The 144179-nt window shown below is 39.0% G+C and overlaps 3 protein-coding genes across 5 annotated transcripts; 1 reads left to right on the top strand and 2 right to left on the bottom strand.

The window, feature by feature from the left end:
* On the top strand, positions 10791-79188 carry ITGA2 (integrin subunit alpha 2). 3 transcript variants are annotated; one of them, XM_021380413.1, is made up of 31 exons: positions 10791-11014; positions 11102-11474; positions 29175-29298; positions 36498-36607; positions 37718-37809; positions 41297-41411; positions 41800-41927; positions 43154-43302; positions 44262-44412; positions 44863-45028; positions 46177-46250; positions 47174-47312; positions 50500-50645; positions 51346-51489; positions 55549-55752; positions 56562-56698; positions 58138-58277; positions 59363-59514; positions 60832-60942; positions 61516-61598; positions 62423-62564; positions 64165-64257; positions 65352-65428; positions 65516-65599; positions 68316-68418; positions 69282-69392; positions 69894-69998; positions 70802-70915; positions 73156-73245; positions 75374-75490; positions 76223-79188. In XM_021380413.1, exons 2-31 carry the CDS (start codon positions 11438-11440, stop codon positions 76310-76312), a joined length of 3528 nt encoding a protein of 1175 aa, XP_021236088.1. In that variant the 5' UTR covers positions 10791-11014; positions 11102-11437; the 3' UTR covers positions 76313-79188. The 3 variants fall into 3 exon arrangements, with proteins under 3 accessions (XP_021236088.1, XP_021236085.1, XP_021236089.1); XM_021380410.1 differs by lacking the exon at positions 10791-11014 and having other exon boundaries at positions 11025-11474; XM_021380414.1 differs by lacking the exons at positions 10791-11014; positions 29175-29298 and having other exon boundaries at positions 11032-11474.
* On the bottom strand, positions 81790-88656 carry LOC110389639 (molybdopterin synthase catalytic subunit). The gene is made up of 5 exons (XM_021380415.1): positions 88517-88656; positions 87302-87437; positions 86374-86527; positions 84862-84985; positions 81790-83661 (listed from the first exon to the last, which is right to left on the bottom strand). Exons 2-5 carry the CDS (start codon positions 87420-87422, stop codon positions 83593-83595), a joined length of 468 nt encoding a protein of 155 aa, XP_021236090.1. The 5' UTR covers positions 87423-87437; positions 88517-88656; the 3' UTR covers positions 81790-83592.
* On the bottom strand, positions 87401-91484 carry MOCS2 (molybdenum cofactor synthesis 2). The gene is made up of 4 exons (XM_021380416.1): positions 91329-91484; positions 91040-91161; positions 88517-88663; positions 87401-87437 (listed from the first exon to the last, which is right to left on the bottom strand). The coding sequence occupies exons 1-3, from the start codon at positions 91338-91340 to the stop codon at positions 88537-88539; spliced, it is 261 nt and encodes an 86-aa protein (XP_021236091.1). The 5' UTR covers positions 91341-91484; the 3' UTR covers positions 87401-87437; positions 88517-88536.

Consider the following 144179-nt stretch of genomic DNA (forward strand, 5'->3'; position numbering starts at 1 on the left):
GAGGGCCGATGACTTCCTGGCTCGTATCAGATACAGTGTTGCCAGCAGAAGTGGGGAGTTGATCCCCAGGTGTCAGAAGTCAGGAAATGAAGACAAGGGACTGGCATGTCTGAACTAGGGCCTGCTAATCAAACTGAAGAAGTGCAGAGACAGTGGAAACAGGGACAGGTACTGTGGGTAGAGTATAAGGAAGCTGCTAGGCCGTGTAGGGATGGGGTCAGGAAAGCCAAGGCCTAGCTTGAACTAAACATGACAAGGGGTGCCAAGAAGAACAAGACTTCTAAAGGTACCTCAATCAGACAAGAAAAGTCCTAGAGGGTGTACCCCCCCCCCCCCCCCAATGAGTGACACAGACAAGCTGGTAATAATAAACAAGGAGAAAACTGGGGTGCTCAACAATTTTTGCCTCCATCTTCTGTGATAACTGCTTGTCACACAGCCCTCAAATGATTGGTTCAGGAGGGGATTGAGAAAGCAACATCTCTCCCACTGCGAGCATAGATCAGGTTCTTGACTCCTTGAGGTATCTGAACATCCACAAGTCTATGGGTCCTGACGAGATGCATCCCAGAGTCCTGAGGGAGTTGGCTGATGTAGTCGCCAAGACACTCTCAATGGTATTTGAAAAGCCATGGCAGTCAGGTGAAGTCCCTGGTGACTGGAAAAAAGGCAACATCACACCCATTTTTAAGAAGCGTAAAATGGATGACCCTGGGAACTACTAACCTGTCAGTATCACCTCTGTGCTGGGAAAGATCACGGAGCAGATCCTCCTGGAAGCTATACTGAGGTACATGGAAGACCAGGAGGTGACACAGGAGAACCAGCATAGCTTCATCAAGGGCAAATCCTGCTTGAACAACCTAGTGGCCTTCTATGATGGTGTAACTGCATCAATGGACAAGGGAAGAGCCACAAATATCATCTATCTGAACTTCAGTAAGACCTTTGACACAGTACCCCACACCATCCTACTTGCCAAATTGGAAAGATATGGATTTGATGGTGATGCCACACCCCGAGTGCTGAGTTCACTTTTGGGCCCCTCAATACAAGAAAGACATTGAGGCCCTGAAGCATGTCCAGAGAAGGACAATGAAGCTGGTGAGCGGACTGGAGGACAAGTCTTATGAGAAGCAGCTGAGGGAACTGGTACTGTTTAGCCTGGAGAGGACAAAGAGGGGAGACCTTATAGCTCTCTCTAACTACCTGAAAGGAGGTTGTGGCGATGTGGGGGTCAGCCTCTTCTCCCACGTGATTGGTGACAGGACTAGAGATAATGGCTTTAAGTTCCAGCAGTGGAGGTTCAGGTTAGATATTAGGAAATATTTATTCTCTGAAAGAGTGGTCAGATGCTGGAATGAGCTGACCCAGGGAGTTGATTGGCTGACCATGCCTGGAGGTATTCAATAACTGTTTAGATATTGTACTAAGGGACATGGTTTATTGGGGAAATATTGGTGGTAGATGGGCAGTTAGTCTAGATGATCTTGGTGGTCCTTTGAAACCTTGGTGATTCTATGATACTGTGATTCTATCTGCCCTGAGAAAACCTCCTCCAGCAACACAGTAAGATTAAAAGACAGTAACTTCTCAACTATTCATTTTTTTATTGTCTCTTAAGACAAGAATACAAAGGACATGGTCTCACACCGCATTCTTATCTCTAAATAGAAGAGATACAGGTTTGTAGGGCAGACTGTTTAGTGGGTAAGGATTTACAGAATCACAGAATCACAGAGGTTGGAATGGACATCAAGAGATTACCGAGTCCAACCCCAGTGCTAAAGCAGGTAACTTACAATAGGTCACACAGGTAGGAGTCCAAAGGGGCCCTGAATGTCTCCATAGAAGGAGACTCCTTCTCTCTGTGCAACCTGTTTCAGTGCTTCATCAGTCTTACCATAAAGTTCTTCTGCATGTTAGTACAGAACTTTCTATGTTCAAGCTTTAGACCATTACTCCTTGCCTTATCTCTACACACCACTGAGAAGAGCCTGGCCTCATCCATTTGTCTCCAACTCCCTTTAGATATTTATAATCATTTATCAGATCCCCTCTCAGTCTTCTTTTCCCCAGGCTGAACAGGCAAGGTTACTCAGCCTTTCCTCTTAAGGGAGATGTTCCAGGCCCCCAGTCATCTCTGTGGCTCTCCACTAGACTCCTTCTAAGAGATCCCTGCCTTTTTTTGAACTAGAGAGCCCAGAAATGGTTGGAAGATCACAGCTAGAGGGTTGTGGTAAATGGCTCTATTTCCAAGTGGAGGCTGGTGATGAGCGATGTCCCCCACTGTCCATCTTGGGGCAACATCTTTATTAATGACATAGATGACAGAATTGAGGCCTCAGCAAATTTGCAGACAACACCAAGCTGAGTGGTGCAGCTGAAACAATAGAAGGAAGGGATTGCCATCCAAAGGGGCCTGGACAGTCTTGGAAAGTGAGTCCACATGAACAGAATGAGGTTCAACAAGGTCAAGTAGAAGGTGTTGCGCTTGGGCCGAGGCAATCCCAAATATGAGTACAGACTGGGAGAATAACTCATTGACAGCAGCCCTGCAGAGAAGGACTTGGGGGTCCTGGTGGATGAAAAGCTGGACATGAGCCAGCAGTGTGTGCTTGCAGCCTGGAGTGCCAACAGTATCGTGGGCTGCATCAAAAGAGAGAAGGCCAGCAGGGAGACGGAGGAGTTTGTTCCCCTCTGCTCTGCCCTCATGAGGCCTCATCTGGAATACAGTGTCCAGGAGTGGGGCTCCCAACTCAGAAAGGATGTGGAGCTGTTGGCACAGGTCTAGAGGAGGGCCACAAAGATCAGAGAGCTGAAGCACCTCTACTGTGAAGATAGACTGATGGATCTGGGCTTTTTCAGTCTGGAGAAGAGAAGACCCAGGGGAGACCTCATTACGACCTTCCAATATTTAAAGGGAGATTATAAGCAGGAAGGAAGTCAACTTTTTAGACTAAAGGAGAGGAGATTTAGATTACACATCAGGGGAAAGTTTTTCACAGAGAGAGAGGTGAGGTGCTGGAACAGGTTTCCCAGAGAGGCTGTGGATGCTCCATCCCTGGAGGTACTCAAGGCCAGGCTGGATGGGGCCTTGGGCATCCTGATCTAGTGCTTGACCTAGGGTTAGTAGCCCTGCCAACAGCAAGGGGTTGGAACTTGATGACGTTTGATATCCCTTCCAACCCAAGTCATTCAATGATTCTAAGATTCTTCAGATTGCTTCACATTAAATGTTATTCCTCCTGCAATAATGAGATACTCTCCATAACAAACATTTCCTTCATGTAATCTTCCATCATAGAACCTTTGCATCTTGTTAGAGGATCTCAATTTGTCCTAAAAATGCATGTAGTTTTGCAGTGGTTTGAGCCAACATTGTCCATGATATATAATTCATATGGGGGAATTATATACACGAGCCTTGCTTGTTGAGAGTTCTCATCTCTGGGCCCATATTAATGGCCACTGATGTGCTGTCTGTTGTTTCCATGCTCACAAAACACCAGTGTCAAGGGAATATTATTCTTGATTCAGTCATTTTACACTGTGCCACAACAGATGCCAGTATACATCAAACTTCTTGGGTTCAGCTTAAAATTTCCCACAGCCACATTAGCCAGAAAAAAAAAAAAAATGAACTGATGACACTGGTATTATGGTTTTGGAGACTCTCAGGAATTTCAGAAACTAGTGATCTGGGTTTTTGCAGTTTATCTGAGGGATTTGTTATTTGAGGATCTTAGATTACAAAATTCATTCAGAGTCTCTGGCCTTCTTTGCAACACAGTTTTCCAATATTTGAAAACATGCCTCTAGATATCAACACACTAGAAACAACAAATGTAATTAGAAAGCAAAGCAAGTATTCTGAGACACTGCTGCAACATGGTTTGTCTCTTCATACACAGCACCTTCAGGTTTCAACTATTTTTGAGGGCCTGCCAGCTTGCAACCTAAAAATTTTTCTTGTAGGATGGTAAGATTTTTGCAATCTGATAAGGAATTATTTGTGCATCTAGTCAACTAGATGACATTTAATCCTGTTATCAGGTTTATCCCCCCACAGTCCAGTCTGATATTTCATCTTTAACTCAAAGTTCAGCAGCAAATGGAAAGTAATTGAGGAAAAGTACAGTTGGCAATAGCTCCAATTTAGCAGTTATGAATGTAATGAAAATTATTTTCTTGGAGACTAAGCATTATTTGTTTACAATCTGCAAACAATATAAGAAAAAAAAAAAGCAAACTAAAACTATGTACTAAGACTGAAATCAATCTCACCTCATTCATATGTGATTAAGCAGGGTTTCTTTAGCAAGTCAGGTTTGGTTAAAAAATGCTTAGCGAATGACTAAGTAACCCTTTGTGACAGACAAATAAAAAGGAAGAAGAAATGAGTTTTAATTCCACAAACCAGACAATAGTTACTATGCTTTTAAAGTAAAATTTTCAAGGATGTGAGAAAAAGGAATGTTTTTTAGCAGTTTCTCATCTTCTTGTCACACACCTGTAACTTCTGTCTGATAAATATCTGGGAGAAGGTACCTAGTGCTGTTAGGAGTGGTTATTGGAGCTGTATCAATGTTAATTCTCTGGGAAATGGGCTGAAGCTGCTGTAGGAGAACACTGACTGTTTTAGAAAGCATAAAATTACATAAATTAACAGGCTTTCATATTGGACCTCAATTTAGAGGATCACAAGTGAATGGGAACTTGTCTTCCCAATCTACCCAATATCCCATGAGCATAATTTCCAAAAAACAGACAAAACATTTGCTCACCTGGAAAGAGAATCACTAAGAGCACATATGTACTCTATGCTAGTTAGGACATAGCTCAGTCAAAACAATATGTAATCAGTAAATGTATACTGAGATATATGCTACAGAAGCAGGAGTGGAGATCGCTAAAACTTCTGCTGAGGACACGATGCACATACTCTCTGCCTTTTGAGAGTTTTCCTTTGAACTCTGACTTGAATATCAATTTCATATTTTTTTCAGAAGACAGCTTGGCTTTAAAGGATGTGAATATTGTTCCTTCAAGTCTGTGCTTCACATAAAAAATCTATACTTCTCTCTGCCAGCTCCTGTGTTTTTCCTTTGAAATCCTTACTTTACTTTACAATCCCTTGCAGTTCCTCTGAGGTTCATGTTACACAGCTAAGAAAGCAAGTGTATACTGACCTAGTTGGACTTTCAAACATTTTGCCAACATCTATTGTGAGACTTTGTTATCCCTATTAGTCCTTTTCTGTTCATCACTCACAGGTGTAGTGGAAAACAGATCATTCGGTTTAAAATGTTTATTCTTTGTTGGATCGTGTAACAGGATCTGTTACTCTTAAATCACCATGTAAGAAAATCCCTTTCCACAGGTGGATTTGGATGATTCCCAGAGGATCTGAGGTGGATAGGGAGATGAAGGAGGGAACTCCATATGTTTTAAGTTGATCACCTCTTTGCCAGGGTTAACCTACCTGTCGGGATTAACCATGGCAATCGTAGATGTTAGATCATGACTTTCTAAAGTTAGGAACAGGCTCTAAATGTGAGATTCTGTTTTCTTCCTCATGCATGTGTATGTTTGTGTGCCAGGGGAGAAGGGCTCACCATATTACTTTTGCTGAATAAAAAACTGGCTGGATGACCAGGCCCAGAAAGTGGTGGTGAATGGAGTTAAATCCAGCTGGCGACCAGTCATGAGTGGTGTTCCCCAGGGGTCAGTGCTGGGGCCTGTCTTATTCAATATCTTTATTGATGACCTGGACGAGGGCATTGAGTGCACCTTCAGCAGGTTTGCAGATGACACCGAGTTGGCAGGGAGTGCCAATCTGCCTGGGGGTGGGAAGGCCCTACAGAGAGATCTGGACAGGCTGGATCTCTGGGCTGAAGCCAATGGGATGAGGTTCAACAAGACCAAGTGCCGGGTCCTGCACTTTGGCCACAACAACCCCAGGCAACGCTACAGGCTTGGGGAATAGTGGCTGAAAGACTGGGTAGAGGAAAGAGACCTGGGGATATTGGTCAACACAGCTGAACATGCACCAGCAGTGTGCCCAGGTGGCCAAGAAGGCCAATGGCATTCTGACTTGCAACAGAAACAGCAGCAGCAAGGAAGTGATCCTGCCTCTGTTCTCAGCACCCGTGAGGCTGTAATTCAAGTACTGTGCTCAGTTTTGGGCACCTCACTGCAAGAAAGATATTGAGGCCCTGCAGTGTGTCACCTCACCCTGAGCTGGTGAGGGGTCTGGAGTACAACTCTTAAGAGGAATGGCTGAGGGACATGGGATTGTTCATTCTGGAGAAGAAGAGGTTCAGGGGAGACCTTATTGCTCTCCACAACTACCTGAAGGGAGGTATGGGTTCTTCCATTTAACTAGCAGTAGGACTAGAGGGAATGACCTCAAGTTGCACCACGGGAGATTCAGGTTGGACATTAAGAAATACTTATGTTTCAAAAGAGTGGTCAGGAGCTGGAACGGGCTGCTCCAGGGAAGTGGTAGAATCACTGACCCTGAAGGTGTTCAATAAACATTTAGATGTTGTACTGAGGGACATAGTTTAGTGGGCAACATTGGCAATATACAGACTGGATGATCTTAGAGGTCCTTTCCAGCCTTGGTGATTCTATGATTCTATAATTCTAAGATTCTACTTTACATACTACTTTACACGCTACTTCACATATTACATTGTGCTTTAGATGTCTGACACATCCGACCTGCTGAATTAAATGTCTGCTTTTTCCTCTAAGTCAACGGCGTGGGCATCACTGAGATCAGCTGTCTACTCTTTACATTATGAAGCTTTCAAAGGTGACTGAGACTATAGGGTACTTTCATCTGTGACTAATCTTATCTCCTCTGTACAGATTTCCAAATGGGATAGACAATATACCCTTCTGAAAGTGCTTACATCATTAAAAAAGCAATATTAAAAGCACAAAAATATTAAATACAGAAATATTAAAGTCAAAACAGATATAATGATCTCAATAGTGGCTTAAAATGAAATCATAAAATAAGCTAAACATGAAAAATAATGGATTCTGTTTGGTAAATCAATTTAAGAGAAAACTGTAAGTTAGCCCAATAGCAAAAGCACATGAAAGGACTGGTATCAGCTCATTATAAATATCTATGTAGTGTCAAGTCATGTCCTTTGATGTTAAAAGTAGATATCTATGGGAAAAAAAAAAAAAAAGGAAAAACAGGACTAAGGCAAGACTATCGTCCCACAAAAACTCTTGGCTCCATGTTTTTGCAGTGCAAGGTCTCTACAGGCTGGGAAGATTTCAGTATGTTTATTAATCATTGGCATATTTCTCTTCCCCAGTTATGACTGGGAACTCAGGATAGCCTTAAACTTCCAGTACTCTGTGTCACCGAGGTATGCAGCTGACTGTACACAGATAGAAAATCCATCCTCTTTTGCCTGTGCTCTTCTTGATACATGGTAAGTTCGTCAGACTGCCCTAACTCACCAGTTGTAGAAGACAGCATCCAACTGACCCCATCACTCTCACCCACGCCCTTTCTAATACTATACATGTACTATTGCCTTTTAAGACATCCCTTTTCTGGAGGCAAATGTCCTTGTTGTGGTTCAACCCAGCAGCAGCTCAGCACCACACAGTCATTCGTTCGCTCCCCCCTCCCAGTGGGATGAGGGAGAGAATCAGAAAGAAAAAGATCAGGAAACAAAGTAGAACTTGTGAGTTGAGAGAAAATCTATTACTTAGACAGAAGAGGAAGAGAGAAGGAAAACAATAATAGTAATGATAATAGTATAATATATATTTATGGAACAAGTGATGCACAAGCAATGGCTCACCACCCACTGACTGATGACCAGCCAGCCCCATGCAGTGGGTGCCTCCATGCCAAACTCCTTACTGTTTTCAAGTTATTTCACGTGATGTCATATGGTATGGAATATCCCTTCGGCTAGTTTAGGTCATCTGTCCTGGTTCTGTCCCCTCCCAGCTCTTTGTGCCCCCTAGCCTCTTGCTGGCAGGATCGTGAAAGAAGTTGAAATGTCTTTGGTTCTGTGCAACACTGCTCAGAAACAACGAAAACGTCGGTTTGGTACCTACTTTGTTTTTCTCCCAAAGCCAAAGTATAGCATCATACCAGACACTATGAGGGAAAAAACAACTCTGTCCCTGCTGAAATTAGGACACCTAACTTACTTAATTAGCCTTTGTATTCTAGGTCTACTGTGGAACTTTGAGATGAATGAAGCAAAATTGCACAGCACTGAAATTTTGTGTTTTGGGCAGGAGTATGACAAAGTGCTGGTTTGTGCTCTATTAATTGCTTAAGCAATTCCTAACATTTCAGCTGGGAGGGCAATAATTGACCTTTTCCAACTTATTATAAAAATTGAATTATTACTAAGGTCTAAACGACATTCTAACTGCTATTTTTAATATTTCCTTTTTTTGTTGTTGTTGATTTTTTTCTTTTTTGAAGCTTATTCTTCCTTCAGTGCAGTCTTTGACATAACATTTTTTTTTGCTACAGACGTGTGTCTGCCAAAAATAATAACTGCTTGGTGGCCCTTTCCTCTGACATCTTCAGAAACATCAAAGGAGTGACCTGGAGCCATACACCTTTGCCTCACTGCTGCAATTTACATCATCTTGATGAGAGCCCCTCCCGGAATTACATTAACAAAAAACTCCAACGTTGCACACGTCACAGAAACTCTGAGTCTGTGGGCACCCCTCACAGATGACAAAGAATGGAAATACCTGAATGCTTGTCTGAGAAGGCTAGTATTATGTTTCTATTATGTCATCACATTAAAATTACTATATATTAGTTGTAAAATCCCAATATAGAACTCATTATTATGCAGTCAACTGATATCTTTTAAAATCAAATATTTGCACAGTTTCTTTCTTCTTTAATTCTTCATTCCTCTTGTAAATAGAAAAATTATAGTGACCTCATTGTAGTGGAACTGACCAAGATGCTTGCTTCCCTTACCACAAAAAAAAAAAAAAAAAGAAGGCTCATTTGGCATTTCCAAATGAAATAGATTCTTCCCATGTGCAACAAATCCACATTTACATACAACCAAGCCTGAAACTCTGCAAACACGCTCAGGCAGGTAGAGCGTTTTTGGCAAGTGTCCCTGTGACGAGCAGGCAAGACAGGGTGCTATAAAGGACATCAGTAAACAGCAAAGTCATGGAGAGAACAAAGTGCTTATGAGCCCCCCTTTGCAAATTAAAAAAAAAAAAAAAAGGAGCACAAACCAAGCTGTTCTGTAGATAAGTTTTTTGTTATTCTAGACACAAAATATATTAAGGAGTAATTTTCTTATTCTTCATTCTTTCCTTAATTTCATAAGGTGCATGTGTAATATGTACAGAATAGATGGGAAAAAAAAGGTCAGAATGGTGAAATACTGCACAATGCAGGAAGTCTGGATTTCTGTAATACGCAATATGTAGTTTAGGATTATATAACAGGGTAATTAACAAATGCTTTTTAATCTATTTAAAACAGAAGTATTCAACTAAACCTAAAAGGATGCAGTAATTCACACGGTATGTATTCTCCTTTGATCAATTATTTGCAGATACAGACAAATGTTAGTCTGGGAACTGCCTTTGTGTGTGTGAAACTATTTTTCAACATTGTGTCTGGATGAGGAAGAAAGTTTCGTATCCTGAGGGTGTGTTCATAATAAGGATGATGTAACTGAATCAAAGGCATTGTTTCTTAGGAAACCAACATGTTGGCCCTCGAAGATTATTTGTAGGTGAGATAGAGGGTGATTCCAGGTGTATATATTTATTAAGAAATATTTTTTTCCCCTGTGCTGTGGACTTTGTTTATTATTGTCCTTCCATCAGCATCTATTACTTAGTGGTTCTTTTTTCTTCTTTTTGGAAGTATAGATTTCCTTCCTTGCCCCAGAGCTGCACACATACTTACATGCTCAGCACAGATAAAGAAAGCCCAGAGCTGCTCCAACACCTGCTGCTGGAGCAGATGTTCCTGCTGTAGGTAGCTGCCCCTTGAAGCACATTCTGCAGGGCTGTTAAGGCACCAAGAAGGGACTGCATGTGAGTCATTCTCAGTAAATGATTGACTTGGAGGGAATGGTCAGAAGTAATGATGTCCTGTGAAGTGAGTCCCTGTGCAGGCTCATGGGTTAGGCTGAGCAGCATGACATCATGAAAGAGTAAATATGTGGAATGGATCAGTGAGAATTGTTCAATGCTGGGTCTCTGCTGTACTTCCATCAAGGATCTGAATGTCCTGACAGTTTCCAAAGAGCCATGGTCCAAACCAATCAATACCTGTTGAACAATCCCACCAGTCAACAGCCCCTGTTTTAATTTAAAATTCACATTCAGAGTATTTGAAAGGAATAAGATAGTGAGAGAACACAAGTATTCTTACAGTGCCCCTGAAATAAAAGCTGAGGTCTGTGTCACACCACAAGGACATGACACAGATGATGAGCAGGGGGAGGAAGGAAGCATTTCTATTTCAAGTTTCCAGACAAACTGCCTTTTTCACTCCACTGTGTTCGTACCGGGAAGGTCAAATTTGTTCACCAAAATCATTGCTGCAAAATAGAATACCATCCAATATACAATAGGTCTCGAAATACACCAGAGCAGTGGGACAGAGAAAAAGAAGGTATATCAAATACCATGACTATGTAGTGTTCAAACAGTGCTAATAGGGCTACAAAGGCTGAAAACTACACAGAACAGAGATAATCCCGCACTTTGCACTGCTTTCTAACTTCTTTGCAAGTAGAACCCTGTAGTATCATATCATTAGTGGTTTTCATTCACACTGTGTCCCTGGATGTGGGCTGGACACGTAGGGCAGCATTCTGCATGAGCAATATATCATTGCTGTCATGGCCAGCATCGGGCCGGTGGAGTGGCAAGGCTCCCACATCCTGTTGCACCTTTCACAGCTGAGGGCATAGTCCTCAGGAATTTCACTTAAAGAGGGAGATCCAGGTTTAAGGTAATAGAGAACAAAATATTATTATACTCGAGGAAGACAGCCACTCCGTGCTGCTCGAGAAACCCAGAATTTAACCATGATTTTCAGCAGGTCCAGCTGACTCCAGAACTCGGAAAGAGGAAACCTCACCCCTCCAAGTACCGGCTCGGGGTTCTGAAGCCGGACGTCGGCAGGTCCTGTCAGCAGCGGGCGCGCACCGGCGGACTTTCATCCATCTGCCCCTCCCGGGAGCGAAACGGGGGGGGGGCCGGAGCTCCCGGCCCGCTGCAGGGACCCCGCGGAACGCTGGGGGCGGGCAAGAGGAGGAGGAAGAGGAGGAGGAGGGATATTTCGTGGCGGCGAGGAGCAGGTGGTGCTCAGTGCCGCGCGGCCAGCTCAGGAGCGGCACTGCACCGCGCTCCCCGCTCCGCACCGCTCCGCGCCATGGCCTGTGCGGGCGCGGCGCTGCTGCTGGCGCTAGGTAAGGCTCGGGGCCGGGCGGAGCGGAGAGCGCTGCTTCTGCGCCTCTCACCGCGGCGCCGGGAACGGGGCAGAGAGAGGCGCGGGGCGGGAGTCTGGGCCGGTGCGAGCGGACAGCGTGTGTCCCTGCGGCAGGTTCGAGCCCTGGGCCAGCACTGCGTTGGGATTTCAGTAAAATGGTGGTGGTGGTGGTGCTGGAGGCCGGGGGTGTGGATGCCGTTTGTTGCGCCGCTTTGCAGTTCTGTGGGGATTGTGCCGTTCGAAAAGGGAAGGTGATGCTCTCTGTTGGGAATGCTGCTCCTGATTTGCAAGAATCCTTTAGGTCCTATCCCACCCTGCTAGGCAGATGTCTCTGCTTGGAAAAGGACAGGGAAACTTGAACCATCTCCTCCTTCTCTTGGCTTACTTAATTACCATTACATATATTTTCCTGGGAATGGTAAGCCGTCATATTCACTTGCCATAAACAAATTCCCAAGAACTTTCAGAGCAGCAATATTACTGTATGCTCTCCAAACCCTTAATTATTAAGTCACTGAAGAAGAGGCATAAGAATGAGTTTTTACCTATGAGCTGTTCCGACTTGCTCTTTCAGTAGCTATAGCAAACACCGCAGTGGAATGTGCGGCTGCAGGGTATGAAGTAGAATGCAAAAATATTAACCTGTGATGAGCTTTATGGTATACAAATGGCTTGATGTTTTTTTTTTTTTTTAAGAAATGAAAATTCTTAAAAGCATTGTTGGGCAAAACATCCACTCTGCACTTTTGTTAAATCTGTCTCCTATGCTCCTGTTGATGGTCACTGCACAGCAGAAGCATTGTAAGTTCCAAGGTAAAAGTCTTAAGACTTGGGGGGATTTGTCAAGCAGTGCTGAAACCAGAAGATAAGGACTGCTTATGAGAGCAGGATTCCCCTGGCAATGAGACTGACAAGTGGGATAGGCCTCCTTTGTTCAGGCACTATCCATGATTTATCTTCATTTCTACAGCTGAAAGCAGATGTGCTTTTGATATCAAATGTGTCATGACATTTGATGTTAGCAGGTGTAATTGCTGAGTTAATACTTTAAAGCCTTTTTTGATCTTGTAGAACTAGAAGGAAGGGAGAGTTTCCTCTAAGCGATTTAGAGTCCTGCTGCGGTGATTGAATTCTGATGAGCTCTTTAACCTTCAAAGGCATATTGAGTGTAATTGGGCTACTTTAACTGAATTAGGCAGTCCAGCAAGAAAATATCCCAAGTACAAAATAAACTTGGTTTTGTATAAGTAGACCCTATAAGGGCTCTCCTGTGTCTCCAGATTCAACTAAAAGTAATACAACAGTTAGTAAAGACATGCATTGTTTACTTTTGTTGCGTATTTTTATATTTGGAAAGTCATTCAGACTTTACAATTGCTAAAGAAATAAAAATGTAATAGAACTGCAATTTTGATATTACAACCTTGCTAGCATAGAAATCTTGTTACTTATTGGCAAAAAAGTATAGTACAATGGAAGTAGACTATGTTATGGGGATAGCAGTAGCTGGAGGACTTAATAGTGCAACCTGTACAATAAAGCCTGATGCTTTCTGTTGCAACAAGTGACTGTTTTTAGCAGCTCTCAGGTACTTTTAATTCTTCAAATCTTTAAATCGTTGAATTTGTTAAATTAGGGTTCATTTCATTCTTTAAATCTGCATTTTTGACATCCCGATTCTTTCTTAGCCTGTTCTTACAAAAAAGTCAAAGCCAAAATACCCCAGCTCTTCCTGAGAGCAAAGCCAGTGGAAAATACAGTGCCTTTCCTGGGCTCAATTCTGGTAACATTTTCTTTGGAAAGCTCCTGTGCCCTCATGCTTCAGAGTAGATATTTGAAATTTGGCAGGAAGATGTTACTTGCATCGTCTTGAAAATCTACCCAAATCTGGCCAAGTAACAAACCTTTGGAAAATTTCATTCCACTGGAAAGAAATTGATTTTTATCAGCTTGATTTTAACACAAATCCTGTCTATCCTTGGTATGGAACTCAGACAGACTTTATTTGCTGTCGCAGTGGCAGTGGGCTTCTGGATGAGGTCTATGTCTACATCTGCAAATCTGTCTTCCTTGTGTTCTTGTGCTATTTGGTATTTTTACAGCAATGTCTGCTTTCTGGTTTGCTTCTGGATTCTCCTGGAGATATACCTGGAATATTCTTAAAATCCCCACTCTGTCAAGCACATATCCTTCACACTATTCTGCTCTGAACTGAAAAATCCCAGGTAAATAAGGGTTATGCTTTTCAGGCCACAGATGTACCACTTCAGGACACCAACCCCTCAAGCTGTTAGACACAGCCAGACTGGAGGAGGAATCAGTATTATGCAAAACTAGGAAGGGGGAGATTTTCTCTTAAACTTCATATGGAATCCAGAATTTCCCTTTTTTTGTAATCCTTTTTTTTTGTTGTTCAGTATGTATCTGACCCTTGCTGATGCAAAGCATCACATTGTCCCAGTAAGCAGTAATGTCCTTCAGCCTTGTTGGCAATGGGCTGAAAAGCTGTGCAGTGATACAAGGGAAGACACCACTAACATAATCTTTTTCTTCTGATTAGTTTTGTTTATGTCCCAGGGAACTGCAAACTGTGAATATGAATACGGTGTGAATATGAACTGTGATAAAACAACAACTGAGTCAAACGTGAAAAAGTTAGGAAGTGCCTAAATAAATTAGCAGCTTTCAAGGCCAGGTCAGATGGAGCCCTGGACAGGCTGATCTACTGGCTGGCAACCCTGCCCATGTCAGGGGTTGGAACCAGATGACCTCCCAGCCAAAGCCATTCTATGATTCTGAGATTTTTCCCCTTTGCCACCTGTGTATCATACAATGTTTTGGACCCAGGTCTACAGCTTTGCTGCTGTGGCTCTTTGGACAGGTGAAGGTAGTATGATCAGAAAAGGGGTTTGGAGTTCTGCCTTCCTTACTGATGAAATTAGAAGATGCCCTAGGAATGTTGAAGAAGGGTAGGATGAAGAGAAATGATGCTTTTTTATGTTCTTTGCAGAATAGGACTCTTTCACTCCTTTTTTTTTTTTTTTTTTTTTTTTTTTTTTTTTTTTTTTTTTGTCACAAAAGCCCAGTGCAATTTCAGGCGAGTCATTTAAATTAAATCTTTGACACGTGGTTGGAGCTTTTGTGTTCCTCTCTTTCTCTTTGCTCAGCCAGGGGTTCTCAAAACTGTAGCTGCATTTTCACAATCTGGTTAAGCTGACCTGAATGTGGGCTGCTGCTGCAAGGACATTTCATCCACTCCTGACTGCGTGTTCCCACCAGTGTGCCTGTGGAGCCACTGGGGCTTGGTCTGGGAAACAGGTCGGAGAACCCTTTACCTGAGTAATTTTTTCCCTTTTTGGGAGGCCAGGTCAGTTCTGGAGATCAGCTAACCTGATCCTGTTCACTTGAGCAGTTAATATTTAAGTGTTAGCACTGGCACAGGGGACACTCAGAGCTTGTGGCCAGAGGTGGGAGGGAAGCTGGAAGAGTTTATTTCACTGGTAGCCAACACTTCCACTGGCTTGAGTTGGTTGTGAAAGTGCATCTTGACATGCAAGGCTGCTGTGTGTTCGCAGCTGTGAATGGAGTCAATGGAAATATGGAAATTGCATTTTGAATGTGCTATGTCTTCTGAAAAAAGAAGTTTTTAGCTGAATCATTAGATATCCAAAAGTAGCAGTACTTTTGACCTCAATCTTTTTTTTTTTTTTTTTTTTGAATGAATGAATGAATGAATGAATGAATGAAACTTACGATTTCTCATTTCTGGAACTGCTTTCAGAGAGCTTGTCAGGTAGCAGGAGCATTATTATATATTATTCTTGGAATTCTGCCTTTTATTCATGCTGTGTTACAGGACGTGTATTTTGTACAAATGATGTTTACTTTAGAAAGCATACAGGGTATTGCCATCACACTCCTAAACACATTAACAGCTAATGTTTATTTGTGCATAATGTGTGCAAAGTAAACATGAGATCTTTCCAGCAGGTTATAGCTATGTGCTCTCTGACCCTGGAACAATTTCTTAATTGTACTTTGATTTTTTTTTTTTAGTTTATTTATTTTATTTCAGATGCACAGAATTTTCATTTAGGAAATCAAAGGAGTAAGTAAAAGGACTGGCAATTCTTGGTTTAATTGTGCTTCTTAGTTACTATACAGATGTTATTCATTGTGGTCTTTCTTCACTGTTGTTAATTTTGAATGAATGAAGGTTGTTTTTTTTCATGTACTTCGTGTAATGTATTTTCACAAGTGCTAAGAACTGGAACTACCAATATAATGGATTAACATCCAAACAGCTAAATGTGAATAAAATGCTCTCCCTTAGGGTTAATGCAGGTAAAAGGGAGTTTATCCATCTTCAGAGCAGTCATTTTCCCCCTCAGAAATCTTGTCCAGTCTCTCACCACTGTTGCTATTTTCATTTCAAGGTTTCCTTTGTTAGGCCCTGTGTAGGCTGGTTCCCATTTCCATGGTTACCATGCTGAAATGCAGACAGGACACAGGCTGGCTTCTCCTCGGCATAGCCGTGCACTTGCATACCAACACATGTTATCTGCTTGTTTTAGGACATTTCCATTAGCAGTGTTCATGTTTAGGACTTCTTCTTCACAAAGTGAACCCTGGCCCAGTGATACAGAGCTGTGTTAGGATTTCAGACTCTGCAAAATGAGAGGAAGAGAATCGATAAGCTTTTCTTTTTGTGTGTGTGTAAATAAACTAGTTGTACTGTTCCTGTTCAAATTAGCCAAGGACATCAGAGAAGAGTCTCGGCCTAAGTTTTCATTTCTGTTAAAAAGGATAACAAAGCAATTTTAAGTTTTTTCAAAAAAATATTTAAGTAAAAGACTGACATTTATTTGTGCTAAATAGTTGTATGAACACACTCCTTTTTCATGGTGCTGATAGAAGGGCAATAAAAATAAATGGATGTGAATACACTGGATGTATGATAGCTTCTGTCTATATTAACTGAGTGTAAGTGTGTAAGCCTATAAAGCAATATGAGATAATGTTCTTCCTGCTCATGCTGCACTCAGTTTTTGGAGGTGGAGGATACTAAATGCACCTAGTGGAGTCAATATATGCTGTTTGAGTTTTTACATGTATGCCAAATCAGGCTGATATTTCCATTTAGCAAATAAATTCAATATTCTGAGTGCTATCAATTGTTACTTTGAATTAATCCCTTGAGGATACTGAAATGCTATTTAGGGACTAAGTTAGTTTTATTTTCTCCTGGAGATGCATATTATTCAAAAATCTATAAGACTTGCACATTACTCAGGAACTAAAAGGGGAACTGTACAGGCAAAGTAAGGTAAACACAGGTTCTTTGAATACTGTATGAGCGAAGACATCTTGTGTATAACTCAGTGGCATCTGTATGGCTGCATGTCACACATGATAAGTGTCACAGATTCTTTTGTCCCTTTCAAATTGCTGACAGACAAGGGTGAGGGACTTGCAAGCACAGCCCTGGTGAAAATCTCCAGCCTTATTTCTGATTTATTTTGTCATCTTAATGCTGCACCCAAGTTTATCATTCTTCCTTTATTTTGTTCAGGATATTTTTTAAATAACATAAATCTCCTTGTCTAATATGGTTGTTTGTTTCCAAGGAACACGGGAAAATTACTGTTCACAACAAACAACTGGAAGGGAGCATATTGCACACTGAAGGGACCATCCTTAAATGAAAAGATCTGCTTACAGAAACTGTGGAGTTTAATGATGAGTCTGGTGGTGGAGAAACGTTGAATTAAGTTTTAATTTTTATCTATCTATCTCATATACATGACACTTCCACAAGAAATCTGACAACAGTTGATGCTATGAGTAAGTTAAAGGTGTAACACAAAACTGCATGGAATCAGTAGAGGTAAGACCACAGATGCCCAGGTAGCTGACTCTCTGAATTAGCTAGTTAAGAAGGATCTCAGCCAACTGCAAGATTATTTCTTATTTGACTGAGGAATAACCAGCCTGTGCTTGGTTTTTGTGAACTTACCACAGCAACGGGTTCCACTTTTGGAGTGTTGTGTCATGCTCCATGTTGTCCACAGTTAAGCTAGGTGGAGTTGCAAATGAGTTGTCTACCTTTTCCAAATATGCAGCAGTCACCTCTAACTTCTCAGCTGCTGTGACAGTTGTGATAGCCAATAAGTAGTGCAATTCTCCATTCAACTGAAATTTGACTTAATTGCATAATTGCTAAAACAACAAATCAGTAAATTACAGAACTTTAAGTCTAAATTTCCTTTTTGTTACTGCCTCTTAGTAAGCTAAATGTCTATGTCTAAGCTAATGTCTTGAGAAACTAGACCACTATTTCTTGTCATTGTCTGAATCAGGAGAGCCAATGACAAGAAATAGTGGTCTAGTTTCTCAAGAGCAATATGCTACATTATTCTATGGAAAGAAAGAATCCCCTTCGTACAGACCTGTCTGAAGGAGAAACAAGTAGAGTATCTTGTCCCTGGTCAATTCATGGGTCCTAGACAATTAAGAAACATTGCTACAGTACTGGAGACTCAAGAACTTTGGAAAATGTAGCAATGCGTGTATCTTTATTTGAACTGTCTATTTCAAGGAGAACAGTAGATACGAAGTTAAAGAAAGGAACAACATTTTAACTAATAGGTAAAGAGTAATTTTACAAAAATCTATACTACTCTCTTAACTATATGTGCTAGTAAGACGATACATGTAGTGCTCTAATAATGAACAAGACAGCAATTTAATCCAGTACACAGAATCATTGAATATCCTGAGTTGGAAGGGACCCAGAAGGATCATTGAATCCAACTCCACACACGAACAACCAAAATCCAAACCTTGCGTCTGAGAGCATTGTCCAAATGGTCCTTTAACTCTGGCAGCCTGGGACCATGATCACTGCCCCTGTTCCAGGGCCCAACCACCTTCTGGTGAAGAGCCTTTTCCTAACACCCAACCTGACCCCCCCAGCACTGCCCTCCACTCCCTGTGAGGAGCTGCAGCCACCATGAGGCCTCTCCTCAGCCTGCTCTGCACTGGCTGAACAAACCTAGGGGCCTCAGCTGCTCCTCTGGCGTCTTTCCCTCTAGACCCTTCCCCATCTTCATAGCTCTCTTTTGGATGCTCTACCTTCCCTTCATTATTAACAAAACTAGTAACATCTCTCTTCAACAACTAAATTAATGGGCAGAATTACTTTATTATGTAGAACAAAAATACTTAAAAAACAGATGATCTTTAGATCCCATACCTACTACAACTGTATGAAAAGCAAGACAGAGAACGCCGTTTTACTGTAAATAATTCTGAAATGGTAGTAATTAAACATGCAAGTTCATGCAATTTCTTTAATTACCTTTCCCTTTTTATAAAAGTTTGTGTTATAAGCAGTGAACTATAGCACCATGCTTCCTTTTCATCCCTAGTATAAAATTGAGTTATCAGTATGTGCACTACTTCCATTGCATATGGAACCAATTTGATCTATAGTATCAGTATATACTAAATAGATTTATCTGAAACTTAGTTGATCTTTTGTAAGTGGAAAAAAATTAACTTGTTTGACACTTCATTTAACTATGCCAACAAATAGTATTCACATTTAGATATGCCTCAAATATATAGAAGTTAAACTTAGAACTGTAGAAATAACTTGACAATGAAATAACTCCCTTATTAAGATGGGAAAAACAATAAACAGAAAAAAAAAATCAGTAGCACTGCTCGAATAGTAGTCTGTCAGTAATTCTGCTAATTATAGTTATTTGCCTGACTGTAGTGAAATCCCTTTTCATTTTACCTTGTCTTCTCTGTCCCTTCTTGTTATTTTGGTTTGTTTTGGTTTCTTTTCCAAACTGCCCAGAGCCAGTTCATCATATTGAACAAACACACTATGGAAAATACCGTATGAATCTCTGGAGTTGTCTTTTGCCAAAGTTGATTGCAACTACAATAGACTTTCCTTCTCTGAAGATGAAAAACAACCGCTCTGCTTTAGTGGAAGCGAGTATTATCTCTGGAAAACTCTTCTTAAATGTGCATGGATCCTGCTCTCTGTCCCCATAACGTACCATGTCTGCACTTTGCAAATAAAGAACTTCCTGAACTCTGATCAAAGATAGCACCACCCACCTGACAACAGCCCATCTAGATATGCCGAACTCTGTATGATCTGAAGGCTGGGACAGTGCACGCTACTGCCTCAGAGCACCCAAAATCCACCCAACCTACCCCAGCAATATCCACCCCACTCAGAGTTGCAGAGTTAATGCACTTTTTTATGCAAAGAAAATATTTGCATGCAAAGTAGGAAGGTTCCTTCAGTGAAGCAGTGAGCTGAGGGGAAGTGGTTGGACTCCATTTTTCTCAGAAACCTGCATTAGGTGTCTCCTTCCCCTAAGTTACAAGCAGGGGAAAAAATTCTTAGGAGCAGGCATTTAGGTGATGAGCTCTTTTTCAAGAAGGTGTAGGTATCTGCGAAGTGATGATAATACTTGGCTCTTACTTAACTCTCCGTTAGCTCTCCCTTGATAATTACTGGAATGCGGACTCACCTCTCTCACTTTTCTAGAAACATCTTTTCTACCAGGCAGCAAAGTAGTTAGAAAAGCACTCTCAATCTCTGCTTTTGAAACCTGTCTTGTGTTCACCCCAGGATGTATATTTGTGTTTGCAGGCAGACAAGCAAAGACACATCTTGCCTGTGGCCTCATGGCTGAAGCACTGCACTGTGAGGAGCTCTGGGCTGGCCTTTTTGCACTGCTCATGCAAATTACCTTTGGTAAATAGGTAGTTCATTAAAGTAAATGACTTAGCTTAGCTTAATAATTCAGTTATTTAGGGCAGAAATTATTAATCTGGGAATCTAGCATCTGGCCATGACAGCAGAGTGGATCTCAGGTAGAGAACCTTGCTGTTAGGGGAGTTTCTGTGTATGTATCATATTCTGAAATTGTATGTGACTTTGTACTACAAAACCTAGTTTGTAGACGATTTTAAGTTCAGTCTGGGTTAGGCAGCTGCTGAAGTCTGGTATTCCTGGGCTGGGTTTTCCTGGCCATACCTTTCTAATAAGACCACATTTTGCCCGGTGCCAGAATCTATGGTTTCAGTGTGTGTTATGGTGAATTTCAGGTCCATGGCTGGGACCACCTACCATTCAGTCTGCTGGGCTGTGAGCTCCCCTTCCAACCAGCGAAGACAAATAGTCATTAAGTCTACTATAGGAAAACAAAAGATCTGATAATTATAGCTCTTCCAACTATTGTATTATATATATCCTGTGGTGCTTTGGGGTTTTTCTTGTTGCAGGAAGCTAGCATACAGAATAGCTGATTCAGTTCTTATGTGCAGCCAAGAAAGCTGAGCTCCTGACTAGCTCTTGAGAAGCTGAGATGGAGGAACAGCATCCTAAATGTGGTGCCCTGAAGACAGTGCCCACAGAATTGCTCTCAATCCACTGCAGTCCTCACACTGCAGGCTGTGATGCTGGTATCATTGTGAGGCAAGTTCCTCAGGCTTTTTTTTCTAATTCAGTGTGTTCAGGTGCCATTTAACAGTCATAAAGCATAAAATGATACAGTATTCTTCTATGATAACATACACTGAACTTCTCACATAGCCTGGAGTCTGCTGTTTGCAGGAGAATACATATCTTTCAGTCCTCTCAGTGTCTGTGGACGCATATGCATGTTGATCAGTGCACTAGTAACACTTCTATAGCAGCTGAGAAGAGTGAATAGAGTACAGAGATAACAGCCTTGGTTTCTGTGTAATGACACACATTTCCTCTCTTACAGTCCTTACACAGCTCATGCTGCTCTGACTGTATTTGGAAATAGGAAATAATGATGGCTTGAACAAAGCTGATAAAGTGAGCATGAGGGAAGAGCATATGCTGGAGGGAAAAGTCATTTTTTTTATCATGGAGAAGCACATGGAGTATTTTTTCATGATCGGTGCCTTTGAAGTGAGTGGCTTAACTGCATACATAGCGTATGTGTGTGTACAGCTTGTCAGCACTGTATCATTTTAATCTCTTTGTGGTATTACTAAGAACAAATTGTGACAAAGTAATCCTGTCTGTTGTACCAAGATCAAGGAATAAAGAAAAAAACTGCAAGTCAGTTTGAAAAGATACAATTCCTGTGAGTTTTCTGCAGAAGAAAGTTATTCCCACTGGATTTAATGATGGAAGTATGGCAGGATAATAATTCTGTGTCAAGTACTTGGTGTCTTTATTAGAAGCACATAGGAAGTTGTCAGTCCAGCAGGAGCTTCTATTGAACATGACTTTGGAATCAGTCCTTCTGTGTACCAGAGGTTGTTGAGCTTTCCTAACTCCAGATGAAGAGCAGAACCCTGATCTATTCTGGGAATGAAGGAGAGCAGTGTGTAGGCAAGAAATAGGAAACTATCAAGACAGACTTTCCAACAGTAATTAATACAGTTGTGGGTAGATTTAGGTAGATCTCGTACAACTACTCTGTAGCAGTGCCAAGGCAGTTAAAGAGACAGCAGCTAGCAGTGTTATCCCAGGCTCTTCTGCCTTTCATTCACAGCTTGTATTATATCCTGTCTGCGTTCATAGCAGGTTACTGGTAATTCTTTGGTGCAGTTTCTCATAAACAGTTGTGATTCAAAGGCAGTGAATCATATTTTCACACACTCAGAAGCTTTCAGGCTCAGAGCTGACCTACTTCGGGACGACACAGTTGGCCAATGAAGCCAAGGAAACTTTTCAGAGGGAGGAAGAGGAGGGGGAAGAATAGGGATGGGAGAGAGGATTTGTAACTCAATGAATCATTGTTTAACCTTTTTTTCTTTCTTTCTTTTTTTTTTTTTTCAGTTGTGGCTTCTAATTTATTTCTATTTTAACCTGTATAGTCTCAGTTAATTACTAGTTTGAGGTGTTGTAGCTAGTGGAAAGAATACTTAAGGCTCAAGATAAAAGAAAATAAACAAATAGATGAAACACTAAAATAATCAAGTTTTACCTTTTAGGACTTAAACGATGAAATATCAACAAAGTAATTGAAGTGAGAATTGACTTTTAATACAAAAAAAAATGCAGTGTCTTCCCAATTGCATTCTTTTCTCCTTTTGATTTCCTCTCTAAGGTTTGCTTTTTTTTTTTTAGAGGTTTTTTTCTCAATGATAGATATGCCCAATTTAAAGTAAAACTGATGAACTGTGGTGTTTTAGTGCATGAGTTGAAGATTTCTAAATGTTGCTTTAAATATATACTTATGAGGTAGTGCACAAAGGACAAAAGAGTACAAACAATAGCAGCAAAACTCTGATGAGACATTGTCTTTTTTTTAGTTATCCTGACTTTTGCAAGTGAAGATCAGTAAAACTTTCCAGTATTTTCTCTGCTGTTTGTAGACTTGATTCCACTGTCTGAGTACAATAAAGATATATAAAAAATGTGTTTCATATTTACATTCAGAAAAGCCCAAATGAGTGCAAATATTACAGAATTACTTGTTTCATGTGAAAATAACTTGGCTTGATGACATTACCTATGCGTGCACACAATGCACATAGCAATACAGTGAAGCAGATCAGGCTGACAGCTAATTCATTACCAGGAGAAAAAAAAAAAAAAAGTGATTCATCTTTGGCAAGGTTTGCTCCCTGAACAATCTCATTGCAGAGATAATTACTTGGTGGCTTCCGAAAGGCACAGTGAAGAATATCTGTGCTGCAACTCAACAGTATCAAGTAATTGCAAGGTGGTTGCTTTGTTCTCTAAGTATTCACAATCTTGTCAGTAAAACCTTAAAAAACATAAAAGCGTTATAAGAGCTCTTTAAATTGTGGGTTCATTCTGCAACAACACTTTACTAGTTTCTGTTGGATTATTGCTGTGATAGCACGAGTTCTGAATAGTAAGGGAATAACTTTACTTTTATACCAAAATGTGTTACTACCTTTTAAGAAAAAGTAATAAAATGACACTGAATGTATTTAACGAAGCAAATACTTCTTGACTGCACTCTTTCATAACTTTATTACTTTCTCTTCCTGCCTTCATTCCACCTTTCTGCTCAGTATTTCAAGGACAGGAGGTGATTATAGTGTGAGGAGTATCTGTAGGTGCCTGTACTCCCTTGCTAATTTTGGAAGATAAATTCAGCTAATCTTTGCAGAGGAATGAAAACAATAACCATCTGGCACTGGGATAAGGCAAAAGTGCCCTTACCAGTTTTCTAACAAGAGATCCAACGTGAGCTTGCACAATACAAAATACCAAAATATCAACCCCAAAAAGAGCCCTTAGAATTGCTTCAGACATACAGAAAGCTTGCAGTCTACAAAATTCACTAAAATGTGCAGTCGAGGAAAGATGAAGCCAGAGAAAACAGGGAGTTATCAGGTTCTCTCTTCCCTCGCACCCCTTTCTTTTTCTCTGCTCCCACTGGGGACAAGCAGGTTTAATGGCACTGCTGATGAGTGTCCTATGGAGGAAGAAATCTTTGAGAACCAAGGGAAAATTTTCTTGGTATAATCTTCTTCTGTGTGGGGACTCTCCTGGAGAAGATCTATGTGAAATGTCTATCAAACTTGTCTTCTGGAAAAACTAGATACTTTAAAAAATGCTAGACTAAGCAATAAAGGCAGTGCAGGTTATACACATCTTACTGGCTGCCAATCTATGAAACTGCTTCAGGAAGCAGACAATCACCCAGTGGGACTTCTTTATATTATTTTCCAAAGCAATTCATGGACTTAAAAAGCCATACGGGAATGTGTGTAATGCTATCATGCTTTTACTATAATGCTGCATCATGACCTTTATCTTCATCAGTGTCTACAGGCCTAGTCCTCCCACTCCTGAACTTTTAATGTCTTTTTTTTTGGCTTGTATGTAGATGTTTTCCTAAACACAATATTACTATTTTGTATCCCTTATGTAAGATAGAGTTAACCGAGTTAAATCTTGTGCCAGTTTTTTGTTGGTTTTTTTTTTTCAATTCACAGTCATTACAGTTTGGTGACAAACCTGGCAGAGGTGTGCTGTTGACATTGCACATATGTTTGCCAGGTTCTGCTGCTCCGCACTGCGAGGGTTTCTGAAGCTGTGGTGCTGCACAGTGTAGCTGTAGCTGTGCACAGGGCAGAGTGAGACTTTGCGAAGGGGCCAACTCTGTTTCCTTTCCTGACACCATTCGTGAAATGAAGGCTCATTCACAAAGACTGCCTGTACCTTTAGCTGGATTATGCAATGAACTTCTTCAGTTGTGGGTTTTTGTGTTTTGGTTTTTTTTTTTATTTTAGAACAAATTACCACGTAGCTGAGTAAAAGATGAAATTCTCTTCACTGGAGTATTTTCTGCTGACAAAATTAATACTAGATAAATTTAATACTAATGCTTAGTATGAAGTGATCTTTGTAGATTCAATGATCAAATTCTACCAAGTCTTCTCTTTTCTTTTTACTGTGAGTGCAAGGCTCGTTTAATATAAACTAAAACAATAGTAAATGCCTCTATTGTACTGCATATCTGAGCTGAGACTTAGTAAAAGTGATACCGTATGATTATGGGATCCTATCATATATTGCCTCCATTTCAAACAGCAGCATCACCTTTTCAGTGTCATACTGATGACTGAAAATTGAGTTTCAGTATTTAGACTTAAAATGATGTGTTTATTATGACACAATGAAACGAAATGCCGACCAATAAGATTCTTACTATGTTTTAAAAAATGGTTACAAACTTACTTGGCAAACCAAGTTATTCAACACACAAAATCATGTTTCTTTTTTTTTTTTTCCCTCATCTTATTATTTAAACTTTATTTTTGTTTTGCTGCTTAATCAAAAGAAGGGATTACAACCACTATTGTTATAATCACAACATTTAATGATTGATTACTCAGTATTTTATGCTTTTATACTTTAATCTCTGAATTTTACTTACAGAACCAAAACAATTACAAACTGAAGGTACCTTATATAAGCCATTGCTTCAAGAAACTTGCTTCAGCTTGTACTTCAATAGTAGCAAAGATGTTATAGTCATTATTAGACATGCCTTTTATAGTTACAGAAGAATTCCCACATGTTCAGGCTTAAAGGTGCTCAGTCAGGACATGTATTATTTTTCACCCTACTAGAAGCAAGTAAACAGACGTGCAGAAGTATAAAAGCAGCAGCACTCCTATACTGCATCTCTTGTTGTATACAGTGGAATATAGTCATTGAAATATTGGAATTCCCAGAAAAAAATACAATGCAGATTGGTACTGGAGTTTCTTTAGATATCTTGGAGTCTCTTTTATTCCATTAAGGATTTTTTTCTAACTACTGTTTTTTTCTGAAATGTTGTTGGGAGCTGCACTGCCTGATGAAGCAGTTCTCTTTAAACCAAAGTGCCTACGTTCCCTATCCAGCCTGTGAGGAGAAAAAACCGCTACTGAAGTCTTCAGGGGCCCCTTGTGAAACTTTGGGCTTGGATCTGGCTTCATTTGTTCCATGCAGTCTGCTTATTTGAATTTAATTAAGTTGTCATTTACGGACAGATGTTGGGAACTGGATTTTTACTTGCCCAACTAATTTCTCATTGCAATCGTTAGGTCACAAAGTAATATTATCACCAAAAGCTATCAAAGTCCAGATAGTGGATTAGTCTTCTTTATTCTGAGATCCTCAGATTATCAAAGTTCATTGCCTGAAGGCAGGAGCAGATACTGAATCTTTACAGCCTAGAATATACAGTTGTTTGAACTCAGATTATTCAGTAACTGACATCCCGTTAATGCATAAGAGACTCTCTTATTCTGGAACAGTCCTAAAATAGGTTTGCAACAAACATAGCTTTTTTTTTTTTTTTTTTTTTTTTTTTTTTTTTTACAAATGCATGAATTTCTTGCTCTGAATACTGTATATTGATAGATGTACAAAACGGATAAAATATGTCCTTATACTGTAAGCGCAATATAAAGTGGAGAAAAAAGCAGGAAAATGCCTACTATACTATTCTTCTCTGCTTCTCACAACAGCCATAGGATCCTGTTGGCTCTTCACTCCAAAGCCAAGGTTTATTTGCATGTACACTACCTGATTTGTGTGAAGTAAATTTAAAATAAAAAATCTGCTAAAAATTATCAAAATATGGAGCTTAAAATGACTGTCACTGAAATATGTTTATACTGTGGTTTCCTTGATAGTGTCAAGAGTGAGTCAGGTGTATTTGCCAGCTTTTCTATTTTGATTTTGCAAAGTAGTCATGTAGTAAGTAGTAAGTAGCAAAGCTGATTCACAAGAATACTGCAGATGATGCTGCCTCCCCAGACACAGCATTTTCTGGTTTCTTTTTTAACTTTTTATCTTTTTTTTAAATGTGGTTGGACTGAGGAGAACTGAAATGACCACAGGAAGGCAAAGGGAGAGATGGACAGGCAATGTACCACAAGCAAGTGTTTCTCTAGATGCCTTTCAGGTCAGATTTTGAACATTTACCACTGTAGGATCATTTTGGCTCTTCATTCCAAAGCCAAGCTTTATTTGCATGTACATCACCTGATTTGGAGAGCTATTCTTTCTCTGTATTTGCATGCAGGAAGTTAAAATGTACTGACACTGTGGTAGAGCCTCCTATGGCCTCCAAGAACGAGTCACTGGTAAATGATACTCAGTTTGGACCAGAAGACTTCCAGAGGTCCGTTCCAACCTCAACCATTCTGTGATTCTATGATTATGTGATTTCTCACCAAGAGTAAGATAACTTAAAAACAATAGACCCCAAAATAAACCTAGGATGTGACACAAACAAAACATTTTGATAACATGCCAATATGTTAGATCACCAAAGAATTGGTGGCAAAGTCTCCACAGTAATCTTAACTTGCATACAGTCAATATCTGTCTCTCCTCCCTTTTTCTCCAGTCCCCTAAACATAGTCTTGAGCTGTAACTTTAAGTGGTTGCAATTACTGTCAAAAGTATTGCAAAACACAGAGTGGCATGTCTGTACACATTCTCTTCTCCAGTCTCAAATAACATGGCTCTAATGATGTTTCTCAAGGAACTGTATTTCTAGCGAAGGGCAGTTGTTTGGTTTCCAAAGGCCAGCTGTAGATAGTGGTTGTTTGAAATAACTTATGTATGATTTCCTGTTTTGAGTTTGTGGTCAAAAATTAGTAACTGCATGACTTGCATTTAGTCTTTTGCGTAATGTTTGTGCTTTCTATTCCATGGCTATGGTACGAAAGGCATTGAAATTTTTTTACATGTAGTGAACTTTGCTTGCAAACCTGCAGTTGTGATTTTGATGTTATTACTATGGTGATGTTATTGTTGTTAATATTACAGCTAAGCTGCTCTGATGGGCTGATAATTTAATTGTGGTTGAACTCTCTACTAAAGCTGTTTTGGATACCTGGAAGAGTGTAAAACCAACAATCAGCTCTCCACACATCAAAGCAAGAGAAATGCAATTTAAGCTCAGATTATTAAGATGTCAGAGATCAGTACGTAACTGCTTAAAGGATCACTGTTAAAAGCGACTCTTACAAAGACCTCCACTTTACTACAGAATGACTCCTCCTGAGAAACTGTGATGAGACATATTTTGTGTGTAGAGTAGATAAAACACTTCCTGTCTGGATAGACAGGAAGGGAGGGAAACCATGAGGGATGTTGTTTAACCAATGAGCAACTCTGTGAACTAACCTCACCTGGGAACCTCAGCAGTGCAAACAGAGGTCACCATTTCTTCCTTTGCTGTCATTTTCAGAGGCTTGCCTGGGGCACTAAGGTGTCCCTGAACTGGGCTGTACCTTATTCTTGGAATCCCACCATTGTCTCAATCCTTCTGCCTGGAGGGGGAGAATAATCTACACATGGCAATTAGTGGTCTCTAATAACATGTAGCATGTAAAAATAAACAGAGTTCCTGCAACTTCTGTAATAGACATTCTTTCTAACATTCACTTAGAGGCCTTCATCAGAAAGAACTCAGGTCCTTTATGAATGAGGAGTGGACCCCTGCACTGCCCAACACAAAGTAATTAATACCATAATCGCAGCAAAGTGGAGTTTCGGTATTAAGTTCCATAGTTTATTAATGCCGTGATATCTTCCATGTTTGTATTTCTACGTTTTCCTGTTTGGACAACTGTTCTGGCTGTTTGGACAGAAAACAAACGTGTTGTGATAATAAAATGACTCAAAACCATAGTTTTTTTGATGCAGTAGGTAATCTGATTTTGTTCCAGTGTTTCAAACATTAAATTGCAGAGACACACTAGAATACAAACTGTATTAATAATTATTGCCTGTAGATTTTCATTTCAGTGTACCTTAGCAGGCAACTGATGTGTTTGGGTGTGCCATAAGCTTATGTCTTAATGTAAAGAATCTCTGAATCACATTTCCTGCTTCACTTCAGCAAAACGCTCCCATTAGTAATGCCGCAAGATTTGCTGAGCCAAACAGTGAATGAGTCATTAATCTACAATATTGTAACACCTGTGCAGCGTAGCAGACAGGCAGTGCACATGGCAGGGCAGGTGGGTGCCATAGGCTGGCTTCCATTGCACATGTCAAAGGCTATGTTTTATTTTCTTCTGTTGTGGCAGCTGGAACAGATGAAGAGCCATTTTCACCAGCATCTAAATTCTTCTTTAATTTCTTCTCTGATAATAATGATCTTTTTGTTAACAGGTTTTCTTCATAACTGCTGTGAAGCCTACAATGTTGGGCTCCTTAAAGCAAAAATATTTTCTGGTCCATCAAGAGAGCAGTTTGGATACTCAGTTCAACAGTTTATAAATGAACAAGGCAAATGGTAAGCGGTTTGAATACCTTGTAAAATGTCCAACTAAATGAGTAACAAAAAAATATTGCAACTTGTTTTTATTTTATGATTCCAGATTTTATTTAAATGACTTTCAGTTAGTTCATTCTTATATTAATCTTTTTACTACTAAATACTGACTTTATTAAAACAAAAATGAAAATGTTCCAAAGATGCATTCATGTGAATGCTCAGGTTTTTTTTCCTTTACGCAATGTAATCTGAAGTCTTTATCTCTTTTATGCTTTTACTTTCCCTTCCAATACACCACTTTCCTCAGACTCACAATTCTGTGTAGCATTTTAATTCTAATCTCAGTTACTCTTGTAGCCTTAACATATCTGTTATACACTGTATATGTTCAGGATATTTTCTACTTTAATGTTAGCACAAATCAATAGGGCTAAGGAGTTCTAGTAATTAAAATTAACTGAACTTAAATTTTGTATATCTTTTTCTGATATAGTATTGTTTGCTTCTTGAGGGCGACGTATTTGGATGTGTATCATAACATAATCCTAGCAAAGGATGTCAGCTGCATTTCCTCAAGCATAAAATTTCATGTGAAGTCTACTATTGCCACAACATTGGGCTTAATGAGTAATTAGTAAAATATTTTTTCTGGTAATGTTAGTTCCAAAAAGAACTTTAAAATATTAAATCATTTACTTCTAAGCACATTGTACTTTTTCCTTCTGCAGTCTCAGCAACCACAAAGCTTAAGGCATCTTTCATGGCAGGGACCAATGGAAAGTCATACAAGCTATACATGTTACCATAAGCTGAGACAATATTTTAGATGTGTCATTCGCCATAGATTGAAACGATGTCAGAACCAAAGAAGCAACAAACTGGTATGTTTAATTGATGATGGACAGATAGTAAGTAGCTAAACTTTTTTTCAGTAAAAAGAAAGATAACAAAGTCTGAAATCTATCGAAATCCATATGAAGATCTCAAAGTTTGGAAAAGCCCAGACAAAACTGTAAAGCTAGCAGAGGCGCTTTACTATACAGAGTCACTGCACAAGGCACAGTTTGTTGCATATGGAAAAATGTATGTCTCCCTTGGTCCCACTGCTTCTCTGGCATTACCTTGTTTACCACTGGTGACCAGGAGACAAAGCAAGAGAGCACAGCTGTATCCTGATTAGAAGCTCAGTATTTCCTTTCTCTCCTTTGGGCACGAACGTCCCCTGCTCCTTGCCGGCTGCAGTGGCAGTTTCTTGCTGTGTTTCTGCCTGCCTTAATTATGTGTTTAGTCACCCATAGTTCTGAGCGCTCTTTCTTCTGTGTAAAACTATTGAAGGAGAGAAAGAATGTTTGCCCAAAGTGAATTAAGTGGTTTGGTATTTTCTGAAAAAAAATGTCATGCATTTTATCCTTATAAATTTATCTTTAAGCTTACAGTAGGAACACCAGGTTCAGGACTCAAGTAACTCATTTTTTGTTCTGTTATTGTCTCTGTTTTGTTATTAGTTCCATTATAATAGCTCCTTCACTACAAATTAATTGGCTGGTAAGCTGGAGTTTGGGAAAGAAAGTAAATTTGGATTAATTTTCCCTATTTCTTCTCCCATCTATATGAATATTATGCATTTATTTATTTATTCGCTATATTCTGCAAATAGGCACTTCTTCATCATTTGTTCATTCATTGCTCTATGTCTGACCATAATTCCAAAACTCAGGAGAATTTTATTAGCAGTTGTTCTAGTAACCAGGTCTTGTTAGAGACTCTCAGTGAAGAAAAGTTCTTTTCAGTCTTCCTGTCAAATAATCATTAGACATGGAGGAAAAAAAAAGTCACTCAGTTTACTCTCTTGTTCTCTTCTTATCTAGGCTATTTTCTTTTTACTGGAGCAATAGCACTTTTGCTTGTGCATGTTATTTAAGGGCACTCAAGCTGTTCAATAGAGTTGATTTTTCCTGTAGGTGATGCGCTGACTGCAGTCCATGTGCAGAGCAGTTGCTGACATGTGTGAGCTAGGAGGGTGGTAGACAAATTGAGGCCTTGCACAAAGATGGGATGCTGCCTTATGTCAGAAAGGAACGTTTATCACCATGTGCTTTTATGACAAGACCATCATTGTGCAGCAAGTGCGTGATGCGCTTGTAAAATCTATTTGGGCACAGTGGAGTTTCTCTCCATGTCAAACACCACAGGTGGCAGCTCTCTCCAAGGGAGAGATTATCCAGAATTGGAAATCCACAAGGAATTTCATCACTTTCTACTCCTTGCTTTTGACTATAGTGGGGGCTACTGCTTGTAGGGAAGCTGTGACACAAACCAGCAAGGGAGCCCTTTTTGTGTAGAGTCAGAAGATCCAGGATAATTGGACATTGGTCTGCTGCGCATTGATGGCTTGTGATGCTTGTAAGTAAAGACAGATTTGCAAGCCACGCAAAGCTAAAGTTTTTCATAGTGTCTGGTGGGAATTTGCAGACAGGAACTCTTTAATGAGGTCAAGCAAAATTGTGAACACTAAAGAAACTCGTCAAATAGAAAACATATAGGCAGATCACCACACAAGTAATTAGCCACAACAGAAACATCATTCAGTTCATAATCCGGTTCTTCTTGTCATGACATTATCTGTACTTGAGCCTTAAATTGAGAACAAATTCTCTGTTATTTCATTAGCATATTGTGGGATACATCCCACAGTAGAGCTAATAGACTGAAATCTCAGTCTGATGTTTGTTGTAAAGTTTCAGCCACTCTGCTCTGCTGTATCTGTGTGCTTAGAATTTGGAATTTTTGAATTTTGTTTTGCAATTTATACTACGGATTTTGTATTTTGTATATTTTTGTTACATTTAATATCATATCAGTAATGACATACCTTGACATGCACTACCATTTCTGGAGTACCACGTAATCACTGCACTACTGAACAGATGTAAAAAATGACTGCAAACTGCTGATTACTAGTCAAAATACAGTAGCCTCTCTCCTAGGGAGATCTGTTGATCTGTTGATTCGTTCAACCAGAAAGACATTTTGACAAAAACACACATTTCTGGGGCACCTTTCGTTGAAAATGATACATTTACATCTTTTAAGAGAATGCATTTTGGCTATTTTTTTTTTTTACAAAATTCTGCCATTGTTACAGCTCTTGCTTTTAAGTGTCAGCAGCAACTGCTAACACTGGATTTGTAGCCTTTTGCTTTGTCAACTACTTGACCTAGTTTGCCTTTTCCCACCTTAGAGAAGCAGGACCAGCTTCTGTCTTCAAGGCCTTCTAAGTCTGTCAGTCTAAATTCTTGCCATAACTCATAGTTTTTGAGATTTTGAGTGTCTTATTTAAAGAGTTGAAAATTTTAGATGCTGATAAGTGCTTTAGGATGTGCAGAAAAGCAGCTATGAGAGTGAAGTGATTTCTGATCTTTGTATCTATTCATCACTTCCCATACTTGTAGGGAAAAGAACCAGATGATTTAAGAGGTTCTTTCTACTTTTATATTGCTATTTGCTGTTAGCTTTCTCTGTTTAGAAATTGTGCTGAAGAACAAATGCATTAAAAAAGCCAACAAGGCAACATTAAATAAAAAAAACTGCTTTGACAACAGCTGGGAATGTAGCCCTTCACCATGAATTCTGATTTTTTTTGCAGCATCACACTTTGCCAGTTACTCAATTTGTCATGGTGTAATTTCATGGAAATAATTCCCATTACACTTTGATCTGCCTCTCCTTCAGCCTGTGTGGTATGGTGTTGCTGCTGAACTTTATTTGACTTCATGTAGTTCTCTTGCTTTGTATACAGTGTTGGAGACTGATTAAAGAGCTGACTAATAAAATCCATGCCAATACTACACAGAGATCACTATAGTATTATGTAAAGCTACTCTAGAAGGATACATAATGAAGTTTTGTTAAAATAAATATTTAACCCATGCCTAAGAAAGGCCCTTAATTAATATACTGCATAAGGTACAGTTTATTTAAAAAACAAGTATTTTCAAGTATTTTAGTAACCATTTCTTGCATTCTTTCCTGATACATTCAGTTTCACTCTGTTTCATCTACATCCTGTTTAATCAGAGTGAATAAATGCTTTTGTCACTAGAAGGATGCTAGTCAGATACTCTCTCTTTCTTCAATTCTGATTTTTTTAGAAAGATACATATTTTCCCAGAACACTATTGTGTAACTTTGTACTGTAATGGTTTCTTTTATTTTAACTTTTCAAATACAAGGAGGACTTGCTGATTTGTAAGATAAGGACTAGTATTAAACTCACTTAAGTCTCAGGATACAAGAGCAATCATAAATTATTTCCTGGGATCTTTGAATAGACAAAGAATGTCATTGTAGGTTAGGCTTGGCAGAAATTGGTTAATAACTTTTTCTCAAGAAAATATTGATGAAAGTTTAGTTAAGTCAAATAAGAAAAGATCAATAATTAATTTCTGAAAATCAGAGTGTCAGTAATAATAAGTGTTAAATTCTGTGTATAGATGCTTGTTTTGGTTTATGGCATAGTTGTCCATTGAGATTTGTGGGTCTTACAAATCTGTACTGAAGGCTAATTCCAGCAAAGGGAAGGTACTAAAATAACATCCAATACACTATGAGGAGTGTAAACTAAATAAAAGATATAATTACTTTTGCTTTAGGCACAATAGGCATAAATATTGTTTTGAGCACAGAATTAGAGGAGCTTGCTTTTTTAGCTTAGATTTTTTTTTTTTGTTGTTTGGTCCACACGATGAAATGATTGCTGTTTTTCTGCAAGATAATTGAGAAGTGGACAGGTGTTTTTGAAATATTCCTACACAGTGACAACTGAGCTGATAAAACAGAAGAACATTATTTGCGCTGTTAAGTTTGCATTTAACTGATGTGAAATAAACTAAAAAATACATATAGCAGTATTTTCTTTAAGAAATCTGAATTATAGAATCATAGAATTTCCTGAGTTGGAAGGTACCCATAAGGATCATCCATTCCAACCCCTGGCTCCACCCAGGACCACTCAAAAATCAGACTGCATGTCTGAGAGCATTGTGCAGACTCAAAGGACTCAAACTTTTGTTTCCACATCTAAAACTATGTGTTTTTATCAAAGCCATTTTACTCAAACTAGTTACAAAATTGGAGCAACAAAATCAGATAGTCCTCCGAAAGTTAGTAGCATATTAGCATTCAAGGAAACTGCTTTGAAACATAATCATTTCATAAAGTAATTTATTTGACAGTGCGAGGTATTTGCATCAATGACCCGTGAAATTTTAGGGAATGGCAGTTGACACTTTAGCAATGTATTGGTGAACTAAAAACATTTTTTATGAAACTCTGTATTCTGTACTGTTTGTCCTTTTTACTGTCCCACAAAAGCATTAATTATTGCCATAGATTATGCTGCATGGAAGGCAAGTCATACTGCTGCTCTCTTATCATCCATTTGTTGTTGGTTTGTGAGTATATGTGTGTGTGCTCGTAGAGATCATGTTCCTATAGTTATATTTTGCCTTACCCTCATTTTGTTGTACGTTAAACAGTGTAAAGAATTTTCTTCCCTCAGAGCTCCACTGCCCTACACTGTCTGCTGGTCTCGCTGCCTCAGAGAGTAGTGCTGGAAGACAGGTGTTCTTCAGGGGTGTTTCCATAGGTTGAATTTGTTGTTTTTGTGAAGGTTTTCAGACAAAATGTGAGAGGTATTTTGAAGAATAGAGGAGAGGGAATGTTACAGCAGATGAAGGAGTTAGTAGGAGAGAGTTAATCATTTCGTGTTATAGCCATAAATTACCAAAGTCTTAACTTTCTTGTTCAGTCATTAAATAACTCACACAGCAGTCTGTTATCATCTACAGTATTTTCTTTCTTACTCAGTGTTGTCAAGGTGTGGCAGCTTTCAAGTTCAGACATAGGAGCCGTACTGTTGCTGAGCTGATCCTGTAGGAAGTGCTTATTGGTTAAAAGAATAACTTAAAAGGAAGCAGTTAACTGTTACCTGATGGGAGAATAAAATTCTTTATCTCTCTTTCCGCAATGCATATATTTCTAAATTTATACATATTGGTGTATATTAACATCTGCGCTTTATTTCTTCTGAAATGGTGACACAGTGTCACAAGTGCAAGTCACCTGTGCAACAGTACAAGTCAGGCAGGTCCAGCCCCCATCCCACAGGCTGCATGTGGCCCACCACAGCTTGCAATGCAACTGTCTGCTGCCCTGAGCCATCATGCCCTCAGGCCTGGCCTGGACTTGGAACTGTCACTCAGCACCAATGGAACGTTGGTGCACTATTAACACTATCAGTGCTGAAAACAGAACAAGAGGAACCTTGCTGTGCCAGCTCAAGTTATGGCAAATAATGTTACGCATTTTGATACACTGCCTCAGTACAGTCCTGCAAAGAGCAAAAAATATGCAGCCTTGCTTTCCATTGTGATAAAGGAATTTGAGAGGAGGTTTCATGATTGCCAACAAATTATCATATTTTTGGTGTATTTGCAACTCCATTTTCAGTCAACATAAATACATGACCTTCAGATTTTCAAATTGAATGTATAGAGTTGCAATCAGATATTCAACTCAAAAATCTGATCGTGTCTCTCTACTGGACTTTTATAAGCAACATCTTAGCAGAGAGAAATACCCTTCACTTCACAATCACATCTTATTCATCTCATCTCTTTTTGGCAGTATGTACCTTTGAACTATTGTCAAGGATGAAGTACAAGAAGAGTAGCATTTCATCAAAAGTCAAATACTTTGAGAACACAACAAGAATGGCAGCTGCTGCCATTGAAGAGGACTGATGCAATAGTTTCACAAAAACAGGCTCAAATACCCCACCAATTTTATGATTTTGTTGCTTTCCTTTTCTGTTTTAATAAAAAATATAAAAAATCAATTTTTTCTACTTATATACATTAGCTACATTATATATTTTACGAGGGCTTCTTGAAAGTAATGCCTCCTATTTTAGGACGTTGGCCTACAATGTCAGAGGTGGATGCTGGTGCTACTTCATTAGAGATTAAACCTTCCCACCGATATCCTATTACATTTTGTTGCCATGTGACAGATTTTCTCTCTAGAGAAAACTCCTGGAAGTCTTAGGTGCTGTATCTGGTGGAAGCCTCTTTACCTGCTCCCCTCAGTTTGCTTTGCATCAATGCTTCTGGCCCTTTTGGTATCATAAAAGACGTAATGACATTTCTGTTATTTAGGTTGTTGGTTGGCTCACCCTGGAGTGGCTATCCGGCCAATAGAACTGGAGATATCTATGCATGTCCTGTTGGTACACCCAAAACCACATGCAAAAAATTGAATTTGCAAGGTAAGTCATAGTGAATAATGTCAATTATTCCTCATTTTTTTTCCCAGCCAATCTAATGAAATAATAGTTGGAAGCTAGCAAGACCAGTAGCAAAAACAGGTAACAGCAATGTAAGCATGAATTTTGCTTAAGAGGAGTTCAGAGGAATTTCATTTTTTGTTGGCAAGATCGGTATTCACTGGTCTCAGACTCCTTGAAGAATAAAAATATTTTTCTCTCATCCTTTTCACTTAACTGTTTCTGAGTTCTAAAATTAACTGTTGGTGAATGTTTACACATTTTTTACAACTAACCTTATGATACTGACGTGAGTTTTTTTATCTTTCTGCCATTTATTTCACACATGTTTAAATTAATAAGAAGATTAATAGTAAAATAATAACTATAATAATAGTATTTTATTGTTATTATTTAGTGTTTACTATATCTTTTCTGGAACACTTTTTGTTCTGCCTATATAAACACTTATACTCAGTAATCTGTAGCAGTTCTGTTAATACAGTTAGTAGCAATAATATTTATAAGACATTTTCTTAGTACTTGAGGATTCTCATTACATTCTCATTTTGAATCTCATTTAGTCAATATATATTATATGAAGACTTTTCTGCTTTGTGTGTTTATAGACTAAGTATAAAATGAGATTCTCTTTTGGATGTGGTGAAAATACTGCACAGTGGAGTAGTTTAGATGTGTAGTTTTTGTTTAATTGTGGTGACATTTCTGTTCTCCACTGTTTCTTTCACTTTTTTTGTCAAAAATGTGATTCTGGATAAGAGCAGCCCTAATACCCAGAGGAATGTAACAGGAGCTGCTCAGCTGCATCTACGAAGCCAGCCAAAAATGCTTTATTGGAAGGAAGACAATTTCTTCCTCTCTTGTGCCTTCAGCTCTCTTGGGAGCAGGTACTTTAAATGGCCCTACTTAATTAATGTCTATTACTAGCTAGCAAGTTTATGATAGATTAGTTCTCATTTCTTTTGTCTCAAAATGTTATGCAGGTGTTTGGAAGAAGCATCTTAGATTCTGAGACATGAAGGAATCCTAACTTACTGAGTTGCTTCTGTACCTCAGTTACTATTTTGCCACCTTTTTTTCTTTTTATTTCAGCTTTAATAAATATTCCAAATGTAACTGAGATAAAGGAAGACATGAACCTTGGCTTGACTCTGATCCAGAACTCAAAAACAGGAGGATTTCTGGTATGTATTGAGTATGCATTCAATAGATACAGAAATTCACAAGGACAATGAAGAAACTAGAATTCTCCACACTTTCTGGTTAAGTCTAAACCAGATGAGTTTTATTATGCAGCGTTGATAAATACATATTTTGGATAATTTAAAATCAAGCTCTCATGTTCTGGGATCCATGCAGGTTGTCTTCTGTATTTATCCAAATACCAAATGGAAGAAAGCGACTGAACATATAATTAAAGATTTTGTCATTTAGGTCACAAAGCACTGACAGGAATGTTTCCACAATGTGCATGTGTAAGGTAGTCTCATATAGCTCTGGTTATGCTTTCAGAAGGCAAATGAGACCGCTCTGCATTAGGCACTTGCACGGTGACTACTCTTCTGAGATGCTGGGATTTCCAGTCCTGTTGATCTGCCACTTGCATCAGCGATATTGTTTATTTGATGAGTGAGGTGAAGGGGCTGTATTTTCTATGTGCGCATTCTGCAAACTGCTCCTAGGAGCATGTAAAATTGGGATGTAGTAACTGAGAGTAAATTCAGGCCTGGTTTGTATGCAATTTTATGCTCTTAGCTATAGGCTAAGAACTCTGGAAATGTAGATATGTACCAGTTTATGATTTACATATGCTAGGTAGGTAGAGTAACCAATATAGAAAAATGAGATTTGAAAGTCTCTTTAGGCTTGTTATTTTTCTGTGGCTTCTTCCTAGTAATCATGAAATTATTCAGCTGTTTATATTTACCACCATATAGCCTAGTTCACTGAAGTACTAAGTTACAGATTTAATTACAAGCTTTCCAGCAGTTCTGTTAGCATTACTTAGGCTGATCAGAAGCTCAGAGTACAGCAACAGTTCTCTTCTTGATTGCTGGCTTGAGGAGATATTGTGCGATCTTGTCTCTTGAGTAATACCTTTACTTACTATTAACACTGTCCCCTGCATAACTACTTTAATCAGTATCAGTGACTGATAACTACCTTAATCAGTATCAGTGACTGAAGTAGTATAAAATATCTTAGGAAGAAAAAAATGCATTTTCTAGGAATACTTGAACTTCTTCATGTAAAAAGAATTTCCTGATTCATGTGGCATTGATGATTATCTAAGTTGCATGAAGTAGTAAAGCAAAGCAAAACGCACAGGAAAAATGTTGAATGCTAAGATGTGAACGATTTGCCACATCTTTGGGAAAAGGAAGTTCCTTTGGACAGAATGAGTATTAGAGAGTGGTGCTTATCTCTGTCTCAGCCTCCTTCAGTTTCAAAAGCTCTGTCACTTATATACATCTAGGATTGAACAATAAGCAGAGACTGTCTTTGCTCCTAACTGCAAGTTGCTGCCAACCAGGACTTCACTCTGAGACACATCTCTGGGAGCTGGGCTCTGCGATGGGCTCTCTGTACCATGCTCAGAACTTTCCACCAGCTCATGCTTCATCCTCCTGTGGCTGCTTCTCCCCTGGGTTCCAGAATATTGTGCCTGTCTCTGCTCCTTCCTGAGAGCTCTCTCCTGACTGCTCAGCATGTCTGTGCCGCAGCTCGTGGACACTGTGGGTTCAGCTTTTTGATGCCATGTGATTGCTTCTCCCAGTAACCTAACTACAGGGCAGTCTTTCGGACATGCCTGTTACATTTTTTGCAGAACATTTTTGCAGTGTTTAAGAATTTCATTCCTCTGATGGCTAACAACTTTTTTATTTTTTTTAGTCTACATTTCTATCAGTTTGTTCTTGGGACGCTGCTGTTCAGTTATTTGAAGGAGTTCCCACCCATCCCCTGAATGTAAAATCTCACTTCTACATTTAACACGGCATTCCCTTTTATGCTTTTCTTTGCTGGACAAACAGGTTTTTGGCTGAAGTGAGATTTTTAAAATATACCTGTCTTGAATATGACAGACCAGACATATGCTGTATTCCACATGAATCTTTCCCAGACACTGTGCAGTGTATTTAGTACTTCCCTGTCTCAACTGCTTCTTGTTACACACCTTCAGGTCATGTGTGCCACATTTGCCTTGTGTGCGTACAAGTCACCCTGTAATCAGTCAGTCCCTGATCCAGCTGCTCCTTGGTCTCTTCCATCCAGTGAGCTCCCAGTTTGCATTCACAGTTCTTGGATTAGTCCTTAAGGGCAAGTCTATGCCCCTTTCTCAGATTATTCTTTTCAAGTTCATCAGTTCATATTATCTTATCTACCAGTTTTCCCCTGCACTAATGGTGCATCTCACTTTTCTGACTGTAACCATGCTAGAACACTTGAACATATCCATAAGTATACTTACTTTCTTTTGTCTAGAAATATTGCCATCTTGTGAAATGTATTCAGATATTTTGATGCCATCTGCCACTGGTAAACCTGTCTGACATTTATCTCATTTTTAATTTATTTCTGCCTTTAATTACTTTTCTTCTTTTTTTTTTTTCAGTACTTTTGTCAAAAGGGTAATGGTGCTATTGCTATCTCCTCTCTTCTGACATGGAGATGGTACATTTTCTGTTGTCCAGAGTCTTCTGACTTTGACAGAATTGATAGGTGAATCAGAAAGTATTTGTGTTGGAGCTATCATTTCTTTCAGAAATGTTGGACAGAGATTATATGTTTTCTCCTTGCGTTCCTAATATAATTTTCTTATAATAATAATCCCCCCCCCCAAATGTCCTGATGAGAAAGTACTGTCTCTGTGTTTGTCTTTTCATCTAGTTACTTTTGTAAAAGTCCTTCTAAGATCAGAGTTCTTGCTTTTATGCAAGAAGCTGAAAACTCTTCTTTATATAGAGATCATTTTCATCAAAGCGAGATTATTTTTGAGGAAGGCAAGGGACAATCTTTTTAGCAGCAGCCTGCAGCTAAGTCAGATTGTGTATACTGGGGAGACCATGAAGAAACTCAGTTCACAAATATTTTGGCAAAGTAGATTTCCCTTGAGAACAAGTCTTCTCAAATTAATAAATCCACGTGCAAGTGCTTGTCAGTCACAAGGCTTGTCAGTCCTGACACTGTATGTGTGCTAGTAGAGCATGCTGCAGGAAAAGCTCATCCCTGTGTCTGGAGCTATGAAGATGCTCATGGCTATGATGCCACCTCCTGGTTTAATAGAAGAACTTCTCCACGTGATTAAAAGCAACATGCAAAAATGAACTCTATTTTTAAGCCAATAGTTTGTAAAGCAGGTGAATTAAAGCAGCACAGGTTCCTTGCAGACTAAATCACACTCCTAGAAGTTATAGCTGTGCATAGTCTGGTGGAAGGAGCTTGCAAAAGGAGGCATTAGGATGGCCACAAGTAGAGAGTCCTTTTTATGAGAATGTGCATGAAGGGGGTTATCTGATATTGTCATGGTGATAGCAAGTCTCAACCTGATAACCCATGGGGGCTCATCTTATCCTAGATTCCTTTCATCCAGCTTATTGTGCTTTTGTATATGGATGCAGTGAGACCAGTACTTGTTATTTTATAATTTCTTTTTGTTATTTCTTTTTAAAGACTTGTGGTCCCTTGTGGGCACAACAGTGTGGAAGCCAGTACTATGCAACAGGAGTCTGTTCTGAAATCAGCCCAAGTTTCCAGATTCTAAGAAGCTTTTCTCCTGCTGTTCAAAGTAAGACAACATTTGTAAAACAGATTCAGTAAAAAAATGGATCAAGCAAAACTAAGATACATTGTGTTGGGGGCACTTTAATTTGGGATTTTTTAAAACTTGTATATGGAGAAAGCAAAGCCTTTGTGTTACAAATAAAGACTGATGGATTCAGATCTAATGCTGGTAAGAATCTGGATTTGCTCCTCTGAATTCAGAGGCACTGCACTGGAGCAGTGCAAATTGATACCGGCTCAACATCTACATGTGATATTATTGAGTCTTCATTCAGACAAAACCTTCTTTATCTGAAGTGTTGCCTGTGTGAGACCTAGATATGCTCCTCTGGATTTCACCAAAGACTTTTAAGTAAATTGAGACTGATGTCTACTTTTTTTTCCTTTTTTAGAGTGTTCTTCTGTCATAGATATTGTAGTGGTTTGTGATGAGTCAAACAGCATTTATCCCTGGGATGCTGTGCGGGCTTTCTTGAAGAAATTTGTCCAAGGCTTAGATATAGGTGTTAACAAAACCCAGGTAAGTAAAATACAACCTTGGGAGAAGGGTCATGTGAAGGAAGAAGTGGATTTTATTAGCAAATTCTGGCAAATCTAAAGGAAACCAAGTTTGTTTTAGCATAACAATAGTAATTCCCCCAAGGCCATAAGTAATGCAATTGGCCTTTATCTTTCAGTACTGAGTATTTTGTTTGTTGGTTGTTTTTCAATCTGACAGCTAATTTATGCCAAAAATGACTAGTAATTTGATTCAAAATGTAGAGAAGCTTAAATAGAAGTCTAGCTTATATCTAATGGGCACAGATCTCTTTTATATATAAGATAATATGCTAGATAAAAATAATTAAAATGTAGTCTGTGGAAATGTGGTAAAAGTAAAAACAGATTTTTGCGTGTGTCTGTTGTTGTTTTTTTTGTTTTGTTTTGTTTTGTTTTTGTGGGAGGTTTTCATATGGCTTTTACTTTCGAACTGCTGTATCTTTAAATAGGATTTTTTCCCTACTTGGTTACTGTCTGATCTTTGAGTTCTTTCTCCTTTTAATTTGATGATGGTAAGGAAAATTTTGTTTCCTGTTTTTAAACATTTTCTGTCTTTGCAGCTGTCCATTTTCCATAAACAATTCTGGGAACAAAGTCTGGGCACTGGAAATCTCTCTCCCAAAGGCTGCCTTCTTCATTGGGCTACTTTGGAAGCGAGGTGCTTAAAAGTCAGGCTTCCTGCTCAGAGTCATGAGTTCTTTCTGAATCTTACCTTTACCATTTTCCCTTCTTTTTCTTTCATGCTACATGAACATCTTACATATTTCCATAGCATTCACCTGTATTGAAAGTAAGTAAGGTTTGCAGTGCTGTCAAGTAACTAACCTGTAGGACTTCCTTTGGGAAGATCAAAATGAGGTGCTGTCAGCTTGTAGAATTCTTGCTCTTTTCTGATTTTTTCCCATAGCTCACTGTATTACTGCTGTCCCTAAGCTCTTCTAGAAGTAATCAAACAGACATTTAATGCCTACTGTTTCAGATTCTTTGCATTAACATATTGTAGTCCGTAATAAATGATGTAAGATTCAAAAGTATTTAGATTTTTTTGCTTTCCAAATTAGTTAATATTAATTGGTTTTATGTGTTGGAAGAAAATGGTATGCATCTGCAGATCTTCTACTCCTGCTTGACAAATAGTTATGCATCATGATACTACATAAGTGACTGTAATATGCAATAATTTAACTTAATTTCTTCATTTTCTAGGTGGGTTTAATTCAGTATGCTAATAATCCCCGTGTAGTGTTCAAGTTGAATGAATACCGAACAAAGGATGATGTTGTTAATGCAACGGAGAAGACGTTTCAGCAGGGAGGAGATCTGACTAATACTTTCAAAGCCATTGACTATGCAAGGTAAAACGTGTTGATGATTACTGTGGTATGATTACCATCATATCTTACCTCACAAGGCGAGGAGCACATCCTGAATTTCATTCCCTCTGGGAGCACAAGTCCTCAGAGGTGCATTTGTAAATAGGTACATGCAAACAACTGTACATCAGGTACACATACAGTGCCTCCTGCAGCTCAGGGCAGGGATACGTAAATCCAACTTGCTGAAAAGCACATCCTTAACTTTTGTGTTAAACTCTGCACTCAATTAGCAAATGACATCAAGCTGAGTGCAGATGACACAGAGAGGTTGTGGATACCCCCTCCCTGGAAGCATTCATGGCCAGGCTGGATAGGTCTTTGAGCAACCTGGTCTAGAGGGAGGTGTCTCTGCCCATAGCAGGAGGATTGAAATGATCTTAAAGGTCCCCTCCAACCCAAATCATTCTATGATTCTATGATTCTAAGTATTTTTGGTACCCAACAGATACATCTCAGATCAAGCAGAGATTTAGTGGAATTAGTAACACATGTGTTTGGAGGTCACGTTAAATATAGGGAAAAAGAAGTCTCTTATCTGGCATCAGTTAGTCACTGCATCACTAATAGCATGAAAAATTTGAAAAAATTTAAATGATATACTGCGATTCTGGATACAAATAGAAACCAGGTGTGTTTCTCAATAGGTGGGTACTATTTTGTGGTTGGATCAGGGGCAAGACTGTAGGCCTTAGTGGCTGGAAATTTAAATGGTCTTGAAAATCTTATTTAGGGAAAGAACCAACCTTCAGTGGAGTCCAAATGTGCATATTTCTCCCTTTTTATTTGAAATTAGTGTGGCCAGTTCCTAGCTACTCTGGTATTACAAAATATTGATGCACTTTTTTTCTAAGTCAGTGATAGATGTGTTCATTGAAGTATATATACAGGATTCCATCCACTGTGAATTCTGATCTTGTAAACCCACTGTTTTATGACAGACAGCATGCCTTCTCACCTGAATCAGGGGGACGGCCTGCAGCCACTAAAGTAATGGTTGTTGTGACAGACGGTGAATCGCATGATGGCTCCCACTTGAAAACTGTGATAGGTAAATGCAATGAAGACAATATAACAAGATTTGGCATTGCTGTAAGTAATCCTATAATTACATATACTATGGCATATTTGGAAAGATCATATTGTGTATACATGAAGGTGCCTGTTCTATGTATAATAATTATATAATAATTATAATATATAAAATAATAATGTGTTTTTGCACTACTGAGACTTAAATTTGGTTAAATTGATCTTTATGAATTAGTGAAACATAGGTCATCTTTAACTGGCTAAAAAAGAGCAAAATTGTATTAATCTGAGCAAGATCAATGGTTTTCTCCTTTGCTTGGTTTATGTCTTTTTCCTGTCTGAATGGTCCATTGTAAAGATATAGTATCATTTGCAATTCTTTAATATAAATAAAATTAATTTTATTTTTGTTGTTATACGTGGAATGCTTACTCAAATGGTACACAAGGAAACTGAGTAACAACATGATATCCTTTGCTTTTCTTATTTTATTATTTTTTCCCCCCCAAGGTTTTGGGATACTTAATCAGGAATGAACTCGATACTAAAAACTTAATTAAAGAAATCAAAGGAATTGCTAGTCATCCAACAGACAAGTATTTCTTTAATGTGTCATCTGAGGCTGCACTATTGGAAGAAGCAGGAACACTTGGAGAGCGTATTTTTAGCATAGAAGGTAAAATACTCAATGTCTCTGAAATACTAGATGAGATTCCCTCAGATGAGAAGTGAAAATTTTGTTTGTCTTCACCTTGGTGTCAAAAGGAGGGGCAGCTGGAGTTGCAGGCTGCTTGCTGGTCCCCAGGAGGTTTGTGATTTGCACAAGCTACTAAAATCCTAACAATCTTGAGCTTCACTTCTCTGCAGATTAGTGGGAATTGTTCCTCAGTTTCTGAAAATTTCACTTAAGTCCTCAGTTTCAGGCATCAGCCAAGGGTTTGTCTGTGTGCATCCAAATCTTTTTACAGCTGCTGTCACTGGACAGGTAAAGGTATCTTTTTTCTTGCATTTCTCTAAGCAAGTGTAGAGATAAAAAGCAAGTCAGAAAATTGAGTTACTTTTCACAAAGCGGAAAAGCTACAGTAATGCAATCTTTATGGTTTCTGCCGGGCTACATTTCTGGCATCATCCATGTTCTTGTGCAGTTTGGCTGAAGGTGCACCAGCAGTGGCCCAGAGGCACTTCATTCCCCTGACACCCAGCTTTTTGAAGTCAAATTTATACCTTGCTTGCGAGACTTGTGACCTGGCCTCAGCTCATCCCGCCAAGATTTTTGTAGCTGCATTCTTACTATATTCAAGTCAATTTTCTGAACTTCACCTCCTTGAGTTTTGCTGAGTATTTCTGTTGAATTCCTGTTACTCTAATCTCACTTGACCAGCTTAGAAAACATTCTGCATGTCACAGTATTTTGAAGACAGTTATGACAGTTGACAAACATTTAATTGGAAAGCTGTGAATACCCACTTACTAAAGCTGTTAATTGCAGTGTACTTCTAGTGTTTCCTACAGAACATAAAAACAGATTAGCTACAGTGCCAGTACCATGCAGGCTGATCCAAGCCATCCTTATCATCTGCCTCTTGAGAGTCTTGAAATATGGCTCCATGCAGCAATGTTAGCCAGCTGACATTAAAATACAAAAATATTTTAACATTTATCTGCTCTCAGATTTCAATTGTTCGGAAATGTTTTAGCAGAAATGGTGGATTGGATAAAAGATTGAATTACGTAGGGTCTCTATAAAGCTACTCTTACAGGCAGCAGGATTGGATCTCCTGTGCTTTTGTAGGGTTAACCATATGTGAATGTTTATTTCACCAGGTACTGATCAAGGTGATACATTCCAAATGGAAATGTCGCAGGTGGGCTTCAGTGCATATTTCTCACAAAAAAAGGTACATGAATTTAATTATTCAAGGATATAAGTAGCTGTAATTTCATAGACATGAATGCATAGAAACACAACAGAATAAGATTTTAAATTGGTAATTTTTTAAAGATTATTATAAGCAGGAGAATGTCAAATTATCCTCTGTGTTTTTCCCAGAAAAAACACAAAAATGACTTCTAATATGTGGTGTATTTTCCCAAACAGACAAAATATATATTCATAAGTTAAGCTAAGTTATATTTACATACATTCATACCACTTCATTGTAATGATTTTGAGAAAGTTAGTCTAATGTCTTCACCAATTTTTGACTTCACCTAGCATGAGAAATTCAGTCATTCCAAGTTAACATTCTGCAGCTGAGTAACTCAGAAGAATTGGAACAATACTATGATGCTAGCGTATTTCTGGACACTGACCTCTTGGTCATCTTGACCTCTATATAAGTGAAGTCTGGAAATAATTTTTCCAATATTTATAAAGGCAATAATAGTTACTTAAATAATATTTCATTTAGAAATTAGTATAGTAAATCAGATGTATTTTTCATGCTAATCAATTTTAAGGTTTTCTTGATTAAATCAATTTTGACACTCTTCTGCAGATCATGAGTTTGTAAAAATGTAGACTTAGCAAGACCAGCTCTGGAGAAGCCAGACATAGGAAACTTGAGTTGCAGTGCCCCAGGAACTAAAGCAGTCACTTATCCTCTTGCAATTGAAGGGCAGTAATCCCTCTTAATAGGGTAGTAAGGTCCAGCATGCAAATGAAAACTAAGCAACTCACATCATCACTACCTCAAACACAGTGATGTTTTGTGTAATTATATATGGTAACTTCAGCTTTTTGGTGTTGTTGTTTTTTTTTTTTAACTCACACTTCTTCTGAAATAAGTAGTTCCAAAATATTGATTTTTACTTTTTAAAGGATGTTCTGCTGCTGGGTGCTGTTGGGGCTTATGACTGGAGTGGAACAGTAGTTCAGGAGTCATCAAACAGAGTCACTACCTTTCCAAGCAATGCGTTTGAGAAAATTCTTCAGGACAGAAATCATAGTTCATATCTAGGTAAGAAACTAAAATGCAAATCTGGAAATGTATCAAGCCTCTACTGAAGAACTCGGAAAGTTTTTCTCTCATTCCTAGTAAGAAGTGATCTGCAAAAAACAAGAATTTTGCATCCAAAAATATTTTATTTACTGGAACACTGAATGAAGTCTTTTATTGTGTTTTCAAAATTCTATTCATATCAAAATGCTGAGCCGGAAAAAACATGGTTCTGTCACAAAACCAAAAAAATCACAGAATTTGAAAAAAGGCCAGCTGGTAGTATTGGATACCTTCTCTTTTAATATTTACGTGTACTTTCTCAGTTGCACATGGCAGTTAATTGACTTGAGGTAGTTTCATCTGTGCTCACTCGTTTCTTGGCCTTTTTCAGTCCAGTTTATAGTTTTAGGCGTAATACAACAGTTTAACATAGATCTTATTTATAACTCCCATTTATATTCTGACACATGTTTTTTGGCCCAGTAAAGCCAGGCAGTTTGTCTTCTCAATTCATTGAAATGTTTTCTGCAAAGCTACAATATGCATGGTAGTAATTTATTCCTGAACAGTAGCACTGTGTTTATCAACTATGGCTTTCGAATGTGTGACGTTATTAAAGAGATGATATTTTTCCCACTGATATTTACACTTTTCCCTATGGGTTAGCAGTACTTGTATTCAACACAATGAAATTAGTAAACCTAGCTTAAAAAGCAGTAGCTTTTTTGTATGTCTGATAGCTTCAGTTTTTCTGCTTTCCTCTTTTATACAATAAAAGAGGACCTTTCTTAAAAGGTCAGGTAACTTCTGGGCAGCACTTCTCCACTAGATGTTGTCTGAAGCACTGCCCTTACTCTTTTTGGAGCAAACAATGTTGCTGCCTTTTCTTACTCTTCCTTTGGTACTGTTGGTGTACTCGCATTTCCTTCCTTTCCCTCTTTCTGTCCCCCAGTGAGAGCCCCCCATATCAGTAAGGAGCCCAAGCTTAAGGGTTTGTTAGCTCATCACAGCTTGCTAGCTTGGCCCCCATTCTGCACTGCACCCTCTCACTTCAAGTGGCTGTGCGCTGTTTGAATTAGGAACTTGTGGCCTTAAGTTGTGGAATAAAATCTTGCTTTGAAATTTTAGCCTCCAGTGATGTTCTCTTCCTGGAAAAACATAGTCACATATTCACTGCACACAAATCTGAATTAGACTGATATATGTAATCCTTTTGGACTGTGCTCCTTGCATTGTACTACAGCTTGCTAAAGACCTCCATGCTCTGCCCAGTCACTGGGATTTTGTTACTCAGTTTAGCTACAGACTTAGAAAGAATGATTTTGTTTTCTTGTGTTAAAATACATCTGTTGTAGTTAAATCACACAAATGTAAAATGTGAAGTAATACTACTTTACAGTGCTAATACATGTGTAAGATATTTTTGGGCATTAAAAGATGTTTCCTATAAGCAAATAAATGTTAGAATAATGTGAATGAGGATTAAAATGTTGAAAGAAGTTGAACCAACCTAAGCTTTTCAGCTGACAAGCTATTAATATCATAGAATTATAGAATCATAGAATTAAGTAGGTTGGAAAAGACCTACATGATCACCTAGTCCAACCATCCACCTACCACCAATAACCCCACTAAACCATGTCTCTCAACGCTATATCTAAACGTTTCTTGAACACCTCCAGGGACGGTGACTCAACCACCTCCCTGGGCAGCCCGTTCCAGCACCTGACCACTCTTTCAGAAAAGTAGTATTTCCTAATGTCCAGCCTAAATCTCCCCTGGCACAACTGGAAGCCATTCCCCCTTGTCCTGTCACTAGTTATGAGAGAGAAGAGGCCGACCCCCAGCTCACTACAACCTCCCTTCAGGTAGTTATAGAGAGCGATAAGATCTCCCCTGAGCCTCCTCTTCTCCAGACTGAACAATCCCAGCTCCCTCATCCGCTCCTCATAAGGCCTGTGCTCCAGACCCCTCACCAGCTTCGTCACCCTCCTCTGAACACACTCCAGGGCCTCAATGTCTTTTTTGCAGTGAGGGGCCCAAAACTGGACACAGTATTCAAGGTGGGGCCTCACCAGTGCTGAGTACAGAGGGAGAATGACTTCCCTACTCCTACTGGCAACACTATTTCTGATACAAGCCAAGATGCCATTGGCCTTCTTGGCCACCTGGGCACACTGCTGGCTCATGCTCAGCCAAGCATTGACCAATATCCCCAGGTCCGTTTCCTCCACACAATCTTCCAGCCACTCTGCCCCAAGCCTGTAGCATTGCCTGGGGTTATTGTGGCCAAAGTGCAGGACCCGGCACTTGGTCTTGTTGAACCTCATCCCATTGGCTTCAGCCCAGAGATCCAGCCTGTCCAGATCTCTCTGTAGGGCCTCTCTACCCCCAGGCAGATCAACACTTCCTGCCAGCTTAGTGTAATCTGCAAAGTTACTGAGGGTGCTCTCAATGCCCTCATCCAGGCCATTAATAAAGATATTGAATAGGACAGGCCCCGGCACCGACCCCTGGGGAACACCACTCGTGACCGGTCGCCAGCTGGATTTAACTCCATTCACCACCACTCTCTGGGCCTGGCCCTCCAGCCAGCTCCTTACCCAGCAAAGGGTGTACCTGTCCAAGCCACGGGATGCCAGTTTCTCCAGGAGAATACTGTGGGAGACAGTGTCAAAGGCTTTGCTGAAGTCTAGGTAGACCACATCAACAGCCTTTCCCTCATCCACCAGACGGGTCACTCGATCGTAGAAGGAATATGATCTGTTGTGTTCAGCCAAAGCACTGGGCTGTGGTTTTGTGAGTTGGGAGAAAAAGCATTGAGAGCTTTGTCGAAGCTAGGTGTTTCTCCCTGGTTGGAGCACTGGCTCAAAAGTTTATCTCAAGTTTCTCTTTATTTCTTCATTCCCAGGATACTCTTTGTGCACTCTTTCCTATCTCCTTCATAAAACTGACATTTTAATGGTCTATGTTTCACTGAATAGGCTAGACTATTGCCCATGCTAGTCTGCAAACATGCTTCAACTTGATCTCTGTTCTCTCCAGAAGAGATTTGATGCATATGGGACAACTTCGCTTCCCATCTGGAGGCACCATGCTCTGCCACTAACACACCAGTCTGACTCATCTGTGCTGTTATGGATAACCAGCTGACAGCACATGGTTCACAGACTGTCACATATGATATGCTGTTTTCTTCCCTCAGGTTATTCTGTTGCTGTTCTCTCAACTCAGAGTTCCATCTATTTTGTTGCTGGTGCACCAAGGTCCAACTACACTGGTAGAGTTGTGGTTTATGATGTTGACAGCCAAGGTAATATCTCAATTGTGCAGTCCCAGAGAGGCGAACAGGCGAGTATATTTTGTTTACAACTGCAGATTTTGAAGGCACCTTTTCTTTTTGATAAAGGAGTAGACTGCAGTATGTGAAAAATTCCTTTCTCCAATACACTTAGAATCCTACTTGCATTTCTCTCTACCATTAGACTATTTCAGTGAGGTTAACTGTAACCCCTAAACCATATTTTATGAGGTCGTTCTACTAGTAGTACAAGATAATATACAAAGCCACGTAATGTATAATTCTGTCAGCACTTCTAACTGAGAGAGACTTGGTGAGCTCCATTCTGCCTGATAAGTTGTGAAGTAGATGACATCAAAGGAGAGATTTGGAAGTTCATTGTTTTTCTCAATTTGGGAAAGGATGGGAAGCTTAGATGGCTTCAATTTGTTTTACTTTGTAAGACAAAGATCGAGGAGTATAATGTGTACAGTTTAATATAAAAAGCACACCTTCCATTGCTTGTTCTCTGTTTCCATTCTTATTGTTTAGTCATAAAGCCATGGTAGCAGCTACTAGGCAGAAGCAGTGAACACATAGTAAGGTTGTGATTTGTAAAACTCTGGAGTATACTATATAATAGTTTCATGCCAATGGGCAGTTTCATTAGTACTGTGCCATTTGCAGGTTTAACAGTTTCCTGGTTCAGATGTTAAAACATTATGCTTTGCAAAATCCACATACAAACACAAGTTTCTTACTGGTTTTCAGATTGGCTCCTACTTTGGCAGCGTGGTGTGTTCAGTGGATGTTAACAAGGACTCTGTGACAGATGTGCTGCTTGTAGGTGCACCAATGTTTATGAATGACCTGAAGAAAGAGGAAGGGAGAGTATATATGTTTTCTATCAGAAAGGTAAGAATGGACCTGTAGCAAACCTGGAATTGGTTTCCTGCATACATTCCATAATAAATGTTGGCATATTCATTTTCAGCTGGGATTTACTGTTTTTCCCTGGGTTAGAGTTTTATCAAGGAAGTCCAATCAGAAGTACTTGGTGACAATGTCTGTTGTGTTAAATCAAAGAGTGATCAGAAGAGTGATCCCTGACCCCAAGGCTAGCATTGCTTAGCACTACTTTCTTGCAGAGGCTGGACACAGCTTTGCAAAAAAATAAATATTTCTATAAATACATCAACAGTAAAAGGAGGGCTAGGGAGAATCTCCATCCCTTGTTGGACACAGAGGGCAACACAGTGACCAAGGATCAGGATAAGGCTGAGGTACTGAATGCCTTCTTTGCCTCAGTCTTTAATAGTAAGGCTAGTTGCACACTGGGCACACAGCCCCTTGAACTGGCAGATGGGGATGGGGATCAGAGTAGACCATGCACAATCCGTGGTTTTGGACCTGCTCCGAAAGCTGAACACTCACAAGTCCATGGGGCCAGATGAATTGCACCCTAGAGTGCTGAGAGAGTTGGTGGATGTGGTTTCCAGGCCGCTCTCCATCATCTTTTGACAGTCCTGGCTAACAGGGAATGTCCCGGTTGACTGGAGACTAGCAAATATGTTTCCCATCTTCAAGAAGGGCCAGAAAGATGATCCTGGTAGCTACAGACCTATCAGTCTCACCTCAGTGCCAGGTGTCAATGGGCTGGTTTGGCCTGGTTCTGCAACAAATGGAGCGGGGGACCCATGGACCCACGCCCCGGGAAAGGGAAAAGGGAAAAAGGGTAGGGAGATGGGCCTAAAAACGTAACAGCGGCAACGATCTGAGGAGAAACAAACTAATTTACTAAATAAGATATCGAAATGCAAAATAACACACTATAATACAATATAATTACCATTTAAGCTAATAAATCCAATACAGTGAGAGAGAGTGTCCAAACTTAAAGTAGGCCTTACTCTAGTGCCAATGGTGAGACGGCTGGGGAGCGAGATGCTGCCTGGATGAGGGACGGGATAAGAAGAAAGGAGCTCTCGTGATATGTGAGTTTTTATCTTTCCCTCTGACCAGAAAATGGTAACGGTAATTGGAATACCAATAACCAAAAAATTGTAAAACCATGACACCATGGAAGGTTATGGAACGGATAATCTCCGGAGCCATCATGGATCAGTTAAAAGTCAACCAGGGGATCAGGCCCAGTCAGCATGGGTTTATGCATAGTAGATCCTGTTTGACAAACCTGATTTCGTTCTATGAAAAGGTGACCCGCTTAGTGGATGAAGGTAAGGCTGTCAGTGTGGTCTACCTGGACTTCAGTAAGGCCTTTGACACTGTCCCCACAGCATCCTTGTGGAGAAGCTGGCTGCCCATGGTTTGGATGGGCATAAGCTCTGCTGGGTGAAAAACACTGGCTGGATGGCCAGGCCTAAAGAGTTGTGGTCAATGGAGTTAAATCCAGGTGGTGCCCCGTCACGAGCAGTGTCCCCCAGCGCTCGGTACTGGGGCCACTTCTATTCAACATCTTTGTTAATGATCTTGATGAGGGGATTGACTGCACTCTCAGTAAGATAGCAGACAACACCAAGCTGGGAGGGAGTGTTGATCTGCCAGAGGGTAAAAAGGCTTTACAGAGGGACCTGGATAGACTGGAATGATGGGCCAAGGTAAACTGTATGAGTTTCAGTAGGGCCAAGTGTCAGGTTCTGCACTTTGGTCACAGCCACCTCAGGCAACCCTGCAGGCTTGGGGAGGAGTGGCTGGAAAGCTGCCTGACAGAAAGGGACCTTGGTGTGCTGATGGACAGTTGGATGAATATGAGCCAGCAGTGTGCCCAGGTGGCCAAGAAGGCCAGTGGCATCCCGGGTTGTATCAGGAATGGTGTGGTGAGCAGGACTAGGGAAGTCATCCTGCCTCGGCACTGCTGAGGCCCCACCTCGAGTACTGTGTTCAGTTTTGGGCACCTCAGTACAGAAAGGACATTGAGGTGCTGGAGCATCCAAAGAAGGGCAACAAGGCTTGTGAAGGGCTTGAAGAATATGCCTTATGAAGAGAGACTGAAGGAACTGGGGAGGTGGTTGAGCCACCATCCTTGAATGTGTTTAAAAACTATTTGGATATGGTGCTCAGGGACATGATTTAATGGTGGGTTGTTAGAGTTAGAGCCGTATGGTTAGGCTGTGGTTGGACTTGATGATTTTTAAGGTCTTCTCGAACCTGAGCAATTCTATGATTCTATCTCTTGGCCCCAGACTTCTTCTGGGCCCTTAAGTCACTATTTTGTTTATCTTTTTCAGAGCATTTGAAATGCTGAGAGTGGTTCTTTTATTAAGAGAAACAAAGCATGTGCTTTGCCTTGGGTGTAGTGTAAGGGCAGGGGTAAGTGATGCAAAGGCTGTCCGGTCAGAGGATGCAGATGGAGCCCTTCACCATGCAGTCTTGCCTGTCCTGGTTTTCAGAAGCAGCTGCAAACTTCCCCCAGAACCACTCATGGACTTAATCTGGTGATAACCCAGCTGGAGAAGTCTGTAAGAGAGCCACGAGGCAAGTTAATAGCTAAGCAATATTAGTGATTAAGGGCTGGCTGCTGCAGCTTGCTCCTCCCTGACCCTGGTTTTAGGGACTGAGCTGGGCATGGTACGTGAATGCAATGCAAGGTTGACTGTTTCTCTGAAAAGTTTAGCTTGTGGCTTCTGCTAATTAATTTTCTGTGATATAATTTCAGGAAATCTGTTCAACACCTAACAGTATTCCTAAAACAGTTCTAATAAACACTGTTCTGTGAATGCGTTGTTTCACAGACCTTACAACAGGTGGTTGCTATTGTCTCCTTTGTCAGCATAGCCGTGCTATTTATGTGATGCTTGACTGACTTTTTCATTCAGATCTGTGGTAGATGTTTTCAGAATGTCTGTATTAACCATCCTGAAAACTCTGGTACTTTTGAATAGTCTCACAAACAGTCATGGATGTCTCAACACGCAAAGTAGATTTTTCCTATTAATGGCAGCTATTAGAGAACATGGCATTTTACTAGGTAAATTACGGTCAGATAAACAGAGATGACCATCCTCTTCAGAACCGCTCACAGCACAGTCATCCTGGAGCAAGATGAAACTCTACCCCAGGGCAATTTTAGGGTAGATGAAGTTCTGGAAGTGGTACTGTTGGCAGCTGACAAAAAATACGGAAGAAAAGGATTTTTTTTCATGTTTCAGAAAATGAATACATTGAAAGGCTATCCTTAACAAATGTTAATATTTGACAAATCTTGGGTTTAAAATTATTTAAAAGTTGAATATAATGAGAGTGATTTAATAACCAAAAAAATACAAAACCTGAATTTGTGAAACTGTGTTTATGTTGCATAAATTACACTTTTCTAGTCATTTTGAACAAATAACTTGGCTGGTATTTATAAAATTTTGAGCACAATGGGATAACAGGGGTTAGAGATGAGAATGATACTTGCCAAAGAGCTGGATTTAAGGTAATATAAGTGTGATTATTTAACCCTAAAGACCTCCAACCTTTCTTTCCTCATTGGCACTGGAGAGGTCAGGAGTTTACCATTTGCACACATGTTTTTTGCATTAGTATAGTTAGGAAATTCCATTTCTATTTCAAAGAATTATGTGGAGTTACATAATTTCCATTCCCTCTGCATAAAAACTGGTAATCCAAAACTGGAAACTGTATTTTTCAATGTATTGTGAAACTTTCAGAACAGTCAGATGAGGACAGTGAGAGCACTTAAGCTTTATACATATGGTTATATTTGCTGTTAGTACTCTGTATAGCATGCTTTAATTTTTCTGTGTAATGCTTGCCAAGACTCTGAGACATAATGCAAACTGAATGGGCAATACAATGGGGAAGGAATTCAGGGCTGAGCAGTCCAAGGGGAATGTACTGGGGGACAAAAAAAAAGCAAAAAACAATGCACACAGAAAATGCTCCTATGTCTAATCTGGTGTCATGATAGTTATGTTCTGGCTTTTCCTTCTTTTTCCTTTTATAAAGGGAATTTTGGATCAACAAGAGCTCTTGGAAGGCCCACAAGGTTCAGAAAATGCTCGCTTTGGATCAGCAATCACAGCACTTACAGACATTGATTTGGATGGCTTTAATGATGTTGTAATAGGTGCACCACTGGAAAATCAAAACTCTGGAGCAATTTATATTTACAATGGATTTCAAAAGACTATACATACCAAATATTCTCAGGTAAATAACTATGCTGTGCACTGTTGTACTCAGATATGCTGGAGGAAAACTGAAGGATTTTCTATCCTTTTGTTACCCATGGCTTCATCCTCTTAGTATTGTTATTTTCACGGTATATTTCAAGTTTTATCCCCCTCCTTACTTCAACTGTCAGCACGTCCTGAATGATATAGTTGTGATGCTTACTGCTGAGGTGCACAGTGGAAAAGTGCTTGCAGAATGCTCTATTTAAGCCTCTCATAATTTTGGTGCATGCATATGAAGTCAACTAATCTCCTTTATCTTTTTTGTGACCTGCAATTCAAGTTTTTAAAGCTGTTGTGCAGCACTGAATATTAGAAAAATCCCCGCTCTGTAAAGTTGCAATAAAGAAATTAAAAATATGTATTTGAGGAAAAGTACATAAGAGACCTTTGCATATTCTGTATGCTCATATAATAGTAATAATTTTAATGTCACTTTCTATGCAGACTTTGTGGTTGCAGAAATTCTTTGTTAGAAGTCCTGTTAAACTTCCTATTCTTTGAGTTGCTCAATGTAAGATGGAAAAAGTTTTCAGTAAGTACTGGCTGGCATAAAGCAGTCAGCTAGTTGATTTACTACCAAGTCAGAAAATTCTAGTCCATTGTCTGCTCCAACAGGGGAGGAAAAAGTGCTTAAAAGCATTTGAGAAAACATTCACACAAGTTTTTTGTTTGAACAATATGTTATGTATACAAGGAATATCTGCAAAAATCCATTGTTTGGGCTGCTATCTACAGACTTAAAGTACTGCTGTGGCAACTCAGTAACGAAACTTTCTTTCCCAGAAAATTTTAGGATCGGATTCTGCTTTCGGAAAACGGCTCAAATTCTTTGGAAGATCAGTAGATGGCCGTAGAGACTTAGATGACAATGACATTACTGATGTATCAGTTGGTGCTGATGGAAACGTGGTTCTGCTTTGGTTGGTAAACTTTTGGAAAGACGGTACTTAACAAATCAGATTCAAGTTGAGCATTTAGTTAATTAAACAGCAAAACAAGCAAATCATAAAGCTCTTTCCTTCCATATGTTCAGAGAGCTAACACACTTAAAGCTTCATCACTAATATACAGCTTTAGAGAAACTTCTACTAAGTACTTTTATTCAAACTACCAAAAGGCAAGTCAGCCTGAGGGCAGAGCCAGGATGCACATGGGGAAGTTGGGTGGTGAGGGCTGCAAGAGGGATACAGGCAGGATGGGGGAAGAAACTCTCCTGTGTGGTCATGTGGCCTGGAGGGAAAGAGTGACAGAGAGGAGTGGGACATGCTGTGCAACTTTGTTAAGAGCCCTCTTCAACAGCAGTAACTGATACTGAGATAGACAAAGCTACTTCCTATGCAACCTGCAGGACCATTATGAGCTGATAGGCTAATGTGAAGGAAGAGTGATCCTGCTGGGTGTGGACAGAAAGCAGCACAACAGAGTTGGCATCTACTTCTGACCAGAAACCCATCTTTTCTAACATATAGCCTTTACCAGCACAGTCTGAGTACTTGTACAAAATAAAGAAGAAAGGCTTCAAGAACCCAAATCTTGTGCCTCCATCAGTACTGTGTATTTTCCACTGCTTCTGTGAGGAACTAAGTTAAAATGTAGCTTGCTGTCCAATCTGTTGCCCTTCCTCTTGCCTGAGGCCCCCCATTGTAACAAGAAAAACATCACTGAATTGCTATTTATTTCATAATAAAACAAGATTTTACAAAATGAATGGTCAGTTTGGACCCTTGACCTAAATAGAACTCCTGCTGGTGCTGATGGGGATTGCATTAAAGAAAATTATACTTCTTGGAGTACCAGCATTTATTTCTATGTGATTAATGAAGATGCTCATTTTTCTTTCACTGTGGAATTTGGCCTGATTAATGAGTTTCACTTTTGATTAAAGTGTTTGTTTTTACAAGTGGGGTTCTTTTGAAACTGCTCTTCAAAATCTTGACTAATTACATGAAAGACATTTTTCTGAAAAATAAAGGCATAATTAAAAAGAATTACCTTTCTTTACCTAACCAGAGGAGCTCAATGACTTCCCAAAAAGAGCAGAAGAATGTTACATGTTGGGAAAACAGGGCAAGGGCTTCATTCTGTTATCTTAAGGGACTGATGAGGGCATTAGGACAAAGACATTGATTATCTGTTAATTTGATGTGACACATTATTTATTTATTTATGTTTCTCAAAGGTACTGTATTAATGGACTCGGTTATATGCAAATAAAAATAATTTTTCCAGTGTCATAAGTACTGTTTACATTGAGAATCCAAAAGATCTATGTGACATTTACAAATAGTAGCAGAGAACAGCTTCTAAGGTACCCGGTGCTGTTGAAAATCACATGTAACCCTTTAAAAATGTTTTTCAGGTCACAGAGCATTGCAAATGTGTCCGTAATTGCTTCATTTGTACCTGAGAAAATCAGTCTGCTGAACAAGAACACGGAAATAACTGTCAAAATATGTTTTCAGGCTACATTTAGACCTGCTAAGAGAGATAATCAAGTGGGTAAGAGTATTTCAATGGCTTGTTTTATATTAATTTCTTCAGAAATCCATTATTCAAATGTGTAGTGGACATTTTAAAGAAATATTGCATTAGATGTCAAGAAAGGTGAAATCACTATCAAATTTAAGTGCTTAAGGAGGTATTTTTAAAATCTACTGTCATCACTGGCTCCATAATCTTGTAAAAGTGAGGAATTAACAATATAAAGAAAATCGGTATGACAAAACCCAGAAAATGTTGTTACTGAGAAGCTTTTCATTTTACTTTGTGTTTTAAGCCTTTGCTCACCAGTTCTGTTTTTTCCTTTAGCAGATGTCACTCACATATGGCAACACACTTTAGTAAGGGTGAATGGGTATCTCTGGAGGATGCTTGTTTGGGGACAGAGGCTTTGTGAGCTGCTGTTTTCAACAGCAGACCACAGACTCTTCTCTCTTCAGCACAAAAATAATTTCCATAAGATCAGTGCAGAGGTCCATGGAGAGAACATTTTCTTTTCAGAGAACAGGAGAGCGCAGAATATTTCTGAGACCAGCACTGGTCCCTCATGAAGCTATTTAGTCCAGCACCAGTTGGACTGCTTCAGTCCTACACACAGTGCCTTTAGGAACTTGTGTTTGTTAGCTATAAAATAAAGGTGAACTTTCAAAGTGTATTAGTCATTCTGTGAAGAGAAGAAGACAGAAATTATGATGTGATTGAAGAGAAGATGCAGATTTTTTATAGTCTTCTCAGAATTCAGGCATATGATTGCAGTGCCTCTTTATCTGCTATAATCCTGGCCCTGCTAACTGGCTTCTTGCCTGAGATGCAGGCTCAGCCATCTGAAGTGGAGACTGAATTGATTGCCATTTAATGTGCTCTCTGTGAATGAGAACTTACTTCAGGATTTAAAACAGTTTGACTGCCTTGGAAAACACAAGAGAAAATTTTATCATTTTGAGAATGCTCTGTGCTTACTATGAAAAAAAGTAAAATATTTATTGTGGTTTGGAAAGTCTGGTCATTCTGTAATGTTGAGCATAGCAATGAGATCACAGGCAGTAAGGCTCAGCAAAAAAAATGTACTGTTATTCTTCCTGTAGCTATAAAGTGCAATGCAACACTGGATGCAGATCTCCAGTCCTCTCGAGTGACTTCTAGAGGACTGTTCAAAGAAAATAATGAAAGGTACATGCAGAGGGATGTTGTGGTGACTCATTCTGTGAACTGTGTTCAGGACATCTTCAATGTACAGGTAAGAGCAATTGCAAGGAGCCTTGTGACAAAAATGATCAGAGGAAGTTGCTGATGAATTTTATGTCTGTAAGATGAATTCCATCACAGAATCATAGGGGCTGAAAAGGGCCTCTGGAGATCATCAAGTCCAACCCCCCTGCCAAAGCAGATTCCCTACAGTAGGTTGCACAGAAAAACATCCAGATGGGTCTTGAATACGTCCAGAGAAAGAGACTCCACAACCTGACTGGGCAGCTTGTCCCAGTGCTCTGTCACCATCACAGTAAATAATTTTTTCCTCAAGTTTGTAGAGAACTTTCTATGTTCCAGTTTGTGTATGTTGGCTCATGCAGGATTTAAGTTTCTCAAATTCCGCAATATCAAAAGTATGGAGTAAATTGACGATTCCAAAGAAACCAATAACAACTGTCTTATTTATCACAGCTTTTTAGGGCAGAAGAGTCCATTCTTAACTATACTCTGAAAAAAAACCACAGAACCCATAGTCCATAGTTTCAATAGATTTTAGATTCTTCCATCAGTAATAATACAAACAAACATCTCATTTCAAATGAACATTTGAGGTAGACTTCTCATGCATGTTATCCCTAAGTATACGCAAGCTGTATTTGGGAAAAAGTGTCCATCCTTCTCTAGAATCAAGACCAAACATAGCCCTGAGACCTGCAGTAAGCCCCCTGCATTGTGCTAGGTCAGGTATTAGAAAGTCTGAGAATTTTGAGTATGCTTTGCTTTGCAGTACTTAAAACCAGCAGGCTTAGAGCTGAATAGTAAATAGGAATGTTTCCACATCCCTCCTTCTGATTCTTCCTTCTTTTATTTATTGCATACCCAAATTCAGTGAGGGAAAATATTTTTGACTTGTTGACACATTTATTGTCATTGTGGAGCCATGAGCTAGGACAGTATCCATCCAGAGCAAAGAAACTGAAGAGACAGTGTTTTATTGCTGCCTAAGCAGAGTGGAATCGGAATTTGATTTCTGCAGCAGTTTGAGAAGGAAAGTCACCAGCTGTTGTCTTTTGATGGTTAGCTTCTGCAGATGCAAAAGTCTACATGTGTATGTGATGAACAGAGTCTTCTGGAATATTTGGAAAAGGAGTTTTATCACAGAAATAGAAATAATAGCTGTTTTTTTTTCAAAAGGTTACCATACTAGGCAATCTCACAAAAGTATTTTTGTAAATAAATGGAGTTTTACGTTGTTACTTCCTGTTTAGAGAAAGTATCATTTTACTATACATTATCAATTTACAACAGAATTACCATTTTTACGTTATTTGCTGTGCTGAGAGCTATCATCTGTGTTTTACAGGAACCTTCTGATGCAGTCAATTCCCTTAATGTGCGCATTGACATTGGCCTTGCAAATCCTGGCACCAGCCCTGTCCTTGATACATCTTCTCCTGCATCTGTGGCCTACAGTGTAAGTACACAACCTCACTATTGGAAAATGCGTTGCTATACACCTGTTACTAACATGGCCTACAAAATCACTGAGGAGCTACATGCAAGTAAAAACTTATGTTCTAATTAAGTTGCTGGACTGAAAGCAAGCACCTGCAGGTACTCTCCCTGTTGCTTTATACCCTGATAATGCAAGCTTTGCTTACTCACAAGCACACAGCAGACACCGTAGCATAACAAGCATCTTGGTAAAGCAAAGTCACTGTTCATGTGAACTTCTATTGCATTGCAATGTAAAGTAATTTAAGTCAGTTTAGCCTACAATAAAGGAGTAACTGGGAAATGTGGATTCCTTCAGATTACAGCAGATTTGCTGTGGGCTAGCAATACCCTGCCTGCATCATTCTTACAGATCAGCTGATGTGTAGTAATGTGCTTCTCAGAGTTAGCTTTTCCATGTGTCAGCATTCTTAATGCCCTTTGAAGGGATGTTCTTTCCCTCAAAGCTGTTTAAGACTCTACAGTCTCTAGATAATTTTAAAGTAAAACACTGTCATTCAGGATTTATTTATTTGTTTGTTTGTTTTGGTAGATTCCTTTTATTAAAGACTGTGGTGAAGATGAGCTTTGTATCTGTGATCTTGTTCTGAATGTCCAGCAGAAGGGAGATGATAGGTAAGACCTCAGTAAGAGGGATTAATGGGCACAGGTATTTTCCTGGTATTCATAGATTGGCTTATCTTTAGGTTCTCAATGAATTTCTGTTTAAGGATACCTTTCCAGTGTAACATCTATTTAGAAATAGCAAAGAAAAAAAAAAGAAGTGAAGAATAGCATTTATGTCTAAATAACTAGCCAAGGAAAAAGGGGTGATATGAACAGAAATTCAGAAGCAGGATTGTTATCAATGTAGACAAAACTGAATGAATGAGTAAACAGTAAAAACTGAGAAGAGCAGTGTCTGACTGGCTGTGTCAGAAGAAGAGCTCTAGGAGAGCAGCAGCAGCAGCAGTTTCAGTCCCTCCTGCAAGGAACAGAGAGGATCCTGCATCAGGCTGTGCAGCTGGGGAGCAGAGATCAGCATATGGGCAGCACGTACTCTAAATCCATATGCAGACACACACGTACATTTACAGTATGCAGACAGCCAGGACTGCCTTCTCCTGGAGCTGCTGTCTGACTCAGCTGCCCATTCTCTGCTCACCTTTCCCACCACAGTGGAAAGTTTGAAAGTTCAGCAAAGTGACTTTGACTGTACCTGATCAGAGTTCTGCACTTAACGATGACATTGATTCCAATTGGTTCTGAAAAACATCATCACAGATTTTCTCATGTCACAGGGTTTAGAAAGCAGAAGATTTATGTGAATAGAAAATAGGAAATGTCTTGCTGTGCTTGTTATTCTTTCTTGGCTAGAGGCAACACAGTACGATACAGTTTCATGATCCACAGCTGTTCTATTACCTCTGTTTACAACATTGAACTTTATTTTCCAACAGCAAACAGCAATTCATTGTCAGCAGCAAAAACAGAAGACTAACATTCAACATGAAATTGAGAAATAAAAAAGAAAATGCATACAACACCAGAATCCAGGCTATGTTTTCAGACAACTTGTTTTTTGCTTCTTCTTCTTTACCGGTACGTGGTACTCATCTTCACTCCTTCTGTTATTGCAGCCGATTTTCCAGCTACTCCAAAAAAACTTCTGTCTGTTAGTGCCCGTCTCAAGAAAGGAGAATGTTTGTGCAAACCTTTCTCTCATTTATTTTCTTGGCTACCAAAATTATTCCCTTCAGTATATCAGTTTTATATAGGTCAAAGAGACACATTGCCAACTCAGCATAAAAGTTGGCAACCTGTCGAGTTTGACCTCACATCAGTGTTTCAGTCATCTTTTCCTCACTTTAGGCTTTGGCACTCACATCTCATGCTTGACTCCCAGCAACATGCCTGAATGCAGCTGCTGGGAATTTGAATTTGATAAATCAAGCATGCAGCACAGATGCAACTTTAAAGCAAAGACTTTGGATCTAGAAGCGGTGTCACTGCCAACACCACGTATTCTAGCTATAGACAGTTAATCAGATTTAAATGATTGCTATACCAGAAGCTCTTCTTCTAACAGATTTTGTCTTAGAAGAGGAAAATAAAGGAATTTATAGACTATTTTAGGGAGTACAGTAGATCTTTAATCTGAACTGTTTCTCCAAAACAATGCATGTAGGATAAAATTCAGACTTCAGTGCTTGGCCTATGCTGTTAGGCTGCTACTGGGGAGATGCGTGATAATACAAGGGGTGAAGTCCAGAGCAATAATGAAGGAATAGGAGCATTCATCACTGTCCAAGAGCCGCATTTTCTGGAACAATGAATTGGCAAGAAGGACTCCATGCTGTGCTGAGGGTGCCCCTCTACCTCCCTATCCTGTTGCATAGCAAAATTACTCACTCCATTCATACCAAAGGACCACACTGGAGCTAGGCTTTTCTTCCACTTGAAAAGCCCATTTGCTTAGAAGTATTCCAGCCTGCAAGTGAAGCTTTTTCCCCAAAAAACATGCCTCTTTCAAAGCTGAAATGTTATAAGCTATTTATTCAAAGCTTATATTCTTTTCAGAATATAAATCATGAATGTTAAGTATCTGGTAGAAATGTCTTTAACAAAAACCAGTACATTTTAATGAATTATTTTCAGCATGATGATAACTGGCTATAGTCTATGAATTTGTCTTTCCTTTGATGTGAGATGCTGACATGCTACATTTTCTGTAGAGTACTAAATAAACTCATGTATTGTAGACATTCCTACAAAAAGTATGATAAGATTTCTCTTCCACACACTAACTTCTACAGTGAGAGTACTTAACTGCCTCTCAGGCCATGCAAATATTACTGTAGAAGTTTTGCAATAATATTCTGAAAAGCACAGTAAGTGTTAATGCAGTAGTTAGCCTTTAATCTCTGGTCACTATTCCTTCTTTCAAGCCGAGCATGAAGTTTTTGTAAGACAATTAGAGCCCAGATAAATTACATAAGACCAGTCCTTATTCCACCTTTCTCCTGCCTTACTCCTAGCCCTGCCTATAATTCCCATCCATCTCATCTCTAGGAATTATTGCTATAACACCTCCTTGTGCTGCTTCCTACTATAACACAGCTCATGTTGAAGAGGCAGGCTGGGAATTTCCTGTCTTTTATCAAAAACTGATATTAAGATGACTTTTCTGCTTCCTCTGCAGAGCGATGGAACTGAAGTCTCATGTCAAACAGGAACATCTCAAACTACAGTCATCTGCCAGATAAGCTATCCTGTTTTCCGAACAGGACAACAGGTACAGCTAGCACATTTGAATAACTTTGACTGATATACCAAAGCTTTTTTGTTGTTTTCCCCTAAGTCTGAATATACTGTTTTTGAAGATTTTAGGTCTGGCAATAGATAACTTCCCTTTGGTTTTCAGATGCACTGAAGGAAGCAACCCAGGGCCTAAACTATGATGACCAGTGTACTAGATTAAAGGAAAAAAATGCTCTAAAGCACACTTCTCTCTGCCTCTGCAACCGAAATTCTTCTGTAGCTTTGTAACCCTTGAACAGCAAGGGTGGGGGAGAGGACAAAAGCTGAGCAGCCAGGTGCCATGCGCAGCCTCCTAGGGGCTCTGTGCAGTACATCAAACACTCACTGCTGAGTGAACCAGGGCAGCTGTTCCATCTCAGCTCTGCAAGGAAGTGGTGCTGTGAAGAGAGGAGGGAGAGGAGAGGAAAAGGAGAGGGAGAGGAAAGGAGAGGGGAGGGGAGAGGAGAGGAGGGAAGCCTGAGGATAGATCATGTATCCTTTTCTCATTTACGCCATAAATCTCAGGATTTCCCTGGTTTTATGGAACTTAATCTCTTATTCCTCTGAGGCAGAACAGAAATAGACTTTCAGCCTTTAGCATAGTCAGTTGGAGAAATAAGAAACTTTCCAGAGCTAATATAAACATGAGATTCTGCAAAGCCAAAAAAGTCTCATTAGATATATAATGTTAGTTTTTTTTGAATTGTTAATTGCAATGGTCAAAGCAGACCTGTTGGAATGAACGGAAGAAAACAGAAACTGAAAAGGCTGTGTTAGTGCTGATGTTTAAACAGGTAAAAACATGTAACTGAAGCAATCTAAAGACCCGTTGTTGCAGCCTGAAGCAAGTTACACATCTTTTAAAAACGCATATAGCTGATGTTTACATAACAATGTTGACTTGTGCATGAAAGACAGAAAAATGCAATTCTGGAGTATTAAGTGATTACTAAAATATTACACAGAAACAGGAGGAATCGGTTACAGAGGGTGTTGTTTGCACATATGAATAATTATGTTGCTACCATTAAGTGCTTCTGATGTTGTATCATCAGCTCATTTACTCTGTGTTCCTTGTTTCTTCCACAGGTGTCTTTTGATATTAGTTTTGATTTTAACCTGAAGAATCTTCAGAATATGGCAGTTCTAAGTATTCATGCATTGAGGTATTTTATAAAGCAAATTACGTATTAATAGAACATCTGAACAAAATAATATTAAAACACCTGATTGAAATGTGTTTTGATGAACAGTGAAAGTAAAGAAGAGCGAGAACTGGACAACCAGATCAGCTTGTCAATTCCTTTGCGGTATGATGCAGAAATTCACTTCACAAGGTATGCTGAATAATGGAAGGGGTCACTGTCATTTTTTCAAAGGCATTAAAATATAGAAACAGTCTTGAAATACCACTGAAAATATAGTGAAGCTTTGTTCTGTTCTCATTTTGGAAGTCATGAGAAATTCCCATGACTTCCCTTTCTGCTCCCACTCTACCTACCATGGCAGCAGGAGCAGCACACCCTGCTCTCCCACATGCCCAGGGCTGGAATCATCAGCCTGTCCCTCCCCTTGTGAGGCAGCTGAGGCTGTTGCGTGTGGGATGCTGTACCCTGAAATATGCAGTTTGTAAGGAGAGCCAGTTAGCCAGGGGGAGAGAGAGGTAGACAAAAGTCCCCATAAGACTGATCTTGATTTCAAGCCTCTGTTTTCAGCCCTGGGAACATTCAGTGATTTGGGATGTACTGAAACAGTAGTTAGTCTGATAATGCTGCGAACAAGAATAATTCCAGTTAAAGTTTAACTGAAACTAAAAATGAAATGAAAACACGCTGGTATGAGTATCAGTTTAAGATACACTATTTTACTTTCCATCAAAGAAAGCCTATCTTTCCCAGTTGCTGAATTTTTGGATAAAATTTATGGAGCCATACTTGATGCACTTAGTCACCAACTGTTGGTGGAAAAAAATGTTTTTGCATCCCAAAGCATTCCAAAATCAATAAACATAAAATGGTAGAAAACAAATGGCAGTTATTCAAACAATGACAGAAAAATGAAAATGAGAAAGCTGTTTAAAAATGCACAGTAACAATGAATTCAGGAAATGAATATTCCAAGGCCACCGTGACACATAACACAAGAGATGCATGCAGAGACTTGACCTTGAATCTGGATCACAGCACAGAAGCTGATTTTAATAACCTGCATTGCAATTGCAGTTTTTGTTCTAAGGCCCTGGAGTCACCGCAGTTGGGTGCACCAGTTCTAGAGTCTGGCAGAATTTTTCCAATTTTCTTAGTTGCTGAAAAGCATTTATTTAGGCCAGTGATGCAAGTTCTCTCAACTCCCTGGGAAAGTCACAGGAGACTTCAGCAGAAGAAGAGTGTTTGCTATTCAAGTTGGCAGGAGCACAGAGACTACAGAAGGATTTGAGTAGGTGGCTATCATACCAAATTAAGGAGTAGCTTGGTAGGAATTTCAGATGGTGCAAAGTTGATTCAGCAAATTTAACGTAGCTGAGAAATAAGTACAGAAGCTCAGTGCTTCAGGAAAGAAAAAAAAATACAAGGAGGCAGAGAGCTTACAGAATAGTTGCTCAAGGAAAAATAGGGTCTCAAATTCACCTGTATCCCCTGAAGTATCAGAAAATGTAATTTCATATGCAAGTCAAGGCATGAAGTCAAGGCATCTTTACAGTCAGAAAAGATTTCTAGTTATTCTTGGAGATGAACCAGCTTAAAAGAACTGAAGGAAGTACACACTAAGCCCGTGCACAACTTTAAATTCTTCTCTTGGATTTAGTAACTCTTAGCAAATATCAATATGGAAATAGCTCCCTCCTCCGGCAGGTAATTTAGCAAGTAACAAACTTTTTAATAAGAATTGAGGAAAAAAAAGTCATCTCACTGAAGAGAGGCCTTTCTAGCAAAAAATCTGGGTTTTCAGAGGTGGGAATCAGTCTCATCAGTGAAAACTGCAAGGACAGGAAGCTGATACTGTGCAAACGAGAAGTGATGGAGATTTGAGCAATAAGGAAAAGAAAGTACTTCATGTGGGTTTTCATGGGAGTTCTTGTCAGGGGGCCATGCGGTGAAAGGCCTCATGGGAAAAAGCGTGGAGGATCACAGAGGATTACTGGTGCAGCTGGAAGAGCACAACTGATCAGGAAGCACCTGTGTGAGACTGCACAAATTAATTGGGCATTGTAGGCACAGATGTTACCCAGATTAAATGGGTAGAGCTGCAATGCTAAACAAGGGATTTGCAGTTTGTGCTACAGAAAGAGCTGGTGGAAGGAGTCATGATAACCTCTGCTCCTTGCTAACTCACTTCCCAGATTCTGCTTTTTTAACTGCTTGAGTAACCCCTCTGGGATGAAGACCATAAAATTCTGAGATGTTTCAGCAGAGGAGTTGCTCACAAGGAGCACACAGAAGCAATTACTTACTCAGGGATGCTTTTTCTTGTCTTTGAGTGTGGTCCCACATGGTTAAACCCCTCAAGATCCACAGACCCTCCCACCATGTTCTTCCATCACACACCCATAATTTCATGATATGGTGGGATGCAACCACCTTCATGTTCTCTTGGAAATTTTGAATGAAAAAAAGTGTCCCAGGGGAGGTTGAGGAGCTTAAGAATGTGTCATGCACTTGTGCAGGGTGCTGTGTGTGCACACCCAGACAGTGAGGAAACAAGCCCACACCCACATGTCGCAGAGCACATAAGAGCCAAAAGTAGCACTTCTTTCTGGGAGAGGAGCTTGCAGTGCAGTGCCAAATGCACTGTATGGTGCGGGAGGCTGAGCAGAGCCCACATCTGACGCTGCGTTGCTGGCTTCACATGCTTGCCTGGCTTTGGGCTTCAGTATAGCTCTTCTTTCCTTAACCAAATTTGTAAAATTCAAAAAGCAGTACACGTGACTGATTTTAGTTCTGATAATACTTTTGACCCATTTCACAAACTTATAAGCAACCAAAGTACATCCAGTTGCATATGTTTTCAAAGAAGCTGCCAACTGAAATGTATTGTTTTGTGGTTGTTAACTAGGCTTGCCAACATCAATTTCTATGAAGTATACTCTGGTCATAACATTCCTTCCACTGTGAATAATTTTGAAGATATTGGTCCCACATTCAACTTCTCAGTAAAGGTTAGTAAATGTTTCTGGTTCTGGTTTGTGAAGTTACCTTACCTCCCCTTGTAACTGGGTCCCAAAACAATTGAAAAAACAGTTCTGTTTCACTGTCTGATTTTGATGCTTTTGATTCAGTCAAATAGGGGAAAAAATGGCAAATATCTGGAGGATAAATGCTTACAGTCTTATGAGGTCAAGAATGAAATTTGCACCCAATGCATGAGTAGGCTGGGGAGGGATTGGTCCTGCATTGTTTATGTATTTGGAAGATGGTTAATGCTTAACTTCAGTCCAATTTACACTATTTGCTCACAGAGCTTATTTGTCTTCTACTCATTTGACAAAATAAGTCTTTGCAGGCTTGGACTTTGAAATTTAAGTTTGGCAAAGGTTAAGTGCTCAAACCAGATGCAAGAACTAGCCAGATCACAATATTTATTATATACCTAAAAAAAAAAAAAAAAAAACCTAGATCCAAATATGCAACATGGAAATAACTTAAATTATGTTCCATTTACATTCCTGTAACTGCTGATGTAAAGGCTTATTGGCTGTGGCAGAATATTTGCTTTTCAAAAAATATATCATCCAGTTAAAAAGAGCTTTGCTAAGGAAACAGACTGGTACCTGAAGCTATAATGTATATACTGTACTCCTGAAGATATACAGCATAGTTCACTTTCCGTTAGAGCATATTGTCATTATTTACCCTAGTAAATGTATCAGTACAAAAATATTGATGCAAAAGGAATCCTCTTCTTCCTTAATTATCCCTGGGTTTTGTTGTTTGTTTGTTTGTTTGTTTTTTGCTTTACCAAATAATTTACATGTATGTAAGTACTGCTACCTGAATTAATTGTGAGTTATTTGTTTTGTAGGTAACAACAGGAAGTATTCCAGTGAAGATGGCATCTGTGAAAATCCATCTTCCAGAACTAACCAGCAAAGACAACCCACTGATATATATAACTGCAGTTGACACGGATCAGGTGAAGAACTGAGCCATATACACTGCCGTGTTATGAGAGTTATCCAGCACTATGTACTTCAGCCTTCATAGTTTGGCTGAGATTTCTTTTTGACTCTTCCTCACGGATGGGAAAGAATGGGGGAGGACCACAACATCAACAGCATACTAGTCTAGTCCTTGGCAGATGCCAACTATCTGTGCAGTGCACAGCTCAGTTTTCATATCACCCTGGAACTCTTCAGCTAGGTTCTTCTCCAAGCTCCTCAGAGGGATATAGTAAAAATGGAATTTTTTGATCAGCACAAAACTTTCAGTATAATCTAGGAGGGAAAAAAATACCAAAAGAGCAGATTAATTCTGATGAAAAATATACTGTCTATTAGGCTCTAAATTATCCAGTATTATATAATTCAGAACCTATAATTTCACAGCTACCATGCCATCAGGAATACATAGTATTATGATGACTGTAAACTTCAGAGTATGCCAACCAATTTTAATTCTGCTGTCTCATTCCTAGGCCAGAGGTGTTACTTGTCAAGTTCAGATAAATCCACTGCAGATAGGAAAAAGACCTTACTCTGTGTCTTTCAAGAAAGAAAACTTCAGAGGTGTGAAAGAATTGGTGAGTTAAGAGCCAGGACATGGGTGCAGGGCTGACACTGCTGCGCCTGTGGGGATCGCTGTGGTGGCCATGGCATTCCTCACCTGCCACACAGGAGTGATGATCTCATGCACACTGCATCTACCTTAGAAGAAGTGCTGTGCATTCTTCACAGTGTGCATGCACTTAGCGCATGGGCACAGAACAGTAAAACTTTAACCTACATGTTAAAAGGCCCCACCTCGAGTACTGTGTCCAGTTTTGGGCCCCTCACTGCAAGAAAGACATTGAGGCCCTGGAGCGTGTTCAGAGGAGGGCGACAAAGCTGGTGAGGGGTCTGGAGCACAGGCCTTATGAGGAGCGGATGAGGGAGCTGGGATTGTTCAGTCTGGAGAAAAGGAGGCTCAGGGGAGATCTTATCGCTCTCTATAACTACCTGAAGGGAGGTTGTAGTGAGCTGGGGGTCGGCCTCTTCTCTCTTGTAACTAGTGACAGGACAAGGGGGAATGGCTTCCAGTTGTGCCAGGGGAGATTTAGGCTGGACATTAGGAAATACTACTTTTCTGAAAGAGTGGTCAGGCGCTGGAACGGGCTGCCCAGGGAGGTGGTTGAGTCACCGTCCCTGGAGGTGTTCAAGAAAAGTTTAGATATAGCGTTGGGAGACATGGTTTAGTGGGGTTGTTGGTGGTAGGTGGATGGTTGGACTGGATGATCTTGTAGGTCTTTTCCAACCTAGCTAATTCTATAATTCTATGAAAAGGCCATTACTTAAAGCATAATTTGTAATGCATGCTATTGTCTCTCCTTGCTGTTTTCCCTGGAAGAACTGTAAGAATGCGAAGTGCAGTACTATCATGTGCAAACTGGAAGACCTCATGCTGAAGGGAGAGTATTTTGTGAACGTGTCCACCCGGATCTGGAATGGTACCTTTGCTGTTGTGAGTACCTCTGGCGTATTCATGAAGTAACCAATACCCAAGTATTTTCTACTTCCTGATGCTTTACACAGTTCATCAACAAGACCTTTCCAATCTAAAAATATTATTTCATGTTATTGTGTTTTTCTGGATTGAAAACTTGAACCAAGAAGTAAAATAAGGAGAAAGGCTGCATAATGGAGCTGGTAACCTTAATTCCAGCAAAAAATCTAGGAAAATGCAGCAACAATGTAGATCTTCACAGCTGTAGAAAGCATCTTCTGCATCTGTTAAATTAATTTAAGGGAAACTATATCTCCACAAAATAAGGGAACAAAGTAGAGTGTAGTCATAGCCTGGAAAATAATATTGCTTTTAGCTTTTGAACATCATGGGCTACATAGAGATAATTTTAAGTCACATCAAAATATGAAAAGCCTATTAGCTCTGCCAGTTATTTTGTTAGAGAAGGCGTGGAAAACTTTTAATTGACATTTTGTTTTTATTAGAGTTGGCGCCAAGGAAACTGTCCTTGCTTAAAGAGCTACAGGATGCTTAAAAATATCCATCAATAATACCTTGACTTTCCCATTTTAAATCATCATCTGTCCTCCAAGACATTAATCATCCTGAATTACCAAACTTTTGAAAAGAGGCCATGTTGGCTTTTCAGCTAGGCACCCAACAAAGATGTCTTAGAGACCTAAGTTTGCACAGAGCATCAAGAACATGTCACAGTCTCATTACCCTGTCTGGCAAGTCTGATGCAGGTACTGACATTTAACAGCAGGATTGTTGTCAGCTTCAGCATTCAGCTCTTAAAAGGAAAAGGTCAGGCTGATAATGTAACATACTTATGCAAGTATGTGAAGAAAAGCATCTGCTTTGATGCTGAAGATGAAGATGGTGTTTTTTCAAATTGTCTGGGTCAAAAGCATTTGTTAATGCTGACAGATGTGCAGAAGGTGGAGACCGAGATAAAAGTTTTTACTCATACAAGACAGTGCCTAGAAACGATTTGTTTACCACTCAGAGATGAGAAGGGAAGATGGAAAGTGACAGTTTTCCTCTCATCTCCTATTTCGTTGTTTTCTATTTGACTGTCAGTGTTCAGAGCAAATACTCCTGCAAGCACCCAAAAATGCAAGTCATCAGCCTTGTCCAGGATGAGGACAGCAGACTTCCTGGTATGTTACCTGTTAAGCAAAGCAAAGAAAGATGTGTTTAGGAATCGGGAAGGTGCTTTGAATCACGCTTGGGTGGATTTCCAGGTATCCAGATTTGCAGGACAGCCAGCCATGGTGCAGGCATGCTGTATGCTGCGAAGATGGTCGATTCAATGCACACTGATGGCTGCGGGATCACAGTAGCTCATGCTCCCTGTGTCATACCCACCATACCTGAACCTACAGTGGTGGTAGGGTTTTCTGAACCAGAGAAATGGTTGAGGAGGCAAAAGGACAAAGCACTCACGGCATCTGAGATAGTTGGCAAGTAGTCCTACGAACCAGAAACTGCCTTCTGTGACACTGCAGGATTTGGGACCAGCTTGCTAGCAGGACATGGGAGGTGGCATGGGGATAAGAGCAGCACTGAGCTGGCAGTGTCAGCACAGCCGTGCTCCTCTGCCTCTGGATACTTTTGCAGAGGAAGTGGTATCTGGCACATGGTCTCTTTTCAAATGGGAACTGGCCTGGATTTTTGTCTTCTTTGTTTAAGCTGAGGACATGATGTCAGAATTTAAGCAGTGGAGAGGAACAGACAGTGGTAGGAAAAAATAAAGGAGGAAAACCAGAGAAGCTCTGGGTAGAGGTCATGGGAAAAAAAGAGAAAGAACATCCAGTTTCCACTTCTTTCAAAAGCCAGAGAGATTTCTGCCTTTTTCACTGCTATATTTTTCTCATCTCTTCCTAGCTATCAACAGTGACAGCTTTGAAATAACTATAAAAATAATTGAATTCTTCTATTGCATTTGGTCTGTTAAAAAAAAAAAGAAGTGTGGGGGGGAGTTCTGCAGTTTTACTGCTAATAAATAAAATTAGCAAAATTAAGAAATTAAGTCAGGATTACATAATTGCTTTCATAGATGCATTATCTTAGGACAAATAAAAAGAAAGGTCATTTTAATTTTCTTAATACTGTGAATTTCTTATGATTCTGAAGACTTCTGAAGAGTTAAAAATGACTCTTTAGGATGTCTGTATTCTAACTGAGTTGTCCTGTAACAGAGCTTTACAATTTTTGTTAATCTTCTCTTTCAGTCCACTTTCCCGACATTGCAACTCTTTGCTGAGGCAGAAATCAACACACATAATACTGACTTATTTATAATTGGAGAAAATACTCTAACTGTAAGTTATGAATAATTAGATTTTTTTTTAATTTCTCTTTTACTGAATTAAACCAATGATACCAATTTTCAGTGTAATTTAGAAGTACATAGCAAATGTCAAGCTCTTATGACATGTAAGTATGTTGAACTAATGTATCCTTTTGGCTATATACAAACTCCCATAAGTTACAAAAACATTTTAATTTCATCTGACTGCTACCTAAACCAGAGTTAAAATCTTCAGATTTTGAAAAGATTGTAGAACTCTCAGCAAAACTCAGTTAAAGACTTAGGAATTTCATTTAGCCTCCTGTACATGAAAAGATCAAACTTTGGACTTCTTTCTCCAACAGAATTAATTGCTGTAGATAAATAAGCTCTCAGAAGTGTTTTAGCAAATCTAATTTATAGTCTTACTTCTATAACTGTATTTGGTTTGAAGCCTACTTAATAGCCTCTTCCCCTGTGAGAAGACTTGGCAAACGTGCCAGCTGGTAAAGGTCAGTGTACCATACACTCTCCTTGGGCAAACAGTTCCCTTTGCTACTTCATGTTGGAGCCAGTATCCAGCATTGCACACATAGTTTGGCAGGCCAGAAGTGGTGGCCACTCTCTGCCCCTTCACACTTCCTTTGGAATGGGACCATGCAGTGGCCATCTGAGTTTGTTTCCAACTTAAATTGCTATTTTGGAAAAGCAGCTGGAGTGGTAGGATTTGTCCAACTTAGTATCTACATTAGAAATCCATATAATAGCACTCCTATAAACCCTTATCAGTAGAAAGAATAGATATATTTGAGGTGCAATTAATCACATCTTAAAGGTGATAAAAATAGGCAAGGTGAACTATGCCCTAAAATAAGGCCTGTCTTTTTCCGTTGGAAGCCAAGGGCTATACTGTAGGAAGTGAATTCCAACCATACAAACTGAATGTAGAAATGCCATTGGCTTCTAAAAATTTGGATGTGTTGGATTACTATGTAGTCAAATTAATTAATATTACCTTGTGATGTTATGTGGAGAAACTACTTGATACTTTTGCGTAAAAGCTTTCAGATTTTTTCCACACTGGGAAGGACTGCCAGCTGGAGGACAGAATGTTAACCTGCTATAATCATCATTATGGCTACTCTATTAGAGAATACATAAAGCCAGCCTGCCTCAGTGAATTGAATACATAAAGCCACACCTAACACAACAGTAGAGCTTTCCAGAAGAAATGACTTAAATCACTGAGATGTCAGCTCAGTGCAAGTTTCCCAGAAAGCTTAAGATTAAATTACACCAGACAAATGCACTGAGCAAGCAACCCTGAAAAAGTAAACTGACATGACTGCTTTTATCATGTTTCAGGAAGGAAAAAAAAATCTTCATGCTAAACTCATGTCGTTCCAAAGATCTGACAGTTCATAAATTTTACAGCAGTATCTCCCTGAGCCTCTACATTATATGTAACCAGATAGCTGGTCACACGCAATCCAACTAGATAGAGTATCACCTGAAAATGAACTTCCAGACACTGTATGCTGTTCTGTGAGCTCTCTGGTATTTCTTGGGAAGCACAGATGTCCTAGAAGTACTCCTGTTTGACCTCTGTGTCTTACTGCAAATTCTTGAAGCTAACTCAGGAGAACACAGATTAACACTAGAAGATCTAACGATTAATATTGTTTCCTGCGGCTGCCCACTGCACAGAATGGGGTCTGAAAACACTCAGTTGGAAGTAGTCCTTCTCTAATTGATGCAGCTGAAGACTGTTTTGAATAAATGAGGCTGTAAGCACAGCTATTCCCAGCCTGTATGTCAGTATCTCTGGTTTACCTAGTAGCAGGGTGTCCATGCTCTGGGAGACAACTCTGAAAGTACCCTCGTTACTGGAAAGGCAGAAAGATGACATGAAGAGATTGTTTCTCTGCCTGTCGTATGTGGCCAAGAGTGATGAGGGTACTTGATCTTTAACTGTCCAGTGCTACTGTGGTGGAAGCAGGTGCCTGTGGACCACAGTGAAAGAGTTGCCATTGCCTGATGTGTTCCAGTCACTTATCTTGGCATGCGTGCAGCACAGCTATCCTTAATAAGTACTTGGTTTACAAATCCTGCTTTACGTGCTGTTAACATTAACCCCTAACACATCTCTCTACTTTCAGGTCCCAGTTACAATAATAAAGCCAGATGAAAAAGCTGAGGTACCAATTGGTGTTGTCATTGGCAGTATATTGGCTGGACTCCTCTTGCTGTTAGTACTGGTTGCTGTTTTATGGAAAGTAAGTAGGTGTTTATATTTGTAAAAAGAAAAGCAGAAAGGAATAAGTACGTTTGGGCTGTTTTCTTTGGAACCTCTCTTCACTGGTGCTGAACAAAACTGCATACACAGTTTAGTAGTAAGAATAATACTGCATTGGCTTTACACTCTTGATGGGAGCTTTTAAAATCAAAATTCTGAAGTGAATCACCATAGACATGGGCAACGTGAAAATGATAAATGTGCTGCCAGTGCCTTAAAATGAGGGCAGCAGCATTTCTGTCTCCCTCCCCTTCTCCCTCCACAGCTCACCAACTGTATTTTCAGTGGGCAAGTCTGGGGAATAGAAGCAAGGAGAGGATATACACTGAATAGGCAGAAAGAATAGGGGGTGATGGCAAAAAGTGATTTACAAAGGATACCTAGATAAGAGGGAGGGAAAAGCTTTTGCATGTTCCCAGAGCACTGGTTCTTGGGGGACACCCTGGCACACTAAGACAGCCTAGATTTCTCTGTATCTTAGCAGGGAGACAACTGACTGCTCAGCACTGCTATTTGGGCATTTGTTTTCTCAGGCAGGAAATTAAGGCCCAGCTTCTATCACTCTACAGTTAGGAATCATCTACAGATCAAACACCCCATGTGTGTGCCTGCAGACATTGTGCATTTCTTCCATTGCAGTATTTAGCTTAACCTAGAAATACAAATACTGATGACTGATTGTAACATGGTGTTATTTCCATACTCCTCACAGCTTGGCTTCTTCAAAAGACAGTATGAAAAAATGACACAGGATATAGAAGATATCGATGAAATTACAGAACTCACAAAAGACAAAGACTGAAGAAGTGTTACGTGTATAAAGAGAGGAGATCTGAGCCACCAATAGAAATTGTGATCCAATCAGTTCTTCAGCTGGAGTGCCTTAAAGCTTAATAACATTTAAACATTTTTAATTAAGGTGTTTTTTTATAGATAAAAATATTTTACAGATTCTGCTCTATTATAAGAGTAACTGCAGGACAGTTTGTTGGTTTTGTTTTTTTTCAGAAGTGATTTATAGTGCCTTTTCTTGTGTATTTTTGCCTTTCAAACAACTTAGCCCTTAGAACTGGCAGGTCCGGAGTTTACAGTAACATTTTGTGCCAGCAACACTTCTCCTGATCCACTGCAGAGTGAAACAGAACAATTTATTTCAGATTATTGTGGAACAGCATCAGTTCGTAATTCAGTTGACAAGTACCATATGTGTAAAGGACACTTTCTATTAAGTTGATGATGAATGTGTGGTGAATACTGCTTCCAGACTGGGAGAAGAAAACTCATTTTTTCATTGACTAGCTCCATCCTTATTGTTTTACAGAAATTATTTGTACAAGCAAACCTTTGTCTTAACTAATCTGTGAAGTGGGAACTATGTAAGAAGACATCTATCTGTGTGCTACAGGACAACTGGATGGGCATACTGTTCCAAAAGGTCACCATTTCCTTGCACTAAGATCACAAATTACTGAAGTGTACTGTTTTTGGAAAATACTGCCAAATGATACATGTAACTGTCTTCTGAATACTGTCTCTGAGAAGAAAATAAGAATTTAATAACCACTTACACCATGTTCTCTGTCATGTTATGACTGGCTTTCAAATTTCATCTGGAGAAGAACTACCAATACTATTACACTGCGCTTTACGTGTGCAGGCCACCTGACATCAGTTTAGCTTTTGACATAAATAGAGAACAGAGTCAAAGACTTGACCTTAATTCTGTACTGGAACATTTTGCAATAGTAAGAGCATGAAGTTAGCTAAAGGGGATATGACTGAGGTGGTATGCACATGTTAGGACAGAAGACAGAGAAGAGCTAAAGCTCTATAAATTCCAAACTGCACTTGTTTCTTTAGCATCTCAGTGCCCTCCTGGAGACCAAAGTTCAGTGTGACCTACTTACCTGTCATTTTTTTTATTTGGTTCCATGTCTTCATGTCTTGAAGTTAGCTTATATTTTACATAGTAAAGTACTGTAAAGCTCTGCAGGAACTCTGAGCACAGTTGGGTCTTTGTGTAAGTTACACACCTCAAATTTATCACATGCTGCCCAGTTTAACTGATAGATCAGTCAGAAGGCCCTGTAAGACTGGTGACAGTCAGGGGATTTGGCCTTTTGTCTGCCTTTCACTCTCATAGCTGGTGGTTACTTAAATGCAGTTTTGACAGAAGATGCGTGTGTTGTCTTTATGGATGCTGCCGTGTAACTAAGATTGTTTCTGACTTGATGTGATTTACTTGAAGAGTTGAACATTTACATGTGCCTGACACAGAACCTGAAGTTATGTTTTCTTTCCCCAAAAACTAGTTTGTAAATACAGTTAGGCACTTCTAGAATTATTTTCTGAAGGACGTTTAAAAAATTACATTTGAGCATGTTTGGAAATTTTATTCAGTCTTTCTTTTTTAGATCACTAAAGATTAATTAGTCATGAGCCAATCATTTCTTTGGCAAATAACAGCTTCATTTGCAGTGACAGCTGGATTGTTCCCAGTATAATTGTATGTGTTTGGGATTTATTTTGTATCTATGAAAGGTTACACATTTGTTCAGGTTTTTTAACAGTCTGTAAAACAGTCTGGATTCTGATCTCGACTGTCAGACAAGATTGTTGCCATTAGCTGAGTTTGTGACCAAAACAATTATTTTAAAATTTTAAAAAAAGCCATTGTACAAACCTGAAGAATATGGTCCTGACTTAGAGTTATGAACCCTGCAAGAAAAAGCTCTAAAAGTAAAGATAAAAAATTGTCTGTCTCAATTACTGTATGAAGTTGTAAGGAAGAGAATCCTACACCTACATGTGCGAGAAGCTTCTACATAACTAGGATCATATAATCCAGGCCGTAGGAGGAATGTCACAACAAAGTAGATAGTAGCATCTTTCATTTCTCATGCTGCTTGTACCAGAAATGACGCAGGCAATGAGCCAGACTTCCTTCTTCGACCACAGGTGTGAGATACAGGTTAATATCTGACACCCAACTTCTTGCTTATTTAACAGTTCATTAATAGGACAGCAATGATTCAGTTCATTAGTCTACACTGGGTTTTATTTTGTCCCAGACAACAGGAGTCCTCTCAATCCTGGGAATAATACTTTCCCTGAAATAAAGGGAAGGCATAGCAGTGTGTAAGGTTTTCTATCCTAACCACTTACAGTTACTAGTTTTATTTTTCCTTTATGATTAATACTTACATGGCTAGTTCAGTTTTTGTAATGAGTGACTTTACTGCACTTTTAAGTTAAGTTGGCACAGCCACAAATAATGCTGGAAATATTATGTATATTTTGTATTATGGATTTTTTAGTTTTACTTTTTTAAAAAAGAGCATGTTGCAAATGAAATAATATTCAAAATGTTCGACTTCAGCACACGCTTCTATTTGTGCTTGCAGCAGAGAAGTCAGGAACACTTTCAACAATCTCAAGCTATATCTGATCTTAGTCTTGAATCTAGCTGCTGACTTCTTGAAGTACTAGAATCAAGTCTAAACTCAGAGTTAGCTTCATACGAGACTACATATAGATTTGGGATGGATGAGAGAGTTTATAAGCAAACAGACTTCTGAAAACTAGTGTGTAAGCTCTCTGGGAGCAGGGATCGTATCTCTGTGGTCCTACCTGAAGGCCTAATAGCATTATTATAATAAAAACAAGAATACTACTGAACACAGACTCATTTATTTTTATACAGCACACTAACAAGAAGAAATGCTACTGAAAAAGCACTGCATAAAATGGGGTCAAAGATGTCATTATTCCAGTAGCACATAGCAAAAAACCCTAAGGTGATTACTCTGCAAGGTATAGAAAGAAGCTGCACTTAAAATCTTTTAGGTTATAGTTACTAGTATTAGGCTACCAGTAAGCTACATTGTAGTACAACTCAGTTCACATTTGTGCAAAATATCTATACTTTGATAGCTCTGAGTGCAGCTACCTTACCAGGGCCAGGCCTTCCTATATGCATATGATTATCTTTTATGGCATCTAAAATTACACCATATTCTCCCTCAAAGTAGCAGAAATCAAATTTTTAAAACAGAATAGCTATCAAAATATATCAGGATGCTAATTTTTGTAACATGATTCCTATGATAAGACTGTGGTTTGTTCTTGGTTTTCTGGACCAAAAAAATGACAGTCCTAAGATATTAAAAGTAACACTTCTCATTTATAGTCATCCACCTATTTTTAACTCTTTCTTCAAGTACCTCTGCAAGACAGCACTTAATGGAAAAGCCCCAAAATGAGTTTTCAGAGCTTAGGGCAGAGTTACTTTCATTGTATTCCATTAACAGTTAGTTTTAGTAGTACTTGAAGGCAGCTTATAAACAGGAGGAAGACTGACTTTTTACATACATAGTGATAGGACAAAGGGAAATGGCTTTAAACTAAAAGAGGAGAGATTCAAATCAGATGTTAGGCAGAAATTATTTTCTCAGAACGTGGTAAGGCACTGGTACAGGCTGCCCAGAGAAGTTAATGTATGCCCCATGTTGGATGGGGCCCTGGGCAACCTGATCTGGTGGGTGGGAACTCTGCCCAGGGCAGGGGGATGGAATTACATGGTGTTTAAGGACCCTTCCAACCTATGCCATTCTATGACTAGATTGTGAAGGAGAAATTCCCTGAACAGCTACAGGCAAAGTGAGCTGAAAGAAAAGCCAGTTTAGTTTAAACTTGAGTAACTTAAAGGCCTCATTACTGAGTACAACAGTGGTAGTTTCATGGATTACAGAAGCGACCGCCTGTATTTTGCAGCAGATGGAGCCCAGCATAGTGCAGCTGTGCTCCCAGGCAGCTGCCCGCACACACATCTGTCCCTCTGCTGCCATCTCCTGGGTAGGTGCTTCTTCCATCTGTTGCATTTTCACATTGTGTTTTCACAGTATTCATCATTCTGAGCTTCTCTTGTGAACAGAACAAAATGAAACCTTTTGAGGCAGGAAACTTAAACATACGCAATGCTGATGTACAGACAAAGGGTACAGTGTACTTAAATACTGCCAGTCAAATCCAAGACATTTCAGAAAGACAAATTCTCATTCTGGAGACACATTCTTCACTCCCAGCATACCCTTTGTTGTGCAGGTCACTATGCAAGTCACAGATTTACCCTTTGGTTTACAGTGTCTTGTCCCAGGAACATCCATCTCCACCCACATCTCTACAGCATACCGTGACACAGCTGGAAGAGCAGCAGTGAGGTGGGATTACCTTCACTTATAGCCAAATCAGAGAAAAAGCTGGACTCATCCCAGAAAACTAGGTCTGCATTTATACTGCTCTGTTGTCCAGCTCACTGTCATCAGAACACTAGGTAGTTTTCACCCAGCAGCCTAGTTCTGTGAAACCAGGACGTGTGCAGCTACATCTTTCCCTGACATGCAGTCAAGCAGCTGATGTTCGTCTCCAGGCCGGGAAATTTGGAAGCAATTCTGGTTTGCTCTAGACATAGCCTCAGGCAGCTATCTTAGAGAAGAGTAATTTGCCATCTTAAAATAATATCTTCCTAGCAGAGAGCGTAGCACTACAGAGGGAGTCTGAACAAAGAGCTCAGAATATGTATTTACATTTCAGTAAGAAACATTTTACCTCTATGCACATCATCCCTCCTAGAGGCTTTTCCATTTCGCTTTCAGATGCCAGCTGAAGAACCCAAAGTTACACAATACTGATGCATCATTGTTCTAGAACAAAGCAATACTTGCCTCATGCACAGCTAGGGACACAAAATGACATTTCATTGTTTTGACCATGGCAGCATACACACATTGTAGCGCTCCGTCGTGACTCAGTACAACATCTCTTCCATTCATTGTTCCTGGTCACTGCAGGGAAGTACACCATTATTCTTTCTCTTCTTTTCTGCACCCTACTTCCCAGCCGCATTGCTGGAGGAGAAGGTGCACTTAAGGTCACCCTGGACAAATCCTCGAAGAGACTGCAGCACCAGAGAAGTACTACAGCAACAGAGTGATTACACAGGAACTGCCCTCAATCACTGGACTCAATGATCTTGAATATCTTTTCCAACCTAGATCATCCCATGGTTCTCTGAATCTGTAGAGCTCCAAGTACAATTTAACTCTTCTAAATATCAGTTTTCCTGCATCAAAGCACAGCTCAAGCATGTTAGCATTGTACAGGCTTTACTTCTTTCATAAACCTTACATCACAAGGCAAGCTAGCCATTTGCTCGAAATTAATCAGCTGCGTGGTAATAGCAAACAAATGAATGTGTAAAAATTAATACAAAAAACTGGAAACTGTGTATTTGATTGTTTTTATTGGTTTTCGGTGGGTTTTTTGTTTGTTTTTTGTTTTTTAGGGTTTTTTTAAGAACAAAAAGAATTACTTGTCTGAAGAAGTGATCTGTAGTCAGGATTCCATACAATTCCCAGAAAAAATGGCACTCAAATTAAAAGAGGGCTTCTCTCCAACATCCAAAGCAAAGGAAAATGCAACCTTTAACTTATTCAGCTCTGCCTAGATAATACAGCCCACATGGTTTGGAGGCTGTGTATATGCATGCATACAAAGAGCAGCTACTGTCCTTCAGAGGAAGAACTCACTTCCATACAGGGAAAGTGCAGGAGTAAGCTGTAAGGCTTTAACCAGTTTAGCCATGCCTTTACCTGAAGTTGTGTGCTTTACTGGGGTTTATCTAACCTGGTACAGTAACCATCACTAAGCATTAAAAATGACTGACATCACTGGGGAAAAAAGATCACTGCCTATTTTTCCAGTTCGATTTTGTGTTGCTAGCAGCTGTGAAGACTTTTATTGCAGACACAATGAAATGGATTTATACAGCTGAGGTTGAAGTATTGTGTTATGAAATGATATTTAAGCTTCAGCAAATGATTTTACTTATCTTAACCTTATTCCCCTTTTCTTATACCTATCTTCTCTACATTGATAATGATTAGATAAATCTGCCGTTGGTCATTAGTAAAAATGCCATACACGATGGCACCTTGAACTTTGAGCATCTACTATACTTTGTAGTACAGAATAATAACATAAATAAAATTATCTTACTCAGACAAGCAGCCTATTGTCTACAGTGGAAGAACAAGAATGCTATGTCTGTCCTTGTCTCTTAAGTTGCAAAACATTACAAGAGAAAAACTATTAAAAAATGTGAATTTAAAGGCATATATAAGCTACAAATTCCTTTCAACTTACGTATGCAATGGATTTAGCTTTTCTTTGAACAGCTAATCCATTCTGTTGACTTTGCATCCTAACCTAAGGTTAAACTACTAAAGCTAATTAAACTTATTCTTAAGGATTTTTTTTTCCATGCAGAACCACAAAATTACACAGCCAAAAAAATTTCTTCAAAATTCATCATATCTAGACATCATTAGTAAGTACAGGTTTATGTGCTATTGCTAATGCAAGTTTTTTGCTGGCAGAGTATTAGATCTAATTTTGAATCAAGGTCAGTTCATATATCTTTAATGTAAAGGACTTGTGGTATCAGCTGCACTTTTCTGTGAGACACAGCTATTGGAAGGCAACCACTACTAAAAAGTTAATAACACTGCGGTACAGTTTATATTTTCTTCTGTGTCTGTACAGAGAAGAAAAACCATTAATCTACTATAAGATGCTTCCATGTTGCAAGAACGTTAGAATAGCATAAAGTGCAAACTGACTCTGCATTCATATAAAAAAAATCCTGATTTTAAGACTAAAAAAAAAATTCCAATTGTCCTGTTGTGACCTCCCATGAAAACAGCAAACAAATACCACAAATACAGAAGCATTAAGGCAGTATATATCACAGAGGACTAAATGTTTTGCAACCATGAATTTTAGGGAAGATAGTTCTAAAAACTGATTCCATGTTAAAAACTACACAAAGATGATTTCAAAGGATACAAGAACACCTGAAAATCCTAACTATTGCCCATTCATTTCATATAGTCCCAAATAAATTATTCAGATTGAAATACCTATTACAACTACTTAAAATCATATAGATTCTATGTAAGAACAACTCAGAGCTAAACCAGTACGCTCATTAGGAGCAGTAGCACTTTATTTATAAAAGAATAGTTATTTTTCTGAATTTGTCCAAAAGCATTCCTTGTTTTCTTTCCAAGAATATTCATCCTCATAAATCTCCTGTGAATATAAACAAAGAATGGGAAATATTGTGGGAGTCTGCTGCATACAGTCACAAGCCAGGCCAAACAATTCAACAGCCATCCTGCTATCATTTGTTGACCACATTAGGACTACACAGAACTTAGATGGCAAACAGAAAAGGGGGGAACATCTTTAGAAAACACTGACTTACATGTGGGCAGATACTGACCATGGAGCTGAACCCACCCATTTAGAAGGCTTTATCTATGCTGAAGTCACTTAAGGAAAGAGATCAAGAAGAAAGGATGCAGAAGCTGTACAGTACATAGCACTTGTGTCTGAAACACTACCCTTTTTGCATGATGCCATGTTAACCTACCATACCATCATTTTTAGGAATGAGTGTATTTAAATGTATAGAAAATGTCAGTGTCAAAAAAAAAAATTAAAATGACACCAATACTCAAAATACAGTATTGCATCTCCAGGATAGAGTGAACTACCCAGAAGCAGTCCTGTCCCAAGCAGCAAATTCAGCAGGGCTGTGAGCCCAATTATTCCTTCTGGAACCACAGTCTCCTGAAGGAGGTGTCAGAAAAGTGGTGATACTGAAGATAGTATTCTACACTGAGCAGTAACTCAGAGAACTACATGCTAAGTGTGGACTGTAAGAGAAGGCAGAGATAATGTTTATTAATTGCATGCAATACTGTGGTTATGTAATGTGGCTCTTTCTAGACTTAAGCTGTTTTCTACACGCATGGCTGTGTTCCCATATGAGCTTTGGGACCACTGAATATTCCTTCATTGTGTGCTGTTGCTATGCTTATGTGTGCTGCTGCTTAATCCTTTGTGCTTATCAATGGCCACAGAGATGAGAGAAAAACAGAAATGCCGTCCAAGAGAAGGCACGTTCGAAGTTCTTCCACTAGTCTGTGCAGAACCAAACTTTGCCACTCAGAAGAGAAGAGCTCAAGACTCCCTCACTCTGACCCCAAGAAGGTGTTAAGAGGAAGAGGAGCTGGGAGGTGCAAGCAAGGGAGGGTCTTTTTGGTACCTACATGCCACATGCAGGCCTGGCTGCATTAAAGGAAACTCACTGGTGCTAGAAAAAAGCATCTCTTCAGGAGCAACTGCTGCCCATAATGCTACAGCTCTTTCCCTAAGAGCCAGCAGCAGCCTCCAGTTGAGCTAAGATTATTGCACAGGCTAGAACCAACTTCGTCCCAAACATACCTTTTTCCATATTGGGACGAATGCTTTTAAAGTGTTGATGCAGTGTGTTACAGCTTCAAGGGATTCTGCTCTGTGTGGAGATGAGACTGCAATAATTACACTTGCCTCTGTTATTGGAACCACACTAGGGAGAGAGGAACAACAGAAGCTTTAGCTAATGCTTAACATCTAGAGCACCCAAAAGTTGTAGCCATGTCACATCAGTATTCTGGCCACATGCTCTCCTGACTCATTCACACTGAGCAAGTGTCAAGCGATGGTCCAAAAGATTATGCACATTTAAAGAGAAAGAAAACCACAACCAAAATCAGCATCAGATGTAGGAATTCCATGCTTTAGAATAAATAAAACCACCAGTCACAGGCTTTTTTTTCCCTCCATTCCTTCTTCTTTTTTAAAAAAAAGTTTATGGAATTAAAAGAGGAAAATTACTTCTTGCAACAAAGGAAACTCTCTGGAAGTTGGGCTTAATTATGAAGAACAACAGGTCTGGAGCAGGAAACCAACTGAAAATCTGAGAAATTCTTATGCAAACTGAGATGATATGTAAGAAAAGAAGTTATGTATCTCAAAGTATACAGATTTTGCAACAAAACTTTAGTTTTTCCAAATGCTGATTTCAAAGTATGTTTCTTTTTCTATTTGGTGTGTCGTTTTTACCAAACTAAGCCAACAGAAGTTGCGCAGGTTTTGTCCTACTCCTCACAAGGGTAGTATTCCCAATAGCTGCCTCCTAACCCTCCCTATATAGCAAGACTCCAATGGCAAACAGCTCAGAGAAAAATCTAAGCTTAATGACTCTGAGTTGCTCTTCAGAGAGAATTCCTGTCTCTGTTGACGGTAGAAGAAATCCAAAGAAACTACCCCTCAGAGTTAATACTAACTGTGATGGCATTCTAAGCTCTTTCTCCTGAAAAAAAAAAAAAGGAAACAAATATTTGCAACACACAGTGCAAACCCTGCTAATTTCAGCCAGAAATCTGATGAACAGTGAAGGCTTAGGACTATATTAAACACTAGTATTACACGGTTTATACCCAATAAAAAAATGTGTATCCAACGCAAGGAAAATCAAGAGGTATTCTTACAAGCATGACTGGCAATTACCATGCCTTTCTTTCAACCTCATATCATAATGTTTTAGGTTCCGCTACTTAAATCCGACAAGAAAAAAGAAGTGACATTTTGCAGCAGTGAAAGAGAGCTTCATAAACATAACAGTCTACTCTTTCCTGCAAGGAAATATTAACCTCTTTTCTCCAATCTCAAACCTTTACAACAGGATTGAGGTTTCTGATGGCTCAACATAGATTCCAGCAACTACTACTAAGAAAAATATTTTGAAAAACAAGACTTTATTTCTGAAACATAGTTCTTTAGTGATAGCAGGATCCAGTAGTGAGCTTTGATGCATTACAGCTTTTATAGAATTCTGCACAACCGTGAAGTATGCAAGAATCATACAAGGATTAACACACCATTTGAAGAAGAACGTGGTCTGTCCATACATACCCAAGTCTATGATGCATTGCAATATGTTTGACTGATGGCCATTTCTGTCTAACATCTCTGCAGATTTTCTTTATTTCCATCTCTGCCATTGAAGTATATGCTTCATACTCTAAGCGAATCACTTTTTTCCCTTCAAAATTATTTCTCGTAGTACCTAAACACAAATGAGTTATAAAAGGAAAGCAACAATAAAAATGGAGTAAAACTCAGGACCTCCCACTGAGGCCAAGGACAGCACTGTGTAAACACAAATGACCTCCTCTAGTTACAGCTATATAAAGAGATTCTTCAAACAAGAGAAATCTTTAATATATGAGGAAGAATTCAGCCTACAGGTTACAAAAATATACAGTCTGTAGTGCTCAAAGCTGGGACATCTTTTGTGTTACTTGATTCAAACGCTTAGTACCTAAAAGCCCAGAGGGACTCAGGTTTGAGCAAAAAAACAGTTTGAAGATCTGTACCATACACATTAAACAACAGGATGGAGCCAGTAACCTTAACCTGCACCAGCCCACTCGTAGAAAGAGACTTTGTCTTCAAGCAAGATCTGAGTTGCAGCAGTTTTCACACAGGTGAGGACCTGTGTTTTATTGAAGAGCCACTACTTCCCACCTTGAATAAACTGTGTCCAAGGGAACAGAAGAGCAACTTCCAAGCAGGACTGTCCTCCAGCACTGCTGTTCTGTTCAGTCCCAGGACAGCCACACCAGCAGGGAAGCTTCTCAACACTCAGTCCCAATGCAACTGTTTAAGAGTTGCCATGGTCTTGTTCTAAATAATTCAGAATGAGTTTTCTAAATGTCCTGGGTTGAGTCCAGAAATGTATTTATCTGAGAAGCATGAGTTTGGGGTGTGGGACAAGCTGCGTTCTATTTATTAAACTATTAACACATCCAGAAAACCAGCTCTGAAACATTAGACTCACCAATGAACAGAGACACTGCCCCACAGCATGGTGAAATGACCAGTTCTGACACTTCATCTACAGACAGCTTTTCAGACTTGAGCATGACAAAATCTTTTGGCACATCTTCTCTTTCATCCATGGCTCACTAGAAGGACTAAAACCAAACAGATCCTGTTGTTGTTTTTGGCAGTACTAGCATTTGCCAATTGCCTTTTATCCCACACTGATGCCCCAATTTGTTCAGAAAACATGTACTATCTTCTTACTCACCCCAAGAGACCAGTCTCCATGGCAAATTCACTTCTCAGCAGACTTGCTGAGAGAATATTAAGTGCAAATACCATGGGAAGGTCTCTTTCTAATGCACATGGGCTCCTGCCTTGCAGGAAAGGCTGGTGCAGTAAGATAAAACAAGAACTAGTTCAAGGTTCAGCTCAACAGTACAACCTACTACCATAGACTACTATTGTAGCAAATTCGTGGTAAAACTATCAGCCCATTCTTTCTGTCTTACCCTAAAATCAAACACAGATTGAACAGTTTAAACTAGAGATTTTTGCACTCTAATTCAAAGTTTAATATGCTCTCCAGGACATTTAAGTCTTCATCCTATCAGTCTGTTTCAGTGACACTGGTGTCACTTCTAACTGCTTTGTGTAGACATCAGTTACCACTCCATCTAAGGATGGGGAGGAAAATAAGCGGACTGAGCAGCAGCAATGGAATAAGCTGCACTTGAAAGCATGAATCTGTGCTAAGGACATCTGACCCTTTGACAGCCACAAAAAAAAGTGTTTTTTTAATTAGCAATCAATTCTTCTTCTGTAACATCCTTTCTGTTAAAAAGTGGCAGGACAGTTATCGTTATTATCTTACTTATGCAAGCTGGATACCTACTGACAGCCAGAAAAAAAAACTACCAATGCATAATAAGACCTAAAAACAAAAACGAAACAATGCCTGACCTCATTGTCAATTTTCTTCCATTTACTTATGTATGCTAATTGTTTATTCATGCAACAGCTTATAGTTTCTGGTCAGCACAACAATTCTCTCCAGCAGGAAACACAAGTTATGCTCTCTCCAAAGAGTACCAGATGCAGATGGAGATAATTGGACACCACATTTCTGGATCTAAACACAAAAACTTTATAGGAAGATTGTACAGAATCCATCAGATACTTCAACATAGGATGGTCCTCCATAGGTCATGAAGCAAGAAGTGATACCTACCTTACAGAACTTCCACAGATTCAGCCTCCACTAATTGGTGGGATGATGGCAACTTCGTCTCCTGTCTCCAGGACCAGAAGCTGATCTCCAAGAAGCACGTACTCCTGCCGAACAGCAAAAACCACTTGATCCCGGATGACAGCAAGCCTGAAGGGGATTGGCAGGAACACAAATAGGTTTCTAAATAGAGTGTTTACATTCAACTGTGAGATTTCGTTAGACAAGAAACTGATACACAATCTAGGGCAGCTGAGGTAAACGCTGCTGAGATTTAAGCAACTCTCTTCCGATATAGTTCTAAGAATACCATACATTATAAGCACCCACCTCCTGCTCATTGACTTTTTTGTTGGAGCTAGGGAGAAACCAATTAAAGACAAATTTCAGAAGTCAGGGTTTGTCACTGGATTTTATCAAAATCAACTAGTGTAAGCCAGACCCACTTTAGAAGCTTCTAATTAACTAGGTAACTCAAGAACATACAAACTATCCCATTTGGGATTAAAAGGAAATGTTCCCCCAGTTCAGCGTGTCTGCTCTGCACAGCAATTTTGTCAAGAACACCATTCCTCAACACCTTTTGTTTCTTAAGATCTCATGAAGATTCAGTGGTCAGACTGTCCTGTAACCTCACAAATGTCACAAGACCAAAAAGGCTTTTGGTCTTTTGTACTTACAGATCTGAAGTCTGCTATTGATAAGGGTGACAACACTGCTAAGAAGGCAGACAAGGGTGTGTTTTTCTGCAGATTCTGTTTGTATTTGTTGGCCTTCACATCTGTGAGATATTGGTGTGAGAGTCCACAGCTCTGGAAACCATGAAACAAGGGGTTGCTTCCACAACAAAGTGCAATCACACAGTGAGTATGAGGACAACACCACTGAGACACCAGAAAATCATGCCAACATTTTACTTTAGCAGATGCAGCATAATAACTGTATTGTTTGAGAGTACGGAATCTGGCACGGATAGTGGAGAGCTGCATTGCCTAGAAACAGGCAGGCATGCCAAAAAGGGTACATGTAAAATTCAACTTATTTCCTACCAGCCAGCTTGACAAAAGTAGGCAAGGCACTGTCTGAGCAAAAATCAGTAGCGCTGACTTAGAGGACAGTCTGAAGGGAGGGACTGTACGAAAGTAAAGCAAGTCACTAAAGAACAGACTGCAATTACAGAACTGAAGTGCCCATTAAAAGGATGGTTTCTAATTAATGTCACTTGCAAGTTAATTCACTGGGGAAAATGGATGGAACAGAAGAGCATTGTCAAGTCTGCTCAAGCTGCAGTTTGCATATCCATTAGCAACGTGAATAGAAGTCTGTGGTCAGTGCCCCACAGTTATGTTGAGTTTTTCCAGAAAAGCTAGGAACAGAAGCATTTTCCAAGAAGGCTGCTGTGAAGTCCATGTGCACATGCAAAATATAGGACTCCAAGTCATCTTTCACAACAGGGTGAAGTTGACAACCTGTGGCAAACCGCCAAAGGTGCTAATGCTTCTGATATCAAATAGAATAATATGTTGCAAAGTAAAATAGACCCATTCCTCACTTCTTCCTCTTTTAAAACTTGGTTGGAGCTTCTCCTTTGGAAACAGTCGCCATTACTAATTTTTTATTTTTTTTCCTCATAGCCTTTGAGCTCAAACACAGAAGCATTGAGCACAAAGGAAGACTTTAGAACCTAGAGCCAAAATTATGGAAATCCTGGTGCATTCAGCAGTAACTCCTAACCTCTGATATGCCTTACATTTTAATTCTTTTTGGCTAAATGATGCATCTGATCTGATGATCTGCATCTGATTTATTCTCAGTAGGCCCAAGCACGCTCCTCAGCCTTAACCTATGAGGGCATTCCTGCTGCCACTCCCAAAAATCACAGGACAAGACTCCCTATGAAATCCAATCAACAGTGCCTTTTTTACCCCAATCAAAAGAGACTGAAAACAGCTGAGCCTATTTTTTGTGTAACAGTTGTTTGGCAAGAAGCTAGGGCCAGGGTTTCAGCTCCCTTCTTCACCTGCCTTCCAGAGACTGCCATAAACTCCAATTACAGTTCAGCGTACAGTTAAAGATACAGTTAAAGATCAAAGACACCCGCTCACGATCAGAACTTATTTTATTGCTGTGGCTGGATCCCTTCCTGGGACACCTGGCTTTCCCTACAGACATTCCCATAGGTGATGCTTTCTGTCTTTATGTAGAGTTACTCCACAGAGGCTCTCTTGGACAAGAGGACACAAGTTTTTGACCACTCCAATACCCAACTATGGGGTACATTCACTGGATTTACCCTTTTTAGTGTAAAGCCACAGTATTTGCAGCCAGCTCGCAGACAAAATGCTCACTGGAGGTTACAACAGAAAGAGAAGTTCACTGCTGTTATGATACCAAAATGCTGGTACATGTTCTAGCTCAAGCCTATATGATAAATTTCTATTTCTTAAAAAAAAAATAAAAAAATAAAAAAATAAAAAATCCACCACCCCACCAACATTAGGCTATATGCAGCAACTTCCCCGATACCTGGGATGAATCTTAACAATCTCTTCCCAGAGCTGCAGGGAGGTGATCCGCTGCGGCACAGAGACGCTCTCGGAGCGCAGCCCCACCAGCTCCGCGCTCCTGGCAAAGTACAGCACCGTGACCTGCGGGCGACACGGAGAACGGACATTTTTGCAGGCGAGCGTGGGCAGGCGCCTACGGCAGGCGGCTCCGCCCGACGGTTCTATCGCAGGGGCCGAAAAGGCCCCGGCTGGAGTCAAGGCGGGTGCCCGAAGCCCGCTCCCACCACGCCGCGCCCAGCACTACTCACCTGGCAGCTCATGGAGCCGCCGTCCCCAGGCGGGCACCCTCGGCCTCCCGGCGGCCCCCGCGCCTGGCCCCGGCCCGCCCCTTGCGGCCTGCGGCTGCAGCGAAACGCGGCCGCGGCCCTGGCCCTAGACGCTCGGCAGGGCTGGGGTGCGCCGGGTGTTGGTTGGAGCGTGCGCTGTTCGGCCGAGCCGCGGTTCGAGGCAGCCCGGTTTGGAACGGCCTGTAATTCTAGGAACGGGCCCTTAAAAGGCGGATTTTGAGATGGGTGCAGCCTTTGCAGTGTGAGAGGATTTTCTACAAGTGGGTGCAAATGTTATGCGTTCACTGCATGGAACTCATCATACATCATTTGAGTAGCATAGGTATACCTAATTTTCCAAAGCCCAAAATCTATTAAAACATTGTTAAAACTTTTCTGGAGTACAAAGGTTGCAGTGACACGACATCACCTGTCTCCCCACAGACAGCTATAGGCCTTCAGCATTTGCTCGCCCCAGAGGAACATGAGCTGGTGGCGAGCAGTTAGGAAACAGAAGACGGCAGAGCAGGACATATGCCAGGGAGACCTTGGCAGTAGTTCTGCCAGCGCAGCTGTGCCCCCAGCGCCGTGTGGCCAGGGTTATTTCTGTACTGTTCATCAGACCATACTTGTAACCCCCTGGCCAGCAAACAGCCTCTTTCCCATCCCATCAAACTGGGAAATCGGTAATTGCTCATGGTGACATGGTGCTTGTGGTGTGCCAACAGGTACCTGCAGTGTGAGCAGGTAGTGGCATCCTGATTAGGAGCAAAAAAAAAAAACATGAAATGCCTTCAGAATAAGTACTAGTATCCTGTTATTTCAGAAGATCACTGACAATGGAAACAGACCTTCCTGTGTATAATTCTTGCCACTGACTTATAAGGAGAGGGCAGTAGTGCAGTTTTCTACTGTACAATGAAAGTTAAAGTGATAACAAAGTTTTTCAAAAAGATGCACTACAGAAACAATTGCACCCATGGAGTATGCATTTTGTACTTCTTAAACAGTACACCATGTCTTAATTCTCTGCAGTGAGGAACAAATGTGTTATTTTTTTAAAACTCTATTCTTTTGCTTATGAATGATTTAACTACTGTCACAAAGTGAACTCTCCATGTGTCAAGTAAATAAAAGGGTTGTTTTTTTATCTGGGCTGCGTAATTTTGGATCTTTACATCTTAAACAGAATAGATAATTTTGACAAGGTGTGCATGACCTAGCCAATGGCTAGAAAGTGGCTGGCACATTTTTCCAGTGCAAAAGATGTGTCATGGATGTCATGTCCTCAGAGTCAAGCAGATTGTAAATGGGCTCAGCTGGAGCAAATTATCGTCTCAGTTCACAAAACAGTAAGCTCCAAAAGATTTATTCATAGAGTTGGGGTAGGATTTGGAGTGAGGTCCACTATGGAATAAGGACAGAGCAGTTAGTTACAGATTGCAAGTTTCTGGATTTTCCTTGAGTTCCAGCTAATAACTTGCCAAAGCCACTTCTTGAGCTTGCTTGAAAGGGTGGCTCAGTCCTTAGCTCTGTGTTATGTGACTCAAAGGCAAAATTTGGCCTAAGTTGTACAGGAGTAAAACAGGATATGTGACTCTTTAAATCTAGTAATTGTGTTCTAGAACCAGCAAAAGAAGTTAACCGTTTTTAAGAAAAACTGAGGTGTATTGTCGTCGTCCAAAAAAAACTGTCCCTAGATACCTGTTAGTTCTGGAGTTTTTTTCTTCCAAGAAGATCAGACTCAGAAACACCTTCTTTGATTGCAGAAGTGACTTTTATTGAGATTGCTACTTTTTTAGCTTGACTTTTTTGTGTTTTGTCTTTGGTGAGTATGGGTACCTACGTAAAATGAAATTAGAGATATTTCTAAAGACCTGGAGTAAACACATTGTAGAGACTGGGATTTCAAAACTGTCTTTTCTTTAAGATTCCTATAATCTCTGTCCACATCATTTTTCCTTTAATGTATTGTCCATTTTGGATCCTTGTTTCAGGTGCCATTTTCTTCCTGAGTATCTGCAGAATGTAATGGTTAGTTCTAAGTGTCATTTATTGAGTCTAATATTTTAAATTAAATCTTGTCCTAAGGCATGGTCTTTGCTTTTGTGTACAGGTGTGTGTGCATGCTCCCACATCCATATGTATATTAGCATCTTAAGTGATGCTTTTAAGGTGATGTTTTAAAGGCTGTGATGAAGACCTCCAAAGCAGACTTTTCCTTTTCTGTTTTCCAACCTTTCTTTGTTTAATACTGTTTAGTACTGAAAAAGTGCAAATCTTCCTGTACAGAATTCCCTTATACCGCTGCAATAGAAACTTGCTTACAAATTCAAATAATATCAAGGAGGGGCAAATGCTGAGGAACTGCTGTCCTATTAATTTATTTCTTACCTGCCTTACTTTGAACTTGGAGATCTATCTCGACTACACCCAGGCATTAGGCTTACTGTTTAAGGTGCTAATTATGCATTGTGCTGTTGAATTGAGAGAAACACAGCAGAGAGAACAACACTTAAGTAGGAACACCAGTCTGCTAGTCCTAAGCTATTTTTGTAATAATTGATTACAGAATTTGCTACAAAACCTACCTGGGCATGTTGGAAAAACCAAAGAGGAATGAAGTGTTGACATATTATTAATTTTATTAATTTCTTTTTACCAGTGATTTACTTAGTGTCACTGCAGCAAAAGTGACTCTTTAGGACTGCAAAAGACTGTGACTGCCTAACATATGGTATATATTCTGTTTCATTTTGTTTTCATTTTAGACATTTTCATAGTACTATTTGTATAGATCATGAGTTACTGCTGTTAAGTTCAAATCTATACTTAAGAAGTGTTGAGAGAACTTCTCTTATTCCTATTTTACAGTTGTGATGAATTTAGATACACCTGAGTGCATCTGTGGTATATACCAGTGATTTAGGTATTGATGCGTAACACTGTAGTTAAAAAAAAAATGCACACAACTGCTTTACTTCATGCTTCCTGAAATAACCAGGGAGAATTATCATGATCTGGAGTAACCCTTCATTACTTGTTGCACCCTTCATTTATCTTGGGCTCCCAGCCAGATTTAGTCAGTTTATCATTAACCTCCTGCTACCAAGTTCATCTGAAACCAAACAAAGCTGTTTGGAATAACCCACAAGGATCCCAAAGAGGGGCACGTATAAGAGATATGTCACCATGAATTCCAGTCATTCCTCTGAATTTAGGTGTGAATTTGGCTTCAAACGTGTCAATATTGCTAATAATTTGGAAAACATTTCCTTCCTATTTGTGGAGGAAAGAGAGCTCTTCCCTCAGTTTACATGTTGGAAGAATGGGGAGGGGTGGAGAAGTGAAATTATGAATCTTTCTGAGGCACTGTGACCTCTAGAATTCCTGTGTGTGAGGTATATGTGGCCATTTGACCAATGTCTTTAACATCCCCCTTGGCACTCTTTGAAATTGTCTATTACAAAACAGATGGTGCAGTAGTTACTTTCTGAAGGGCTAGAGTAGCATGACCACATCTGGAATTAATCTTTAGCTCCCAAACCAATAGATCACCCAGTTTTAAGAGGGCCTTCCAATATAAATGCATTGCATAAGTACAGAGAAAGAATACACAGCTTTCAGGCAGAGTATAAGCAGTCTGAAACTGTTTCATAGTTCATAGGCACACAAGTCTTTCTGTTCAACTGTCTCATTTAAGGCAAGTTTTTTCTATAAGAAATTCCTTTTATTTTCATTGAGCAACAACAGTAATTAAAATACATAACTTCTTAAAAGAGATTTTAAAAATCCATAATCTTTCAAGTTTTGTATAATATCCTTTCTGTTGATGGCTACAGTAGTCCCAAAGAGATGAGCTTTTTAATTTTCAAACTGTTCTTTGCCCAAAGGGTAGCTGAAGGTTGTATTAAACCAGCATGCACACAGCACCATTCAAATAAAACTAGTTGTGGAGTTTGGGGTGTCTATTAAGTGGTATAACAACTGTTCTTAACAGTGATGGGAGAGATCATTAGGGTACTTATTGATGATGCCAGGGTAAAAACTGTTTCCACAGTCTTTAATGCCAAGGTGAAACATAAATTTTATCCCAAAAAACCTCATATTTCAAACGGCCTGGAGCTGAACTGCACCTCTCCATTCTCTGATCTGAAGGATCTAAATATTTAAAACTTTAACTGTGTTATTTGTCACTGTAAAAAAAAAAAAAATGTAATGTCAAAAATTCATTGCTTCCTACAAAGGTCCAAATAACAAAACAGTGATAGAGGCAAAGAATTTTCAGTGTTATCAAATCTACAAATCATGTCTCTGACATTGTGTTTAAAAAGATAACATTTCTCTCATCCCTAGGATTTTGTTTGGCTGTTATGCACTTCTGTCCTTTTGTGTATCAGCTAGCACAGAGAGATGTGGAAGATGGGAACAACTGCAGGTTATTTATACGGTGTTAGTTTATATTCCAAGATTAAATTGTTGGCCTTCTAATTATTAGAATGTGTAAGAATTTGAAACATTGAACAAGGTAAGTCACATTTCACAATACAGATTTGCTGAAGTCAATGGAATTCCACCAGAATTACCCTGATACACTGGTGGCTCATGAAAATAAAATCAACCTCTTTGCATGACCGTAACACGAGTTTTGAGGTAGACACTTGTCATATCAAATTACAGATTGCAGCTACTCTATCTGTGAATTCTTTATAATCACTTTATAGATGCTTTACTTGAAAACTGAAACTTTGTTGAACTTTATCCAGTATTTAACATAAGTATCTTTATTTACCTCTAGAAGTGCACACAGTGCAATCATGACAGGGTATTCTGCAAATGCCAGTCTAGCTTAGTATTAAATTCTGATTGTATCGTATGATTAATTCTTTCAATATCATTTAAAGTATTCCATTTGTTTTGCTTTCGAGCTTTTTTTTATACTTTCTGTGTAAAGGCTACACAGCTTATGCTGTAGAATACTTGGCTCACATCTTGATTAATTCTACACTTCAAGTTTAGCATTTTTGTGTAGTAGAGTCAAAAATGCAAACTCTTTCATAAGCTCTCTAAAGATACACTGGCAGCAGCTGTTCTTCACAGACAATACCTGTTGCAGGTGATGAGAGACGCCAGGGGTGGATCTGCCCTTACTCTTGCAGATTGTCTTCAGTGTGGAATGTGTCATGTTCCCACATCTGCCTCCTTGCCATCTACATAGGAGCCTTTCTGATAGTCTGTAAATGTTGATCATCATGCACTATAGAAAACTGAATCAGTATTCTTATTGAAGTTTTTTGTTTCATTCACCTATTTTGCACATTACCAGAAAAAAAACACATCTAGATCATTACTGATAACATCTACGGAAGCTGATTAAACAGGAATGATTTCCACCGGTCTATATACGCTTTACATATTCAAGTCTTATGTGTGTTAGTTGGCATCTGGAATGCTTTCTTTGTTGATAAGAAATGTATTTTTTCAGAAAATATAATATTCAGCTGAAATTTTTCCAAACCCTGGAAAAACATTTTTTTATTAGTTCTCAAAGCCAGCCACTTGATAACTTTTACATTTTAATACAGAACAATAGTTTTTGAGAGAGACATTGTGACTATGCACTTAATAATGAGTTGAATCTTGTAGTTCAAATTTAGATTAAGAGCTATATCCTGACATCCAAGTAGGAACTTCTGCTTACAATTAAGCAGTATGGGATTACCTACGGTTCAAGAAAATAGTAAAACCTGTCCTAAAGAGTGTCCAAATTCTATGTGCAAAACAAAGACAGTAAATTTCCTATTCCTCTGTTTTGTCTTAAAAGTTTTTTTCTTCCATAAATAAAAGCACAGACATCCACATGAGGGCACCAGCAGACATCTTATTCTCAGACCATTGTGTAATCTGGTTCTGAAGTGAACATGTCAATCAATGGTGACTCTATCTTTATACTTACAAAGGTAGAGAGAAGATTGGAATCTTAAACATTACAGTTCCTAGTATCATTTTATTCTTTTTTATTCCAAGACAAAAAAATGTTTTTGGATTTCCCTGCATTCTACATTCAACAGATACCTTAAAATAAAACTTGTAATCACATGTAGATGGGAGGATGTTAAGATTTTTAATGAAATAAAATTAAAATGTCTTTTTAACCTGTCTACATAATGACACAGAAATAAACTCTCATTAGAACTGATAACATTTATTATTTCTTAGCTTTGAAATGAAAATAAAAATCCCAATTTTTAGCCTCATTTTTATTAAAACCACAGAAATATGCAGACAGCACCCATTCCATTTGTAGAAGTTATACAATCTTTAAAAAAAAATGCAAAGAGCAATTACTGTTGCTCTATTCTGGGTTAGGCTGAGGATTCAGGACCAAGTCTGCCTCCTTCCTTTCCCTGCTGAACTCCAAGAACATTCACCAACATAAACACAGAACTTGAACAATCACGTTTCCTCTCCAACTCCCAGTGTCCAGGCAATCAAAACTGCTAAGGCATGATACTTTATTCAGTGGGCCAGCACAGTGCATGCCATGAGGAGGATATAACAATGTATTAGTTAAATAGGAAAGGTTACACCAAGTAGAATTCAGGGTTACTGCGTACAACATGAGATAATGCGTAGGATGTTTATCTTTGAAATCAACTGTACGGCATTTTAAAGAACAGAGAAACTTGACAGGAACTTCCAAAACACTTTGGAAATTATTTGGAAAAGCTGTCTTAACGTAGTAAGACTGATCTCTCTAGACTCAATTCAAGTGGAAACCCATGTGTTTTTCCAAAGAGTCATTCTAAAGAGCTGAATTAACTTGCTTACCCCTGGCCAAAGCTTGTTTCTCCATTGACTGTTGGGGTAGTCTGGAGAAATTCAGCTCTCTGGGCTAACTTTCGTCTTAGTGAGTGCTCTCCTGGTGGCAGGGAAACAAAATACTATTATTTAAAGATTAGAAATATCATGTAATATAGACTTCTGGAATGAGAAGGATCCAGAAAATGTTTGCATTCCAAAGAAGAAGACAAAGAATTGGAGAATTCAGAAAAGGTGTTGGTCTGAGGACTATCCTCAAAGCAGATACTTAGGCAGAAGCACATTTCTGAGTTTGAGAACTCAGATGCTGGAGTGGACATGAAGCAATTGTGATTATTAAATCTACTGAAAGTGCTGATGCAGAGTGGTGACATTAAGGAATCTTTAGGTTAGATTTTCTAAGAAAAAAATGGTGATCTGGAAGGACAGTAATTTACTCGTAATGGTAGTTAAGAAAGGTAGGAAGGGAGAAGTGGAATAAGAGTTATTTGATTGTCTTCCTGCATTGCTTTTTTTCTAAAGCACTTTTAAGGGGAAGTAATCATCAGAGTCATTAAGTATTGTAGTAAAAGAAATTCTAGTTGAACCACAAAGTATCCGTTGCGCTATCTAGAATACCAAGTTAGGTGAGTATGTATTCATCAGCTGACAAACTTGATTCCTTGGACCTTTGTTGATTGAGGTAAACTTTTTTATCAATGTGCTGCATCTGATACCAATTAAAAATGAGTATTTATGCAAATGAGTTTGAAACTGTTGCATTGTCACATGCTCAGCATATGGAGAATTTGCTGTGAGTTTCTTTTAACAGCTCCTCCAAGGTGAAGAGGAAACATGGCCATGCACTGTAGTCACTTTATTAAAGAGATTAGAGATGTTAGTTTGATGGAACATACCAGGAGACACTGGAAGATGCTTGAAGTCACTTTAGAACTGATTTTATATTAGAGTAGACATCAATTTAGTTTAACATAGCTGATAGTACAAGAGAAATGAAAATTTCCATGTCTTGAGAGATGTCAAATCTAATCATAACATGGAAACTGAGATTTCAACATGGACATTAAGAAAACAGAATTAATGCAGCAAAAGTAGCTTTGTTGCTGAGTAAAACTGAGTCTGTTGGTCCACTAAGCACTAAAGGAGTATTGACATCTGAGTGGAATTGTGAAGCTGGCACATCTCCACATGCCAGACTCCATTTGCTGCATATGAGTCACAGTCAAAGTGGCACTGACATCTCATAGGAGATTTTGAAGGCATCACAAGAACTAGAACTAAGATAAGGGTTAAAAACAAAAGGCTATTAACTGAAACTAGTTTCTTTAGCTAGCTTCTGAACTAAGACCTGTCACAAATAATGGGAGCTGTTTTACCTAATTTTAGCTGTCCAAGTGTTATTTAGCTAGTGCTAATTTGTTGCTTAGTCTTCTTCTATATCTAGTGAAGAGACAGAAGCATGTACAGTTTCAGTCTTTCACACCAGCCTATCTTTGATACTTACCCTCAGCAGAATACCTGCTATCTAGAGACAACTGTGGAGCTTCAGTTTGTGACTAGATCAGATACCTAACACTTTTTATCTCATTTCAGCTGGTAATGCTCTGTACCACATGACCAACTGGAAGTATGTTTACTCAGGCTTCTGGGAGCTCCTGAATCTGTTCAGCATTTTATCAGTGATATTCTAATAAAAATAATGAGAAAGCAATGAAGTAGAAGAGCTGTCTAGATGCTTAGTTATAATATAGGCTTTGAACACAAAACAAGGGTCATTGCATGGGAGAATGATGACTCTTTAAAATGGTTATAGTCATAACTAGAGAAGTCACATTTCCCTCTGAAGTTCTGTCTTTCTATAGATATTCAGTGAGAGCTTGGATCTTGCATGTATCGAGTTTCTCTTACCACTTCAAATCACCAATGGAGTAAATTGTTTCAAACTGACTATTTCACAAACTGAATCCAAATGTGTTAACACAAAATTTGTGTGATACAAGTCATAAAGTTTTCTGAAAGGTTTCTACCTTTCCAGTGCTGTATTTGGAGTAATGCTGTTCAAAAAAATAGTAAAAGCAATAGTAAAAAAAAAAAAAATGTAAAAACATATACAAAAAAAAAAACAAAAAAACAAACAAAAAACCCCACATATCATGCATATTAAAAGAATAATCCTTCCATGAGCAGAAGTATTAAAACATTGTCTGTGGATTAACTCAGATGACTCACAAGACTGCTACCGTGGAGATCTAATAATGATATATTTGATAAAGATATTAGGGCAAACAGCAGCAATGGCACTTGTTTTTTCCAGCTGTCATGTAAAGAAGAATTATAGTGTGACTTTTTTTAATTCAGGGCATCTCCTGGTTATTTTTCCCTCAATACATTCCAGCATCAGGGCATATTTCTGTTCTTCCCTTCCATGCTTTATTCAGCTTTCACTGTTATATGCACTACAAGGGAACTGCAGCCTCCTTTCACAGGCAGCAGCAGGACACAGGCATGCTTGTTCCCAACTGAAGTTTGGTCTGAAGATAAAAACAGCAAACCTTTCCTCACCAGCCTTGCAGTGACTGGAGGGAACCATACTCTGTACTGGTGCAAACCAACATTATAAGGCTCTGGGAATAGTGAACCTGCATCTTTTTTAAAGAGCTAATGTCCTTTTCCATCGTATTATGCAGTAACAGTACAAATCGAAAGTGCTGATTAAGGTGATTAAGTATTGATTAAAATAAAGAAATGTATATTTACTGTTAAACACCACACTTGAGGTAACACAGCTACTGAGATTCTGACTGATCAGAATTTATAGGTGATCCTACTTGTAAGTAGTCTTCTGTCTTCCCCTTAAGCCTATCTACCTAAACTGTGAGGGGTAAAAATGGCTGGACTTTGAAGAACACCCTGTCTGCTTAATAAAAGGAGTGTGGTATGCATAGGCTTGAGTTTCACAGTTATATGTGTTTTCTGTCATGAGGACATTTAGAATCTTTTTGAAAGAATTTGCACATCTTGTCAAAATTCATAACATTCTTCAAGTATTGCAGATAACTACTTAGCACTAACCTTTTTTTAATAATAAGCAGATACCGTCCAATCAACTTGATGCTAACAATTAGTGACCTAGTATTAAAAAGCTCATGAAAGCATTTGCTACTGTATTATGTGCACACATAGCATTTCTCATCCTGTAAGCACTTTCAGCTCGTGTTGCCAGCCTCACCATCAAATGTGGTAGCTGCTGAAAGCCCCCTAGCCCCAGCCAAAAAAAACTTAGCAAAGAGTATCAGTTCACCATGCAGCTGCATGGATGTTGATGCCAACTCAGCAGACAAGGTATGGGTGGGAACATGTAGTGGGAAGGTGGGATCATTTGTTTCAGCAGCAGTCTGGGGTTTATGCCAAAATAAACTGCTCATGGAACTACTGACTGAGGGTTGCCAATATTACACTGATATGGAAGTAGAAATTCATGCTGATAAAGACTTTTCTTAGTAATTCATAAACTTAAGAACATAAATGTGAAGCTAGTTTTCAGAACTCCAATATCAGAATGAAATTGTTCTCTCAATACTAGATCAAAAAAGTTTGAAAATTTGTGCATAAAGATGGTGTGCTGATGTCAAACAAATGAAGGTGAGAGTTAATGAAATTGAGTGCATTTCATCTTCTGTCCATGCTCATCATTAGCTGAGCTGATGAGATGGGGTGCCAGTACCCCCAAGACACAGACTGGCATTGTGGGAAGACCAAGGGGTGGTGTCTTTGAGGTAAAGTTGTCCTAAATTATGAGAGTAAGTAAGTGTAAACTCTATGACCTCCCTTGCCTTGCCTTGCCTTGCCTTGCCTTGTTTTGCCTTCCCTTCTCTTTTTTCTTTTCATATTAAAAACTCAGAAGTGATATTTTAAGTTAAAGAAATGATATTTGAAGTTGTGAAGAGAAATCTCTAGAATATCCAGTAACCTCCTACCATTAAGTAAGGGCTTATGGATTATTCAACTAATCTGGAATAAAGCTTTCACTGTAAAAGTTAATTCTCCAAAGTAGAAATTGATATGGAATTTCCTTTGGGCTCAGGACTCAGATCTCTGACCTGGGAAATGAATGTGATCTGTAACAAATCTAATATGGGCTCAAAAGCTACACAGCCTCCTCCAGTGACCCCAAGGTAATCATTCTTTTCTTCAGTGCTTCTGTAGCTACTAGTCCTTTGGTAAAATCATCTTGGGAAGACTTCTCAGGACTGAGGGAAAATGCCTCTTTTTAGTCCTCTCCTCCTGAATTCCCAGGAGTTTCTCAGTTTCATATAGCTCTGGCATCTGTCCAATTTAAAACTGGCCATTTCCAGTTTTAGCCTCTTTATAATTAAGCTGGAATAATGCACACACTCATCCACATATGGATTAACATGGTCAGTGGAAGCCTGTAGCTAATAACCCTAGTAGATTTCAGATTTTGATTTGGATTTTTCACTCGAACAGAAAGAGGATGGAACAGTCTGTGATTTCTTTTTGGAAAAAAAAAAAAAAAAAAAAAGTTGTTGCTTAATATAGTCATGCTTTTTTCTCTCCAAAAAGAAGGATAAGAGTTCACGTATTCAACTATCTTCAACATAGTGACATTGTTAGTTTTACAGTACAGCTTACATGGGAGAATGGATACTGTGTAAGTGAGGAAATGTGGCTTGGGAGTCATTTCTGCTGTTCTGTGTATTTTTCACTCTCTGGATACATGGCAATCCTGTTTTTGAAAGCTCCTGTATTCTAGCTTTACAGCTTTTTCAGTTTTTGCATCTGTGGAATCCCCTCTCTGTGATCAGGTGGTGACAGAGAAAATGTGAAGCTTGATGCAATTTGTGTTTGTTGCAAATCACAACATCACTTCATCTATATATACAAACTATAAAGACTTTTAACCTTGAGATTGTATGTTACTGAACAGAGATTTGTCTTTTTTTCTCATCCAGCTATGGATTCTTCTTCTCTGTGGTTTCTTTAGCAGGCTAGGGTAAATTAGAGTACAGGGCAGTTCTGAAATACATTTCATATTCTCACATTCAAAGATCAGTATTTGAAAGAACTGCAAATAAGCCACATAGTACCAGCACATCAATAAGATACAGCAACATATTCAAAAAGTAGGACCTGGGATGGAAAAGCAGAATGTGTTTCTTTCAAAGACTGCATTATTACTGTTTCTACATCTATGCTGCTACAATATTATATTGACCACTGTCAAGCATGTTTTATTGTTAGAATCAGATTACTGACACTTGAGAGCTATTGCTACCATTTACTAAATGTGGAGGAGTGTATCTTATCTTTAACTTACAGAATATACTGGGAAAAAAATAGTGTTAATTGTCAGGAACAGATTTTACTTCATTCTGTAGGAACTGCATTCTGTTCAAATAGTACATTTGACATATATCAAATAGAGTAACAATCTTTTAAACTAAATATTTCCAAGCATGTGAGATTTTTGTACAATATTGCTAAGAGGAAGAAACAAATATGATAAAAATATACAAAATAATGCTATTAAGTATCCTTATTAAGACCAGTTTGTATAATTACATTTTCAGGCAGACTGAAGTGCAATAGATCACCATGTCCTTAAACACGATAACATGTCAAGCTGGAAACAGGGCCTGAGATCACAGGAATACCAAGCAACAAAGCCTTCTGCTAGCATTAGAATCATGGAATTGTAGAATATCCCAAGTTGAAAGAGACACACAAAGATCATTGAGTCCAACTCCCGGATTCACACAGCACCACCCAAAATCCAAACTCCATATCTGAGAGCAGTGTCCAAACCTTCTGTGAACTCCAGCAACTTGGGGCTGTGACCACTGCCCTAGGAAGCCTGTTCCAGTGCCTGACCACTCTCTTAGTAAAGAATCTTACCAAAAGTGTTGTAAGGAAAAAGAAAAAAAAAAAAAACAAATCTGATACATTTGGCTACAGCATTAAGTAAAGCATATATATTTCCAGAGAGAAAACACAAATATAACACCATTCTGTTGCAGAACACTCTCAGAACTCACGTACATCATCCATAAATACCCTTGGAAAATCACTTGCACTCCCTGGAGCTGAGCATGACCATGAGGCATCCTAGCATCATTTCACTGAGCAATCCCAAGTGACCAGAGTGCCTCTGATGGGACAGAGACATTTGTTGACAGGAAAACAGTAGGAATTTATAATATTATGCAACACCTTTTGCAACTATTTCAAGTTTAGTACCTTTGCTTGGCAGAATTTGCAGTCAGATAATTCTTGCCTTTAATGGTATTAGCCATTATGTCAATATTACATTTAATCACAGGGAAAGAACAGAATAGTTGTAAACACTCTCAGGAAATAAGAATCAGTGGCAGAATTGATTTAAACTGACCCTGACAGTGAAGTGGTCTCATCACAAGTTGGAATGGCAGGTGTTGATCTCTACTGCTGACAATGACAGGACCTGAGGGAACAGCATGGAGCAGCATCAGGGAAGGGTCAGGTTGTGGGTTACGAAAAGTTCTTCACCAGAGGGTGGTCAGAACCTGGGACAGGCTGCCCGGGGCAGTAGTCACTGCCCCAGGCTGCCAGAGTTCAAGAAGCATTTGGACAACTCTCTCAGACATGGGGTTTGAATTTTGGGTGTTCCTGTGTAGAGCCAAGGGTTGGACTCAGTGATCTTTGTGGATCCCTTCCAACTTGGGATATCCTATGATTACATGGTTCTGAGCCTCTGCAGCCAAGACCTGTTAAAATATTCATTTATTTTCCTTGTTGTTTTTGAGACATGGAAACTTTGTCAACCTTGAAACAGAATGAACTGCCAGCAGCGTAGTTGTTTTGAGTAAATATTCCCAGAATTTCAACACACCACGGATGGCAATGACGTCTCTTTTAATGTTTGTTGTCCTAATTCCAATACACGATACTGAGTGTAAAACACAAGACTGCAGGTTCTGCTGCAAGAGATTTATGCAGATAAAACAGATCTTAGTAGTTCTGTTTCCTTTCCCCTTTATTTTAAGTTTGCTGTATTATCTCCAGAATTTCTAGTTATATCAGTTTCTGAAGGAGGTACTCTTTCAAAAGCAACTATCTCAAGGAGTAATTTGACAACGAATAATTCTACTATATGCATTTTAAAAGTTTCTATTTAAAAAATCTTACTTTTTCCTCTCTTTTAAGAAAGGTCTAGGCTGGACTTTGTTTCATTTTTATTCAGGTAGCAAGCACTGGGCCTCTGAAGCAAAAAGGGTTGTCTTCTTAAAGTCAGTTCAAGGTAAATGCATAGCTGGAGCAATACCCATTCTTCTGCCCCTCCAAAAAAAACTGGGAATTACCTGTTGAAGATGGCAAGGAAAATATTTTCACACCACCATTAGTCAAACACTGGAACTGGCTGCCCAGAATGGATATGGAGTCCCCATCCTTGGAGGAAGTTAAAACTTGACTGAGGAAAGCACTGAGCAGCCTGTCCTGAAGATAGTTCTGCTCCAGACATGCTCAGACTGGATGATGTGACCAGAGGCAAGTAGCTCTAGGGAAGGTTTAGACTGGATATCAGGAAGAATTTTTTCACATAAAGGCTGGTTAAGACATTGGAGTGAGCTGCTCAGGGAGGTGATGTAGTTGCCATCCCTAGCAGCATTTCTGAGGCCTGTGAATGCACTTAGGGACACAGTGTAGTGATAGGTGTGGTAGTGTTAGGTGGACGCTTGGACTTTTCCAACCTAAATGATTCTTTGATTATACGTCCAGAGGTCCCCTGCAATGTAGATTCTCCCATGAATCTTATTTTGAGGACTTCCTCAGAAAGTCCTTATTTCTTCAAATCTTACACTTTCATTCCCCTTGGATCCCCATGCTCAGAACCACATTTATTAATTCCTCAAACTTGGCAGCCCATACCCAGACCTTTATTAATCAGTAAAATAAAATAGCTGACTGTGGAGGAGAAAATGAGAGAGCTGGAGGATTATTACAAATTAAATGGATATTTTAAAAGTGGGACACCTTTCTCAGGAAGTAGGTAAGAACTGAATAATCTTGCTCACCAATAATGGAAGGTACATTTCTTTGCACAAAAACTGCCTTTATTGCTGCTTAACATTACTGTCATTAATGAGGTTAACACTGATCTATGCATTCTTGAGATCAAAACAAGGTCATCATTTCTTTAGTGAAGCAATGGAACAAGTTGCCCAAAGAGTTGGTGGGTACCCCATCCCTGGAGACATTCAAGGTCAGGCTGGATGGGGCTCTGGGCAACTTGATCTAGCTGTAGGTGTCCCTGTTCATTGCAAGGTAGTTGGAATTGATGACCTTTAACAATTCCTTCCAACTCAAATGATTTTTCTATTCTATTCTTAGTAGTGCAAATTCCAAAATATTTCTGTGTGCTGGCTTTTCTAACTGCAGTTTCACATGGCAAGCATTATTAAATGTTTGCCACCAGCCCTGAGACAGGGAAACCAGCAAGTTCACGTTTTTCTTCTGTTGAGACATGGTCTAGATTTTTGCATTTTGTCCAGGTACTGGGCTTGGACCACAAAATGCTGATCCACATCTGGAAATATCCCAGTGTTCAGGGTTTTTTCACAGCCCATTAGACTGCAAACTATTCAGAGGCAGAAAATACCCTTATTTTTACATCTTCCTCAGAGAGTAGAGTAGGAGACCTGGTTCCACTATTTGACCCATTTTTGTGGGTTTCCCACAGACCTCTCAAGATTTATTTATTGCTGGCTGAGTCCCTGGGGATATAAGAAACAAAGACTAGCACGTTTTTTGCCTGTAGCACTGAGCAGCACTGTGGCGTCTCTGGTTACCATATGTCCTAACAAGCAAATGCATGGTGCCAGCTCATGCATCTACATGCACTATGCTACAGGCTGAATAAAAGTGTCACACAGGATTCAGATGCGCCACTTTCTTGCCTGCAGGTCTACACTTTCTCACTTTTTTCCTCTCACTGTTCCTCAGTTTTATGCATGCCAATCTTAGGTTTGAGGGACATAAGCTGAAGGCAAAGGCCTGATGTACCAAGTTTAACTGAGGGACTTAAGCAAGGGGGCACATTTAGCCTAGGCTTCTTTAATAGTCTGTTCAAAGAAAGAGAGACATTTTCAGTGGGGAATTTAGGAGGGAGGTTAATAACACTCTGGAAACTTTTTCCCTTTCCTCTTTCAGGAGGGAGCTACCAATGAATACATTCCTAATTAAGATACCTGGCCAATTGCCTAGAGTTAGGTGATATGAAGCAAGCCACAGTGTAAAAGCTAATAAGGCCAACCCTAGTCCAAAACAGTCCATGCAACAACTTCATTTTCGTAGCAATCCCTCAGACCTGTCCTGTTTAGCCTTTCTTCTGTTCTTAAACTATCACATGCCAATGACACCATACTCGCTAGCAATGTGCAAGCCACAGCAACTCATCTTTTTCATATAGGTGGAAGGAACAACAAGCTACCTGGAGTGCCCCAGGAGTCCATGCCAACGAATAGCAGTAATACACATTGCCTATTTCTCTGCCCCCTCCACTCTGTTAAAGAATGAAGTCCAGCATTTCTACAGAAATGATTCATGAGATTCATATCCTGATTGGGATTTGAGCCCACCACCCCCCAGGACTGCAAGAGAAACTGGCATAGAATTACAGAAAAGTTGAAGCATGAAGAAGCTACAAAGAGGGAAGAAATGCAAACCAGACTGAAAACGAAAGGAGAACTGCAGCAGATGTGTTCTTCTGGATTCTGCAGGAATTTCTTCTTCCTCTCTTGGTCAGTATTTCAGTATCATATACGTGGCTGTCATTTTGTCAATACATAATAATTTTCTACTAGTCCATGTCAGGTGCATTTTGCTAGCATCCCATGCTGCTTGGGTCAAAGAGAGCTTCCAGAAGCTTCTGGTAGATTCATTAGGCATTGCTTACATTTCCGGGGAGAAAAGACCTCAGTCTGCTGCAAAGCAAGTTCTGCAGTGCTTTGGGACTCTGCCTGTCTCACTGAAGCCTTTGTGCATGTTCAGTGGATCTGATGCATACCTTTTAACTGCTTAACACAAATTCAGGGACACCATGTCTCTCTTTAGAGACAAGAAAACATCTTGTAGCTTTTTAAATTTCGATGTTTTCTAGAAAACATGTTTCTTCATTTACAGAATGTCATGAAATTAATGTCATTACTTTATATGCTAGAATAGCTAGAAGAGAAAGCAAATCTAGCAGTAGTGTGAAGCTTTTTGTCTTAAGAGGCTTCCTAGTTTCTCTCTGGCTATCTATTTTTGCCCATACTTTTTTCACTATTAACCTTGCTCTGATACTAAATTAATTTTATAAATATGCAATCAGAGGTGAGCTTAGTCCAGTTTGAACTAGTGTATATGTTTTTGTGTTTATCTTTGCCTCTGTTTGAGAATCTAATTTCCAAAGAATCCAAACCTGGATCCAAATTCAGTCTTCACATGGTCCCTGTCACTGCAGAAGGCGCAACCAAAACAGCCAAGCACAACTTTGAAGACCGTTTTATTCTCAGTCCTGATCCAAACACTTGAATTCCTCTCTTTTCCCACTCCTTTAATCTAGATTAGAGATAAGATCCTAGGAGCACAGGAAAAAGAGAACATCAACAATAGATATTAATCGCCCTCTATCAGTCCCTAAGGAGTTCTCAAAATATTTAGTCAGTATGATGTGAGAAACAACAATTAATAAAGAGAAAGAAAAAATGCTAGTAATTACAACAAAGTTTAAACCTCAGAGCTAATATGTAATGAAGACCTCTAAATATAATGGAAAAAAAAAAAGAATAAAAAAGAAAGCATAGAAGCATAGTAAAGGAAAATAAATAAAAATAAAAAATAAAAATCAAAGCATTGTCCTCCATGCCATAGGGGTCACATGAATTAAATAACTCTAATGTCTTTCCAAAAAGAAAACATCATTAAAAGCCTGGAAGAATTGAGTTCTGAATTAATTCTCCATCAACATTCAAAACACTTCCCTCTCCCTTCCATCCTGGCATTTTTCCTAGGGCCTCTTTCTTGACCCATGAAAAACATGTAATAGTCATAAACAGAAAGTAAACTTCTGACCATTAACTGAAGATTAAAACTATGTAAGTAACACACTGGAGTAAACAAATCTTAAACCAAAAGTATAGACAAGTTCTGAAAGAGGATCTATAAAAGTTAATATATGTATTTTATTGATTTTATTATTGCTTGTATAAGTTGTGTTTGCTAGTCAATTACACTTATTAAAGTTCAGTAACTAGCAGATTTCTTTGATTTACAAATAAAATAATTGTTAATTTTTAATGGCACTTCTGCAAAGTATTAGAACACAAATTTTTACCAAACAAATGCTAATTGATGCATTCTGCAAAAGTTTACAGTAGATTAGCTCAACCCAACATTTCTGGAAATTAATGTGGGTCATACCTGATATTTCTTTTACTGGACATAAATGGACAGCTCTCTTAAAAACAGTCTTACTGCCAACATACAAGGCACTGATGCAGATGACTGTTCAGCAGCCTCTGCTCAGAGCTTCCTTCCCCTTCTTGCTGGAGCCTCCCAACCTTCTTCCTCATTGCTTTACATCTGCTGATTTTCTTCTCTTTCATCAGACATTTAAAACTCTAGAAACATTGGTGTTTAATATACTTCACTCTAGGGTAGCAAATTTATTTTTTTCTGAGTTTTTGCTTATTTTCTTGTAAGATACATTTTGATGCAGCCCTACAATATTTTCATCAAGATGGAACACTGGGGGCATTTTCATTGAGATGGTGAATATGTCACAATTTTAAGATGGTTTCTGATGTGGTTCTTCAGTGACATATATTTTATTTTATTTTATTTTTGCTGTTAAAAAAAAAACAACAACAACAACAAAAGGAATTGGCCTGGGGAAAATGCCACTGAGATACTGTTAAGAAGTCTGACTTAAAGCCAAGCAGCATATGCAGAGTGAATGCTCAGTCCACCCACCCATTGTGCTTACAGCCACAGGGGGCTGAGAATAATACCCTATGTGATTTTAACAGAAGTGTGGTAAAAATATTTTGGTCTAGCTGTTTCAGTTGCTGAAATCAGAGACCTTATTTTTTAATTAAATGTATGTGTTATTTTAGCATAGGTTTTTATTTCTACGTTAATGGTACATAACTATACATTTAAAGAACTGCTAAGAAAGCACAACCTGCCACTTAGCATACATAGCACTACTAACAAATTTAACCCAGGTACCACTCAACCCTATAAAAGTGATAAACTACTGATAAGGAGTCCGCTATTGCAGAGGTTATGGCCATGGTGCATTTACTAGCTACTTCTTTGCCCACGAGAAATCCTATAAAGAACTAGTTGAGTCTCATGTACTTGAGTCTCGTCTAATTTTGAGTAGTCTGGGGACTGGGCTTTAAGCTGGACTAAGAAAAATATAGCTTTCAGACATAGGCCAGAACTATAAAGGTGAAAAGACGGATCACCTTTGTTCAGTTTTAACTCCTCTGTGCCAGAAACAGCATGATTTAACAAAGAATGTGATCCATCTTGGACAGCATTCCTTTCAGTTAAAAGAAGGATAATAATTTAGGGCCACCTGATAGCTTGGAAATTGTAGACATGCAAAGCAAAGAGAGGACAGAACGCTTTGTTGGCCAGTGTCCCAGGAAACACAAGCTTTAGGAGATAGAGACCTGGTGAAACCATTGCCTCCTCAGATCACTGTGGTGGCCAAAGCAGAAGGTGGCCCCTAAGACAAGAAGCAAAGTCCTGGTCTCTTCTGGTAGTGCCTCTTGCCTAAGGCTTGGAAAAAATCCATGTTTCAGCCTTAAGGAAAGGAAGCTTTCTTAGCTAGAATATTAACTACAACCTTCAAAACAAAACTTGTTATTATTTTGTCACAGAAAGCCTGTAGATTTATGAGGCTTTGGGAATGCAATAAATTAATCACAGCAGTACTTATTTCTTTGTGTGAAGATTTGCAAAACAAATAATAAAGTGTTGATGAGATTTCTTTACTCCAAAATCTACTTAATCTTGTTCAACTGAATCTACATTGGTTGCTCTGAAAGTAATGCCTCCTATTTATTTCCACGGAAATGACAACTCATACAAAGAGCATAATAACACTACTGGATAGAGGAAATTCTCAGCTACAAAACACTCTTTTTCAACATAGTCACCACCATTAGTTAGGCATTTTTTTCAGTGATGAACAAGAGCCTGAGTGCCATGCTCATAAAAATCTGCAGAAGCAGCGGTAGTCCACTTTCGCTGTCACCACTGTTGAAACGCACCACACACCGCCTCGCTGTGCTCACATGCACTGTTTGGTCTCCACCAACATTCAGCAAGTGTCAGTGAATGTCAGTGGGTGCCATTTTTTCCTCATGGGGGAATTCAGTGACACAACTTTGCTTCATACGCACTTCCTTGTCAGGTGCCATTCTGTTAGACTGCCCCTCTGCTGCCATCTGTCACATGGCAACAAAATGTAATGGGATATCAGTGGGAAGGTTCAACATCTACTGCCATACCACCAATATCTGCCTGTGATATTCTGGGCCAACATCAGAAAATAGGAGGCATTACTTTCAGAGCAGCTTTCGCAATTTCCTTCTTTAAAATGAGTTATTTTGGAATAGGTGTAGAAAACCAGCAGATCTGGTAGAATTTGATTGGGATTTCAGGAGTCGCTGATAAAAGTCTCACAAAAAAGCATTCGGATTCTAACTTTGATCGTCACTGTATTTATTCTTTATCTGAAACCATCTCCCATAAATTTTACAAAAACTAGATGGTACATTGTAGCATTACAAAGAACTAGCTAGAAAAAAAAAAAAGAAAGGATTAATAAGGCTAATAAGCACTGAATTTCCAGCAAAATAAATGGAAATAACAAATGGCTTTATCTCTTAAAGTAATGAGTAATTGAATAGAAGCTTTCCGTTTAAGAAGACTCAGATGTTTTTTATTAAGACCGCTAAAACACTTAATAAACTGTTTCAGAATTTGCCAAATTACTTCCATCTGCATAAACTAATAAAATATAAATGATCATTTCCAGTAGTTCTAAAGAGATATTAACGCAAAAGTTGATATATTAAGTATATTTCATAATCTTATTCAGTTCTTATTCTTCATCCCACAGTACATTAAAAAATACAGTTTTACACATAATACATGCTGACACCGCAGATGTCCCACCACTCTACAGCCATGCCAGCCTGAATTCCCAGGGACTTCCATGCTATCTACATGCTACATTGCATCTTGAAAGAGTCTGTTTTCTTAATTGATGATATTGCACTCCTTTTGTTTTTGGCAAGATTCTTTCAGTGGAGTGACATGATATGAAATAGAATAACCTGATGAAATATAATACGTTAATAACAGTGTTGTACACAGAATACTTTTCATCGTGACATATCCCAAATAGTTTTACAGACTACATATAAAAATCATTCTTTACCCACCACTGAAATACAGTTACTGCTGGAGAGGAATAGGGTAAACCATGCCATGCCAGGAATAACAGCTTTTTTTTTGAGGAAAGGAAGTTAAAAAAAAGGCTTCATGAGAAACAATAATGGGAATATTTAGGGAGACCGGATCCAATTACTAGCATTTGCATTTGGTCAATGTGTTTAAAGGATTTCTTGTAAATACATGAATCAGTAATAGGGATATAAGTATTTCATTTCTCAAGATTTTTTGTTTCGCCTTTTCTCAGAAACAGTACCTTAAGCAGCAGGGGAAAATAAAAGACAAAGAAGAAAGAAAGTTATCTATTGAAGGGCTAATTCAAAATTTACTCAAAGGAGAAGGTGCTGTTTATTCACTAAAAGCCTTCTTCAAAATGTTCATTTTCTTCCAGGTACTAAACAATCCTAATTCTTCTAACTGGAGTAATTTAGGCAATTTATGTATATTCATGTGAAATCTTATCACATCTGATTCTGAGCCAAGGTGTCATTCAATGAAATATGAAAGTTGGCTGTTGTAAAACTGTTTTTTTATTTGCTCTCTGTGGTATATAATGCGTGCTCACATATTGATACTGTGAAATGTGAAAAGCAATGGAACTGTGAGCTATGTGCATTTGCAGTATAGGTTTAGCAGTCTTGATTTCAAAAATACAGTTAAGTTGTTTTAAGTCATCTGAGCCATGGTAATTGACTCTGTATGTTCTACTGGCCTTCACTAGTAGCAAACTCATTAAAAATAACTTAAATCTTTTCCTTTATGGATTGACAGTGACCCTCATCAGAGGGGTCATTTAATGCACTGGCCTCTTTGCAGCCTGATCATATGCTCTTGCTGCAAAGAATGACTGAAAAATAAGTCATACGAGAGTAGTAAAGGAGAGGTAGATGGTTCATCCTCTTTCAATTGATAATTACTGCAGCATATAAGTCTACTTTGTTTATAGGGTAGATCTAGCTAAATATAAGAAAAGAACTTGTTCATTGCTTCTTGGAAACTTGGAAAATTAGTGTACATTGACTTGGAATACACATGAGCAGAGCATTCACTACCTGAAGGGTCATAAACTGAGAGTAACAGTTAATGGCAGTAGGTCAAACCGCTGGTAAATTATTCGTGCAGTATCACAGGGATGAGTCATGTCAATACTGATTCACTGGAAGAAGATAGCAAAACTACAGCAATTAAGTTTGCAGATGATAGAACACAGGAAGGTGAAGCAAACATGCAGGAGGATGGAAGTAATTAAAAAGTCCACACTAAGAGGTAAGGAATATGGGTTTTCAGCCTGAAAAAAAAAAAAAAAAAGACAAAAAAAAAAAGCAACCTAGTGTAACTGGAGAGTCTAGAATTTCTGGAAATTAGTAAAAATGAGAAGCAGAAACCATGGACAACTGACTTGATATGCGTAGTGTAACCTAATGCCTAAATTAAAAGTATGTTTCGGGGTTAAACACTCTGAGGAGAACAAAAGGTTGGAAGAGGCAAGAGGGTCAGAATTAAAAGTCAGGCTTGAAAACTATCTGGAGCGCTGACAAGGAGAGCTGAGTGTGCTAGGTAATAGCTATCTGGTGTGCTTGAGTTTGACACAATCTGCAAAGTGAAAGGCATCACTCCTGTGGACTTTTTGACCAATGCTACAGGGTAAGTCTCCTGTCCATTCCTTCCTTGAGGCATCTCTTGAATTTCTACCTTACTGTTACCACAAAAAATACCTTCACCTTATAGTTGCAAACACATTCCCTGTGTGATCTCACTCTCCAGCTCCTTCCAATCTTCCATTCTGGGAAAATGTCCTATAGATTATGAAAATAGAAAAAAATATTTTTCATAATTTTTTTTGCAACTCTACAGAACTCCTCCACTTGAAAAAAAAACTATTATGAAGGGGGGATAGGGGCAAATGAAATAATTAAGGATTTAGCCTGTGATCAGGAAGGCTTCAATCTACTCAAGCACATATCACCTATTTGATCCCAGTGTTGTTCTGGCTCTTATTCTTCAGTCTTAAGATGGATTTAATACTCCTTCTCTACATCACAGTGGTCTTGGGAGAATAAATATGCTACAGATGGTAAAGTGCTCAGACGTTAGCATCCTGAGGCCAAAGGAAATCAAAAGTTATATCCATGTATGTGTCTTTGGAATCATTTGCAATTGAATGGACAAAGCTTTCAGAGAACTTGCTAGAGACAATTGCTTAGCTTACAGCACATATTTTATTCAATGAATTTAATTTCTATTATGCTTGTGAATTGTCCATGAGTGGTTTAGGAGCACTGGAATTCCCACCCCACCATGAGGACAGTTTAATGGAAGGCAGGCATTGTGTCACTGCAGCCAGGGAGTGGAGCTGTGCGCAGCTTCCCCCATTTCCAGTCTCCCAGCCTCTCTCTAGCATGCACAAGACTAACTTGTATCATTGTTGTCTTTGCATATACATTTAGTTCAGCTGCTTACATATAAATATTTCAGTCCAAAATGTAATTTCATGAAATATATGTATTTTTAAATTTATTTACTTTTAGATGTCTCCAGGTATGCCATGAGACTTACTAGCAAATTGAAGATCCCAGTGGGCATAATGGGATGTTTTTCTCAGAAGAGAAACCAAAATGAGCCCATTGCCATAAGCAATTGTAAACGTGGATGGAATTAAAGGAATATATCATCCCACAATGAGAAGCAACTCAGCATTAGCCAGCCTACCTTATGCATTTTAACAGTGATGCCTTGTGTGTGGCAATGCTTGTATGAATGTTATGCAGTACATTTATAAACTTGACCTGTTTTCTGAGACTAGACAGGGTCTGTGTTTGAGTAGATTTTGGACTTGGTGCAAATATTTACAAATATTTACAAACACAGTTCTGCTTTTTACCAGAGAATACTAGATCTGCATTTTTAAGCTAGAGGTTTCTTTTTCAGTAATAGACTTTCTATCTTTTCAACACTCTGGTTTGACCAAAAGGCATTATTTTTCTTGTTTAAAGATGTTTTCTTTAAACCAGCTTTTCATCAGGAAAAGACTCATTCAAGCTCAAGATCACTTTCTTCTTACAGAAAACTGCAATTTGACCTTATTCACACTCTTACTGTCATTAACTTATTAATTCTTACAACAAGCTTTGAGATCATTATCCACTTACTGAACAGCTAGGATGTGGAAGCAAAGGCAGACAGAATATGTGTTACTTCTCCAGGGCACAAAGAAATCATCATCAGAAGACAGATTAAAATCCTGATTCCTTGTACAGTATTTAGATGGTGCCTTTCCTTTGATAACTCATTGTCTTGTTGCCCTGTGTGTTAATGAAATACAGCATTTCTTAAAGCAGTTGCGTTTTGAACCAGTTATAGAGGGACCTAACAATTATGTTAACAGTATCTGAGACCTCCTACGTTTTGAGAAGAACTGAGAGCAAAAGCACATGCCAGGGAAAAGGGGATATGTTTTTTATCCTCTGAAGGTGAAGTTGCGCAGACAGACCACTAGGCACTAGCTAACATAGCTTTTTCAGCTTACTGGAAAAAGAATAGCATAAAGCAGTTCATTTGGAAGGGACCTACGAAGACCTCTGAGTCAAAGTGTCTGACCACTTCAGGGCTAACCAAAAGTTACAGCACATCACCGAGGGCATTGCCCAAACACCTCTAGAACACTGTCAAGCATGGGGCAAGAACCACCTCTCCAGAAAGCCTGTTCCAGTGTTTGAACACCCTCATGGAAACCATCACAGTTGCTTCAAAACCACAATGAGTCTGCTTTGTTTTACAGAAATAATCCTAAATTATCTCCCCTCTTCCCCCATTTGAATGCTATTTTTTTTCTAGAAAAGATATCTTCTACAGATAAATATCTGCAAAACTACAATGTCATATGTAATTTTTTTTTCAGTTTAAAAAAAAAAGAAAGAAAGAAACAGATCTTGCACATTAGAAAAACTTTTAGGTCTTGGCTACTTTTTCCTATTAAATATATCTTGGCACTTGCCTAGTTTATGGAGTAATCTCTTGCACAATATCATCCTTTAAATAGGTCAGCCAAAACTCTATATCCAAATACACTCTAAGCATTGCTTAGATCTCACTTAGAATTTTACAGTTGGGTTCTGTCTCTCTAATGGTCTGAATCAAATCTGTGGATACATCCAGATACCCTGAAGCAAGGGTATTACAAATGCAGATCCAGTCTGTCTGGCACAAGTCTTTCGTTTTCTGCTAAGGCTTCTTCTTTTTCTTTTTTTCCTTTTATTTTTTCTCTTTTTTCTTCCTTCAACTAAAGCAAAATCACTTTGTGATTTCACAAAATCTAGAAGTGATTATTTTCCAGGAGGAGTTATATGCATTTTTGAAAAATGAGAAAGTGATTAACTTGCAATGTGTCTTGAGTGAAACCGATTGAGAAGAGTAAAAACATGGAAATTCAGCACATATGTTTTGTAAAGAAAACCTATTGTCCTCTCTGGGAGGCTTTATTTCCTCAGCTTTTTAGGCAATGCTTCTTTGGCCCATAAATCAATATGGAAGAGGTCCTGGTGCTTAAGACAATGTTATTAGCTACAGTTGCAGAAGGTTTATGTTAATAGCAGGATGGGTACCAAAGGTCCAGAAGAGACAGGACATTACAGCAGTTATGACTATTTGAGGTAAAGACATTATATGCAATGCTTATTGTTTTATTGTGACTGATACTTGGCTTTCTATCTTAGGAACAGAATCAGAACTCTAATTAATTCTGAAAAATCACAGTGATAAATTTTCCAGAGCATATGTGAACTGAGACTAATTTTTCCATGGTTTCATAAAGTCTCCCATTAACTTGATTTTTTTAACTCTGTTTTGTTGCCACGACAAGTATAGGATAAAATCTCTGTATTAGTTATGTCTTGCCCTCCAGGATATAATTTTTCATAACTGTCTTTAATTGAAAGGAATTAACCTTCCTTTATAAGTCTACAAAACGCAAGGTGTGCTCAGATGCCTAAGTGCATGCATTAGCGTTTATGTTAACTGAGGTCTAATTTTGTGACTGAACTGTCTGGAACAGCATACCACAGCTTGGTTTTGGCACACCAGAACCCATTTTCTGGCCTCAGGTATTTATATTGCAGAATTTCCTTTCATAAAAACAAAATTAACCTCATATTTACAAATTATTCTGTGCATAATAAGGATAAAAGCAATTTATAGTTACTTTTTTCTTCTGCTACTGCCATTTAATCGTCTTCTAAGCACCTACGTATACTGTTACTGCACTGCTACCTCACTCTGTATTTCTTAGTGATATACCTTCGGTGTCCCACTCATCTCAGAAGTACAATTCTTCACTTTTCCTCAGATCTCACTTACATTTTTTCTCCACTGCATCTTCATCCTTCCCTACCATCGTCACCCCAAGATGGCATACATGGACTACAACGACAGCTTTATTCAGTGAAAAGTAGGGCCAGGAAATAAAGCAAGCATTATACCAAACTATTCATATATCTCCTCTGTGTAACTCTTAGTTGCCTTAGTGCTTTATCTTGCTCTTCATCTGCTCTCCCTTTACCATTTGTAAAAGATCACCATTTGAGTCCAGTGCAGAGAAGTGTCTTGGGTGAAGCACAACCTTTCCAACTCATTACATGGGTGTCTGAGCCAGTGTTGGTATGTCTTTAGTGGGGAATTGCCCGGAAGTCACTTATAGCTCCTGTACACTATTTACAATACATAAGTTCTGCACTAGAGTTGCACTCACCCCAAAGAAGTTAGTCTTTTTTACTATGTGTTTTTAAATTTAGTCCAAGTACCAAAATTAGGACAATCTGTGCATGAGACCATGAGAAAGGCGATGGACTTCTTACATTCCCATGCTACAAACGCCAAAATCTGACCATAAGTTTTGCTGCTTTTTTTTAAAGTCCTATTTATTATTGGCATGATTCATTTTTTGTTTTGTAATAGTACCCAGATGTCTAAAGCTGGGTCCTGCTGTGCGCCATACAAACTTAGAAGAAGACACAAACTTTGCTCTGCAGAATTTAAAATATAATTTAGGAGACAGAATAACTCATTGGATATAGCAGACAAATGCAAGGACATAAAACAGGTAACATAGGCATCTGTGTGACTCGTTGTTGTAGACTGGCACTGATCGCAAAAAAAAAACCAAAACAGCACTAAATCACGCACAGGGAATTTATGATATTCAAAAGTGTCTGTTAGTTGCCCAGTTTGGGCCTGTCATCTGCCATTAGCCAGCATCCATCTCTGGCAGGCTTCATACATACAGCAAGGCCTGTGAGGCAGCACTTGATAAGATGTATTTAGTAAACAAAGCCTTGTAAACTGAAGGGGAGGTCAAAGGTTAGTTTTGTTTTGTTTTGTTTTCTTTTCTTTTCTTTTCTTTTTTGCTCTCTTTTCCGTAAGGAAGGGACTAAAAATCCCTCGCAAGGTAACGTTCCTTAATAGGCTTGGGGAACAAAAGCCCCGGAAAAGTGTAAGTGAAAAGAGGGCTCCTTCACGCAGCAATGAAGGGTGAAATCACAGGACAGGAGATATTCAGGGGTCAGTGTGGGAACAGTGTAGGAAACATTAGAACAAAAAGAATGAAGGAGAGAATAGGGGATTCAAAAGGTTAGACTTTTTTAATCCAGTAGTGATTCCACTCTGGATCTGACACACCCAATTTCCTTTTTTATACTCCTGAAATACCAAGCAAAGTACCAAATTTATTATTTTATGAATTAAAGCATGTTTTTCAAATAAGTTGTTTCTGGAATACTGGTTGTTATTGTCTAGTCTACAAGGGAAAGTGGTGCTTTTCATTTAACAGACCATGTGGTGGCAGTACACATTAGCAGCAGTTACTCAGTTTTGTAATGATATAATTGTATTCACTAAAGTTATATCTCAACTTGTTCCTCTTCAGTGTATTAAATGCATATGCCAAATCTTGGTATAACATGTTCACTCCTAAAGGTTGAATGCCTACTCTTAAAGCACCTATAATGCAAACAAGTAAATAGAACCTTCATACGGCAGAAATGTGTGTGGTGATATGTCCACATACTTTTAATAGTACTTCTTTAATCCATAAAGAAAACAGTTTTCTTTTTCTTCCAACGATTTTTTCTTCTAAGGGGCTGTGACATATTTTCATAGGAACTACACTTATCAGGAACTGTCAACATTTCGCCAGTACTACTTTTTTCTTTACGTACAAAAATACAATGAAGGCAAATTAAATAAAATTAACTTCAATAGCACGCATACAAAGAAGAAATCCCACCTATATGAAAGACTCATAGAAAGGATTTCCCAAGAAATGCTCTGCTATCCATGGTGACAGACATGTTACCACCCTCCTGCAAAGCAAAGTCCTCTGCATTTGGAGGGAACAGTTTTATCTGGTACAGTTTAGAGACACAATATCCTGTTTTTAATGCAACACAAGTGCTGGCAGATTGAGTTACCAAGTCTCATTAAAACATATATATATATATTTATAAATATATACATATAGTCATGAAATCAAATTTCTATTTTTTGTATTTGTGTACTAGATCAAATTGGGAAGTGAAAAGGAGCCAGTTACGGTGTTCGTAGGAGTTGATCTGTTTTGATCCAAGCAATATTTCATTTGACTGTTTATTTTCATTAAGATACTTTTTGAACTTATTTATTGAGCTATGGTACTTCTTTAGAAGTGTTTCTGGCTGTGGACAAATACCATCTGCAGTAAAGTAAATTTGTGTATAAAGAAGCTGATTAGCACAAACTAAAACAAGAAAAGGATCCTAGAAAGGCCCCAGAGAGGAAACCTAGAATGGCAATGGCAGGATAGAAGCGCAGAAGGACATAGAGCTTCAGGACTTGCACAGCAGTCCAATTTCCAACTAAACAACACATACCCAGCTTGTAAAAAGGTTACTGTTAGCTCTGGAACAGGATTCAACCACCCACAAATCAGTCCTGGAAGCAAGAGGCTGCCTAATACATACACAGAGGAGCAGAACTATATATCACATACATACACAAATTATGTGTCACAGGCACATATATATATATATATGAACATATTTTCACAGTATTATATATTAAAAAAGAAAATATAAGGTTGGAACTTTCAAGTTAGTTTGCACGAACTTTAAAAATGTAATACAATCTATGAACACCCACGTTAATAGCCTCAGCCTCATATAGGACCCTCCATTTTCACCAAGAGCACAGGTGCACACTAGTTTCCAGTAGCAGTTAGCAAAACTAAATGCTTGAATGGAGAACAGGCTGTTTAGTTTGATTGTCCCTGGTTTGACAGTCTGGCTTCCTATATTTTATGGTGTTTGCATTTTCTCAGTGCAGAATGTCCACAAAACCTCACAGTACCTCTCAGCAGCAGACAAACTTTACTACTCACCGTCAGGTTCTGGAAGTGAAACAAGACCATTAAAAATATTGCAGTGCCACGCAATAGACAGAAATACAGAAATAGACATAATCTTGGAATGGGAGTCTGCAGTCTCTGAGTCATGGCGTCAATATCCTTCTTGCTTTTACATCCACTTTAGTTCTTGTAAATCCTTATGTCCACTTCAGTTCTTGGAAACACCACTGATTCAGATCAGAACTCAGTTTAAAACATATCTTTTTCAGTAACAACCCAGTTTTAATTAAAGTTACTGAGTATTCTTGAAAGTTGGTCAGTATTTTCTTAGAGATTTGGACATACTTACCCTTATGAACAGTACTTGCAGTCTCAGTCCTACCTGAAAGTGCTTATTTCTACCAATGAAAATGCCCAGACACTGTAAGTCAGAGAAGGCTGGGAATTTTCACTGAAAGTCTCAACAACAGAAGAGGATTTGCCATATTCTCGCCCTCCAGCTGTTGCATTATCTGCTGAAATTGGAGGATTTTACTAGCTAAGGAAAGTTTCTTACCGATTACAATTTTGACAGTTAAAAGGAAGGTAAGAAGCATAGCAGGCACAGTTTTAATGAATTATTGTTTGTAACTGATGGTGTCTGATTTCTTAATAAGCAAGTACTTCTGTCAAAAGAGGTATTTGTGGTGTATAATGTATACGCAGGGGGATCAGCCTGTAAGGCAAATAGACATGTGATGTTGCTGTTTTGGACTGATTAGGAAAGAGGTGGGTTCTCGGAGTTCACCTACACCAGGACTTTGTCACATGAGTTCACTGACACAGAGCCATGCATCAGTTTGGCCACTCCATAGTCATTCCTCAACCACCACACTCTCTGGTAAATACAAATTATCTTACTCCTGTTCCACTAAGGAATGAATTTCCTGAAGGGCAGAAACAAGACAGTGATCACAAGCAACTAATCTACACAGTACCCACACCATGCTTGCAGTGACTAGCTCATGTTCCAAGAACAAAAGACTGAAGAACAAATATAAGGTAAAATATTGCTGAAGAAAACCCAGCCTCTATTTCCAGTGTGAGGTGGCTTACTCATAGCCCTAGATTTTCCTGTTATCTACACAACCTACCTAAATGTGTGAAAACTCTGGGTTTGTGCAGCTTCACTTCAATCACTGTTCAGTTTTTGGCACCGCAATATAAGAAGGAAATGCAGCTATTAGAGAGCATCTGAAGGAGGGCTGTGAAGATGATGAAGGATCTAAAGGGGAAGATGTCTGAGGAGCAGCTGAAGGTACTTGGTTTGTTCAGCCCAACACAGAGCAGGCTGAGGGGAGGCCTCATGGGAGCTGCAGCTCCTCACAAGTAGCAGAGGGCAGCACTGAGCTCTGCTCTCCGGTGGCAGCAGCAGGGCCCCAGGGAACGGCATGGAGCTGTGCCAGGGGAGGGGCAGCTGGGGGTTAGGGAAAGGCTCTACACCAGAGGGCAGTGGGCATGGAACAGGCTGCCCAGGGGAGTGGGCACCTCCCCAAGTGGCAGAGTTCATGGAACACTTGGACAGAACTCCAGACATAGGGTTTGAATGTTGGGTGTTCCTGTGTGGAGCCAGAAGTTGGACTCAATGATCCTTGTGTGTCCCTTCCACACTGGGATATTTAATGATTCTATGACAATTATAAACTGCTTTGTCTAAGATCTTGTACTGTGGTAGTCATAATGTTTCTGTTAATGACAAATCAATTTTTGTAATCAAGAAGCACCCTTTATCTGTTTTCCACATTTGCAGTGGTGTAAAACAAAGACTATCAATACAATTTTTTATCTTTTCTATACAGCTGAAATAATGTGATGGCAGGTTTTTTTTTGTTGGTGGTGTTATGTTTGTTTGTTAGTTTGTTTTAAAAGCAGAGCCACCTCCCTGATTTTCAAAACAGTGAATGTCTCTATGAGAACAGGAATACCAGCATGTATCTACTGTTTGCCACGTTTGGGCATAAGTATCTTAGGGGAAGTAATTCTTGGCTAAGGTATAGAGAAATCACGAACCTTTACACTGGAGGAGTACTTCAAAAATAAGCAAAAATTTGTTTTCAGGAAATCCAGGTCTCCTCACCTTCATTGGAGCCATTTGGGTTCACATTGCTTCTGCTTTGTTCTTGCTCATTATTAGAAAATTCTTTGAGATCAACACGGTAAAGATTAATTCTGTCACTGTCCCACCAGTGAAGCCTTGTGTTTGCTACTGCTATTTCTGCTTCGAACAACTCCCATCACAATGCTTTTACACGTGGTAACATTTCTGTGATAAAAAAGTGTTTTGATCAATAATCTGCGGTTTCTGCCCTTACTCACCACCTCCTTCTTCCTCACAATACAGAGTCAGTAGCATATTTAATGAGCATAGTGTATCCCAGATGGCTACATGGAACAGGCAATATAAGTGAGTATCTTCTGATTCAGTAGGAGTGTAAAATTAGACAGCATATGAAGAGCTCAAAATGCAAAATCCAGTACTCTGGGACACTTTATATTTTGCAACTTCAATTCCCTTTGTGTCCAAAAAACAACAGATTAATTGTATTCATTCTTCTGCCTTATTTTCATCCTTGAAAGATACAGGATGGCTGTGACACAGCATGTCCATCATAAGATGATCAACCTCTATATGATTCTTCTATGCAAAAAAAAAAAAAAAAAAAAAAAAAAAAAAAAAAAAAGAAAGCTTTTAGACCTTGTACTGTCTTGCCTTTTGACTCTGAAGCTCTGTGTCTTTTCTAACTTTCTAAAAACAACGTTAATGACCGCAATGACAGAATCAAGGCAGGTCAGATATCTGCAGACAGCAGCTTGGTCCTGTGAGCTGTCCATAAAAGTACCTGCCAAAAAGAGTAAGAGCAGGAAGCATGAAGTATGAAGAGACAACAGCTCCAGACATGGCATTAAGTTTGGGAGTTATACTTCTGGAATACCACAGCTGTGATAAAAGCATGCCTTATGTATTGAAGACCTGGTTACATCTCACCAAAACAGAAAAGAGCCTAAAATAGTAACTCTGGAACAGACAACGTGGCCTCCAATGGTTCCTTCCAACCTCAAACCTTCTGTGATAATTCCAGTGGACAAGAGCAGCATAGAGGCAGAGGCATGGGATTAAGTCCCTTGGAGAGGGACCCACTGTCCTCGCTTATAGCAAGAGGGAGAAAGAGCACCATATGCCCCATTTTCAGCCTAAGCAAGCAGTTACATCCAGTCACACGTGGAAGTATTGTAGTGCCACCCTCTTTATTTCAACAGGAGAAAAGAAGCCTAGACACTAAGATTTTCACTTCTGCTATTGGCTTGGATTTTTGTAAAGTAGGATATTGGGCCTCAGTTCAGGGATGATACCATGGAGTAAAGCCAGAAAGTGCTCAGTATGGCCCCATTTTATGATTAACAATTAGTCATGATGCTCTTACTGGAATTTTGTTTGCCTAATAATGGCTTGATGCTGAACAGAAAAGGGGGGAGGTGTGTAATCTAATCTCTCCTTGTGCATGCGTGCTTTAACCACTTTTATTTCTGTGCAGGACATTGAATCCATCTGCCTATTTACCTCTTTATTTTGCAAATATGAATATATGCCCTCTATTCAGTCACTCATAAACCAGATGATTACCCATCTCATAACAGCACATGCAAGTCCCAAGAGAGGATCTGAAACAGGAGAAAGTTGTTTCCAGTCAAGATCCGCGTACTTCCTTGATGAAGAAAAAATCAAGATGTCTTCTGTTGTTTAGAAGATTTTGCCACCTCCTCTGCAGAAGAAATGGTCATGCAAGGTATTTCTTCTGCAGAGGAGGTGGAAAATTCATCTTTACATGAATTTGTAATGCCACAAAAAGTCTGATACTGAACGAGTCAAGGTGATTGTCCATGAGAGGCCTATACATTCCTCCTCTTGGTGACATCATTGTGGAGCTGTTGTGTTTTAACTAATGTGGCAGGTAAATCCAAATGAGGAGAGGAGGTAGAGGGATTGGCTTGTAGTGACAGAACCTCCACTGCCCTACCTGGGAGGAAGTGAGGAAGTGGATACATAGAAAAATGAAGGGAAAAAGAAATGGGGCAGAAACCAAGACACTCATTCTGGAGCCAAGGCCTTGCCTACACTCTCCATCTTCCTGGTACACAGCAGGATAAGGGCAGAAAAAGCTGGAAAGATAAAGAGAGAAACTTCAGTATGCCCATACTCATGGTTTGATACATGTTAAAAACCCAACCTGAGTTTTCAAAACCTTTCCGACTTCAGAATCCCAAATTGGTTGCCAGTAAATTGCCCATGAAAAATTTAAGCATCTTTGAGCAACAACAAAAACTGAGAACTATCTGATCAGGAGCTACCTTATGTCAGTCAGTGTACAGGTGCCAGAAGCCAGCCAAAAAAGATACCCCAAGGTTCTTGTGTGTTTTAGATCTTGCCCTTTACTCAGGGCTGCAAGAAATTTCTTTTATGCTCTTGCTATGTACAGCCAGGACTCTCACTGGAAGGTGTATGTCTCTAATGAACTAGTCAGAACTCATTTGTTTCTTTTAAAACATAGCCAGAATCTGTGTACAGCAGGTAGTGAGAGTGCTCAGGGGAAACAGATTTAATTCTTTCATCTCAGAATAATTTAATCCCTCTTATCCCACTTTCCAGAAGACAGATCACCAAGAGGTTACCTAATCCAAATAGGATGGTGTGAGATGTACAAAAGGACTCCTCTCACCCCTTTGGGAAATCTGCTGCTGTGCAGAAAATGCTAAAGACTGAATGAGAGAGGCAGAGCACGACTGTATAGTCTAGTGGCTACGCTGACAGCAAGGAAACACAGTTCTGATGCCTATTTCCATGACCACGCCTGTATTTTACCTATTTTATGTAATGTGCAGACTTCGTCTTGGGAACAAAAAACAGAACTCATATCTTTTCCTATAGAGCTGAGCCACTTAACTACTGAACTCCCAATTAATTCCAAAAACATTGAAGGCTCTTCAGTACAGTGGTGTAGTGGTGAACAGCACTTCTCCCCAGAACATTTGTATCCTGGTGTCATAACATTTCACTTTAAAGGAGGAGATGAAGCTCTGCATAACCTCATAAAGAGGGAACTCAACCTGACTGTCCATGTCAAGATGGGTCATTATAGATACACAAACTGAGCAGCTTTGGATGAAAAGTTAAAAAGAAAAGAATCAAACACCAAATAACTCTAGGTGCCTCCAGGGTTGGGCACATATTTCCAATGTTGTGTTTTGAACTTAAGTTCCTGAATTCCAACTACACCTCATATAAAGTGCTTAAGTCCTCTTTTGGAGCTGGCCCAAAGTTAGATCTGAAAACCATATTTGCATTTAATCTCACTGCTTTCTCACCTTAGTTTTGAGTGCAGAGTTCACTGAGTTCATGAACATAAGCCAACACTCAAGAAAGTTTGGCAAATACAAGATGAGGTGGTTCAGAGAGCTGGGAATCTGCCATACTTACAATGCTAGATTTCTACTGTTCATACCTCCTCAAATCAAGACAGATTACATTTACCACCCAAAACACCAGCCTGAGCAGTGTTCAGTTCAGAAAGCTGGAAGGAAAGAGAAAGATGGAGCCCAAAGTCTGAACCAGTCACAGCATGCATGTAAATGCTGTGGCATTCAAGGTGCTAGCACTACCTGCACTGCTGTGTGCACAGGGAGCTGTACTTCAAGCAACCTGCAAGCGGTTTGTGAGCACCGTATGCAATATCCTGGCATTTAGACTGATGGCTTGAGATGGTAGAGACCCCAACAACCACTTTGAGAGCACTTTTCCTGAGACTTGCACCATATTAGCCACTAAGGCTCACAGTGCAAGCAGGTGACAAGTGCACCTGCAGCTCTTACTGACATGTCTCTGTTCATTTACAAGGAAGCTGCAAGGGAGAATGATAGAAAAGGTGCTTGGAAGGGCTCTCTGGAGATTAGCCAGTCTTGCCTCCCACCTGGCGCTTCAAATTGTGGGATTCTTTTCAGTACCTCACTCTGAATATCCTCCCAGGCACTATGCGTGCTGACAATCTCAAAGACGATACTGCTTAGGTGTAAAATAAAAGAGAAAGAAAAGAGAAGCCAGGAGAGAGTCTTTGATTTCCAAAAGCATGTTGAGATTCCCAGGCAATCTTATAGAGACACAAATATGCGGAGCTTTTAGCAATTAACCTCAAGATGAACGACTTGTTTCAAGGACAGTAAAAATGCCATGTTGTGCAGGTGCCTGTATATGTGGGTAGATTTCTCAGGAGCACTTCAGGGACTATAGCCACGGTGGTTGTGCTCCCAGGAAGCAGCTGCAGTCTTGCACAGCCCTTTCCTCAGATCCTCTTCCCCATCACTACCCGTTCACCTCCAGACCTGTGTATGTGAAACTGGAAGTTATTAAACAAAATGCCATCTGAACGGAGCAAAAACTAATAAATGAGCAATAGGCATGTATGAACACCAGAGGGCAATTAGAAAAGGAGCTGAAATGGGAATCATTAGACAACATAATTCTAAATGAATGGTGACTCATAGTTAATCCCGTTGACTGTTTATGATAAATAGAACAAATGGCTTGTCAAAGTAATGTTAGTTCTTCTATGGTTTGATAGATCAAGGTTAGTTACTGTTAGAACCACAACATTATGCTTTGTTTCCAACTGATGAAGGAATAAGATTGATTGGAAACATATGGTAAAAAATGTTGCAGTTCGTTGTTTGCATCTGTTATACTTTTACTTGTTAGTAATTGGTTCGTGAGTTGCTTTTCTATTTTTGCTGTATTTTTTTTCATATATTAAGTGAAAACAGAGACTTTTTAGCTGATGCACAAATGAGAGGATAAACATCTCAGAAAGCTTTGAAGCTGTGTTATGTTTTTTTCTCCAGTTTGTTTTGTATCTCTTGGACTACACACAGGATTTTCTGCTGGTGAGCATGGGAGTAAAGCCCTTTTATTGGGTCACCTGAACCTGGTGAGAAAAGAGTATGTATCTGACATCCTGTGAAGAGAAATGAGATTTGCACGGAAATTACAGTAGTTGAAACTTTTTCTGTGACATATCAAAATTGTTTAAAGTTTTGACTTTTACCGTATAAGAAAGGTTCTGAAAGGAGTGCCTGAGTGTTTAGCTAGCAAAGGCCTAGGCACTCTCGGATGATTGGTTTTCTAAAATGCCTTCAAACAGTAAGCAACTCAGCACTCAAATTTCATTCTTAAGGATACAACACAGTGTATTCACAACATTTTCACATCTTTATTCCCTTGTTAGACCACAAAGAACTGCTAATCATAACCCTATGATCTGTGAGTGTATACCACAACAAACCTAAAAGCCAGTGGAAATTACAATGTGTGTGCTTCAGTACAATCAATTTTGTTTGTTATTTTAGTGGCATGAGCTGTTTACAACAATCAAGCCATCATGTAGCACAAAGTAAATCAATAGGGTGATAATGTAGCTGTTTACTATACTTACAGACTTGTCTGTGACCATGTCTAGGACACCTTATATCCTACAATTCCATCCTCTTCATTTATATTTCCTTTTGCATCAAGGTTGACATAACTTACAGGTACTAGGAAATCCCACCATGCTACAAAATGTAGCATTTATAAGAGATACATCTTATACATACTTACAGTGAGCAGAATAAGGACTTGTTTTGATTATACATGTGGATTAGCTCTTTGAAGAAAAAAGTAGGTGTTACCTCATGCCCATATAAATCTAGTGATAAAATGTGCCTAAACCAAAACCCCGTTTACATGTCTTTACTTGTACACATACATTAACATGTTTCAGGCACAGCTCTGAGCAAGATACACAGACATATGTTGCTATGAATCTTGGAGAACATACTGTGCCTACATTTTTCAAGCTATGCAACAATTCCTGCCATAGATTTATGTTGTGCCAGAAAGGGACAATATACAGATATCCTGTGGGCACAGAAAAACATATTTTCAATGGATATCAAACACATACATATAGGTAGAGAAGCATGTTACTATTGGATACATTAGAAGTGAATTTTTAGTGTATCAGTTGTTTGCGGCAGCATCCCATGCCCACACTTCTACCTGCTGCATCTCTCAGTGCATCTAGGTCATCTTATCAGTCTTTCACTGAGATGTGAACAGCATCATCTCTGGTAGAGGACACTGCAGAGCAATTCTGTGCCATAGTCCACTGTCACAGAGTGAATGCTTTGCTGCAAATTTACTCCAGCTGACCCTGGAGCAGCCAGCTCATTAGAGAAAAAATAACAACAGTTAAAATGGGTCAGCCAATTGCTTTTAACAATATATGTATGTCCATTCCACACGATGGAAATTATAGATGGGAAACACACATCCCTTTTCTAGGAGGCATAGGAGGACCAGAGAGGAGCAGAAGGACCTGCTGCTGAAGAACCTCTATGGAGAATATTCCCTCCTGATTCAGCAAGCAATGTAGTTAATGATGGCATTGCTACAGACTCAGATTTTTATGATTTTCAGGAAGGATAGTTGCTGCCACTTCATAAACCATATTTTGCCTGATAGAAAAAAAAGTGGTTCAGAGAAGTAAAATGGAGATAAATGCCAAACTTTCTGCTTCCTTTTTCTCTTACTAAGTTACATTTTGTGTTTATGAATTTACATTTTATGAATTGTCTTGAAATGAATTCATAAGGGGTGAGATCCCAAAACCTCAGAATTATTTGCAGTATGAGATTTTTGGAAAGTTAGCAATACTGATAATCTCTTCCTGAATCTCTCCAATTTAAGTTATTTCTAGAGCACAGAACCTCTGCTTCCACTGTGTGCCCATTGAAAGAAACCATAGCATGTCACGATAAAAAATCTTACATTCCCCAAAGCCTTCTAAGTTTGGTGCTTCTCTCCTTGTATTCCACAGACTTCCAAATCTTCCCTTAAGGGAAACATTCTTTGTCAATTCCCAAAGTAAACTTTCCTTTGTTTCCTGGGATTTCTGTATCTCTTTCTTAAGTTTTGCTCTGTGTGAGTAAACTATAGCCCTGAGACTTTTGGCAGATTATAGTCCATTCCTACAGATCCTGCAGGATCTCCTTTACAGCCTAGATCATGCCAGGTAGCAACATTTTCTGCTGGTTGTGTGACAGTTTTTTTATAATAACGTTGCCTAATAAGCTTTTGTGAAATCAGATTTATGTTCTTAATAAAATGAATGCATTTTTTAAAGAAGATTTGACATTTTATGGAATTCCATTTATTTGTGTTTCAATTACTTTGTTAACAATGGCAAAGTTAGTAATGATGTTTGGCAATCAAAACACGTTATGAAGTATTCAAACAATACAAGGTTAGTTAAGTTAAAGGAGATGTTGTGCAGAGCATTTTCAAATTGAATTTGGATAGTGGCAAGCATCTGTGTGTTTGGAAATCTCTAAGTTTCTGCCTGAAGGGTAAATTGAAGCTTATATAAACAAGAACTTGTGATCTAATGTTTGGGCTTTTACTGACACAGACACAAAGACACACACAGATGCACACACATAAACCTCTATGGGAGGTTACAAAAGATATATAAAAAGAGAGAGAAGATAGAGGAAGAGATGAGACATGTTAGCTGTCTATTTAATGTTTTTCACTCATGTAATAAAGTCTGGCAAGGCTTTTTCCACAGTTCCACCAAGCCAGACCTGTAAAAGCAATTATCTGTCATCATAACGTGAATCAAGCTTGCAACTGCTGTGATTCTGAAAAGCGTGACAAAGTTAATTGAAATTTAGGCACTGAACACTTTTCACTTCCTGAGATAAGATGTGTTTTCAGGGGAAGTTTGTTGCTATGTTGGCTTTAGTTAACTATTCTTAAGACTCTTGTTAAAGGATTTGTGTTATTTCTGTGGGTGGATCATAGTCTCATCCAATTACGACTTCAGTATAGCCAAACTTTGTGTCATATGCTTTACTAGCCCATACTGGTTTGCACATTCCTCTCACTTCACAAGAAAAAAAAAAGACAAAAATAAAAATGTCCCTCAAGTGATTACAAAAAGTATTTTGGAAGTATCAAATTTTACTGAAAGTTCAGTTCATTCCAAAAATATCATTTTGGTGGCTTGCTGGTGTATTGTTTTAGTAGCTACAATAAAATTGTTTGAAATCTCACAAACAATTAATTCTCAGCCCAGAAGCCCAATGTGAACTACGCTTAAGTTTTCTTGGATTGTTATCTTCTAATCTCCTCACTGTAGAGCAGCACACATTTCACCTGGTTTTACACTCTCTTAAAAGTGAAACCTGCATTAAAATGGCTTGCTGTTAGAAAAAATTAAATCCTGAAAGAATTCATATCATTGGTACTAGTGCAAGTAATATAAGAATATATAAAGAAAACTGGAACTTTACAAGTCCCTGGGGTATATTACATGTCTGATTCTCTTTTTAGCCCAATTTTCTCTAATATCATTCCTCTGACTTGCAGTGGAGCAGTTCCAGAGCATGATCTTGTAAGATGTTCAGTATCTTCAACCCTCACTGAAAGAGTACACTCAAAAAAAAAAAAAAAAAAAAAAAAAAAAAAAGGAAATGGTGGAACTTCTTGGAGCCAAATCAGAAGAAATATCAAAATAACAAAAAAAACCCACATTTGATTTTTTAAGAATTTTTTAGACCTAACTGTTTTGATCACAGAATGAACGACAGAATGGTTTGGGTTGAAGGGACCTTAAAGACCATTTGATTCTAATCCCCCTGCAGTGGACAAAGGATACCTTCCTCTAGATTAGATTGCTTAAAGTCCCATCCCCAGGCTGAATAAATCCAGCACCCTAAACCTCTCTTCATAGGAGAGGTGCTTCAGCCCTCAGATTATACTAATAGCCCTTTTCTGGACCTACTCTAGCAGGTCCATTTCCCTCTTATAGTGAGGTCTCTAGAGCTGAACAGGCTTTGTCTTCATGTTGACCCTTAGTTCTTGCTTGTGTGGTCTTTTTTAGTCATTTTTCATCATTTTTTCAGTCCCTTTGAAGAAGGAAAAAAAATGTTCTCAAGAAATGATGCAATGTAATTGAAAATATATTTTTTTTGAAAGTATAATTATTATTTCAGTGTATGTTTCCAAGGAAAGATATACCCATAATAGACATAGAACCTGTGTCTACTGAAAACAATTTCAGATTTAAGCCCTAAATGAGAAAGAAACCTTAGTTTTTCTCGCAGACTCCACATAACATAGAAGTCCAAAAGTAACAGTTGCAGAAGTATTTCTTCTCAAAAAGACAAAGCTTCTTTATGGTAGCCTGATGCAGCCCTCATTTCATCCTCCTTCTGACCTCCAGCATTCCTCATTTATGAGGTGAGAGACAAACTAAGAGTGAGGATGCAAGTGATGGTCATGGTGGATGCTAGTCTAGAAACTGTGGGCAGTCATAAGGCTCCAAGGACTATTACAAGACCTGACATTGCTGCACAAGGCTTACATTTAACCTAGCTGAAGTCATTAGGGTCCAAACTGATGCCCTGGAAATCAGTCCATCTTTTAGGGATAGCATAATGGTTTAGATTGTACTGAACATACTGCCATGACCTAATAATTTAACAACGTTTTATTTTTTATTTTTTAAAATGTAGAAGACCTGCATGCCCCAGATCTACTCAAATTTGTTGAGTATTTGGAGCTAATGCACAAATCTGAGCTTCTCAAAATTGAGGTCAGGCTTGGGAAATCTGCGGAATTACACCTTAGAAAAACTATAGCCCAACATGTGATCAGGTACCATTGCACAGGATTTGCAAAGGAAAAGCATATAGCTAACCTCACAGCAATGGCATTCTCCTTCACCGCTGCTCTTCTGAATGCAGCTGTTTGATTACAAGGATTATTATTCAGCCCACCATGATGTAACAGAAATTTCCCAGGACACATTTCATTGCTAGATGTAGGCTAAACAAAACTTAGAGGGAGAGTTCTGTCACTGTAAACTAGTTATGCTGTCCTCTTTCTTGCTTCTGGTGTACAGTCCTATTTTGAATGTGCTTTCCAGTTTTTCCCAAGATCTCTACCCGCTCCAGACTGTTGCATTTTTGAACACTGAAGTACATGCATTATTTAAGTATTACATTTCTCCTATCTGGCCTGCAGCCATGCCCCTTAGGCACTGAACTCACTGGATCTCATATACCAAGGCAGGGTTAAGCGAGGTCAGCGCCTACTGGAGAGCATCTCTCAGAAGCTAGGTGCCACACGAATCATGGTGCAGTTCAGTAGGTGGCACCCTTTCCTTTAGGTTTGCCCTGAAACACCACTGCCTGGAGCTTGATGAATTCACACTTGCCACCAAAGTTCAAATTACCTTATTCAGTACCACAGGTCCCTGAGGGTCATGAAGAGAGTGGCAAGTGTCCTCTCATTTTCCCACTGATATGTCATTGTTATCAAGTATTGCTGGATGCTGGTGCTCCCCTTCCCCACCTCCCACCAGACAAATAAGGCATCTGGAGGGGCAGGGGAGAAGAAATGAAGCTTGTCCACAGTCTGTGGAAGTTCACCCACTGGGATATCAGGGCCTCAAGGGAATTGAGATGTGCAAAGCCAATCTTAAATTTCCCTAGATAATGGGATCCAACTATGGAAAATCTCCCCCCAGAATGTTCAATGTACAAAACTTTGGACTTCAAGCTTCCTCTGAAACACTTTTCTGTGATGCTCTGCATCATCTGTGGCTCTGTTCTGCCTGGTGTTATATGGGCTTAAAGCTCTCTGACTCCAAAAGACACTGAGAATGTAAGCTAGTGTCCAGAAGTCAACCAGTAGTTCTTTTCCCCACAAAAATAAAAGTACTCCTCAACTCAATTGTTTCTCAGCTTTTTTGCTCTGGAGTCCATTCAGATGAGAAGAAAAAAAATCACCTTCTGATGCACTCAGTTCCCTTCACCATGATCTGCCAAATATGGAGTAGCTCCCAAAATGTCTAATTCCTCAGACCACCTGGGAGAGTCCCACAAACCACTGGTGGTCCAGAGACCACAGTCTGAACACTTCTGTGTTAGGCTACTGGTTAAATAAAAGGAAATTAAACACAGAAAGTTGTTAAAATGACATTGCATGTGAGTCATGGCTCCACATTAAGTAATGCTCTTACAGAGCACTTGTCCTCCTGGATGAAATCTCCCCACCTTCTGTCTCTAGTCTCAACTCCTTGGTAATAAATATCATGTTTTATTATTTACAGAAGTGAAAGAAATGCTAATGCTTTGTCTGAGAAACAACAAAGTGTTAGAAACAGAAATATAATGAGAGGTGTACAAGTGAATACAACACTCATATTTCTGCTACTGACATGCAGTGAATACTCTAGATTTCCACTGAAGCCCATCTAAGCAAAATTTGCCAAAGAACACTTATTTTTCACATTCTCACTTTCCAAAGTGCACTCTAGCACAACCAGATTCTGCCTCTTCGGTCATTTAATATTGCGCTATAACAAGCTTGCTTCAGCTCTGCCTGCTAACTGGAGGAGGCATGCAGTGAAAGAGTCTAGCACCCACAGTTTGGTGCAGTTCCGTGTCTGTTTCTTAAGCCATTTTTAATGAGCTAATTTTTATGATTGTAGACTTACTTAGGCTTTAAAAAAGTGGATTTAGACATGAGGAAATGCTGTCATGCAATAATCATTCATTACATTTGCGGTCTATTATTCATTGTTCATTATCAGATTATAAATATTTTTCCCTCAGGCCTCTACATCTCAGCTCTGAAGATGTCCAGCATAGAACATAATCCTATAGAAGGCCACAAAAGATGCTGTTTTTTCTTGATATCCACTCACTTTCAGATGTTACACGTGAAATACCTTCCTAGTTTGCATGACTGTTGGTGAAAACCCTTTCCATATCTGGATGTCTCAGTTCAGTGCCTGCCTGCTGACGTGCACTGGAGCAGAGCTCCAGAGTTGGCTGATACCTTCTGAGAGCCAATGGTTTTGAGATGTGGATCTGTCACACTTGGGACCTTCTCCTGGTGCTGTGTGGGAAGGCCTTGTGCAACGTGTGGCGGAAGAGAATGGTCAGAGAAGTAACTGTCTGCCAGTAAGGATGTGAAAAAGCAGCATCAAAAATATGGTTTATGAAGCGCACAGGATTACCATTAGCCTTTTGAAGTGGTAAAGCCCAAACCTTATTTTTTCAGCTCATTGCCTCCACCCTAAGGCTGTTAGTTACGCTCCCTCAGTATTGCACTGGAGGTGCAAATAGACAAGGGAGCACTGCCAAACCCTTCTGTTGCATGAGGCACAGGGAGCTTGACAGGTTGGTAGGCAGTTGGCAGTGCTATTCCAGCAGCAGGGCAATGATCCCTGCCCTTCCTACCCCAGGGCAGGGATCTGGAAGGCAACCTGCCAACAGAAAGGTAAGATTTCTAATTCCTGTGCTTCCAGGTATTGTCACATGTGCTGCTGCTTCTGTGTTATTATTTTAGGAAAGCAAAACTTGCTTCATTTCTATTCTTTAGAAAGAAAAATGTGCTTTTAAAACATTTCTCAGCAACTGGACTATATTGACAATATGACGATATGACATCAGCAAAAAACTGAAAAGAAATGGAAGAATGGTGTAGTCAGGACTCACCAGGAGAGCTCCTGTTAGGAAAGGCTGACTCTTGAGTGTCCCACCTGGTTTCTGTTGCCCATCTCTCCAGCAAAGTTTCCACAGTATCCTGCTGCTCCCAGGCTGGAGACTACCACCACAGCTCCTCTGTGATATGCGCACAAAGGGCTGAAGCTGGGGAATATGAGGGAATTTCCAGGATTGTGTTGGCCCCCTTATGAGTTTTGATATCGATGTTCTAATTTTTGATCATATTATGGTATCAGCTGTCAACAAAAACATATTGCATTAACAGTAATAATAATTGCAGGAGTAGCTGATGGAAATAATAGTAAGGAACAGGAGGGGGTTGGGACTACATGACCTTCAGAGGTTCTTTTCAATGTAAATTGTTCTGTGATTCTGTGATTTTTTTTCAACAGGATTCTCAATGTTGCTGTCAATTCTTCGGTTACTTTTGTCAGATTTTCTTATTAGTGTAATGCAAATGAAATGTCAAATTGCTGTTCACTGCCAGACAATTTACTGTTTACACATGGATAAAAAAGTTCAGAAAGTAATTAATCTTGCATTTCTAATTTGTACTTTGATTAGGCATTTCAGGCATTTTAGTAATGCTAGAGGTGGCAAGCAGAAGACTGAGAACAAAGTATTGGCAAACCACAAACAGAGCTTCTGGCATAAAGAATGGAATTTATGTTCCTGTCAGGTGGGGCAAAGTTAGCACGAGCCTGATAGAACAGTTTGTTCCCAGGAGCTTTGCTTCTGAATTTGATTGGCCTCTATATGGGACTTTAGCATCAGAGCACGTGAGGTACCTAAAGGAGGGCATCTCCCCACCTAAAGGAGGGACATAGATCCACCCAGAGCTACAGAGAATCCACAGAGCAGCCACATGCAGCAACCAGCACCCAGACTGAAGCCAAGTGGAGGCTGAACTGATATGGAGACCCACAGAAGGTGCCAGGAACCCTGTACATCTCCAGCAACATGTGCAGAGAAAGAGCAGGAGATGCTCCTGTTTGGAATTTGAGATCTGGCAATTTTACGTCCATATGAACTTTATGGAAGGCCAGAATTTGGGCAATGTCCAGAGCCTGGGAAAAAACAAATATCACAGAACACCAGGGGTCAAGATCGAGAATAAAAATGTCATGCTAATTGGAGGCATCATAGTATAAACAGAAATACTATTAAATTATTCTGGAGTTTGAGAGCAGGTTACAAAGTGCGTATGGACATAGCCCATAGCAAAATTAGTCAATGGATACTTAGCACTTACTAAGTTAGGTCCATTATCTCCCCCATCTGAGTATATGAAAGTCTTTGGCATAGGGATGGTCTGGGTTACTCTGAGAGCTAAATGAACCCTTAACCATAATAAATATGGAATGATGCAACAATACATTGTTTATTTCATGGAAAACAGGGCATGATAACTCTTACAACTTTCTTGCTTTTTTATATGCCTCTCTTCACTCCATGCACCTGGTGCCTTTTGATGATTCATTTTAATGTGTTCAGCATGTGCTCATACACAGACTGAGATCGCAACAGAGAATCACTGCAGTGTGCATATCCAGGGATCTAAGCCCAATAAGTTGTTGACAGTGACAGAATGACAAATGCTGTCAATATTGTATGATGTGAAAAAAATCTACCAAAAAATTAGATCCTGGAAAATTCTGAAAAACACAGTTTTTCCAAAGGTTTGGTGATATAAGCACAAGTCCCTCAAGCATATATTTCCCTTGAAGAGTGTAGATGGTTTCATTACTTAAAGTCAAGCACACACATATGTTATGTGGTGATCCAAAGCTGTTACCACTCAGTGTGTATGGCTTTATCTCAATTTCCCTTCTACTATGATAATTTATGTCAGATTTATGATTTACTGTAGATTTATGACATACACCAGACTGTCATTCTTGACAACTAGATAGCCGAAGTAATCTCCAAAATATTTAGCATCATACCTGGAACATTAATTGATGGTGGAGTAAGTTTTATCGAAATGTAAGCAATTCCTTCTATGGGTATGAAGTATTGGTATTGATGAGGGATTCAGTGATGGAAATTAAAGTCTCCTGTTACTCCAAAGTACTACAGACTGGTTTTAGAGTGCATTTTCATTCTTTTTTCTTTACCTTTAGAAGCACACATTAATTTTATTATATAGGCAGGCAGGCAGACAGACAGATAGACAGTTATGGCTAGAGGTACCATAACAGAAAAACAATGGTTTCCATTTAAATTGTTTTGCTTTTCAGTCAGCTTGCCTTACTCAAAAGCAACAGAAGACCCTTGGCTTCATTTATATTTCAAAGCCTAGTCACTCTTTGACATCTGTTTTGGTGGAAGTTTAAACTACTTTGCTGACTTTGTTACTTTATATAAATGTTTTAAGACAATTCAATAAAGTGCAATTTCTTTGAGACAGGTACTATCATGTCAGTTTGAGGTAATCGTGGCCATGCCTTCTTACATGTTTCTAATGCCATTTGATAGGTGTCATTGACTTTTATGAAAATCTTTGAGGCACTTCCTTATAGACTGTGTTTGGAATTACTGTACATATCTCTTTCCTGGCCTCTGGCTGAATCTTACAATGTAAATAGGTTCATATGGCTGGCACACAGAGGGATAAGGTGTGTATTACTAGAGCCAGTACTTCAAAGGGGTATGCATGGTTTCAACCAAAATTAAGAACAGGAGAGCCCTGTGTAGACACTTTTTTTTTTCTTTCGGTTTTCCCTAGTTCCTTCTTTAAATGAAGAATGTCTAGGTGAAGCTTTCCAAAGAATTATTCTGAATAATTTAAGTAAATTTATGTGCCATCGTACTTGGACTTTTTGTTTTGTTTTGAAATTGTTGCTATTGAGACATAATAGCTTAACGAACAAATTAGTGATGTCAGAACCTCTCAAATATATCTATTATTGAATTATCAGCATTTTGAACCATGAAAAAATACATAGTTGTTACTGACAATGAAATAAAAAGCCTGACCACGAGAAAAAATATCATCTAAACAGAGTTTTTATAGATTAAATTAATTCTGAAAACTATACAAAACACTGAAAAGCTGCGTACAGTAAAATGTCAAAGCTGCCACATGTAAAAATGCTACTGGAATAACCTATATTCATTAATATCTTATTCTCTTTGAGAGGTAAGAACTATTTTTGGATTCATGACATGAAGAAGTGCTTATAACGTATAATGTGGTTTTATACACTCTGAATGTTGCTAGCAGAGTGAAAGGCATTCGGTTAGTACAGTTAAAGAAATACTACTGTTTCAAATGAATTGCACTTAAACTCATTAACACTGAATTTGATTTGTAAGCACCAGTATAATGGATGTGCCACAAATGCTCTTACGGTTATTTTGTATTGCAGTCATAAATAGCTTTTTTTTTTTTTTTTTTTGCTTGGGCAAGACCCAGGAAAAATTATTCTCAGTTTAGAGTTGCCTGAAGACCAGACTGGAGGAAAGAACCATGCTGCAACATAGAAATGATAAGCCTTATAAAATGTTTTAAACTTTCTTCTGTAGTTCACACTAGTATGTTTGATGCCAAAATTATATGTGACTGAATTTTGGCCAAAGCTAACCATTTAATAGCTTTCCCCCTCTCTTACCTTCTTCCAGTTTACAGTTTGGGTACCATCTCCAGGCTTATGGGGTTACTATCACAAAGATCAATTTACACTTTTAATGAAAAAGTAGAAGGCTTTTAGTTCTGAAGCCCCTCTGTAGGGAAAAAAAAAACAACCATACATAACCAGTTCATGAGTTATCTGTTGAGTTAAAGAAAGCAGCCCTACAATGGCTTTTGTTCTACATGCAGACAGGACATGGATAAACTTAATTCCCTACATGAACGAATACAGCATTTTACAACTGAGTTTTGTAGGACCACTTAATTTCAGCAGCAATTGCACAGAGACAAAGAATATGCACTGACTTCCAGACAGTAACACCTCTTGACTAAAAACAATTTATTGGACACAAATATTGCAATGATATTTTTATCTTAAAGCTAGTACACACTCTTATTCCTACTAAATGTAAACAAAACAAAACAAACAAACAAAAAACCAACTGCATTTTCCTGTAATAGAGTTGTGTGAAAAATACAAAACCAAGTAAATAATAATTATGAACTGACAAGAAAAATAACAATGTTCTGCTTATATTTACAGATGACAGTCCTAAAACACTATCTTTAAATGATGCATCATACAGTATCTGATAGTTGTTGGATTTTTTTTCTTTGATTCCTGAGAATACAGAAAATATGGTTACATTTTGCTGAAAGCACATGCTGCTTTAATCTTCTATATGTAGTTTAAAAGAAATCAGTTTCATCCTGTAGCCTGATCCTCTTCTGCACCGGAGTATTGTTGGCCTAATAGCTGGTACTTCTAAAGAGCAATAAAAATGTGATTATAACATTACAAAAATGTGAATATAACATATTTTAGTAAAGAAAAGTTAGTCTTGGTTATAAGAACGAATGCTGTAAGGAAAATCTGTCAAGACAAATTGGAAAGATGCTGCTGATGTAAATTTTAGGCAACATAATACATGTGCAGAAACGCCACAGGAGACCACTGACAGCAAAAGCAGATGCCAAACTTAAATCTATCTTTGAATTGTTAAAAATTGATTAAAAAATAAGCTAAGAATCTGATCATTGGAAAAAAGCAAAATCTAAAATCTATCCATACTTCTTTTCTATCAGCAACACTAAATCTAAAATACTGTAAATAATTGTTACCACCTGAGAAAACACTAGTGACCCTCACAGTTTGCTGAATTAGTTTTTGTTCCAGACATGTATTTGAAAATTTTACTTACAAAGCAAATAACTTAAATAAGAAAGCCCTGGATGATGAATATTAGTGCATTTTCTATCTTTTAAAGTTCAAATTTGGCCACAGATTTGTTTAATTACATTTTGACCCTTTTACTGTGTGCATCAGTTTCAGCTAGTTCTCAGCATTCCCAACGATGATCCTTTGTTAAGCAGTAAAAAGACAGCTTACTGCTATTTTCAGTTAAGCCTTGAATTGTATTTTGAGTTGACTTGACAATGCTCTTTTCTACTCAACCATAAGCCCCTTTCTCCTTCATTTTGTGCCAGGCAGCCAATGATTTTCCTTCTTCCAATGGCCTGATTAATTCTGTCTGTAATTTATGTCCAGCCACCTGCACAGATATAGGATTGCATCTCAGGCAACTGAAGCCTGAAGGTCCTGAATGCTGGAGTATATTTTTGGTGGGCTTTCAGTGCTAACCTCTCCACCTTCATAGTCGAGAACTAAATTTTTGGTGAGCACTGAGAGAAAATCTTTTCCCAAACAGGTTTACATCCTGCTCAATTTAACAAAGAGATACAAGTTCAGCGAGACATGCCTGATGTTTAATAATTTCTACTACTTAATTTAGTTACTTTAGTTTAGTTTAGTCTTAAGAACATTACTAACCACTTGTGCTCTTGACAGGGATGAACTGTCCTCATCCAGTTCCAGCCTCATCTTCTGGGTAGCCAGGAGAAAGCTGAAAATGAATAACTGAAAATTTAATTGAAAACAACAGCTTAGGAGTAGAAAAGTCTCTATAAAAACCTGAGAGAAGATTCTGAACTTGTTAAGTTCAATATAAGAGAACATGCAAACATATAATTCAATATTCAACATTCACTTCTGGCTGTTTGCTCACAGGGACATAAAACTGATTTTTCTATCACATAGTTTTGTTTTCCAGCACATAACATCCAAGAAAAATGACCTGTTAAGTGACTATGTAGCTTAAATACCCATTTTCACATTCATTAATTAATGTGATAGCGTAGTCCTTTGCCCAGCATTCTTTATATGGTTTCTACAAATGTGCAGTACAATACTATATTAGTTTGGATTACTTTCTTTCCTCCTCATACTTGAAGAAATGTGTAATAAGAACTATATACAGCAATACTTTATTGCATGTAGCAAGCTAAAAGTAGCGGAATTCCCACCCTAGTCAGAGCAAGCCAGTAATTGCAGCATTAGCTTTGGCACAATAAAGAGGACATATAAGAGCTTTCCCTAAAAAATAATTCCTTGACAAGCATTTATCATGGTAATGATAGGAATGCAGAAATTTTTCTAATTTTTCAAGTCACTGAGTATCTTATGTCACAGTTACAGAGGTGCAAGTTGACATACATATTTCAGCTCACTGCCCATAGGGTATTGTTGATGTCATGAGGAAAAGGCAGGTGTTTTGCATTCTATCACTGAAACTGCTCTCAGTAAGTTGGTCCAGTTACAAATGTTCTTCAATGCCTATTTTGTTAATATTTCAGATTCATTACCAAGCATAATTTGTGATGTCTGCACACTCAAGAGAAATCCCAGGCAACATACTTTAGTTCTCAAGTTTTCTCTGATAATTTTCTTGGCTTATACTTCTTACAAAAACAATTAAACAGACACTAGCTCACCTCTGAGCCCTTTCTAGATCTCTGTTTTGCACACTTTCCTCTTTCCAATTGCCACCTCAGGATGCAACTTGCAATCTTATTGCAAGGGGCAGAAAAATATGTGTACATAATAATCCCCACTGCCTGTATCTGTGAACTGCAAAGAAATAGATAATGTCTGCATTATACAGATCCGTTCATATTTGATTTGAGAAATTATGTCAGTGATTCAGTGAAGAACTCAAGTCTTGTAGCACTCATAGCACTCATACAATTGCATACTGGAGGCAACATATCTCATCTGGACAAGATGCAACAAAGAGGTCTGGTCTACTTTGAAATCACTAGAGATCAGTATTTGAAAGAGAATCAAATGTTGAGCATTATGCCTAATACATTGGTTAGCTTGTCACTCTGATACTTCCAGATGCACACATACATGCGAGCACACAAAAACATGCACCCTTTCAGATTTCACATTTAAATACTGCTTTAAAAACACACAGCTCACCTTAAAGGCTAAATATTGTGGTTACTATGATTAATACAAAATTTTGATATTCTTCCAAATAAAAAAAGTTTATGTAGGAATGTAAAATTTTCCACTTTTCTTTTCATTCATAGTGCTTTGGAGCCAAAGGGGACAAATAGGTCATCCAGATTCATCTCCTGTATGTCACAGACCATTAGATTTCATTCAGTTACCCTTGTATTAAACTCAGTAACTTGTGTTTGAGTAAATCACAACTTGAATGTGGCTCCATCCAGGCATTTCCATCTCGATGGTGTGACAAGCCCCTTCCTCCATCCTTTGTGATTCCATATTTCCTATAGAAGGCTTCCTGCTGCCTGCAAGTTCCACTCCACAGTTATTCTCTCCATTAGCTCAGACTAAATTCAGAACTCCTTCTATTAGTTGCCTGGTCCAGAATTTTTATTTGAGTTAGTTCCTTTTACATATTCTGGTCCTCTATTCAGGTCTTTAACTTCTGCTCATGACAGACATACGCTTAAGCCATAGGCTTTGGATTCCAGTGTGCTTCAAGGTGATTTTACATTGATCTCCATTCCTCTGATCTCTTTCCTTGCCTATTCACTGAATATTTGTCTTTGTATCTTGGAGAAACATAGGGTAGCATAGGCACTAGATACCCTTATACTTTACATCTGTAAAAACAAAACCTTTGGTAATTAGTGGTTTGGTATTGAGCTAGTAATCCAGTGAAATCTGTATTGTGGGCATTCACTAGGACTCTGCAACAGTGTGTTACTGAACCAACGGACTTTCTTCCCACTACAAGACACAGAAGGAGGATGACTGACTGTTGAATGGCATTGTGTTTGCTTCTGCTTTCTATTCCCTGTTGCATGATTTTCTCCTTGCAACAAATGCCTATCACTTTGTTATCTCTGAATTTTTTGAAACATATTCACCACAGACAAGGCAAAGATTGATGATCTGGCTTGATCTGTTGTCCTTCTTGATGGCTGCAGCAGGTTGTGTACAAACCTGTCAAAGAGCCACCACAAAACATGTAGTGTTTCCCTCTCTTCATATATTGGTTGACAAGTTAATGATATCTACATGTATAAAGAACCCTGAAGCCACACTGCATAATCAATATAAAGCAAACATCATTTAGAAAGCTAAATGAAATACTCAGAGTCTGATTTTAGCATTTAAGGGAACAATAAGTCAAATTCAATTATCTGCTTTCCAGATGATAATTTCGCTTTTTACCTAAGAAGTCTCTATTAAGGCTGGCAAAAGCTCCTGTGTTAGTGGGTGAGTGAAGGAAGAGAGAAAAGCAAGGAAGGTATGACCTTATTTTACATTTTCTGACAAAAGCAGATAACACTGCTAGTTTGGAGAGAGCATCCCACAGGCCACCAAAGGTTCTTTCCTGAGATGAGCTGCAGCTTTTCTCTTTCAGAACATCTCACTTCTAATTTTATTATCTTGACAAAGCCCTGAGTGCTCATCATTGCTTGAGAGATGGAAGAGCTTCATGTTCACCACACTACAAAGAGTTAT

This window comes from Numida meleagris, chromosome Z (genome assembly GCF_002078875.1).
Source record: "Numida meleagris isolate 19003 breed g44 Domestic line chromosome Z, NumMel1.0, whole genome shotgun sequence".
NCBI classification, from domain to species: Eukaryota; Metazoa; Chordata; class Aves; order Galliformes; family Numididae; genus Numida; species Numida meleagris.

What these genes read in the sequence shown, in the direction of transcription:
- ITGA2 (XM_021380413.1), top strand. Translation starts at nt 11,438, where the DNA reads ATGGCCTGTGCGGGCGCGGCGCTGCTGCTGGCGCTAG. An exon ending in CTGCATCTGTGGCCTACAGT is followed by an intron (nt 60,943 to 61,515) that starts GTAAGTACACAA and finishes TTGTTTTGGTAG; the next exon opens with ATTCCTTTTATTAAAGACTG. An exon ending in CAGCAGAAGGGAGATGATAG is followed by an intron (nt 61,599 to 62,422) that starts GTAAGACCTCAG and finishes ATTTTCCAACAG; the next exon opens with CAAACAGCAATTCATTGTCA.
- LOC110389639 (XM_021380415.1), bottom strand. Translation starts at nt 87,422, where the DNA reads ATGGATGAAAGAGAAGATGTGCCAAAAGATTTTGTCATGCTCAAGTCT. An exon ending in GGCAGTGTCTCTGTTCATTG is followed by an intron (nt 86,528 to 87,301) that starts GTGAGTCTAATG and finishes ATTTGTGTTTAG; the next exon opens with GTACTACGAGAAATAATTTT. An exon ending in TCGTCCCAATATGGAAAAAG is followed by an intron (nt 83,662 to 84,861) that starts GTATGTTTGGGA and finishes TTATATTCACAG; the next exon opens with GAGATTTATGAGGATGAATA.
- MOCS2 (XM_021380416.1), bottom strand. An exon ending in ATTGTTAAGATTCATCCCAG is followed by an intron (nt 88,664 to 91,039) that starts GTATCGGGGAAG and finishes AATCCCCTTCAG; the next exon opens with GCTTGCTGTCATCCGGGATC.